Source organism: Hibiscus syriacus, unplaced genomic scaffold (assembly GCF_006381635.1).
Source record: "Hibiscus syriacus cultivar Baekdansim isolate YM2019G1 unplaced genomic scaffold, ASM638163v2 tig00110450_pilon, whole genome shotgun sequence".
NCBI classification, from domain to species: Eukaryota; Viridiplantae; Streptophyta; class Magnoliopsida; order Malvales; family Malvaceae; genus Hibiscus; species Hibiscus syriacus.
Window position 1 is genome coordinate 8,126,076 of NW_024062743.1, and position 144,179 is coordinate 8,270,254.

At 33.9% G+C, this 144,179-nt stretch overlaps 1 protein-coding gene and 2 pseudogenes across 1 annotated transcript; 1 reads left to right on the forward strand and 2 right to left on the reverse strand.

Moving 5' to 3' along the window:
* Positions 1-1,030: 1,030 nt before the first annotated feature.
* On the reverse strand, positions 1,031-9,939 carry LOC120126197 (annotated as a pseudogene).
* Positions 9,940-20,152: 10,213 nt separating this feature from the next.
* On the forward strand, positions 20,153-22,530 carry LOC120126231. Its single transcript, XM_039144477.1, has 2 exons — positions 20,153-20,238; positions 20,452-22,530. The coding sequence occupies exon 2, from the start codon at positions 20,452-20,454 to the stop codon at positions 22,192-22,194; it is 1,743 nt and encodes a 580-aa protein (XP_039000408.1). The 5' UTR covers positions 20,153-20,238; the 3' UTR covers positions 22,195-22,530.
* Positions 22,531-35,320: 12,790 nt separating this feature from the next.
* LOC120126085 lies at positions 35,321-57,079 on the reverse strand (annotated as a pseudogene).
* Positions 57,080-144,179: the final 87,100 nt, after the last annotated feature.

The following is a 144,179-nucleotide window of genomic DNA, read 5'->3' on the forward strand; positions in this document are numbered from 1 at the left end:
AATATGATTTTGAAAAAAATAATTGAGTGATCAAAATAGAAACTTAGTAATAGGTATGTGACTAAATAGATAGTTTATCCTGATTTTTTTATCTTTTTAATTTTAACATTTTTAATTTTTTTATAAATTTAAACCAATTGATAAAAAATAATAAACTTGTTAAACTTGAATTTAATATAAAAATGTGTCACAATCATTTATTTTTCATTTAGGTGTCTAATTGTTTCAGTTAATATAAGTGTTTAACATCATAGACGTTACTATTTCAATTGTCTACTACGTCATAACAACCATTAAAAAATTTGTTAAAAATCAGTCTATTTTTTTATTTCCTTTAATTTTAGAAAATCATACATTTAAAAAAATTAATTTTTACTATTTTTTAAAAAATATCTCAAGATCTTAGATTTTGTTGCCGACCATCATCACCATCGGCAATCACTCACTCACTCACTCACTTGTTGGTCACTCATCAACCGACTACTCACCTACCAATTAGGATGGATGTGTGTAAGAATTTAGAGAAATAGGGATTTAGGTGTTGGGATTTTGAGTAATTCAAACTACGGATGACAATCGGCAACGGGTGGGTAGGCGATCGACAGCGACGGAGGACGATCTCAAGTGGAGTTGATAATTAAGAATTTTGAGACACTTTTGAGATCTTAAAAATATTTTAGGTTTTTTAAATAATGATAATTTATTAAATTTTTCTGGATAAAATTTTAAAAAATTTATAAATGTGCCACCCGTTGCATTTTGAGTGATTGAAAATATTCTTTTAATAGTATTTTTAAATAAAATTTTTAAAAATTTATTCCCTGTAATCATTTGTAAAAAGAAAAACAAAGGGAAAAAAGCATGCACGGATACTTGTAAATCTATTTTGCTGAAAAACAAGAGCAGGCACAAGGGACGACTGTCATACTACTCATGCATATGTATACATTATTACTATATTGCTCCGACTTCATTTTTTTTTCTTGTAATATCTCATTTCCAACAGTCCCATTGGTAAAGTTAGATGCATTTACTTGCCAGCAAATGCAGATCGTATTTGATCTCTTTGTCCAAATATAAACTTATCCTTTGGAGATAATGTCTTCCGCAGCATCTCTGAAATATAAATTTTGCTTGTTATGTATACTAAAAGAACTGACTTATCTAACACGCTAAACGCAGAAGAACTAGATCATTATGCACACTCAAAATGGGCTAAGAAAGATTATGAACTGCCTTATAATCACCCCAAACTATTAAAAATAAAGGCTCAAATTGAAAGCATAACCTACCTCGCTTCCTTTCCAGCTCTTGGTCGAGCTCTTCCTTCCACCTCCTTTGTCTCTCTGAAAAGCTCTTGCTGCAGTGCCGTTCGCAAGATTAGGGAATAGGACATGAAGCTTTACATTCAAGCCATAAGGCAAAACAGACCACAAAAAAGAATTAACAAACCTAGGACTAATAGTCTCCTGCTGGGCATTGAGCCCTTTCTATTCCCCAACAGGTGCCTGATTTTCTTGTAGAGTCCGATCAAGAACACCGGCAGTATTTGACAAAGGATTCTTATGACCCTTTGGGCTAACTATGTTGGCAGCATCAGCAACTGCCGAGAGTCTTCTGCTAGGCAGCCGCTTAGGTGACCTGCTTTTAGGATGTAAGCTCAAAATATTTTCACCTTTTGCAGTTCCAACAGAAGTTGGAAGACTACTGTTTCAATGTGTTGTAGAACTCTTCGTACAGAGGAGATTGCAGCTTCTTCAGTTCCACAGCCTGGTGAAATTATAATACAGAATTAGCTTCTCTCGTGCAGGACCTCAAGGCAAAGAAAACTAAAGAATAAATGAACCTATCAATCATCCGTAAAACAAAGATCACGGTAATTGTAAAAAAACGATATCTTTTCATCCAGAAAGGCTCTAATTTTTGTCTCTGTAACTTCATCATCATCATCAGCTGCTTGACTTTGGCTTAGCTCAAAACTTTGATCAAATTTGCATGGCCAGTCTTCAGTAGGTTCACACACGGGATTAAAACTCTGATGCAAATAAATAATTCCTCAATTTAATTCAAGCTAATTATAAAAATCAGATTTGAAGACTTCCAAGAACAGTTGGATTGCTTTGTTCAAGTTGGCAGATTCTAAAACAGAGCAGAACTTGACTGAAGCACCAAATTCAAGATCATCGTTGTCATCTATCCGACACATGCTATTGTCACAACTGTCTTCCCTCCAATAGGCTCCTGGTTCTGAGCAACTCAAACTACCCATTTCACAAACATCCTTTAAACCTATGCTTGTTGACATGATCCCAGAATTTATTCTGTGACATAAATATTTGTTACTACCATTATGTTCAAAACATGTATGAAAAATAAATATATAAACATTGCTCATGAAATTTGGACACATACGAGCTCTTCAAGTTATCCCCAGATGCAATCTCCAGATTTTCAGGTTCCTGATAGATTGATCAAGGTCAAAAGAATAGAAATATCATATAATAAAGCTTAATGCAATCAGACTTGTCATAATTGAGCTACAAACTGCATGTTCCTGATAGTTCCCAGTCAAAAAAGGGTGCTGCATTTATTTTGATGAAGACATTAAGTTATGTGAGAAGAATACTATATATGTAGTCATGTCCATGGCTAAATGTATGTATTACAACCGATATATGACTATTTTATGAAGAATTCAGGCAAAAGCTGGTCAATGATTTCAAATTACCATAAGTAAGTCTGATGCACTAGGTCTCAGTTCTGGTTCTCTGGCACCAAAAATAAGGGTTATTAAAAATAGAAATAATTAGGAAAAAAGTTCTTGTAGTTTACGCATGATTCAACTATTTCATTGACCACTCAAAGAAACAGAGAATGGTGGGGTACGGAAATATGGAACAACAAAAAAGATATCAAGAACATACTTTTGTAGGCACTTTAACTAGCCTCAATCGAGAGATGCTCAGGGATTGGTGGATGAGATTTAGTTGTCCCAATATGGAAGAGAGCAGCAACCTGAACGAAACACCAGGTCAGCCTTTAAAATGAGGAAAAATCTATCTTAATTCAATCTATAATAGGATTATTCTTATAGATCATTCTTATGATGGTCTTCTAACAGCTTTTGATACGTACCTCCTGATATTGTTGACTCCATGGAGGCTTTCCAGTAGCCATCTCAATTATAGTACCAACACTCCATATATCAGCAGAACTAAGAAAAGGAAGACCGAAGTAGATAAGCTATAATATCAGATACCATGGACTACAAGCATTAAATTTTAGTTCAACCCAAGAAAGTATTTACTGCATATGTATATATCTTAAGAATTTCTTGTAATGATTTATCATAAGTTGTTTCCATTGTTTTACCCATTCGTGTTCTAAAAAGGAATGAAAGAATTAAACAATACATGAAACAGAAAGGAATCATGATTTAGGTATATAACTTTCCTCCTCCAGTCTCGAGAGAAATTTGATAGTCTTTATCATTTATAAGCGTCAAGTTACATGAATTTCTTACAACCTATGTCCAGTTTGAAGAATAACTTCAGGAGCCATCCAATATGGAGTTCCCTGCATTGATTTGGCTCCGTTTATTGTAGCCTGAAGAAGTAGAAAACCATCACTCTAAATGAATAACTTTTAGGGCATGGATGGAAAAGAATGAAAAATGGTTTCCTTACCAACTCGACAACTTTTTTGGATGCACCGAAGTCTGCAAGTTTGATACACCCCTTGTTATCCACAAGAATGTTTGCTCCCTGAATAAAAGTACATCATATCAAACAGATGCGTGTAACAAGCAACGGTTTTTCAGTTAGAAACAAATGAAGTACCTTGATGTCTGTATGCACGATTCTGTATGATGAGATAAAAGATATTATGAGAATTATAAAATGTGCAATAATATAGTATGAGAAAGCGTAATAAAGAAAAGTGAAAATATGATAAGATGCTAAATGGTTGTGCTTGAATGATTAATAAATTATATTATAAAGACTAATTGGTTGAGTTTTAAAATTAGACATTTTAATTGTGATATGAAACAATATTAAATTATCCAGTGGTTGCCTAAAAATTGATGTCAATTGGAAATTAAAATATATCATTACGAATTTATGTTACTAAATAGTAGGATAATAAATGTTAAATTAGGAGTTTTAAAAGAAACAAAACTTTATCGGTCTTTAAACAATAAATACTATACAGAAACATACGACATTATTAACTTGTATTCAAATATGAATACGGGTTAAATGTGTTACAACTTAGTTCAGAGATCAGAGAAAAGATATATTCATTTTCTCTATAGTAACTTTTATTCATTCAATGAATGATCCTTTCTATATGCTTAATTTATCAATAAGGTTGACTTGCATTATAACTATATGTAAAAAAATTCAATCTTGATATGCATTATAACTATATGTAAAAAAATATTCGATCTTGATAAGTTTTGATTTAATTTAGTTTTCTAGGATCATTTTTTTTATTTTAAAAATCTGATTCAAGGAGGATCATATCGAATTTAATATAAAAAAATTGAAGTTTAGATCAATGTCAGATTTAGAGTAACGTACTACGCTAACCTGACTTGAGATATTTACAAAAGCATCATTACATATATGTTATAATATTTACGAAAATATCATTTGATATATATATGTATAGATATAATATTTATATTAACTTTATGTCATCTTTCCCTCTCTCCAGTTTCTTCTGCGACCCTTTTAGAAATTTCCCCAGTTTCTTCCTAATCATCTTTGGTTTGTTTTCTTGGATTATTTTTCTTTTACGTTTTCTTGTTCTTCCCATATTTATTTATTTTTCCTTTTTTATTTCAGGTAAAGATGTATATATTTAAGTATTTCACTTTTTTAAAATTTTGATATGATTTCAAAAAAAAATCGATTACGGAAAGCTCACATTTTAAGCAAAGAGAAGTTATATCATGAAAATTAAAAACATAAAAAATGTACTTTTTTTTTATTTTTGTCCTTTTCTAGATTCGTTTAAGATATCAAATTGTCTTCTTTTTTCTGTATTCATATTTTCTAAAGTTTATATTCATGAAATTTATTTTTTGAAATAGTAAATTTTAGCAAATATAAAATTATATGAGATTAAATTTATATTTTTTTACATCTCAGATATCGAGATAAGTTCATAGTGGATGCAAGCGTTTTACTCGGCACAAATCATCTCAGATGAAGCATATAACATTTCTAATCGGAGTCGAGACAATAAAAAATTCGACATGCTCAACCTTGTCGCCATCTCTAATTCGAACTCGATAGGCAAATTTTATAATCAAAGTCTCTTCTATATATATACTCGGCCCAACCTCCACTAGAAATGATCTATCAAAAAATTGCCATTTGGCGTATAATAGCATCTTCCAAATCATTCCCATCGGAGATTAGGTTTCGCGATTAATCCAGATCGATCTGCGTCGCACACTTAATTTTAATGGATGAGTCTTCTAACGAGAATTTTCTGCATACACAAAACTTGAATCTGAGACCTTGTTTAAGCGATATGAAGCTACTTATCACTTGAATCAACTCCATTAGTTCATCCTTGAAATTGAATATCTTATTAAAAATTGTTTTTATTTGATCCATATGAATTTTTATATTAAGTTAAGGTGATTACAAAATAGTATATGTTATAAATACTCTCAACCATTTGACGATGAACGCTCAATCACCTTGCTACAGTCGTTGGTACTCGAACTCGTAACCTTTAAGAACAACAACGATTATTTTAACCACTGAGATAAATTAGTTCGCGTGATCCATAAGAAATAATAGAAAAATGAAAAATCCCTTATGATAACAATGTCCATCTCTTCCGCTAGCCATGAAATAGAATTCTACTAGTCAATTTCTTTTTGCTTACCGATTAAATTATTTATTTATTTATTGGTTCAAGTTGCATCTTCTTCTTCATTTGATTTTTTTTTTGTGTGTTTTAAGAATATTTTCGCTCATTATCTCATATAGTTATACTCTTGTAATCGTTGATTAAAATAATTGATATGTTTTTATAGGATGATTTTAGTGACATATCCGCTTCTTATTAAGAGTAAATGTTTATCTTAAAATCTGATTTTTTTAATAATTATTTATTTTATTAATTATGTTTATGTTAAAATTTTATTTGTGTTCATCTCGTACAAAAATTTTATGTCATTAATAAAATTATTTTTGGGTTTACCATTGAATGGTCTACTTTCCAAAAATTAAAAATTCTGGTTGTGTTACTTAGAATTTAACCTTTATTATTATCTTAATAATAAATAATTTAGAATTTTTTAAAAAATGTAAATTCAATCCCATCTTATATTATATTAAATTAACTACATAATGATTATTTGTTCGTTTATTAATGTGTTTATTTAATCTGGTCAACTTAGATGAAGCTATGGCTACGGAGGAGATTTTCAAAATCCTGCTGTTTCAGCAACCACGTCGGAGATTGGTAGAGGTTGTGTTCCTTTTATGGTAAAATTGATGTTTAACGCTTCTTAAAACTATTATATTTTAAATTAATATAATGATGAAATTATATTTGGACCCCTCCAAAAATAATGATTTTATGTTTTGGATTTTTAAAATTATAAAATTTTAAATCAATACAATATCATAATAATTTTATATTGAAAATTTGTTTCGTTCCTCTAGAATTTTAATTCGCTCTCGACATAAAATATGACGTTCGTCCCTGATAATAAGGGACATTGTTCTTCGTAACGGATTTAAAATCGAGCACTTGTATTTAAATAATGTGTAAGGGATGTTGTTTTTAAACTGTATTTTATAAGTTAAGAAGAGACGAGTAAGGTAAAGCTCGTATTTTGTCATTGGAAAAAACAAATGAACGTGAGTCCACATTTTCACCTGCCAAGAAATTTTCGTTTATAATGATTAGTAATTTCTATTTTCGATAAACTTGTGAACAAATCAACTAAAACTCTTAACTTTCACTCAAATATTTTCGACAAAGCATCATGGAGAAGAGACATACACCCGTTTTTGTCCGAATTTTTTAAAATAATTTATTACTATTATTAGTCTTATTATTTATTATTATTATTATTATTAATATTTTTATATATTTGTTTTTTGCATGGCCCATTTCCAACTACCCAATAACCTCCACTACTCCACTAAACTCACAACCACACAACCACAAATAAATCACGTAGCAATTTGGGGTAGTGGGGAGCCACGTGAATAGGAGCTATTCTTCTCTCTTTGATTATAAAAAAGCCTCTGTGCTTTTAATATGGGGGACCTGAACAAAGCAAAAAACTGGAGGGGGGATTGAATCTCTGGATTTCTTTCAGGCACCAAACTACGCATTGCTCGTTTTCCTCGGGGAATATAAAGAGATGGGTAGCCAAGCCCTTGCAACTAATGATCGTACGAGGACATACTGGACACCTACAATGGAGCGGTATTTCATTGATCTTATGCTGGAACAGATGCAGAGAGGGAACGTGGATTATGTCTGATCGATCGTCAACCTCCTCACCGAGTGGCGGTTCCTCCTTCGCAACTGTTTTTCAAGTCAATTGCAACACTCTCTCGCTTGCCCTCTTCACCGACGCCACCAATTCCAAGGAACTCCTGGACTATATGCAAGCTGGGACACTTGATCCTGAAGTAGCATTTCTTAATGCATCACTTATCCAGATGTTTTTCCTGTTCTAGCTGCTGCACATAAGACGCTTATTTCCAAGTCGCGCGAGTCATTGACTACACGAACTCTCCATTCCAACTCGATTTAACGCTTCTCCTGATGAGATGAAAGCCGTGGAGAAGCTTATCGATGGAAAAGAGGAGATAAAAAATCATATTAGGAGGCAGAAAGCTTTGCTGCGAGAATTGATGGCTTTGATCCATACCAGGTATTTTTTTATTATTGTTCTGGAATTTGAATCTGCGTGGAGGAACCGAGGAGCGCAATATTGCTGTAATTTTAAATAATTTCCAGCTTTTGTTGTAGCTTGTGGAGTTTGATTTGATGACTTTGTTAATTAGATTCAAATATGAAACCCTTTACTACTTTCTTAACTGGAGTTGCTAAAGGATCTGTTAGACATATGGATTGTAATACTGTCAGTGGTCCTTTTTGAACAATATATTCATTTTAAGCTCATGGAGAAACTTGTTACTTATGCATTTCCCAAGAACTTTTGAAAGCATTGATTGATTTTTTGGATGTCGTTGGACTTTATTTTGCCTTAACACAGTTGATACACAGGAATCTCTCTCAAAATCATAAATTTCAAGCTGTTGGACTTGGAATTATGAGCTTCCAATTTAATATATACACACACACACACACGTATATTTTACAACTTATCTATGACGCATCTTCAAGAGTTTGTGTTTTGTCGAATTAAAATTTGTGTTTATTGATTCTTTGGTGATTACTGGTCTTCCATGTTTGTGGTTCAGATGGTGCAAGCATCGTGTTGTAGGTGTCAGTAAATACTTTATTTAATCGGATTAATCAATTAAATATATCAGATTTAATTTAATTTTTTTATTTATTTGATTTTAACGATTAAATTATATTTTTTTAAGTAATTTCTATTTTCTATTTCTTTTATTTTATCATCTAACATCTTCTCGACTTTTTCAGTATCAATTTCAATTGGTCAGAGGTAATTAATTCAAATTGAATTTTTAAATTTTAATTTTAATTTTCGCTATTAAGATAACCGAAAAATTAATTGGTACTGAAAGGGTGGTTCAAGGGTGTTAATCCTTCCTTGACCGTAACCGATTCCCGAACCTAATACATTTTTGGTAAACGCAGAGTGTCCGATCCACCTAAATATTTTTAAAATGATCGGTGACGACTCTAACCCGATTATTCAAGTTGAAACCTAATTCTGGGGCCCAACCGAAAGACGGTTCCGACAAATGTCTTATTTTTATGATCATAATCTCTTATTTATCAAAGAAATGTTTAACTTTGACCTTTTATTCTATATTAATGTTTTAATGCTCTTAATTTCCTAAGGAAATTGGATTTCAATGAGTGAAGGTCTTTTAAATTATATTTATAGAAAAGATAGCGTGAATAGGTTGGACTCGATTTCAAAAAAGAAAAAAATACTGTTAATATTCAGCATTTTAATTTTCTGAAAACAAAATCGTAATTTATTTATATATAAAAAACAATTTTATTTTTATGTAATAATTTTAAGTTTATTTCATAACTTAATTTTCATGAATAACTACATAAATCAATTTTGTTATAGAAAAGTAACCGGAAAATCAACCAAATTAGAGTTGGAAATAACTTCCTAAACCACCTTTATGGATCTCCACCCAACTAATTTTTTTTCTTTTAAAAAAATGATATATAATATTTTTAAGGCATGAATATTGTAAGATCCCAATTTAGGGGTTAGATTTTATTAATTTAAAGTATCGAATTAAAGTCGTAACAAGAGAAAAATTGAGGACCAAATTGAATTTTTTTTAAAGTTACAGCTCTATTTTGGAACTTGTGAAAAGTTTAGGGACTTAACCTTGAATTTTACCATTTCTTTTGTAAGAGAAAAATAAACCCCTATCGATCGAGAAAGCCAATCCTCAAAATTAAAACCTAAATCTCTAAACCCAAACTAAAACCTCACTGACCTCCCCAAATCTTCATAATCCGACCACCCTAGCTTACGCCACCACCTCTGTTAGGCTCGTCGTCGACCAGTGAGCAAAACCCCCAAACCCCCTTTCAAAATCGACATTGTTCGTTGTAAAACCCGCAGTGAAGTTTAGACGAAAACCACAAAATTCGTGCGAATTTCCGTGATTCTGGCCGATCTGATGACCATCTCGTCTCACTGCCCTGAGCACTAAACACCCCAGGTGTTTCCGCCCAAAACTCGACCGAGACCTCCACCTTCATCGTCGTTTTTTTCGATCGCAAGTTTGGTTTTAATTTCGCGTATTTTTGTCTCGATTTTAGAGTTATTTTTGGTGGTTTGTAAATGTTGTTTTGGAGCTCTCGGAATTGATCGCCAGAACTGCACTCGTCACCGTCGTCAAGCGCCACCACGCGTTGCAGCATGCACGTGGGGCTTGTTTCCAGCTCTAGTTTCATCTAGAATCGGTCCAGTCGATCTAGATCGGTCTGAACCAGCCCAGCCCGACCCGACCCAGGTATGTTTGACCCGAATTAAGTCAACCCGACCCTACCCGTTAACCATTAATCGATCTAACTGTTGACTTTGACATATCTGACCGTTGACTTTTACTTTGACCCAAAAAGTCAAATTTTTTGAAAAGTCTTATTTTATGTTTTTTTACATCCTGAGTCCGAATCTGAAGTCCATTTTGCCAAATTCTCACTAGGTAAGTCGTTTTTAAGTGTTTTACCTTCGGATTCAATTTGACTTTTCAATTAAGTTCAATTTCTGACATAAATTCATTTGCTATGTATCCGAGCAATTATTGGACGTGGAATTAAAGTTCGAATGCGATCGAATGGTGTTTAAATGGGTTATTGATATGGCTCGTAAATCGAGGTAATAATTATTACCTTCTTGCATGCTTTAAGGAACACGTTGGTATGGGTTGCATGCATAAATATTATTGATCATTTAAGTATAGTTAATTATTTCTAGACTCGAATCGGTTATGGTGTGAAGTTAGTAAATTGAATATGACTCTGATGACTCGTATAAGGAATTGGAACCGATAGGAATTAAATTACAAGTTTTGTGATTAAGTGGTAAAACAATCAACCTCAAGATTTGTAAATTCTGTTTTATCTCTTTAAAGGTTAAATGCCAAAGGTATTCGGATGAGAAATTATGGCAATACTTTGGTAGGGTAAAATTTCGAAAATGCCCTTTTGGGTAAATTTACGAAAATACCCTTATGTTGTAAAAAAAACTATAAATTATCCCTGAAAGTGAAAAAATAACTCCGAAAAGATATATTGATTCGATGAAACTACTGATGTACATGGAAAATGCTAGTTTTGCTTAAAAATTTTGGATAACCGATTTCTAACCTCCAATATGGCAAAAGGTTTAGAATTTATGGTTTTTGGACAAAACCACCTGATAAATAAATTACTAAAATGATTAATACATTTGAATAAAAGAAATTAATTGAATACATTTGAATTATAAAATGACCAAAATGCCCCTAGAGTGTAAATGACCTAAGGTGGCGTTTGGTTCGCAGGAATCCCTTGGAATTAGGGGGAATTGGAATCCAATTTCATCACTTCCCCATGTTTGGTTCAAGTTTTCAAAGGGAATTGAAATCCTAAATGACTTCAACTTTCCATCAAGGGAGGGAAAGTAAATTTCATCCATAACATGAGAGAATTAAAATCCTTTTGAGGAGGGAATGTGAAATTTGACCATAATACCCTCATCATTATTTTCCATATATTTAATTTTTATTTTTATTATTTTATTTGTCTGACCTTTGGTAAGGAGAACTGACTTGTCTTGCTCCACACTGCTCTTTACTCTCCTCACTTCGGTAACCTACGTGTGAAACAATCACACGCTAAGTCGATGACTTAGTGAGGCAATAAACATAAAATATAACTATAGCTTGTAATCATGCATGAACAATTACTACTATCACTCATACCCTTATTCATGTAACAAATCCCTATAACACATATGCAATATATATTATTACATATAAAAACATATACACACATATATTCATCACTCATCATTTCCATCATTAGCCTTATTTCATTAACAATATTATTATCGTTTATATCACTTAATACATATCCTCTTATACCTAGCATTTTAACCAACATTTTCCTCATTTAATCATACAATCCACATATCATCATATAAATCATATAATACCATTCATATCACAAAAGCATACAAATCATATGTAATATATTTGTTGTTTTTCTTATTAACCCATGTACACTTGTGAGAACTATAGATATGTGAGTCTATAGAGGTTGTGCACTAATGTTGTCACCACAGCTCGTATAAATGCACTAAAGTGCCACGTAGAATTACACCGTAGTGCCGCGTAGAAATGCACTGAAGTGCCATATAAGGTTGTCCCTAAGGACCACGTAGAAAATTCTTTAAGAATCATATACATATGCCAAAGATCAAGTATGTGTCTCAAAAGACCTCACACATGTTCCAAAGAATACATATATGTCCCGAAGGACCGCGTAGACCTCAACTCTTGGCATGCCAACTATACCCTAACTCTCATGACATAACATGGGCGTCATCATTTATGTCATTTCACATTTTCACATAAACACGTAATTCACTTTCACATAGCACGTAGATTATGTCACATAAGTTTAATCACATATACGTATAAACACGTAAATCACTTTCACATATCACGTAGCTGATATCCACTTTTCATATTATTTCACATTTCTTGTCACATTGCTTACATCTTATTTTTATATCTTATCCTATATATATATATATATATATATATATATATATATTCACATGTTCATACAATCCATCATTTCATCATCTAAATGTGTATTCATATAATTCATCTTCCTATATATATATATATATCATTTTTCCTATACTTATATTCACATCATTTATATTCTCCTTCTCATAATCTCATATGTCATGATTAATAGCTTATATCATATATGTATAAAATAACTTATCTTATATCATATAGCTTATACCTCATTCTATGATATTCACCTAGATCATATCATATCTGTCACACTCATAAACATATGTCACTTCTATTATTTCATTTATATACTAATCTAATTTATTTACCTAATTCAATTCATATAGTACTTATAACTTTCTAATATGACTACGTAGATTTCCATCATACAACCCATATATCATAATTTTATTTAAGCATATGTATATTTCCCATAAAACTCATCTTATATGTTCCTATTATCACTTATGTTCAAGTCTCATATCATCATATATGTCAATATTATCTATCTTGTTTCAATTCTCATTCAATGATATAATTCTATTTTACTATTTCACATAAATGCTCATACTACTATTCACTTACCCAACTCACATTCTTATTGTTTATATAACATTTACACTTGATTACTTCATTCCCATCATTTCTTCTAAACTCGCTTTTTACCATATTCCCATACTATTACCTAATTTATCCCATATCATGTATTCGCGTAATCTTATATTCCATTTCTATATATCTCAAAGATTTTATCACATAACTTCTCTTTTATATTCATATAATTTCTTATCATATCATCATAACATAACATATATTCACATCAACCATGAAATACATATACAATAACATGTCAACACATACCATAACATATAACTCAGACACTCATAACAAACACATGTTCATGTTCATACTTCATGCACAATACTATAGAAATTAGACTTGTCGCAAGTCTTATTCCCCATTAAACATCATATATAAAATAATACGCACTCACCTTGGCCTCACTAAGTTCCAATCTCTTTTTATAATTTCCTCTCTTGTGATCGAATCATAACTTGATAATCGCTCCGGGACTTGTTCGTGCTCGATATCTATATAATCATATATTGATACATGTTAGTATCCAATTGATATACACTAATCTATCATTTCTTAGACCAAAAGAAAGGTATAATTCTATTTCCCTTGAAGTGCATCGATGCATTCTACAGTGTATCGATGCATCCCTTAACATGTGCATCGATGCACTCCTTATGCATCGATGCATTAATTGCATTCGATGTTTCCATTTTTAATGGGTGCATCGATGCACTTCCTGTGCATCGATACACTCTGAACAATTTCTGGAAATTTACCCTTGATGCATCGGTGCACCTTGAATGTGCATCGATGCACATAGCCCATAATTCATTTTTAAGCCCGAAAATCTACTCAAATCAACTCAAATGCTTCATCTTTCAACCCCTTTCATGTTCTCAACTCATATACACATGCTTAAACCAATTTATATCCATATAAACCATCTTTAGCTTCAAAATTATATTCCTCATATGTAACTCAAGAATTAAACCAACTTTGGAATATGTTTTAATTCCAATTCTATGGCTTCTAACTTCTTAATTAGACCATTGACAAGTCTAATTTAACTTCTAACTCTAGTTATAAACTCTATTTCAAGATTTCACCCAAGAACCTCAAATCTTTAATCCCTCCTAACTCCATCATACTTTGATTTTAAGATAACTTAAGCTTTCCTTAAGCTTAGTTATCATATAATAATCATAAACCAACTTTTATTTCAACAAATAATCAACTAACCACAAAACTCACCTTTGCCATGGTGACTCGCGGCTGAAGAATAAGAAGAGAACTCTGGAAGTTTATTTTGCCTTCTTTTCTCTTCCACGTGGCTTCTTTATCTAATAAAGGAAAATAAAAATCTTCCATGTCAAATGACTATTTTACCCTTTACTCCATTCAATAATTACTAAATAACCTTCATCATATTTCTAATAAATCATTGAACTATTCAATTATCCCACTTTAATCACCAATTCTTAAAATTTTACAATTTGGTCACTAACCCGGTATTGAGGATGTTACAACATGAATCTATGAATACATGTTTAAGTGTTATATACATTGTTATTCATGAACTATGTGGTACATGTTATCTTATGTGATAATGATCTATGGGAATATATGATAACAAGGTATAAGTTATATGAATTAGATCTATGTGAATACATGTTTGTATGGTATCCTATGCGAACTGATATAAATGACCTATGTGAGTAAATGAAAAAGTGAGATAAACTCAATAACATTGACCTATGTGATTACAAGAGATATGATATAAGCTATGTGACTATGAGCTATATCAGTACATGTCTATGTGATGATCTATGTGACTATGTGAAAATGTGATATAATCTATGTGATACAGAACTATGTGAATAATTGAAAATGTGAAATGTGTAAACAGTAAAGCCCATAAGTATATGTTATGAGAGCTAAGGGTATAATTGGCATACCAAGAGTCGAGGATTCTATGCGGTCCTTTGGGACAATACTATATGATCATTCGAGACATTTCTACGTGGTCCTTCGGGACATTCTATGTGACACTTTGGTGCAATTTATATGAGCTGTGGTGACAATATTTGTGCACAACCTCAATGCACTCACATACTTTAAGTTCTCAGAAGTGTATCATGGGCTATTAAAAGAGATAACATAAATAAACTATATGTGATGTTACGTTTTTTTGCTTTGTGAAATGTATTATATGATGTTTACAAATGTTAAGTACAAGATTATATGATTAAAGGGATTAATGATAATAATATTGATAACGATAATGATGTTAATGGTATATATGCATGTATGCATTTTGTTATATAAAATGTTCTATGGTTTTTGTATTTTATTATTATATGAAATGCTCAGATTTTGTTAAGTATTTAAGGTTTTTATTATACGCTTTATATGCCTTACTAAGTTAATGACTTGGCGTGTGAGTGTTTCACACGTATGTTCAATGAGGTAGGAAGAGCAAAGCTAAACGAGTTGGACAACATCTCCTTTCCGATTTTCGAAGATCAGATCGGAAAAGAATTGAATAGTATGCATTTTGTTATAATGAATGAAGTTAGATGTAATTAAAGATTTGAGTCAGATATGCTCTGATCGGTTTTGTAAAACTATATGATTGTATTTAATATAAACTATTTAGTTTTATTTTAAAGTGAATTTAAATTTTCTGTTATCTTGTAAAAGTAAACGATTTGAAAAGTCAATATGACACCTCAGACTCGTATCCGGATCGGATATGGGTTGGGGGTGTTACACCCCTGACTATTAAAAGTTTTAAAATGGTCACTCGACTATTCATATGTTCCGAACTCATTTTTTTCCGTTAAAAAATTGACGACAGTTTGAGTTGGACGTTAACCCACTAACTGGGATATAATAAAATCTGATCATGGATTCTCAAATGACTATAATATCACAATCAGCAAGTTAATGTCCAACTCAGACTACCATCAAATTTTTAACAAAAAATGACGAGTTTAGAACATATGAATAGTGAGATAAATATTTTATAACTTTTAATAATCGAAGGATCAACAAAGTAATACCCTATAGTCAGAGGATCATTTTATAATTTTTAATAGTCGAGGGACTCAATAGAGTAATACTCAATAGTTGGGGGACTATTTGTGTACTTTACCCTATTATTTTTAATTTTTTAAAATTATCTAAATGCAACACTGATCATATAACATTTTTTTAACGGTTGTTACAACCGATACACTTAAAATAGTAACGTTTGTAACGTTAAGTACATAAATTGACAGAAAATAGTTTAGGTACCTAAATAGGAAAAATGATATAGTTTGGGCTCTTATTTTTTTTATTAAGCCTAATTATATATATTTGATTAGTCTTAGTGATTAGAAAGTAATATATGTTTATAATTTTTTTTATTAACCTATTGGTAAACATAATTGTTCGAGCCTAAAAATTTTAAGAAAAATAATATTATCTTTTACTACTAATACCAATTTACACTAAATGAATGAGTAGAAAAGAAAACCAAGTTGCATTAGAAATAGGAAGCGTGTTTGGATTATGTATTTGTTAAAAAAAAACCATTAAACAACCCCTTCATACAATAAAATCGAGAAGGTTTATCCAAACATCAAACTGTTAGCCTTAGGTGAATTAAAAATATTTAATTATTTATGTATTGTAAAAAAACTTTCAACAATTACATCAAAAATATATATATACTCAATCAATATAATAAAAATATTAGATTGACTCAAGAATTTACATATACAATGGATATAATTATATCATTAATTTTAATGATGAGTTTTTAAAATATACATCTTATAAAAATTTATATAAATGTGACGCGAATTTATAATATTTACTTTTATATGTAGAATTGTGTTGTATATAAAATTTAGGGTAAACTATACATTTAATACCTAAACTATCAGTTTTGATCTATTTTAATATCTAATTTTTAAATTTTTTTCAAAACTTCATGTTAAATTTTGAGTGACAGCACTAAAATAAAACAAAAAAATTAAAATTTTTAGCCGCGGTAATAAAAAGAAACAAAAACTGAACTTTTTACAAGACCTTAAAAGAAATAAAAGTTTAAATACTAAAATTAAATAAAACGAATAATTAAAGTATTAAATGTATAATTTACCCTACAATTTGACCTACAAATAATTGAACATGACTGTTCGAGATACTGTTTCCAAAAGACAGTCTTTGTCCTTTTGGCTTTTTGTGTGTCGCCATCAATCATATGAACATTTGTCAAAATGAAAATAAAAGGTTAACGTATAAAAATGGTACTTTAATTATAGTAAATTAGTTTATTGAATTTTTTGATTATTTAAATTTATAAAATGGTTCTTAATTATAAGATAATAGTTTATTGAGTGTATTAATTATTAAAAATTATAAAATAATCACTCAATTATTTATATATTTTAAACTCGTTATTTTTTATTAAAAATTAACAATCATCTAAGTTAAACATTAACCTTTCAACTAGTATATGATAAAATCATATTTTAACGGAGTCTCTTTGCCATGTCGGTGCCGTATTGGGCGTCTACAGCCTCACTGTCATTTTCTAAGGGCATTAGCGTGAAATTCTATTTAATTGATTGCATAAACTTATATGTACATCAACTATGAAATTTAAAAATTTATCTATCATGTATAAAAATAAAACTCACTCTTAATGTTTATAAAATAATAACCGGTCTGTTTATTTAGGGATGGGTATGGGTCAAGTTGGGTCGAGTTTTTTGTCTACTCAATCTGAACGGAGAACAAAGATTTCACCCAATTCGAAATCGATTTGATATATAACTTAAAAATTTGATCTGACCTGACCTAAAATAATAATAAAAATATTATTTTTATTCAATAAAAATATTGACTTAATTGAAAAAAATAATATATAAAGTTGTATTATTGTAATTATTTCTAAATATATAAGGTAAAATTATATATTTTTTCGGGTCAGGTCGGGTAGGATCAGATATTTTTCACCCTAAACCTGAACTTCACCCGACCCGAACATCACATTAAAAAAACCCGACTCTATCGAACCCGACTTTTTAAAAAAAAACTTAATCCGATCGAGCTAAGTCAGGTGGAAACCAATAAGGTTCAAGTCTCATGCTCATACCTACGTTTATTCACTAACATTATTATTTATTCCTAAGAAACAGAAAATTTTTAATGAAAAATTATATGTTTTACCATCGATGGATATCATTAAATTTTGGAAAAGTGATGTTTATTCCTTAAGATAATAAAATAAAATATTATTCCTTAAGATAATATTTTTATTTAATTACGCTATATTAAGGTGTCACATGTAAAATTTTAATTATTGTACGAGTGTATGAATTTATACTTTTGAAATTCTTATTAGAATACATTGACCAGAGAGAGAAAATAATCTTTATTAGAATAGGATGATAAGAGTGCACCTCCCTCATCAAGCCTTAAGGCTCTAGAAGCCTAAGGTGGGTACACTTTGAAATACTTCATAAAAATTATGATTTGCTTGTTCGTACGATTAGGGATATATATGAGTCGGGCTTCAATCAATTCAGCATGATCTAAAAATTTTATATCATTCATTTGATTTTATTCGACTTGAAAATATATATTTTTTACTGGACTCGAATTTAACCCGATTTTTTAAGATAAAATCTGAATCCAACCCAACTCAAAATAATAAAAATATTATTTTTATTCAATAAAAAAAATATTATTTTTATTCAATAAAAATAATAATTTAATTGAAATATATATATATATATATATATATATATATATATTGTAATTATTCCTAAATATATAAGGTAAAATTATATTTTTTCGAGTAGGATATTTTTCACCATAAATCCAAACCCGACCCGAACATCACTCTTAAAAAATCGACCGAACCGGCCCGAATTCAATTTTTTTTATAAAAAAACACTACGTGATCGAGTTGGGTTAGGTCGCAACCCGTTGAATTCGAGTACCATTCTCATCCCTAGGTACGATGCATGCTGGTTGTTGCAAGTGTCACATAATTTTTTTTTATGGAATTAATACCTTTGTTATTAAACATGTGTGAAAATGATGTTAGATGATCTGACACCATTTTCATAAGCCTTAATAATTGAGTAAGATCTTAAATTACATGTTTAGAGAGAGATCGAAAGTGATTTTTGAGCTTGAAATAGTTATTTCTATATTTAGGCTTCCTTTTAGATTCATCCTTTTATTATGAATCCTTACCACTTCCCTCACCCAAATTTAAAGAGTCAAATTAGACTAATTTTGCATTCAATAAGAGTATTAATACTCAATCCTTAGCAGTGCTTATTAATGGGTTGTGAGAATCCTATATCTTAAGAATAATGATTTTTTCCTTAAAGGTTAAATGTTTAAAATGCAGTGTCTTTGTAAAAAAATGGCATAAGATATCAATGTTTTTCTTATGTGAATGAAAGTATATTAATAGGTGTACGATGATTATTATCGGTGTAATAGGATATTAAAAGATTAATATATTTTCTTTATAAATATAAACTCTAATACTAATCCTACATAAAAAGAAGAAAGAAGGGAGGATTCTAAAAGAAAGAAAGTGTGTATTCTTAGTGAGTTCACCTAAAAAGAGATGATGAAACAAAGATAGATAACTTAATCAACAGGCTAAACGTGTTTGCTCAAAAGATTAATGTGTTCTTCCATAACATTAACGAGAAATAACGAAATATAATTGTGAATAAGTTATATAGAGATTTTTGAGAAAAAATTATGCTTTATGTTTGAACAATAAATGTGATTGTAAAATTAAACTGCATTGATATCTCCTCATTTGTTTTCAACAATATATATATATATATATATATATATATATATATATATATATATATATATATATATATATATATATTAAGAGCACAAACTGATGTTATACTATAAATTTATATATTAAATTATCATGATACACAATGAATGCGGATAAAAGGAAAACAAATTACAGTAAAAGAAGGACGCGTCTTTGGATTTGTCCTCCTTGTATATATACATTAGAAAAACCAAGAAGAAATATCTTTGGTTTCATAAGCAATTTGTCAAAACCCAAGTTTTTCTTGTTTATTTGGTGAAGCCGGCGATTTTTACAGTAGAAGAAGCACAACATCTCATTAAGTTGCAGGTTTACAGCTGTTTCCTTTTTCTCCTTTTTAATCGTACATTTTCATTGATAAACTCGAAAGTTTCGTGCTTTGAGAAAACTTTTATCGGAATATGCTGGGTCGTCAAATTACAAGTCTTCGTTGATTCTTGGGTGTTTCCATTATAAAAATTATTCCACTGTTCTTCCTCGGTGGTGGAAAGAAAAAAAAATTTCCCTTGGTTTTATTTGCAGATGGCAGTGAAAGGAGGGGGCTTTGTTCCAGTGCATCGATGGCGTTTTGGGTTGTTAACGACTTTGGTTCTCGTTGGCATGGTGGTAGTTTGGAGCATAGATGGCTGCACTATCAAGGACTTTATCCAATCACGGCAGTTTAAACAAGATCACATCACCTTCAAAGTGAACTCGGCTAATACCAATCGAACTTACCAAAATCCCTCGCATTCCCTTGGAAATCTTACCTTAAATCCAACTTTAAACACCACCCATTTCCCCCTTTTTATTGTTAATTCTTCCCTTGAAACAACGAAATCCAATGATTTGTTGAACTGGGTTTCAGCAGAGCTGGAGACCAACTTTACTGCAAATCTATTGAGTAAATGGTTGGCTAAAGGAGGAGAGCCCTGTAAAGACTCCCAAACTGTGGGAATCAAGATTCCGGGTTTGGAGAAAGAGAAAATGGTGGAACTATCAGCCGGTGAAATCCATTATTTCGTGTTTCAAGCTGTCGATGAATCTGGGAATGCTCGTTGTTTAGGTGGGGATTACTTTGAAGTCGATCTTTCAGGAGATTCATGGAAATCAAGGCCTCTGGTGAAAGATTTTTGCAATGGTTCTTACTCGGTTTCCCTTCAGGTTCATCCTGATTTTGCTGGTGATTATAACCTCTCTCTTATTTTGCTCTTTAGAAATTTCCAAGGCCTTAAAATTTCGCCTGCAAGATTTGCATATGATAGACAATTGCGCCATATAGGGATTAGGTTCTTTAAGACTAAAGCTCAACTGCCCCAACTACAGATTTGCCAAAAAACTGATTTCAATAGAGATGTTTGGTCTGGTAGATGGACTAGACATGGAAAGAATGATGATTGTCGAATTAGTAAAGATGGCCGATATCGATGCCTGGAACCGGATTTTCCATGTCGGAGTCCATGGTGCAATGGTTCATTAGGACTTTTAGAGAGTAACGGATGGGTGTATTCGAGCCATTGTTCGTTTCGGTTGTTTTCGGTTGATTCTGGTTGGAATTGCTTGAAGAATAGGTGGATTTTCTTCTGGGGTGATTCGAATCATGTCGATACCATCAGGAATATGCTTAATTTTGTGTTAGGCTTGCCTGAGATCAAATCTGTGCCTAGAAGGTTTGATATGAACTTCTCAAACCCGAAAGATCGGTCTCAGACAGTTCGGATCACTAGCATTTTCAATGGTCATTGGAATGGAACACAGAATTACTTGGGTCTGGATTCTTTGAAAGATGAAGGGTTTCGGAATTTGTTAAAGAAGCACTTCTCAGAGGACATGGTCCCGGACACTATCATCATGAACTCGGGCTTGCATGATGGTGTTCACTGGTCGAGTATTCGATCATTTTCTCAAGGGGCAGAGTATGCAGCATCGTTCTGGAAAGACATTGTGGAATCGGTGAGGCGGAGAGGGTTATCGGTGCCACAAATTGTTTTCCGGTCCACGATCGCAACCGGTGGGTATGCAAGATCACTGGCATTTAATCCTAGTAAGATGGAAGCATTCAATGGAGTTCTTTTGGAGAAACTAAGGCAAGCTGGGCTGGTTTCGAGCGTGATTGATAACTTTGATATGACATATTCATGGCACTACGATAATAGGTGCAACGATGGTGTTCATTACGGGAGGGCTCCCCTAAAGATGAAGTGGATAGACGGTGAGATCGGACACCAGTATTTCGTCGATCTCATGTTATGCCATGTGCTGCTCAATGTTCTATGTGCAAGATAGTAAAGCAAGTCCTAGGAGGCTTGATGAACGTTTTTCCGAGCGGAAAGTGGCCTCTACAACGTCATACAGTCGTCGAAACCTCTGGACTGCAGGTAGCGACGGCTTAAGTGGTGCCCGGAGGCTAATTAATGATTTATTCCGAGTCGAGTCGGCATTCATTATTGACCTATTACCATACATAGTTTTGAGTATATAGTTGCTTCACTTGTAGATCATTACAAGGGATTTTCATATGGAATTTGCTTGCAGTCGTTGCTCGTGTCTGGTTCACTTGTAGATCATTACAAGCCCTTGAGTTTGACAGTTCCATTATATAACATTGATTCCGATTAGGCCTATGTATGCTATTGCTACCCATTAATATTATTCAAATCTTTTCATAGTTGTAAACAAATAATTCATTTTTGTTTAAGTTTTTCTAATATATGATTCTTTCCATTATGTTAATTTGTTTAATATTTAGTAATTTAATTTTTATTTATTTTTAAATATAAACAATTTTACATCTCCACTAAAATTTTATATTTAATTTTTTTTACAGAACATGTAAAGATAATATATTATATAATTGAAAACGGACCAGGGGTTTAAACAGATTTAATTTTTAGTTCGAAGACTATTTTGTTGGATATAATATTTTTGTTTACTAAAAGAAATTTGTCAAGGAATATAAAGAAATAAAAGAAGAGTAATTTTTATTATTCTTGTTCTCATTCACTTGAATTTCATATTTATAATATGTGTAGGGGTAGAAGATAATGATAAAGCTTACAAAATAAAAAATAAATAATGAGGTAAATGAATATGAACATGGATGAATCTAAGTTTTTGGAGATGGAAATAAATTTTCAATAAAAATAAAATATTTAAAACATATAATTTTTTTAAGGAAACAACTGCTCTTATACATCTCCTCAGTCTATCCCAAATACAAATAATTAAATGGACACGTGGATTATAGATGTACATAAAAAAGATAAATATATGGTTCATCTAAGAAGAAAGGAATGCCTTTTCCTTCTAATATTTATCAACATCCATAATAATCTATAATATTCCCTTTAGATATTCATAATTAAAATATATTACTAAAAATCTTGCAAGACAATATTTGGTGGGATAAAGATTTTGTTAGGATTTACGAAGCTGAAATTGACAATCGAAAATATTGCCAAGAGGGGTGAATAGGTTTTTTGAGAGTTTAGGGAGTAAGGAGTAAAAAAATAGGAAAGTTTTGCACAATAATTTATAGTGTTTCGACTTCTCAACTAAGTCTACATCCACTACCTAAGCTCCTCACTTAGGATTTTCCAACAAATCCACCAATTTGTTGTTTCTTTTTCAAGGATCAAGAGTAACTTTTACAACTCCATATCTTTTCACTTGGCTAAGATAGAACCAAAACCCCTTTTACAAAAGAAAAAAAAATGAAAACAAATAAACCTCTAAAAAGGAAAGTGTTTACAAATTAAAGCTCACAAAAACACAATACTTACAAGAGAAAGGAAATAAAGAGTGAAAAATATATTCTCTTGTGTTTGATTGTTTGGATAAGTGTTATAACCCTTCTTCAAGTGTCTTGATCTTGTATTTATATGTTAGAATAAGATTGTGGTATTTTTCTAGCCATTAGGGATGATTTATAGCCGTTTGGTATGTTTTCTCTGCAAAATAAAGCTACCCAGAACAGATATCGATTCTCCTACAGGGAGTATCGATACTACCTTTATAATATTTAAATAAAACTAGCCGTTGGGCCTGACGGTATCGATACTACTTCATGTAAAGTAGTTTCGGTACCCCTTTGGGTATCGATACCTATTTTGCATTCTTGAATTTAAGCAAGCTGGTAGTATCGGTACTACCTTGAGAGTATCAATACTTCTCTTACGTAGGGTATCAATACCATATGAACAATATTGGTTCTGTTCATATAGTATCGATACTATAAGAATAGTATCGGTACTTCGTACGTGAAAATTTGTTTTGTGCTCAAATTCACTTTAAATGGACTTTGAATTATTTTTGAAAACTTTGAATAAATTCAATTCAAGTCCAAAAACATTTTACCTTAATTTGTTATATCAAAATATTATAAAGCATGATTAAAATCTACCGCTTTTTGATATAACAAAACATTTGAAAAATTATTTTTGGCAAAAACTCTCCCTTAATAAAACATTTAATGAAAAAGAAACATATTTTGGAAGAACATTAAAATCCCCCTTTTTCATTATTGAAATTGAATTTTTCAAACCTAACTTCTCCCCCTTTTTGTTATATAAAAAATAATTCAACTTTAAGGTTCAAAAATAACAATGAAGAGTAAGGGATAAATCATATTATAAAATCATTTGAAAAATCAAAAACTCCCCCTTAATAAAAACATTCCAAACAAAGATTTGAATTTAAAATCATGTCATCAAAAAAAAAAATTGAATTTCACCAAAGATGAACAAATATGTTAGTAGCATATGCAATTCAATATATACAAGTCTAAAATACTTTATGCAATACCAATTGTTGAAATAAATTGCATATGCATAAAGCTATCCAAAAAGAATGTTATGCATTTAAAAAAATTGATATCAATTGTTAGAGAGATATCATTTAAAATAAGTTACATGCATAAGCATTTAAAAATTAAGGTTAAAAATTAAAATTTGAAAAACAAAGCATTTGAAAATTTGATATCAATTGTTAGTGAGATATCTTTTGCATTAAAAACCAATTTTAACCAAAATTCATTATGATGAACTAAAAATTATAAAAAATCATTAAAACTTTAAAATGTTCATCACAATTCCTTTTAACATACATGAGATAGAAAAATCAACACAAAATCATTTAAGTTCAAAACGCATGCATGCATAAACTAAATGAGCAACCAAGTATGCAAAATCAAAAAGCTTTTAAGCTTAAAGGTTACCCATTCCTTTTCAAGTGTGGCTAAAGTATTTGAATATCTTCATTTTCATCACCATTGCTCCCACACACCTACAAGAGACATTTAAGTAGATTTTGGTATCCAAATTGCCTTTGGATCCTTAAACGTTAGTTTCAATGTCCTTTGTTCCCTTAGGAACCCACACTTGTCTAATTTTAAAACGTTTTCCTTTCTTCAAATGACAAGTATGTTCCATGTGACCATGAAAATGACAATGTGAGCATTTTGTCATTTTTAAACAAAATGAGTTGTTTTTAGAAATTAATTCTTTTTCTTTTTTTATGTTCACAAGCTTAACTTTCAAATCAAAATTTTCTTTTTCTAAATCATTGATTTTGACTTTGGAAAGCTCTAAATCATTTTTCAAAGATTTATTTTGTTTCTCAAAATCAACTTTTTCTTTCAAAACCAAATCATTTTAAACTTTAAGTTTTGAAATTAATTTATTATATTTGGAATTCATGGTCTCAAATTCCAAATACAACTCATTATAAGCAACTTTTAACTCATCAAAAGAATAAGAATCTAATTCACTAGAGTTAGAAGTTACCATTGACTCTTCATTGATGGCTATGAGGCATAGATTTCCTACTTCATTTTCGTCATTTGAGTCATCTTCATCACTCCAAGCTACCACAAATGCCTTTTTTTTATTTGATCCCTTTTTTTTAGGAAGGAACAATCATAATTGACATGCCCCGTTCGTTGACATTCGAAGCACACCGGGGGACCCTTCTTTTTGCTTGATTCATACTTCACTTCTTTGGAAGTTATGAATCTCTTGAATCCTTTGAAGAGCTTGTCCATCTCTTCTTCTTTATCATCGTCTTCATCCACCTCTTCATTTGTATATTTATTGCTCTCATTGGCGGATTTGAAGGCAATGCCTACCTTTTTCTTCTTGTTTTTCTTTTCTTCATCATCTTCTTTTTCCTTTACCATCAACTCATGAGTGAGAAGAGAACCGATAAGCTCATCAAGAGTGAGTAACTTGAGGTTCTTAACTTCGATAATCGTATTCTTCTTTATTGCCAAGACTTTGGAAGAGAGTAGATCATCTTCCTCACAAGCTTCTCATTAAGGATTACTTCCCTAAATCCTTTTAGACCATTGACAATCACGTAAAATCTATCTTCCATAGTTTTGATGTCTTTATCAGGTTTCATCTTGAAATTTTCATAGCTATGGTTGAGAAGACTAATCTTGGTTTCCCTCACTTCATTGGTTCCTTCATGAGTGATTTGGAGCTTGTCCCATATCTCATTTGCATTAGAACAAGAGGAGACTTTTCCATATTCATCCGAGCCTAATGCACAAAAGAGGATATGCATAGTCTTAGCATTGAGTTGTAACTTCTTCTTCTCTTCATCACTCCAATCATTTATCTTATCGGTTGGAATGAAGTATACTTTGATTGAGTTCCAAACTCCTAGATCGTTGGCTTGAATGGAGAGCATAATCCTACTCTTCCAATAGGCATAGTTTGATCCATTGAAATATGGTGGCTTGTTGACCGATTGAGAATCTTCAATGTAATAAGAGCCAGAGGTCAAAGCCATCTTCTTGTCAGTTGTGTCAAGAATCGATAGAGCTTCTTCAATGATGTGAAGCCTTCTAAAGAGTCAAGTTCTGATACCAATTGTTAGGATTTACAAAGCTCAAATTGACAACTGAAAATATTACCAAGAGGGGTGAATTGGCTTTTCGAGAGTTTACAGAGTAAGGAGTAAAAAGATAGGAAAGTTTTGTACAACGATTTATAGTGGTTCGACTTCTGAACTAAGTCTAAATCCACTACCTAAGCTCCTCACTTAGGATTTTCCAACAAATCCACTAATTTGTTCTTTCTTTTTCAAGGATCAAGAGTAACCTTTACAACTTCCTATCTTTTCACTTGACTAATATATAACCAAAACTCTTTTTACAAAAGGAAAAAGATGTAAATAAAGAAACCTCTAAAAAGGAAGTTGATTAAAAATTAAAGCTCAAAAAAACACAATATTTACAAGAGAAATGAAATAAAGAGTGAAAAGTTTTTCTATTGTGTTTGATTGCTTGGATAGGTGTTCTAACCCTTCTTCAAGTGTCTTGATCTTGTATTTATATGTTGGAATAAGGTTGTGGCCGTTTCTATCCGTTGGGGATGATTTCTAGCCGTTTAGGGATGTTTTCTCTACAAAATAAAGTTACCTAGAACAAAGGGTATCGATACTCCTACAGGGAGTACCGGTACTACGTTTGTAATATTTAAATAAAACTAGATGTTACTAGCCGTTGGGCCTTACAGGATCGATACTAAGCCTATAGTACTACCTTGAGAGTATCGATATTTTTCTTACCTAGGGTATCGATACCACATGAACAATATCGATACTGTTCATATAGTATCGATACTGTAAGAATAATATATGTACTTCGTACGTGAAAATTTGTTTTGTGCTCAAATTCACTTTAAATGGACTTTGAATTATTTTTGAAAACTTTGAATAAATTTAATTCAAGTCCTAAAACATTTTTCCTTAATTTGTTATATCAAAATATTGTAAAACATGGTTTAACATATTTTAATGGAGGAAAAATACATAAATATTAACAATATTACCTTGTTAAAAAATTTACTAGGAAAATTCAATATGACCACCTTAGTTAAAAGAAAAAAATAGTAAATATCTTTTAGTTAGAGGTGATAATCGGGTCGTCGGAACGAGTTTATATCAAATTATTTTGAGTTTGAACTACATTAGATTTACGTTCGATTTGGGTCGTGTTATTTTGAGTTCAAATTTGGTTTGGGTCTATAGTAAGTCGAGTCAAGTCTGGTAGTGATTCGAGTCAATATTATATCAGTCTCTTCGATTTTTTATTCAAAATCAATATTAGAGCGATCAATTTTTGAGTCATATCAATATCATATCAGTTGGTTTTTGGGTTAGGTCAATATCATATCAGTGATCATTTAAGGATGAGAATTTAATTCAAACTTGACTTATACATTAGGTTATAGTTTATGACCTTTTTCGTATTGCATTAGCTTATACAAATAAATGAAGTACGTCAAGAGGGGGTTAATTGGCCTTTAAAATTTTGTGGTGGAAGTAACCGAAAATGAAACTTTTGTACAACAATTTTAGAGTGGTTCGACTTCTAAACTAAGTCTACATCCACTATATTTACCTCTAGTTATCTTGTACTCCAATTATCTTTCTAACTACATTTCATTAAATCTTTATAAAATTAAATTGAATAAATATTATAAATTTTTTTTTAAAAAAAAAGAAGTTATGAAACTAAATTTTATAATTAAATTTGTGAATTGAGTAAATTAAGTTGAAAGGGTCGCCTCACAACAGACATCTACAAAACTCAATCTGGATTAGTTAGTCAATAGATCGAATATCAGTGATTAATTCAAAAAAATATATATAATTAATTATACAATTAAGAGGAGCATTTTAGTGAATATAATTTGACAGAGGGAAGTAAACTTTGCCTAAACTTGATCTCAAAAAAAAAATTAATAGGGAAATCGACCTATCCTGACAATTTATGTAACACCCCCAACCCGTATCTGACCCGGATACGAATTCGAGGTGTCACATTGACTAGTCAAAGCATGTACTTTTATAAAAAACCATAGAAAATTTAAAACTTCCTTTCTATAAAGTTAATATTTTACATAAACAAGTTTAAAACATTATCAAACTCCATCAGAGCGTACATTTATAATAACTTGGTTTACATGCCAACATACTAATTTACATAATAGAACATACTTTACAAATATTTCTGATCTGAACTTTGAACGGAGATATGCTTCTCTGTTGGTCCGAATCTTGATCTTCTGACTTATCCTCACCTACGTGTAAGACACTTACACACTAAGTCATAGACTTAGTGAGACATGTAAATACATAAAGTAACTAACAAATGCATGTATATATATGTATATATATCTCATTTAACACAACATCATACCATACTATTACACAAACAATATAACATTACACATAATATGAAGTACACCTATACAGATCCTGTTATTATTATCAATAATAACCTCATATCATTATCCATATTATCTTTATTACTACCACTTAGTTATCTATTCTTACAATTAACCTTATTATTATCATATATCACACATATTACTTTATATTGAAACTACACATATGCACTCATTATTATTATCCTCATTCCTATTATCATATGATATCCAATATATCATTTGTATACGTCCCATAACACATTTATCATTTCACAAAAGATCACACATATTATCATAACAAGTTATTTATTTCTTTAGATCCCATGTATTCTTTTGAGAACTGAAGGTATGTGAGTACATAGAGGTTGTGCATAATGTTGTCACCACAGCTTGTATAAATCCCACTAGGGGTGCGTAGAAATTTGTCCTGTAGGAACACTATGTCTCGAAGGACCACATAGAACACATATGTCCCGAAGGACCACGTAGAACCCTCGACTCTTGGCATGCCAACTATACCTATAGCTCTCATAACACATGACATGGGCATTATCTGTTATATCATTTCACGTCTTCACATAGACACATATTTACTTTCACGTAGCATATTTCCATGTAATTCACATTCACGTATCACATAACCTTTCACTTTTACTTGTATTCTTTTTCACATATCTCATAGTTATGATTCTTATCTCATAACATATATTCACACATATATATGTTCTCATACAATCCCTTCATTCAATTATAACATTTAACCTAGCTTATTACACTAATATGTGTTCACATCACTCATTTAACATACATATTATATCATGTAACATTCTGATAGAACACATATGAGTCATATTACTTTCATATATATTTCTTATCTCTTATGATCACATAACCGATTATCACACATACATTCATTTACATAATTCATATAATAAGATGCGCTTAACAATTAAACCTCTGTTTTTACTCATATACATCTAGCACCATATTTCTATATGATCATACTCAGGTACTCATAAACATCTATTATTAGAATTAGACTCATCACAAGTCTTAATTCCCTAAACATCATGTACACTTAATATCATGTACTCACCTGGTCACAATGAACACTACCAAGCTCTTGTTCTTTCTTGCGTATCTTACTCCACCGACCTATCCGAACATTGCTTTCGATCAATGTCTACACAATCATACATTGATACTTATCAATATCCAATTGATATACTTTAATATATCATTTCTTAGACTAAAAGAAAGATTCATTTCTATTTTCCCCTTAGAAGTGTATCGATACACACTATAGGGTATCGATACATCCCTTCACTGGTGTATTAGTACACTACCTATGTATCGGTTCACTAATTACATTCGGTGTTTTGAGGGTATCGATACACTAGGCCCAAAATGGCCATTTTCAACCCAAAAATTTAACACTTTGCCACTAAATTTTACTTGTTAAGCCCTTCTTATGCCTTAAAACTTATCCATACACATTTAAACCTTCTTATAACCCTATAACACTTCGCCATTTCTCATAACTAACCATAATTCTTGAATCAAAGAATTTCATCAAATTTTACATATGTTCTAAATTCATTTCTATCACCTATAACTTCTTAATTATACCATTGACAAGTCAAATTCATCAATAAAACTTCAAAAAACTCATTATATTAGGAATTCATTTCTAAACCCTTAATCAAATTTCCTTTCTAATTCTCTTTTCTTAATGTTTTAAACTTATATAAGCTTTCCTTAAACTTATATAACACCCAATTACTCCAACCCAACCTATAAATTCAAGAAATTAACCAATTAAAATCAACTTACCTTTGGGAGCTAGAGTCACGAGAGGAAGAAGAAGAAAGAAAGAAAATAAGCTTCTGGAGCTTTTCCTCTATCCCACGTGTTATCTCCCTAAATATGGAGATAAAAATATCCTCCAAGCTAAATTACCATACTACCCTTATAATCCTTTCATATTTACCCTTTAATCCAATAATGAAATATTCCTATTTAAATCCTTGAACTTTTCAATTTTTCCTAAATTGATCCCTAAATTTCAAAAATTCTCATTTTAGTCACTTACCCAGATTTCGGGATGTTACAAATCTCCCCTCCTTTAAAGAAAATTCATCCTCAAATTTTCACTTCACCACGAGATGAAGCAATCCTTTATAATACTCAACAATTCTTAGCTTACCATTACTATTAACCTTATACTCATATACCTTACTCCATACATATTGCTTTTACTCATACTATATACAAACTTAACACAACCTATTCAATTGGAAACCATATTCTATTAAAACCAACTACTTTATCATAAAATTGGGATTTACCTTCAAGAATCTCTGGATCCTCAACATTTTCATCGATCCTTAAATTATAAACTTGTGTAGTTGGTTGTATATTATGTTAAGTGAATGACTCTGATCGATTTCTTTTACGACCTCTACCTCTATTTATTTGAGATACCACAATAGATATTTCTCTCTGTACCGTCTCCTCAGTCATAAATGGACAATCTCGAATAAAATGTCCAATATCCCCACATCTAAAATAGGCTCCTAAGATCACTCTACAAACTCCTGTATGATTCTTTCCGCAATATGAACATTGCCTAACTTGACTGAGATTTGATCTTCTATCAGTAAAAGCATCTGATTCCAACATATCTTGAGTTAGAGAATCTCATTCTCTATTTTTCTTTGATAGCAAAGAACTCGACGAAGCACCCATTCTCTTGGACTTTTTAAACTTTCTGTTCTTTAAATATTTCATTCTGAGCTCTCTCTAGAGCTTTAGCTCGATTAACCACTTCTTGAAACGATGAAAAATTCAAGGCTATCAACAACTCTCTTAGCCTAGGGCGCAAACCCTCTACAAACCAGTCGCACACATTCTTCTCAGTCGGAATAAGTTCAGCAGCAAAACAAATTAACTTATTAAACTCACATTCATATTCATATACTGTATAATTCCCTTGCTTCGAGTTTAAAAATTCTTGTTTTATCTGTCTAATATATTGATCACCAATGTACTTACGCTTGAATTCTTCCAAGAAGAATAACCAGGTCACTTGATCACTTCTTAATCTCATGGTGATATTTGTCCACCATATTATAGCTTGACCCCTTAACAGATAAACTATTCCATCTAATTTCTCCACAGCAGAACAGCGGAGCCCTTCCAACATAATCTTGACAACGTTCAACCAAAGATCCACATCAACTGGATCTTCTTCAGCTTCACCTTTAAACTCATGTGCTCCTAAACCTTTTAATTCCTTAGCTATATTCATTCTAGGAGCTGAGGGTGCAGAGGGTTGAAAACGCGACAAAACAACTTTTAACGTCCCCAAAAATAACCCTTGATCTCTCACTGGTACTACTGGAGGTGTTCGCTCTTCACCATGCCTGGCCAGGGCAGGTGAATTGCTACTACCCTCAGGTCTATTACTTCTTATTTCACTGCGAGGACTCTCACGATCAGACATCTATTACATAACCATATAACTTTATTAGAACACAACATACTCATGACTCTATCAGATCAGAAACTTTCACTTTATGTTGGTAGGTATATCTTTTCAAAATACTTTTGACTTCGGTTTAAGCCTAGAATCGGCTAAACCTTAGCCCTGATACCATTAAATGTAACACCCCCAACTCGTATGCGACCCAGATAATAATCTGAGGTGTCCATTGACTAGTCAAAGCATGTACTTTTATAAAAACCATAGAAAATTTAAAACTTCCTTTCTAAAAAGTTAATATTTTACATAAACATGTTTAAAACATTATCAAACTCCATCAGAGCGTACATTCATAATAACTTGGTTTACATGCCAACATACTAATTTATATAATAGAACATACATTACAAATATTTCTGATCTGAACTTTGAGCGGAGATATGATGCTATGCTGATCCGAATCTTGATCTTCTGACTTATCCACTCCTACGTGTAAGACACATGCTAAGTCATATACTTAGTGAGACATGTAAATACATAAAGTAACTAACAAATGCATGTATATATATATATGTATATATATCTCAGGTAACACAACATCATACCATAGTATTACACAAACAATATAACATTACACATAATATAAAGTACACCTATACAGATCCTGTTATTATTATCAATAATAACCTCATATCATTATCCATATTATCTTTATTACCACCTCTTAGTTATCTATTCTTACACTTTTGCAACTAGTAATGTTGTATTTGGCATCTAATGTTTATCTTAAACAACCCATTTGACGCCTTAGCTTTTGGAGTGACTATGACCAAACCTCTTTCCCTTTATTTATTAAGTCCTCCTTTTGAATGAGTTATTAATTGATATTCTTGGTTTATTTTAGTTATTGCTTGGTTGTATGTTGTAGTCATATGAACTAAAACTCTTTACTATTTTCGCAGCCGTTGGATGTTCATGCTCAAGTTCCATCCAAACCTATTGGATTGTCATACCAAAGTGCGACAGCTACGAACAAGACAAATTGACCTTGTTACTTTTACTTCAACGGTTTATGCAATAAACGTGATAGGTGCACTTTTCGTGTTCAAAGTGCAGCAACCGTTGGATGTGCATGCAATAAACCTCAAATTTATATTGAAGTAAACACTGTCAAATAGCAAAGTCATGTTCAAAATTCCAAAACACTTCAATTATATTCTAAACCTCGAATTCCAAAATACTTCAATTATATTCTAAACCCTAAGTTGAAGTATTATAGAATTTAGGGTTTAAAATATAATTGAATTATTTTGGAATTTAGGGTTTAGAATGAAATTGAGGACTGTGTTGTAAGTTTTAAAAGTTGGGGGACCTAAATGAAAGCGCCTGAAAAGTTTAGTGACCATATTGCAAACAGACTAATTTTGGAGGACTTCCACATCATCTTCTTCTAACAACAGTGTAACGGCGTCAAATGGCTGGTTACGTCGGGGACCACAATGCAAACAGACTAAATGTTGGAGGAATGTATTGCAAATTTTAAAAGTTGGAGAATCTAAATGCAAGCTTCAGAAAAGTTCAGTGACCATTACTGTAATTTACCCTTAATTTTATTTTTATTTTATTTTATATTTTTAATTTTTGAACTTTATTTAAATAAAAAATATATTTATGACTTTTGGATATTATTTTATAAAGTTTTAAAGTTTTCTCATAAATAATTTTTAATTAAATTCTATAATATTTTATTAAAATCAATAGATTAATATTATTTAATTTATTTCTTTTTCTATATTATCTTTTATATCTACTATTAAAGTTGATTTTTGAAAAACTCAAAATATTTCTAATAAGTCAATTTGGATAAATTAAAAAAATTAATTAATGAAACATTACTAAGAATTATTAAATTTTGTTTTAGTGAGAAAATAAAAAAAAGTAAATGAACTGAAGAAAATAATAATAATAATAATGTTAAACTTCTTTCCATTTACTAGTATATCATCAATCCATGTGTCATAATATAAGCAACGAGGCACGTGCAGAGGGATAAAATGAAAATAAGAGAATTCTATTCGTACGAATCCACCCTTAAAAATATTTTTTGACAAGTAGAAACTAATTAATATGCTTTTTAAAGTTTGAATACCAAACTTAATCGTAATGTATATATTCTGCACATTTGGTCGATTGACCGAACTGCTAACATTTATTCTCTCGTATTCTCCTAAGTTATGATTTTTAGACACAGTAGGAGCTCTCTCCTCCCTTCTTTCCCCTATAATCCTCTTTTTCTTCTAATTAAATTTAGACTAAATTTAAAATTTATGCAAAAAAAAGTCACTTTACTATAAATATTATTATATAAAACCTTCAAAAATATATAAATATTTTTTCAGGATATTATGAGTGTGTAACAAATATATATATATATATATATATATATATAGACGTTAATTTTAAGATTTATCAAATAATTTTAAATAATATACATATTAAATTTTATGGGATATTTAATATTTTCACTTAAAATATTAACAAATCTGTGTGATAGAAACGGATACAAAAATTTAATTCCTTTCCCAGTTCTCTAAAATTTAATTCGGAATATCCATACCGTAGGTATATATTAAAGTTTAATATATAAACACATGAAAAAGCATAGAAAAATTAAACAAGCCTACGTAACAAAAGAATTATACTCTCAATATGTCAATTGCTTCGTTAATTTTCATTCAGCAATCTAATGGTTTGTTCTCGATATAATCAGCTCTATGGAAAACTAAACCAACTACAAATTTAATGTGAACCACAGCATATCAAGAAGGGGGAGAAGAATTTACAGGTAATTTCACTTCATTTTTCATGACTATCGTCGATGGCGTCTGTCTTAATTATAAGAGGCTGGTGGAGATTTCCAACTGCTTCACCCACAATAGGCAACGACAGTGAGCCTACAATGCTATCGACGTCCTCATTTTCAGCCAAGGCTTTATCTAGGGCCGATTTCGCAACTTTAGTCACACAAATCATTAAAACCACTGCATAAAAAGAAATACACTCAGGTCAAACATTTCTGTAACTGTAAAAACACAGGTAGGTTGTAGTGCAATTACATAATTGCAGTTTTCTGTAAATTTTCAAGTATTTTATTGACAACCGTTTCTTCTAGAACTGAAAGCACTAACAAAATAAAGGTGAGAAAATCATTTTCATATGAATCATCTAGCAGATCCAATATTTCTTTATCTATGTTACCAGGATTCATTTCCACAATTCTTTTGTATGACACTTGAGCTAATAAATATCCTCCAAATCCATTCAAAAAATTCAAAAACAATTTTTTGAACATTCCCATGTCAAACACATGCTGTATCTGACCACATCCAAGTTCGGTAACATAGAAAAATTGTCTTAAAAGTATTATTATGGGGTAAGGAGAAAAAATAGAGAGAGAGAGAGAGATATGCAAAATATCATTTATTCAGTGCTTTGCTGCTTACCAGACACAGAAAGGCCCATTATGAGAAATGCCTGCATTCATAAAGCAAACATGGGTTGTCAGAACACAAGACAGAATTAAGATGAAGCATAAAAAGCATCTTCCTCCTAATTAGGATTGCCAAATGTAAAAGCAAACATGCAAGCTAGAATCTTATGGAAGAATAACTAGAAGTAATTAGATAAGTGCATTTTCCTGGCATATAGGGGCCACAAAAGAAGCATACCTCAGAAAACTATACATTGGGACCAACTACTTAAAATACAAATAGATAAACAATTGAACATATGAAGAATAACAAAACTTACCCAACGCGCAGTTGAAAACTCATTCCATCCATGTGTCACATCAGAAAGATCCTTAAGAGTTGTTCCGACATAAACTAAAGCAAGGGTTATTGGCTGTAACAAACACCATTCTCAGTGTTAAATCCGAAGCACGACAAAACCACAAAAAAATGAAACACGCATAAATAGCAAGCTGAAACTTTTGGAAAGAATAAGTAGAGGGTGATAGTAAATTGAGAAGAAAATACCATCATTCCTAACCAGGAGGCCAACATGTATTCTAGAACTGAAACGGGAGTCATCGACAACAGATAATTCATCATGTTGAATGGGAGAAAGGGTACAAGTCGAAGCAGCAAAACAATCTGTCCAGCAACAGAAGAAAATTTAGAAATCTGACAGTATTTCAATCAATAAACAAAGTTATTCCCTTTTTTTTATCTTCAACGGTTATTATCCATTTTTTCAAAAAAATTAATAATAATTGATATAAGCTAACATGTTGTGTCGCCACTGAACCATCAGGCGAACTATAAATAGTAACATTTTCATCTACATAATCTGGAACATCACTTTCTGAGAGCCTGAAAAGACACTTTTCTTCTATTCAATCAAAGTTCTAACTTCTCAAACATAGGAAGAACATAAAATTTCCCCCCATTATTTGGCTAATAGCATTATTAACTCATTCTGATGCATTAAGCAGGATTTAAGCCACAGCTTATCAAATAACTTAAATTTAAAAAAGAGTTAGAAATAGAACTAGTAAGACATCTTTAAGAAAATAACAAGACTACAAACCTTAAAGCCAGATCTCCGTATTGCAATTGCTTCTGACCGGAACTGAGGATAATCTTTTAACTTAGAAACAACAAATGATCTCCCAATCTGCATAAGAACTACAAAATACAAAGAAAATTGAAAGAGACATGATAGAAATAAATATGATACCGAACTAAATATAAAGCAACTGACAAGGTTTAATAAAAATCAATACCTAACATATCAATAAGTTGCTTTTTGTCCAGGGATGGTAAAGTAATAAGACAATTAAAAATTTCATAGCAAATCAATTAACATACTGTTCTGCCAAGAAGGAACGCCGCTCCTGCACCAAGAGTTGCACCAATAGAATCTGCAACAAAGCCCACAGGCAATCCAAAAAAGATAGCCACCACCAAGCTGACAAATGAAAAAACAGTACTTGGTAGATTTAAATTCTGTTCATTTCTCATTTAATTTCTGGAAGGAGGTTTCAATATGCAATGTTACATGGTGAGTAAAATATATCATGTAAATAACATGAAAAAATATAGTAATTTAACTACCAATTTCTGTTATCTGTGTGTCAACTATAAAATGAGATTTTAAGCCTCTTTATTCTTTACATGCATAACAAACTTATCAAAACCTGGTTTCTTGTTTGGTTATTGCTTTGTGCTGATTAACTGTTAAACCACGGTTTCCATGCATGATACTTCTCATTTGAAAAAATGACAAGCGAAAAGTCAATTCAAGGTTTTCTCCCTACTGGAGCCTCTCGGTCTGCTTTTGTTAATAATTTGAGTAAAAGAGTCAGTATGAGAGCTTTGTGGGAACGGTTCAAGGTCCATGGCAAGGTTGTTAAGGTGTTTATTCCCATTGTCAACAAGAGACCGAAGTACAGAGATTCAACTTTTGCATTTGTTCACTTTGAGAGTCAAGAGGATCTTTTGCAAGTAGTAGCAAAGGTTGATAATGCGATGATTGATGGGAAGAGAGTTTCGGTTAGGGAGACGAAGTATCATAAGTCGGCAAGAGGGAAGAATCTGATTGGTTCAGACGTTGAAGGGGTTAAGTATAGGGTTGAGACTCACATAAAGAGCCTTGACGGTAAAGGTAAGGTGTTTAATTAGTTTCATGATGGGAGCTCTTACCGTGATAAGTTGGTGGGAAACAAGAGGTTACCAGTAGGAGGGATGTAATAGTTTGACGAGTGGAGAAGTTGCTTCGAAGAATCCATACTATGTCTTCATCCCTGTGGAGGAGCGATGTTGGTTAAAGAGGTCGTTGATTGACATTCATAAACAATCGTATGATGTGGAACTAATCCAGAAAGCTCAACACAGTGATGGTATAAATGCAAAAGTGGCGAGCTGGGGGTATGCCAGGAACTCATGTTTAGTCACTTTTCTGTCGGAAGAAGAGAAAATGAAAGCTCTGAAAGAAAAAACTCTGGAGTTAAATTTCTGGTTCGATTGGTTGAGGCCAGTTTACTCGGATGGGGGTGTTCCTTTGGCGTTTTGCGAAGTGTCGTTAATTGGAGTATCACTGAATTGTTGGAATGAAATCTTTTTCTCCAGTTTGGCTTCAAAGTAGGGAGAGCTAGTGGAGATAAAAAAGGAAACACTGCTGAAGTTGGATTGCAGAGTAGCTCAGATGGTTGTTAGCCTAGTTGGTTCGGTTGCTAATCCGTGTGGCACTCGAAAGGGACGCTTCCCAACCAAGTCAGCCTTAATCTCGTAGATCTGATCAAGCATAAACAAACATCGCGTTAGATCTTTATAGCCACATGGTCCTTCGACCAATAATCCGAGCCCGTGGGGCATAGCGGATGCACACCTCAACCCCCGGACTTCTCCGAGAGAAAAATGTTTTATTAATAAAAGGAATATCGGGTTACAGAAGACTCACCCACACCACCGATTAGGCCGTAGGGGCGGCCCTCGATGGTGTCCACAAGACACGTACCTTTACCTGTGGATCAGCCCAAACTCTGCCGGCTGTCCACCCCTTACATATATGCGAAAACAAAATAGCAGAAATGCTACCTATAGACGTTGAAATGCTCGAACAGGGGACAGTAAGTCATACCCCTACTCCCTACCTAAAACATTAAAATGCTTGAAAAGAGGACAAGCTTATTCTACCCTGCCACTAGGCCGTCCTTTTGATTTTCTGGAATCGATCTCCATCAACACTAACGGTAGGTTGTATGTGATAAAGATTAAAGTAGAGATATCGAATGATGGTTCTTCTGAGATATCGAATGGAGAGAGTGATGGAGAGTCTTCTGATGAAGGGGAGGATGGATCATCGGAGAACCAATACGATGATGGAGGGGTCTTGAGGGATCGGGAAGTCCAAGAGGCAGGAGTGTAGTCCCAGGAGAGAGTGGAGACTTGGGCTAATGAGATTTCGACAGGTGGCATGGAGGTTTTCGTTCCTGGAATTAATGATGTAACTGATACGAGGCAAACTAATTCGATGGGTATTGATAAAGAGAGGCAGTATAAATATTTAGTTCCTATGCAACATATTTTGTAGGGGGTAAATGATGTGAATTATGGGTTGGTTAGAGGAATTAATAGCATGTCAGATAGGCCCAATTCTGTTAGAGAGAATGTGGAGATTATCTGGGCTGATCCAGGAACAAGCAAAGGTGGACCCTTTCAACATGGGTCTCGTAAGAGATCCAGTTCTTTACTCTTTAAGTAGTAATGGAAATCATATAAGGGGTTCAGGTGGTTCTCGAAACCATAATATTAGATTGGGCGAAGATTCGATTTCTCCTTCAAGGTCATCTTCTCAGAGAATAGGTCATTCAAATCGTGGTCGCACTTTAAATAGGAGTGTGTCAATTGGTAGAACTGGGTGCAAATTCTTTAATAGAGTCTATAGTAGAAGCAGAGGAAGGGGAAATTCGAGATAAAAAAAAGAGGGATCGTTCGAAGAGTCCAAGTCATTGTTTTGATGAGGATGAAGTAGTCCGGGCAAGTTGGAAAGTTAGCAATTTGATGGGTGTAACCTTCCGAGGAGGTAAAAAAGCTTTTATGAAAAAGGCAAATTCTCTGATAGAGGAGAGGAGGAAGGGGGTGAGAATTGATCTCCTGTGGTTATTATGTTATTTTCTTATTCCTATGTCAAGTTTAAGTATCTTATCTTGGAATGTGTGGGGTTTGGGAAGAAGAGAAAAGTCAAGGGCAGTGATGAATTTTATTATAGGGAAGAAATCGGCGTTGATGTTTATCCAAGAATCAAAGTTGGAGGTTGTCAATCTTTCCTTACTAAGGAGATTAGGAGGGAATATGTTGAGAGGGTATGTGGCGTCTTCTGCGGTTGAATCAGCAGGGGGCTTGATAACTTTATGGGATGAAAGTAAGCTGGAGGTGGAGTCTGAATGTGCTCAGGAGAGGTTTATTGCAGTTAAAGGTAATCCAAAAGAATTGTTTGTTAAATGTTAGTTTATTAATGTGTATGGGCCATCAGTGAATTCGAAGAAAGAATATTTCTTCAAGACGTTTTTTGTGCTGCAACTGGATTGTCTCATTTGTTTGGGAGGTGGCTTTAATGCATACCTATCACAAGAGGAGAAAATGGGGAGAAATCAGAACAGGTTCTCGATGAGAATCTTTAATGAGTTTGTGCATAGGTCTAATCTGACTGATATTCCTTTGTCGGGTGGCAACTTCACTTGGTGTAACAACAGGGAAATTCATACTTTTGTTAGATTGGACAGATTTCTGGTAGATTCGAATTTCTTATCAGTGTTTCCGATGCTAAATCAGAGTCTTCTCCTGAGATCTTTATCCGACCACAATGCAATTATTCTAGAAAGTAAAGGGGCGGATTGTTTAATTATTTGTTAGAAGAATAAGGTTTCAAAGAGAAAATGAGGGAGGATTTTCAGAGAGCGAGGATGGAAAGAAGGAGAAAAGGGATTTCCAGTGTTCTAAAATTCTCTAAAGCGACAATCAAAAAGAATTCTAAAGCCAGTTTTATCAAAATGCAAGGGTCCATTTCGGAGCTGGAAAAATTTATACACGACATGGAACTTGATATACAGCAGGGGTCCTCTTCCGTCTCTATAGTCTTTGGGTATGGCTAGAAAGAAGCTTTGGGATTTATAAAAAAAGGAGTTGGTTTGGTTGCAGAAATCACGAGTGAAATGGTGTTTGGAGGGCGATCGTAATACTAGATTTTTTCATATGTGCTGCAAACAAAGGAAGGGTGGACGTTATTAAAGCGTTGAAAGTGATTGGTCAGTTAACGACATATTCTAAAGTAATTAAATCAAGCGTTGTAAATTTTTTCAATGAAGCTTGCAATAAAAACCCTACAATTGAGGTAGAGATATTGAATTTTAATTTCTCCAAGATTTCAGTGGAGCAGAATTCGTTTTTGGATAAACAATTTTCGGAGAAAAAAGTTTGGGATGTAATATCGTCCTCGGATAGTAATAAAGCTTCGGGGCCAGATCGATTGCCAATATAATTTTTCAAAAAGTGAATCTTGAGGTTTTTAGTGACTTTTATGTGGGAAAAAGATGGGATAAAGGGGTAAATCACTCTTTCAATACCCTTATTTCGAAAAAGACGAACTCGGAAAGTATTGAGGACTTTAGACCGATTAGCCTAGTCGGAGGGCTTTATAAGATTTTTTCGAAGGTGTTATCTAGGAGATTACGACAATATATGGATGCGGTTGTCGACTCTTCCCAATTCGCCTTCATTCTGGGGAGGCATATTATGGATTGTTCATTTATTGCGAACGAGGGAATTGATTGTTGGAGAAGGAAAGGCCTTGAAGGAATAGTGTTCAAGGTTGACTTCAAGAGAGCGTATGAATCAATTGATTGGAGTATAATATTAAAAATCATGGATTGCATTGTGTTTGGGTAGAGGTGGAGATCTTGGATGAAAATGTGTTTTTCTACGACTTCAATTTCAATTTTAGTGAATGATTCTCCTTCGGATGAGTTTCGGATTGCGAGGGGTCTTCGACAAGGTTGTTCTCTTTCTCCTCTTCTTTTTAATTTGGTCGGTGAATTATTGAGCTTGATGTAGTCAAAGGCTATGAGTTTAGGTTTGTTTAGAGGATTTAAGATTGGAAATCAGGGTAATTCCTTTAACCTCTCTCACCTCCAATTTGCAGACGATCTATTAATATTTTGTAACGCTTCGATCAGGGAATTGAAGAATGTGAGTAGGGTGCTTCTGATCTTTGAGATGATGTCTGGCTTGCAAATTAATTTATCCAAGAGCAGGTTATACGGAATTAACGTTAATGAAGGGGTCCTTAGTCAGTGGGCTGCTAGAATAGGGGGCACAGTGGGTTCCTTCCCAATAGATTATTTGGGGTTACCTCTTGGAGAGAAGAAAAATTTAGCATCATACACAAGAAAAGTTTTTCAATAATTGTTTTTCTTTCTCTTGTAAATATTTGTTCTTTGAGTTTAATTGTATAACCTTAGGTCTTATTTTTATGAGCCTAACTTTTGTAAACATCCAACCTTTAAGAGATTTTCTTGTTTACACTTCTTTATACCTTGTAAAAGGGGAGTGATTCTAGCTTAGCCTTTGAAAAGCTAAGGAGTTGTAAATGTTATCTCTTGATCCTGTAAAAAGAAAAAACAAATTAGTGAATTTGTTAGAAAATCCTTAGTGAGGAACTAAGGTAATGGATTTAGACTTGGTTGAGAAATCAAACCACTATAAATCCTTATTCAAATTGTCTATCTCTTTTTACTCATTATTCCCTAAACTCAAAAAGTTAATTCACCCCCTCTTGGCAAATTATTCGGTTGATCAATTGAGCTTCATCGAAATCCTAACAATTGATATCAGAGCTTAACTCGTTAGAAGGTTTAAAAACATTGAGACGATCCTTGAAGAAACTCTACCGATACCCGACACAACTGAGAAGATGACTTCCACCTCCGGCTCGTTTCACATGAAAGACTCCCAACTAATTCGACAAACCTCCATACTTCAATGGAGCAAACTACCGTCATTGGAAGAAATTAATGAAACTATTAATCGAATCCAATGATCTTGATGCATAGGAGTGATCGAGAATGATTTCTCTTCTCCAAAGAAGAAGACAAAGGAGTGGAGTGCCCTAGAACGAAAGAATGCCCAACAAAATGCCAAGGCCATGGACATGTTTTGTGCATTTGGTCCCGATGTCTATGAAGGCGTTTATTCTTTTCAAATGCCAAGGAGCTTTGGAATAAGCTCGACGAACTTAACGGAAACAAGAAAGAAAAACCAACTATGGTGGTCTGCTTAATGGCTCTTGAAGAGCCCGATGTATCTTTTAACTCTAGTGAATCAAATTCTTATAAAAAATCTTTTGAAAGCTAAAGTTGATTTTGAAAAACAAAATGAAATTTTGAAAAATGATTTAAAGTGAAAATTGAAAATTTTGAAAAAAAATGTTTTTATTTAAAAGTTAAGCTTGAATGCTTAACAAAAGAAAAAGAAATCATTTTTAATAATTCATCTAGTTTCATAATGACAAAATGCTCACATTGTCATTATCATGATCACAAGGAACATACTTGTCCTTTAAAGAAAGAAAAACATTTTAAAATTAAACAAGTATGTATTCTTAATGGAACAAGGGCCATTGAAACTAATGTTCAAGGGTCCAAAGCAATTTGTGTACCAAAATCCTAATAAATGTCTTTTGTAAGTGTGTGAGAGCAATGATGATGAAAGTGAAGGAATACAAAAGCTCAAGCCACACAAAATGAGGAATGTGTAACATTTAAACTTAATTTGATTATCTTGCACAATTGTTTGCTCATTTAGTTTAAACATGAATGAATTATTTGATTTTAAATAATTTTAAGTTTTCCATCTCATGTAATTTGAAAATTGTAATATGATAGACATTTTAAAGTTTTAATGCTTTTTCATAATTTTAGTCAATCATAATAATTTTTGGTCAAAATTGGTTTTAATATTTTGTTTTTACAAATTTTAATTTTTACCTTAATTTAAATGTTTATGCATGTGATTTATTACAAGTGATATATCTCTAACAATTGATATCAATTTTTTCAAATGCATAACATTTTTTGCTAGCTTTATGCACATGCACTTAAATATAACTTTTGGTATTGCATAAAATAGTTTAAACTTTGATATATTGAATTTCATGTGCTACTAACACGTTTATTAATCTTTGTTGAAATTCAATATCTTTTAAGTGTTAAGCTTTTAGAGTCAAGTTTTTGTTTGGAATGATTTTATTGAGGGAAAACTTTGATTTTTCAGATGATTTTAATGTTAAAATTACTACTTACTCTTCATTGTTGTTTTGTACCTTAAAAGTTTGAATTATTTTTTTATATAACAAAAAGAGGGAGAAGTATAAATTTGAAAAATTTAATTTCTCAATGAAAAAGTGACCTTTAATATTTTTCAAATATTGTTCTTTTTCATTAAATATTTTATTAAGGGAGAGTTTTGCTAAAACGATTTTTTAAATGTTTTGTTATACCAAAAAGGATGAGATTGTTGAACTATGTTTACTAAGGTTTTAATATAACAAATTAAGACAAAATATTTTTGGACTCGATTAAATTTGTTTAAAGTTTTCAAAAATAATTCAAAGTCCATTAAACTAGAATTTGAGCACAAAACAGTTTTTCAGGGTACGTAGTACTGATATTGTTCTTATAGTATCGACATTACATGAACAGTACCAACTGTTTGTGTGGTACCGATACCAAAGGTAAGAGAAGTATCGTTACTCTCTAGGTAGTATCGATATTACCAATTATTTTCCAAATTGCTCAAATTTCAGAATGCAAAATAGGTATCGATACTACTTTACACAGTGGTATCAATACCATGAAGCATAGTATCGATATTGATCAAGCTCAAAGGGGTACCGATATTACTTTACACAGTAGAGTTTATTTGCGGACTAATTTCAAATTGAAGGTGGACAATAGGGATTCAATTTTGTTTTGGCATGATAGAGTTCCATTGAAAGAGCGTTTTCCAAGGTTGTTCACTCTTTCGAATAACAAGGTGGGGAAGATTGTTGATTCAGGAAATCAAACTCTTCAAGATGTTTTGGGCATTTCTATGAGAAGAAATCTTGTCAATTAGCACCCCCACAAGTGCCCCAAAAATTGGTAACTAGTTGCTTACCCTATATTTAAAATCGGAAATTTTGAGTTCGATATTTATTTAATTTGAAAGTCATTACGGATGCAAAGTTGAAAAGGATATTTGTTTATTAAGGCCGATAGCATTTGCCCCCGAGTGTAAATGCGGGAGATCAACTATTGTGTCTAATAACCGAACATTGTCTCGTTTTTAGAAAACCATGATGCAGTTTTGAAAAGGATGTCGACTTATTTCGGGAATCACCAGTAGTCACTCCCAGAGCATAATTGCGGGAGATATATTATTAATTCCTTAATAAGTAAACAGTGCCTTAGAGTTTAAAATAAAATGCAATCAGAATTTTTTTTATTCAATCCTAATTAATCTAAGATAAATTAATGTTTTTTCTAACTTATTGTGTCAAATTATGAGAATTAAGGAACCTAGGGGCTCAAACTTAAATGTGTAGGTTCTAATATTAATCCTATTTGATTTTAATAAATTATCGAATAATCGAGATGGTCCCTCGAGTATTTAGGCGAAGACCAACTCGAATTATCCCCTAAATTAAAAGACTAGTTTGAAATCTAACTAAAAGTGGAGGCTCTAATATCAATCTTAATTAATTATTTCAAAAATAAAATTCGGGGACTAAAGAGTCAAGATCTAAAAATATTGATTTTTAAAAGATCTAGAAGCTTAAGGACCTAAATCGATAATTTCTAAAGTTGAAGATTAAATTAAAACCTATTTTTTATCTAAATGATTAAACTTAGAATTTTTAGTAAATATTAATTATTAATAAATTTTAAAATTCGAGCAATTGAACATTTTATACGAAAACTCGACTCGAATTGCTCTCTAATTAAAACAAAAGTGTCGTCCAAATTTCTGAATTTTAATCTAATTTAAAAACTAAATTTAGAATTAAAACTATGAAACAAAACAAAAGATAATAAAAAAATATAAAATAAAATAATGGCCTAATTGCATAAATATAAAATAACAATGATTAAAATGCAAGAAAATAAAAGTTAGTAACTAAATAGAAAATAAGTAGTGACTAAATTTGAAAGTTAATAAAATAAATATGCATATTCAAAATAAATAACCATAGTGCAAAAGAAGCTAAAATAAGAGGAGCTTAAAGATAATTTTACCCTGATAATGACCAAAACATAAAACGCTAAAATTGTGAGGACATAGACTGAAATTTACCCATTAAGATAGGTGAACAAAAGATAAAGCTCCTAGAATCAGGGGACCTGACGCGTGATTAGCCCCAAAATTTTTAAAAGTTTAATACTTCTCCCCTTGTTTTGTTTCTGCCCGTGATTTACCCTGGCCTTCCCTCAATTCATGCGACGCCGACCTCACCAAAGGACCCCACTGAACAACGCCGACCACCGAATTTGGTGTCAAAACCCACCGGAGAAGGGATATCGACCAACTGGCGAGACCCAAAAGTCCCCTATTTTTTAACGAAACCCCCACCAAACACAAAACCCACAACCGTCCACCCCTTTTTAGGACCGAATAAGTCTACGGCGAAGAGAAGTTCGAACGACACCCTTCCCCAAAGCAAGGTAAACACGACTAACTTCATTCCTCGCTCTTCTATTTTCTTGATTTTGCTTTGTTCAAAAAAAAATACAGATTCGAAAAAACCTTGTAAAATGTTGTTGTATTGATGAAAAATCCACCTACAATTGTTTCACTTTTGTTTTGCTGTTCGAATCGTTCCCCCTTTCGTACATTTCGTTCAGTTTTTTATAGATGAACTTTACATAAGTTTAACATAAAAAAATAAACAAACTAGTGGGGTGGTTATGCTTTTATTATTGCAGGAAACACGAGATGTGAGATGGTAGGTGTTGAAAATCGTCCCACCATCCCATATTTCAACACCTACCATCCCACCATCTCGTGTTTCCTGCAATAATAAAAGCATAACCACCCCACTAGTTTGCTTATTTTTTTATGTTAAACTTATGTAAAGTTCAGCTATAAAAAATGAACGAAATGTAAGAAAGGAGGGGACGATTCAAACAGCAAAACGAAAGTGAAACAATTGTAGGGGGATTTTTCATCAATACAACAACATTTTTCAAGGTTTTTTCGAATCTGTATTTTTTTTTGAACAAAGCAAAATCAAGGAAATAGAAGAGTGAGGAATGGAGTTAGTCGTGTTTACCTTGCTTTGGGAAAGGGTGTCGTTCGAACCTCTCTTCATCGGAGACTTATTCAGTCCTAAAAAAAGGGTGGACAATTGTAGGTTTCATGTTTGGTGGGGGTTTCGTTAAAAGTGAACATAGATGGTGCTATTGATAAAATGTAGGTGAAAGGTGGCATCGGAGGGCTACTCAGAGACGAGAAAGGTGTGGTGTTGAGATCGTTCTTAGAGAGAATTGGTTACCCTCCAATTCTGGCAGAATTGATGGCAATTATGAGAAGGCTGAGGCTTTTCTTAGAGTCGGGGATTTCAGCGAATTGAAAGGCTTATTTTAGAATTCGATAGTGTTGTGGTTGTCGATTGGATCAAGAATCTTGCTGCTACCACCCTATTGTTTTTGTCCATAGTTAAAGATATAGCCTCGATTGTGGTTGACAAAGGTGTTATTGTTAGGCATGTGTTGAGAGCATCTAACTGGGAAGCGGATGAATTTGCTAAGCTAGGGATAGGCTAATTGGTTGGGATATATTTGTTTTTTTTATAAGAATTGGAGGCCTTGTTAAAAACCCCCTTCATAATCATCAACATACTAAACCATATGTCAACGAAAATTAGGAGGAAAATAGTACCACATGATTTATTAAATATTAAAACCAGTACACCTTGGATGAAATGAAATAACACCCCAATAAGATACATCCATCAAATAAAAAAACCCCAGAAAACCTCTAATAAACCACCCTAAAACAACCAAATAAAACAAGGAGAGCCTTATTCGATACCAACTCACGCCTATCCCGAGCCTCGCATCACTAAGAACCAAAATATTCGAAAGCAACACCTAAATCCAATAATATGAAGAAAAAAAAACTGAATCCGAGCGGCAAACCATCAAAACAATTGGAGAAGCAACACGATCCAATCAACAAAACTCCTTCAAAAACCGCTAACAGACTAAAGGCCAAGATTCGTCCGAGGCAGTTAAGCCACCTCTACCTTTTGCTTGCCTTTTTTAGATTCGCGAGGTTTTTTTTCTTTCCGCACTTTGGTCCCTTCCTTTGACCCTCTCCCTGCAGCCGGATTGAATCACCTATTGCCCCATTAGAAACCAATAGACCCATACTGTGGCCGTCTTCTAGGGCATGAGAACATTTTGATCTGATCGATAGAGGGCACAAGGTAAGGAAGACTCCAAAACTGAACATGGCCTTGAAGCTAAACCAATTTCACCACCAGTGGCTCTACTACGAGGTACTTCTTCTTTCCCAATCTGATTTGACAAGTTTTCCATCAATTCAAGTGGAAAGGAACCCGGTGTACCTCAGGGGAACATCTACCAGAGGGAGGAGCTTCAATTTGAGTATTAGATAGGGCCAATGCATCCATGCTTGACATTGAATTTTTGGATTTGTCGTTATCAGAGGTAACTGTGTCTTCTTCATCTTCCTCGGGAACCCAAGGAATAGGCTTGAAACTCAGATCGATCTCGCGAACCAGGACGGTAAACGATTGGCCTTCAACCTTCAGTTATACTACCTCTTCAATTCTAGAGATGATATTTGTGAAGATCTGGATTTTTACCCGATCAAAGGACGATGGATATTGGGAGTTTTCATCTATTGCAATAATTTTCCCCTACTTTGATGCTATGTTTGTAAAGGTATCCCAGCTCCTAGCATGAAAAAGAATCCCTTCCCAAACCAACCAAAGACGCCGAATCTCCACCACCAATTTTTTTACCATGATTCAAACCTGTCGAACCACACTACCAGATATTCCGAATTCTCGACTTTCATTCTATTAACATCGAGTTTTCAAAACAAATTAAGACAACATTTTCAGTAGCTCTCATCAACGAAAAACCCTTAAGACCTTTTCATGCATCTGTCTTGTGAAGTTCGTGTTGGAAATAAAACACTCACACAAACAACTTTTATTGAAACTCAAACAAATATTACAAGAGTACTCTCACTCAAAAACAAGAACTACAACTCACTCTTATAAGACTTTGCTTCTTCACTCACTTAGAAGCTCTTAATTTTTCTTTATGCTTAAAACTAAAATGGGAAGGGGTATTTATACTACTCAAGAACAATCCTACACCATACAAATAAACTAATTTAAACCATTACAAATTCAACAAATATCTAACTCTCACCTAACTAAATTGATGTAAGCAATGACATCATTAATTAAATGATGTAAGCAATGACATCTTTAATTAAATGATGTAAGTAATGACATCAATTTAGTTTGGGTTTGGGTTTAGGCTCCCATAATGGATCAAGTTTATGATCCAACACCCTCCCTTAAACTTGATCTCGTGACCCCTAGTAGGTTCCTTAATCTTAAGAAGTCTTCGATGGTCAGTGGCTTGGTAAAAATATCAGCAACTTGATCTTGTGACTTCACATATTCAACTTCCACATCTTTTCTTGCAACACACTCCCTTATATAGTGGTAGCGAATATCAATGTGCTTGCTTCGATCATGGAATACTGGATTCTTCGCTAAGGCAATGGCTGACTTGTTGTCGACACAAACCTTGGTAGGCTCTTTTTGTATCAAACCAATCTCCTTCAATAGATTTCTAAGCCAAATTGCATGACAAACACATGAGGTAGCAGCAACATATTCCGCTTCACAAGTGGACAATGTGACAATCGGTTGTTTCTTTGACATCCATGTGAATGCAATATCTCCCATGAAAAATACGAATCCAGTAGTGCTCCTTCGATTATCTATGTCTCCACCCCAATCACTGTCGCTATATCCAACAAGCTTGTAATCATTAGAAACTGAATAGAACAAGCCAAAGTCAATTGTACCTTTCAGATAGCGAAGAATTCTCTTTGCGGCTTTAAAATGGGTGGTTGTTGGGGATTCCATGTAGCGACTAACCAATCCAACTGCGTGAAGAATATCGGGTCCCGTGCAAGTTAGATAGCGTAGACTTCCTACCAAACTTTTGAAGAATGTTGGATCTACACTTTCGCCTTCTTCATGTTTGGTCATCTTGATCCCGTATTCTGCCGGTGTGCTTATTGGCTTACAGTTCTCCATCTTGAACTTCTTCAGTATCTCCTTTGCATAGCTTTCCTGTGAAATGAAAATTCCATCATTTTGTTGCTTAACTTCAATGCCAAGGTAGTACGCCATGAGCCCCATGTCTGTCATCTCGAATTCTTTCATCATCACATCCTTGAATTCATTAAACATGCTTGGGTTGCTTCTAGTGAAGATCAAATCATCCACGTAGAGGCACACGATCAAAATATCTTCATCTTTGATCTTGATATATAGAGCATGCTCGTAGGGACATTTGTTGAAGCTATTCTCTTGGAAGTACTTGTCGATTCGGCTATTCCATGCCCTTGGTGCTTGTTTTAGCCCGTAAAGAGCCTTTTTCAACTTCAACACCTTGTCTTCATGCCCTTTGACTTCATAGCCTGATGGTTGCTGAATGTAAAGTTCCTCTTCAAGAACTCCATTTAGGAAGGCGGACTTTACATCCATCTGTTGTATCTTCCACTTGTTTTGAGCTGCCAAAGAAATGATTAGTCTGATAGTCTCTAATCGAGCAACAGGAGCAAATACCTCATCATAGTCAATTCCAGCCTTTTGACTATAGCCTTTAGCAACTAGCTTCGCCTTGTGCCTTTCAATCTCTCCTTTGGCGTTTTGCTTTGTTTTGTACACCCATTTGACACCTATCGCCTTATGTCCCTTGGGAAGTGAGGTAAGTTCCCATGTGTCATTCTTTTCGATGGCCTTGATTTCTTCGTCCATCGCATCTCTCCATTTCTTTTCTTGTACCGCTTCTTGAAAGCTCACTGGTTCACAATCGGCAAACAGACAAAATAATGTAAGATTATCTTGTCGTTCAGTTACCTCATAGAGATCTCTAAGGCTTCTGGTGCGTTGCACAACTCTTTCACTTTGACTCCCACTTGACGATGATGAAGGTGATGAGTCTCCTTGAGTGGTTGATGTTGGTGAAGTGGGTGGAGTTGCAAGCTCTTGTTGAGATTCATCTAGTTGCTCCCTCATTGTTTGCTCATCTTCTTCAAACTGAGGAAAGAAATTGAAGTCATCTGTATGAGAGTTAAAATCCCATTCTCCTTCTTCGTTGAAGACCACATCTCGACTAATCACAAACTTCTTATTGTCTGGATTGTACAACTTGTAGCCCTTTGAATTAGCATCATAGCCGATGAAGATAAAACTCTCGCTTTTATCATCAAGCTTCGTTCTTCTCTCGTCTGGTACGTGAACATGGGCTATACTTCCAAAGGTTCTCAAGTGGGAAATGCCAGGCTTTCTTTCACTCCATGCCTCTTGCGGTGTCTTTCCCCATACACTTCTTGTTGGAGATCGATTTGACAAGTAGACTGCACACGATACTGCTTCCGCCCAAAATTCTTTGGGTAGTTTCTTGCTTTTGAGCATGCTTCGTGCCATGTCGAGAATTGTTCTATTCTTTCTTTCTGCCACACCATTTTGCTGGGGGGATCTAGGAACTGTCATTGGTCGACGAATTCCATTTGCTTCACAGAACTCTTGAAACTCCCTGGAAGTAAATTCTCCACCTCGATCGGATCTCATGGCTTTGATCTTTCTACCGCTTTCTCTCTCCACTGCTACTTTGAACTTCTTGAATTCAAAAACTTCTGACTTCTGTTTCAAGAAATATACCCAGGTTTTTCTTGAAAAATCATCAATGAAGAGAAGAAAATAGTTATTGTTACCGAGAGAGCTTGGCTTGATCGGTCCACACACATCGGTATGGATGAGCTCAAGTGGCTTCTTAGCTCTTGTCTCTGACTCATTTGGAAAGCTTTTCCTGAATTGTTTCCCGACTAGACACCCTTCACAGAGCTGGTCAGGATGGTTGATGTGAGGTAGTCCTTTCACCATCTCCTTCTTAGATAATAGCTCTAGACCTCCAAAATTGAGATGCCCAAATCGAAGATGCCAAAGCCATGATGCATCTTTGTAGCAAGCTTTCAGGCACTTTGCAACATCATTTTGTATGTTGATCAAGAACATTCTATTCTTTGACATCGGCACTTTAGCAATGAAGTTATTCTTATCATCTTTTATAGAAAGATTATAATTATTCATATGAATATCATAACCTTTCTCTACCAGTTGCCCTAAACTTAAAATGTTACTTTTCATATTGGGCACATAGTAGACATTTGAAATAAATTGATGTCTCCCATCTTTCAAACGGATAAGAATGTTACCTCTCCCTTTCACTGCTATTGTGGAATCATCTCCAAACGAAACATTTCCACTTACTGACTCGTCTAGCTCCACAAACATATCTTTCCTTCCACACATGTGATTGCTTGCACCACTGTCAAGATACCAGGAATTTTCTTGGCCACCATCAGTTTCCTTTCGTGCTAGAAGAAGAGTTTCTTTGCCATCTGTCTTTTCCTCCACGTAATTGGCCTTCTCCTCAATTTTGTTGTTGGGAGCTCTACATTCTGAAGCATAATGCCCAAATTTTTGACAATTATAACATCGAATTTGAGATTTGTCATACTTTGAGTTTGGATTAATTCTTCCACGACCTCGTGTTGAGCTTTCTCCTTTCTCATAGTTGTTGTTGGAATTGTTATTGTTGTAATTCCAGCCTCGTCCACGACCTCGACTTCCACCTTGTCCATGGCATCTACCTCTGCCTTGGCCACGTTGGTTTCTATCATTGCGTTGGCTCTCATGCATATCCTTGAGTTGCAGCTTGAGGAGTTGCTCAGTAAACTCATGCTTCTTTTTATGCTTCTCTTCGTATGCTTGCAATGATCCTTGAAGCTGTTCGATCTTCATTTCTTCCAAGTCTTTAGTTTCTTCAATCGTCACGACGATGTACTCAAATTTGGGATCTAACGAACGGAGTATCTTCTCTATTATCCTCACATCGTCTAACTTTTCACCATTTCTTTTTAATTGATTAGAAACAGCTACTACTCTTGAGAAATAATCTGAAATAGACTCAGATGCTTTCATGTTTAAGGATTCGAATTCACCTCTTAATGTTTGGAGACGAACCTTCTTCACTTGCTCGGATCCTTTGTAAGAGGTTTGTAGCTTCTCCCACGCTTCCTTGCTAGAGCTTGCACTTGAAATCTTTTCAAAACCATCATCATCTAATGCTTGATAGATGAGGTAGAGAGCCTTCTTGTCTCTCTTTCTTGAATCCTTCAAAGTTGTCTTTTGATCTGGTGTAAGAGTAGCAAAAGCATCATCATCTGCAGGCTCGTTATAGCCTTTCTCTATGATATCCCACACATCTTGTGATCCAAGAAGTGCCTTCATTTTGATACTCCAATTGTCATAGTTGTTGTTGAGTGTCGGAACTTGGAATGGTGCCATACCATTTGCCATATCTCTCAATATAATGAGATTTTGTAAAATCCGATTGCACGGATGAATCCGGAACGATGAAAAAAAAACTTTGGAGGGACTTGGACAACTCGGTCAAGGGCTCCAACTCGGCTGACTCGGCTCAACTCGGTGAGTCAACTCGATTTTCTGGCAGCAGCCTTCCGGTGGTGCGTGGCGGTGCGTCAGAACTCAGATTGAGAAAATTCTGGCAGCGTCGGATTCCTCTCGTCGAGACCTTCGATCTTTCCAACTCTCTCTGATGCCACTATGTTGGAAATAAAACACTCACACAAACAACTTTTATTGAAACTCAAACAAATATTACAAGAGTACTCTCACTCAAAAACAAGAACTACAACTCACTCTAATAAGACTTTGCTTCTTCACTCACTTAGAAGCTCTTAATTTTTCTTTATGCTTAAAACTAAAATGGGAAGGGGTATTTATACTACTCAAGAACAATCCTACACCACACAAATAAACTAATTTAAACCATTACAAATTCAACAAATATCTAACTCTCACCTAACTAAATTGATGTAAGCAATGACATCATTAATTAAATGATGTAAGCAATGACATCTTTAATTAAATGATGTAAGTAATGACATCAATTTAGTTTGGGTTTGGGTTTAGGCTCCCATAATGGATCAAGTTTATGATCCAACAGTTCGAGATGGAAAAAAAATTTCTACACTAACACACAAGGCAATTTTCCAGAACTTGTATTTTATCTTCATCAACCACCCCTTCTATCGAGGATGGGTAACTCTTTTTGTCAGCTACATCCCTATCCTTCTGCTGAAAGGATGAAGTAGTTCTTCTCCAGAAGGATTGTTTGGGATTATATTTTGCCATCGAAACACCAATTTTACATCCAAAAATGAAAGAGTCATCCATCCTAACAATTGCTTTCTTGGCTTCTTCAAATGTAGCAAATCTGATAAATCCAAAACGAATCCCCCTTATAGATTTTTTAGAAAGGATGAAAACATTAATCACCTTTCCATGGATGCAAAAAAGAGAGCCAAACCTTTTCCAATGAAGATTGTCGGGAATATTTTCAACAAATAGCGTATAACACCCAACCCTATTTCTCTTTTTAGTTGATATGTATTTTTGCTTCCAGCAGGAACTGTTATTTTTCCTCCATTCACTGTTGCCATTCCTACCGTAACTATTTTTGGTTCCAAGCCAAACCCGATTGAAATGATCGCCCATATTTCATAAATCAACTTCAAATCTGAGAGGTAGGGTCTGGTCGGAATCACCCAGAGACAGTGGAAAAAAACTGGCGTTAGAAATGGCCCTCACGCGTCGGCGCGTGAAGGAGTGAACGAACCTTGTGGCGGCGCGTGAACTCCACGCGCTAGGCGTTTTGTGACCAGTCTTTCCAGATCGACCGTTCGTCGCAAGGAGTACCTCTTGGTGCTAGCGGTGTTGAGACAATGACCTCCAAAAGTCACCAGGGAAAATTAAAAAATCGACCTTCAACGGTAGATCTGCACCGATTAAAGGTTTTTTTGGAAAAACTATGTTCGAAATTAGAACCACAATGGCGAGATGAACTTCCCTGAGAAAAACGGCGGCGAACGATGTTCGGAGTGTTGCAGCTGACCGCGGTGAACGACGATCGGCGGGATTGGCGGCGGCGGATGGCGGTAGATAATTGCCTGTGAACGGATGATAACACCAAAAACACCTAACCTTCCGCTTCTCTCTCTATCAAAATTCAAAATACATTTTTAAAAGCTAAAATGCGGGGAGCATGGATCGAACACACGATGTTGGGATATATTTGTTTCATTGAGTTTGTTGTATTTGGGGAAGTTTTGGTTATATTTGTCAATTGTGTTGTGCTTGCGTTTGGTTGATTGTTTTTATGATATAGTTTTCTTGAGTTGGGTTTGGTCATTGCTGTGTTTATGTAGTTTAATGTTGATCATTGTTGAGGGGGTAGTCAGGTTGTGTTTGATGGTATTGTACTCTTCTTGTACTTGGTATTTATGCAATAAAATTTTGAAGCACTCTTTTCCTCCTTCCAATGTCCGTTGAGTCACTCTTCTTGCTTGACAGTTATGAAGGGGGGTTTAACGAGAACTCCCTTTTTATAAAAAAAAATCATGTAAATAAAAAATTTAAGAAAACATGTTGCAGAGAAATACGGAAAAAGTTAAAAGATCGTAGGGATAATTTAATGTCATATTAACAGTAAGAATGCTAGTCAATCATAATTTAGTCTTCTCTGTTAAATGACAAAAAAATTAGGATAAAGTGGTTTGTTTAAGTTTTAATTTTCCAATAGGCAGCATAGAATTTAACCAAAAAAGTGTCAATTTAACAAGACCCATAATTTACCATATCATTATTCTAGATGTCAATTTATTCCAAATCCAGGTACTTACAGAGCTACTAAATCACTTATAGAAACTAATTCTAAGTTTATTAACATGTAATTAACTCTTCCATATAGGGCTTGACCAACATCTTCCTAAAAGAGCCATGTATGGTAAATAATCTGCATCAAGAATTGAATGGATTTTACTTCTATAATAGTAGATAATGGTAGGGCATGGACACTATCCCTACTCTACAGAGAACAACCTCTAATAATGAATGAAAGAATCAAGATCGTTACTCCATATCACGCAGGGAGGGAAACAACAATGATTAGTAAAAATAGCATGAACAAGAAAGAAATCCATGATGACACAAAATGCTAATGATTTGGCTACAATGAAGCATCAGTATAGGAGTTTAATGCTTACAGTAAGCACTGAAGCTGGAACCGCTAAGACTGTCAAAGGAATATAAGCAACAGCCCTGCAAATCAACAAAGAACTATGAAGTTGAAAGGTAACAAATTCCAATACTTCAGAATTACGTTATCCACAGCTAATCAATTCACTAGAAAATTAGTCAGTTATCAACACCAAAGCTTCAAATTTAGAGTTATACTACATAATAATGAGGCTAAGATTAATACTCATCGAGGGGCATTCTATTAATAATCAGTTCTGTCTTGACAACAATGAACATTTTATATTATCAGATGGACACACTGCCAAATCAAATGTACTGCATTTAGTAAACGAAACAATAGATGCTAGAGGGAAAAAAATACAAGAGGATTTCAGGTGACTTACAGCACAAGTGGACCCCAAGGTCCAAGATCCTTGTCAACCCATAACAAAAAATCCTTCAGAATCTGCAAGAAAACTTGCTTTCATCAACATAAAGATTCTTAAAAACAAAAAAAAAAAAACTGGGTAATTACACTAACAGTTAATAACTGGAAAGCTAAGGAGAACCATAATTCTTAAGAATTATACGAGGCATTTTATAGTTCAAGTAAACCGGCTCGTTTTACTTATGAAAACGTTGTCGTTTTGATCATTAAATGCAGCGGTCTGGCTTAACCTAAATGCTGAGTAGAGGGTTTGTGCAAAAACAATTTTGAGTTTTAAAAAAAATCTCAGCCGTTCTACTAATCTACTCTTCTTCTCTTGATCTTCTTCATCTTGCTTTCTTCTTCTGGAATTTCTTGTGATTTCAGATTTGAACGTGCAACAAAGAATTCATGACCATACTTAATTTTGTATTTCTCCTCATATATATTGCCTTTATATTTACTCTAACTTTGCAATTGGTATTGGTTTCAGAAGTGGAATGCAATTAGATAAATACATGAGTTCAAAAGCATAGGCTTAGTCGCAAATTAATCCTGAAACCTATGAAAAAATCACAAATTTACACTTATAACATCATACCCTAAAGTTCATGAATAGAAAGGAATGTATACTAACAGATCCAAAAATGCGCCACATAGTTAGCTCATTGGAGTAGAAAACACTAACACATTCAAATCTTAGTCAATACAAACACCCGCAAAAAAATAGAGAATCTCAAAAAAAGAAAGAACAAGAGTATAAAAACCCAAAAAAATAACAAATAAATATAATTATCAATCCAAAAGAGAAAAGCAAGAAATACCCAGATCAGAAAACCAAAAGAAAACAAAAAACAAAATTAAGAATAAACAATAGAAAATAAATTCCCCCGGATCAAGAAAATGTGTAAAAAGATAGAAAAAAACAAGCCTTCTCAACTGGGAGGGTGAAACAAGAAAAAACAATAGCAGCAAAAAGAACAAGAGTGATCCTGGGAGAGAAGCCCCAGGAAAAAGCCATTGACAACCTACGACGCCAAGGCCTACACTCTTTGTTGTTGCTGTTAAAATCGAAGATCTCTGGTTTAAACGATGAACGTGCTCTCAGTCCTTCTAAGGTTGCCAGATTTTGGGAAGTTAGAAGGAAAGCGAAAAAAAAGGGAACTGGGATCTTCTTTGTGCTTGGTATCTTCCTTTGCGGTTTTAGCCTAACAAACAGTCAAATGATTTTTGAGTATTTGTCTTATTGCTTTTATTTCAAGGGTAAATAGACAAATGTTAACTAATATTTGATTACATATTTATATCTATCATTGAAGTTTTAAAAATAATAAATTGATTATTAATATTATTAATTTATAATCAATTAATCATTCGTAGTTAATAATTATTATTAGAGATGTATCTAGGCCCGAGTAGGAGGGATGCATATTAATTTTATATCAATTATAGTTACAGGGCTTAATTGTTTTTAATATTGGTTATTAAGGATCCAATTTTTCCCTAATATTTATTATTATGATCTCATTTTTTCTAATATTTATTATTAGGAGCCTACTTTTATAATTTATTTTTTCTAATATTTGTATAAATGTTTAATTTTTTAACATGTATTATTAAAGCCCCAAATTTTTTAATACTTATTATCAATTGCCTAAAATTTTCAATATTTATTACGAAGGGCATACTTTTAAAATTTAATTTATTTTTTAATATTTATTTGTTATTATGAGTCTAATTTTTGAGTACTTTTTATTAGAGTCCTTTTTTTCAATATTTTTTATTAAGCTTAAGTACACAAAAGGTGTCCAACATATTTCCTTTTTTCAGTTTAATGTCTAACGTTTATTTCGTTCCAGTTTGATACCTAATGTCTCATTTTGATACTCAAAATGGGTCAAGTCGTGACAAACCGTTAAATTTAGCTGCTAACCCATTAAAAATGCCACTTGACATATGTTTTAATATTAAAAAAAGTCACCCTAAACCCAAAAGTTTGAAAACCTTTATTTCAACCCTTAAACCTACATTGACCACCGCCTTTTCCGTTATAAAGCTCCACCCGACCTCCACCGGTGACCAAAACTCCTATGAAATCGTGACCGATCGACGGTCAATCGACCGTCGGAATTATGTGGGATCGTGATTTTCATCCTAGGGTTCGGGGGATATAAAACGTTGATTCGTTATCAATCAACTGTCGATCAGTCACGATTTCATGGGGGTTTTGGTCTACGAGGGAAGGAGAGGTCGGGTGGAGCTTTGTCGATGGTAAAAGGAGGTGACAAGTGTGGGTTTAGGGTTTGAAATAAAGGTTTTCAAAGTTTTGGGTTTATTTCAAAATTTGTATTTTCTTTTTAATATATATATTATTTTAATTTTAAATTTATATAAAAAAATTTAAAATTACCAAGTTGTGACACGTGTCACTTAACGGAGGAAATTAACGCTGTTAACGGGCCTTGCACCTAAATGGGTAACATTTGTAACATTGGGCATCAAATTGGAACGAAATAAAAGTTAAACACTAAACTGGAAAAATAGACATAAGTTGGCTACCTTTTGTATACTTAAGTCTTGTAACACTCATAACTCGTATACATTTTGAAATATGAGTTAAAGATATCACATTAAACATTAAGACACTCTTCGTATAAAATACTTAAAAATTTTGGACCATTTTTAAAATCTCAATTTAACAATTTAAATCAAATTAATTAATCGGGTAAAATCACAAAATAATAATTTATTTTTCAAAACAAAACTGATTTTAGGCAACAATTAGGCAGTTCAGTGTTGTTTCATAAATTATTATTAAACTACCTAAACACTGTTTAATTTAAAAATCCTTTAAAAACTTTTTAAAACACATTATATATATATATGCGATTCATTCATACTTTCAGATATAGTTGATGCTAGCCAAAATATAGAATAGTCTTATTTTACTTTGCATACCATTCTAAATAAATCTGATAAAGCAAACAAACATATATAATATACATGCCACTAAAAAGCCAAAAGAATAGTTAGAGATGTCTTACTGATACTGATATTTGATATGATTTTTTGAAAAGATGCTTTAGAGGATTCTCACTTCATGTTCTTTTCTTTATATGAACATATGCATGAAAATCATCATGCGTTAAGTAAAACTTAGTGAGGTAGTAACATAGCAAAGGTGGCCTAAAATATAAAATATCATAAATACTTAAAACATTAAAAAAGTCATTCAAATAAAATTATTTATTTTCAAACCGATCTATTCAAGCCATTTTCCTCTTTAGAAACCTGAAAAAATCATCATCTCATATTTTATCAAAATCATGTTAATCAACACCAGATATAACAACTATTCCATATTCTTTTTCTTTTGGACACATTCCAAAAATTTCATATTTCATTTTTATATTATTTTCTTTTCAGATACTTTTCATAACTTTCACATTTACTTTTATAGCTCATTGTATATGTAAGAGAATGCAATGTACGTGAGTTGGACATAATGTACGCACTAAGCACCAATGGTGCCATCATCGTCATCATATGTACTCCAAATGCAATCATATCATTTGCACCAACAATGCCATAAATAATGTACAAGAATGTACCATATCGAAATCAGACTTTACTTTACTTTACCCAACTTCATGTCATGTCAAGTGTACCTACGACTCTCAATGCAGCATACAATGGGCTCTCAGATCATATCATATTCATTTATTAATCATATATTTTCAAATCAGAATCATTTTCATCTCATCAATATAAAAATTATAAATTGGGTAATTCATACCCGAAATCATCCATATTTTGAATACATATATCACATAAAATATTTTATGCATTCCATGCCCAAAATTTTTTTTAGGGATTTCATTCAAATATCTTTTCAGAAAATATCATATATAGAAATACTGGGTAATTCACACCAAAATTCATTCATAAAACATTTATGTAAGCATTATGGAAATATTCCATAATTAGAATTAAATCATACTTTAAATTCCATACTTTAAAATAATACGAGATTGACTTATTGCAAGTCTTCCCCGATTAGAATAATTAAATAAATAAATTGCACTCACCTTTACCTTACTACTAAACATTTTCTATGATATCTTTTTATTCAAGTGCTTTGACTTTCACATTCGAGTCACTAGAATCACATATTTTTTTCGTAATATGTACGACATCACATACATAACACCATGTTCAACTATACGTTAGTATTATTCTAACATAATCTAATTCTGATAACATAAATTATATAAACATAATCGATATTAAATTGATATAAAACTGAATCACAATTCCGTCATAACTTCAAACTTTCCAAAATAGCTATTTGATTCCATAAATGTTCATTTCCATCATCAATCCTTCAACTTTCACAAACTTTGCATTTAAATCACCATTTATGATTTTTTTTAAAATTCACATCAACTTTCCATTTAATTCACAATGGTCCTTCATAACTTTACTTAGTTCAAATCAAATACTAAAATTTTCAGCATATAAATAATATACCCAATCCAACATTTTTAACATTTGAATACTTGCAATTTCATCCTTAATTACTATTATCATTTGAATTCAATCACTAACTTTACCAATCTTACAAATTGGGTCCCAAATAAATACTTAAACTATAAATTCAACATTCAATAATAATTTCCAGCATTGTATTATTATACTCAATTATTACTTTCACATTTTACAAACTTACAATTAAGTCCCCCAACTTCAATAACCTTTCGAATTCCTCTACATAACTTTGCCAATTTTGCACTTTGATCCCCAAATCAACATTATAACTTAAAATTCAACATTCCATAATTAAATTTCAGCATTGAATACCCTTATATATACAATTATACATCAATGTCTCACAATTCTCAAAAATTGTAAAATATTCCTTTCACTATCTCAAGTTCCCAAATTGATTCAATTCAATCTCCAAGGCACATAGATTTATTTGTTATCAATTCTAGATCATAGGAATTTTTTTTAACATTTTCCCTTATTAATTTCCCTATGGTCGAACCTCTTGAAACAATTAGGGTAATTTTTCATTCAATTTCAAGCATGAATTCAACCTCCTAACTTCAAATTCATGTTATTCCAATCATCTTAACATCAGATTCAATCAAAATTCAACCAACCTTTATAAACCTTGACATGGTCGAATACTACACATGTTTCTACACTTGATTTTAATCATCACTCGTGCTTTAGAATTAATCTACAACATCAATAACATAAATATCTTCCATCAAATCTTCAAAATCAAACATGTTCTTCAACCACCCAAATCATGGAACTCATCGTTTAAGCATGATTTCCATGTAAATTTTATATCAAATGATAGAGAATTTCAAGAGGATTAATTCTCTATGTAATAACTTAATGGAAGAAATGGCTGAAAATTCTTGAAATTTCCCAAAAAAAATCACATACACTTGACTTTAAACTATTTTTTTTAATTAATCACTCGTATCCGATCTATTGACTGACTAATCCAGATCGGGTACTGTAGAGGAGAGAGTGACCCTCCCAACCCAGTTTGCTCCATTCGAAAACGCTAGGATTCGAAACCCTGACCTTGCTTAAGGGACCTAGTGTCTCATCCCACTAGACTAACTGGTTGTCGGGTAACTTTAAACTAATTTAATTGAATTTAAAATTCAATTAATAATAAATTTCACTTTTACCATTAATGAACCTTGATAATTATTAATTTTAATTGAAATATCTTCAATTAAAATATCTCATAGTCAAAGATGAACCAAAGTAAAGTTGAATTTTTTACTTTGGCCATGTAAATTTTTGAAAATTACAATTTCGTCACTAAATTTTCTCAATTTCGGCTAAATAGGGAAAATCAACTTCAATTCCGCTTATTTATACTAAATTTCACTATTCTAAAATATGAAAAATAATATTTCCAACATTTATCTAGCGTTGTTCAAATTTTTATGAAATTCTGTTTGATCTGATTATTCGATTTCTTATCGGACTTTAATGCTTTATAGCTTTTAATACAAACACTGAATCAAAATTCTGATTCCCACGAAAACTTTAGTTTCGGGACGAACTATCTATTTACAGGCGAAAATATATAACTTTTAAAAATTATATTTTGATCCCTAAACTTTTATAAAATTTATACTTTGATAACCAAAATTTAAAAAACTTACATTTTGATAACCAACCAAAATTTGGTAATACATTCCCGAAAACATACGAATTTGTAATATGATGAAGATTGGAAAGTGAAAGTGAAAGTGAAAGTGAAAGTGAAAGTGAAAGTGAAAGTGAAATGAAGAGTGATTTAGAAAGTAACAATGCAATGAGAGACGATGAGTTTTTAAGTATGACTTGTGGTTTACCCAGTTTAGGAAAGGCTCCAATCCTTGGATATATATGTATATATATTCCGGACTTTGAATTTACTGGCTTGGGGAGTTCGAGATCATGGCCGCAATACCTTTCCTAAAATGGAAATTAAGTTGCTTGTTTTCATTTTGCGTTGTTTGTCAAAAGGTTACGTTGATTACACAACACTTTTGTATTTCTCATAAGTTTGTTCAGGGTAGAGCTCAATGATAATAATATTAATAATGCTAATTAGCATGTATGTGGGAATGTGGTTGCAGAACTGAAGAATTGCCAAGGTGACCGCGATTGTTTGGGCGTCGAATGAGTCCTACGTGTGAGCTTGAGATGTTTTGTATCCTCAAGTCATTATAGTGTGTATATGAACGTGTTTTCTTTGTTGATAATAATATCATTTAGAGCTCAACAGAGGGGCGGGTATAGGCCTGGGCCTATTGCTCCCTCATAAAAAAATTATTAATTAAATTAAAATTATTTTATCAATAGTCCTAATTACAATTTAGTTATACTTTCCCATAGCAGCAGCCTATAAATTATAGAGCATGGCCCAGACAATTTAGAAATACTATCTTCCACGATTCTTTCAAGGCAAAAAGTGGAATTTGAAAGGCATTAACAACCATTTTTTTATCGCAACTTCGCAAGAGCCAAAAGCTAAAATTTGAAAGGTAATAAATTATTTTCATTAAGGTTATGGTTTTTTTATTATTATTATTACTGTACGAAATGAATACCGTAAAAGCACACTGTTAGCACTAATAGGATAAATAAAAAATATAATCAATGTAAGTTAACAACCGAAACCGTGTCATGGTGAAAATCACTGTCTTAGAAATAAATTCGTCCTAATGTGTGTAATTGTTGTGATAGGTGAATCGTCTCCCGAGGTTAACAGTCGCTCTGAGATTCATACACTTGAAACCGGAGTGATATGTCGGTGGTATTGTTTTTCTGATAGCAGTAGAGAAAAGGAAACTTACAAAGCTTTTGATTGAGATGATTTGTGAGTGTTGAGAAGCTCAGGGAGCCTCTTTATTTGTAGGCCGAAGTAGGGGACAAAAACGTCCACGCATAAATCTGAAATAAATCTGATTTAAAATTTTGAATTTAATCTCTGTTGAAATTGCAGTCATAAACGAATGAACCTAGTCCCCAAAATAATCCAGAATCGTGATTTAATTTCCAACCATTTGTAACTCTTGTAATCACTATTGTAACTCTTGTAATCACTCTTGTAACTGACATAATAAACAACTCATTATTTGCTTTGAACATAGCTGAAAAATCATCCAGATACATCCAAACGTTCATAGATTTAAATTTCAGAAACTGACTGTTATGATTTTAATTATTCAGAAATCAAATGAGAGCTAATCAATCAGTTGTTACCCTCCGAAAATTTAAATCAAATAGACTTTTGTGCATCCTATAAATATTAAAGAAAAATTATTTCACATCCTTTATTTGCTCAGAAAATTCTCTATGAATTTTCTCCGAAAAGAAAGTATCCACGCGGACGTGTCGAAGACATATATTTCCACGAGCCACAACCTCGACCACAACCACGTCCATGAGCACGAGCAAGATTTGAGATAGACAGGTGGCGATGCACGAGATGACTTTTTGTTCTCTATCACTCAACAAGGGAGGGAAAAATGAACATTATAAATACCCAAGCAATGACATTTCTCACTTAATAAGGGACAATGTTTTACACATAACCAACATTCCCCCACTAATGTGAAAAAACTCTTCTGAAACTTGAAATATAACCTTCTCATAAGAGCAATAGTTGAACTAGTTGCTTAAGCTCTAGTGAATGTATCTTGAACCAGTACATAGTGATGATGATCAATCCTTCTCTTAGATAAGTGAAACTAGTCTTGAACTTTATGAGATAGGGGTAAACTCATAACACACAACTAACCCCTTCATCACCGAATCCCTCGATGTGTAAAATATATATACACAAGTGTATATTTGGCCATCTTACCTCAGGATTTTAGCAAGTGTACTAGAAAAACATCCCAACATTTTTCATAGAAGGTGGCTAATCCTTCTCACTTATATAGGTTATTTCATCGGGTTTATCTCAATATAAACCATTCTAAAACCGGGCCATGAAACAATTAAGAGCCTTTTACAATAGCTCAACCTCTCAAAGGATTTGATGATTTTCTTCAAGTTCATTATAAACGAACCACCCAAACTCTGGATAAGAATTCATTAAGAATATATATTCAACCTCATTAATCATTGAATTCGATATGTCCTTCTCACTATGATCATCCAAACCTTTGGATATGAATTCATTAAGAATTTTCATAAAAATCAATCATTCTAGCGGTAAGTTCATCCTGACATTCTAAATTAGGATTACCCACTCAAAATTGGGTTATAAACTTATTAAGAATAAATATTCAGCTAAAGTCGGTAAATTCATCAAGTTTTTCTCACTAAGACTATCCAAAGCCTGAACTATGAATTTATTAAGAGCAATCAAGCTCATCCTGTGCATTTACATTGTTTGTCATAGGGATAGGTAGGTAAATATACAATATGATCCATGATTTCGTTTGACTATATTGAACTTAGATAACTAAGTTAGGCATCTACAATGAATTCCTCAATCAATGGGCTTTAAACCCATCCCCTTCGACGAATATAGGACTAGTTTCCTATTTAAACCTTTGGTAAGTGGATCTGCTAGGTTCCTTTATGACTTTAAATACTCTAAAGAGAGTACTCCATTCCTTATTAAGTTTCTAATATATTCATGCCTTATGCGAGTGTGCCTTTTCTTACTATTGTAAGCTTGGTTTTTAGTCATACAAATAACAGCTTGTGAATCACACAGTAATGAGACCGGATGATTAAGTCTTCACCACAACAGAATTTCTGCTAATAAATTTCTAAGCCACTAAGCTTTTTGCCTAGCTAAGTCAAGAGCTATAAACTCTGACTCCATAGCGGAACAAGTAATATAGGTTTGCTTTGCAGACTTCCACGAGATCGATGCTCCACCTAAAGTACGAACATACCCACTCGTAGAGCTTACCTCATTATTATCAGAAACTCAGTTGGTGTCACAATATCTTTCCAAAATCGCATGATAACTAACAAACTCAAGTTTTTAATCCATCGTACCCTTAATATACTTGAGTAAGCGTTGAAGAAAAACCCAATGTTCGCCACTTGGGTTATGAGTATATCTACTAAGTCTTCTCACAGTGTAGGAAATATTAGGCCAAGTATAGTTCATTAAGAACATTAAGCTCCCAATTATTTTAGCATATTCTGTTTGGGGAACGCTATTTCCTTTATCTTTAAAAAGATGCATGCTAAGGTCATAAGGAGTCTGAATAGGGATGACATCAAAATTGTTAAATTTCTTTAACACTTTGTTAATATAATGTGTTTGGTTTAAAGAAAAAACCTTTTTAGTTTTGGTGAATTTGACTCATAAGATTACATCGACTTCTCTCAAATTTGTCATCTCAAATTTAGTGGATAAGAAACTTTTAGTTTTATTAATGGACTCAATGTTAGTACTAAAAATCAACATGTCATCAACATATAAACTTATGATGACACAATTCGCACCAAACATCCTTGAATACATGCATGCATCTGAACCATTCACAACAAAACCAAGACTAAAGATAGTTTTGTGAAATTTTTCATACCACTATTTAGGAGCTTGCTTGAGGCTATAAAGCTACTTTTTAAGTATGTACACTTGATCTTCCATGTCAGGTGCCTCAAAGCTTTGAGTTTGCTCCATGTAGATCTCCTCATCGAGATATCCATTAAGAAATGCAGTCTTTACATCCATTTGATGTACTTGCAACTTGTGAATAGAGGCTAGTGCAAATAATGCACATATTGTTGAGATTTTTGTTACGGAGGAATAAGTATCAAAGAAGTCTAAACTAAATTTTTGAGTAAATATTTTGATAACCAACCTTATCTTCTACCTCTAAATAGAACCATATGATTTGAGTTTCTTTCAGAAGACCTGTTTGTTGCTGATAGTTTTAAATCCTCTAGGCAAGTCAAGCAATTCCAAAGTATGATTAGACATTATTGATTCTAGTTCATCATTGATAACGTTTTTTTCAAAAACTAGCATCAATGGATCTTATAGCTACCTCATATGTATTAGAATCCTCATCTAACATAAAAATTTGAGCTATAGGATCAGATATGGAGTCTAATCATTTATCTTAGAAATAAATAAAGTTATGAAGTTTGTCTGGTCCAAAAGAAGTTTCAACTCTTTGTCTTTTACTTCTTCTAGGCTCAAATTCAATCTTTTAGGAAGTATTAGCTAGTACACTAGAAGAAGTGAATGGTGGTTTTTCTATTTTTGTTTCTTCATTTAATCTAGGTTTCTTTAGAGGAAAATTATTTTAAAAGAAAACGACATCCTTAGATTCACAAATAGAGTAGTCTTGTAGAAACATGAACCTGTATGCAACACTATTTGTAGCATACATATAAACATTGCATCAACGATTTTCAGAATGATGGTGGACTTCTTAAATCTAGCAAGACCACTTTAGCTAGACACCCCCACACTTTCAGGTATTGTAGATTTGGAGTGTAGCCTTTCCACAATTCGTATTGAGTAAAATCTAATTTTTTGTGAGGTACTTTGTAACACCCTAGACCCGGCCTATGCGTTTCGACTAAGTCTAGTGGATCACATACATGATTCTTAAAGACATTTTCTGAAACCGTTATTCAATCATTGTAAAATCACATTATAAATGACATGATATTATACTATCAAAACCCAACTTGTAAATATAATACCAATAAGTAATAAATTAATTTAAAACAGGTCTTCAAAATCAAAATCACAATAAACCGAACAGTAATAGTAAAAGTGTCATCATACTAAAATACGATACTTTAAAATAAGGTCCATGTCACCAAAATAAAGTCAACTAGCAAGATAAAACATTACAATCAGATATACTTCAAGAGATATGTTGATCCTCCAAGTGCTCGAACCGAGATATCTAACCAACAGTATCTTAAAGGGGAAAAACATTTTCGAAAGGTGAGCTAGGCTCAGTGTGTCCCGATATTACCTTAAAATCACAATAGGTACATTAAACAAATCATAGTCCAGTAAATCTCATAAACTCATAAAAGAGTTTAACTTTTGAAAATAATAGTTTAAACCCTTTTCTTGTACACCATCAGTAGTTCCCAAAACTATTTTCCATATAGCTTACTTTAAGCACACAGCAAAAAGAAAGCCAACCTAAGGATAAGCTTTAGAGCTTGTATCCTTAGGCCCGTAAGTCCAAGTCCATATAGCTTACCCTAAGCACACAACAAGGGAAGCCAACCTAATGTATCTTGGGGCCCCAAGAGTCATATTAGGCCCATTCTGTTTGTTAGCTTGATCAGAGCTATACTATTGTAATTCAATCCAAAAGTTCAATTGCACCGTGTCACAAATTCCATAAATCATCACATTAAATTGGTGTATCAATAAAACAGTAACCAAAGAACTCAGTGTACCTCATATTAAAACTAATAAAATAGTTCAGTAATAATTAGGGAACACACCTTAATAATAGGTTCAAATAGTAGATCTACTGATTGCTGGTTTCACCACGCTCTGCTACAGTTTTCGAACCTATTTTATAATAACCCTATATTACTTATGGGTAAAATAAATAAATCTCTAAAATCATAAAATTTACGGGTCTTACGGGTGAATACTGGCACACGTGGTTTAAATGATCTAAAAGAGCTGTGTTGAGCTGTCGAATGATCCAGAGAATCTCTTGTACCTTCAAACAATAATAATTTATCAGCCCCAAATCTTACTTAATTGTTCAAAGCTAAAATTCTTAAGTATATAAGTATTTTCAGGGTTTGACTATCAATTTGGAGGATTTCGAGTCTGAATTTGCTCAAACGGATTGAGGAATCAGAATCAGGACGTTGAAAAACATAAAGTATGACTTTTTGAAAATTTAAATTCTTAGTCAAAGTCAAAGTCAAGCACTTTGACCATCGATTTGGAGGCCTTCGGGTTCGAATTTGACAAAACAGACTTCGGAAACGGATTCAGGACATCGAAAACTATCAGAATAGGTATACTTGGAAAAGATTAACGATCGTTTAATGGTCGGTCAAAGCCATTTTAAGTTTTTGGTCAAAGGAGGTCAACAGTCAACGGTCAACGGTCGGGTCAACGGTCGGGTCGGGTCAGACCGGTCAAACCAATTCAGATCGGTTTGAACCGATCGAAACCGGCCAAACCGGTTCAAAACCGGTCAAACTGGTTCAAAACCAGTCAAACCGGTTTTCAAGCTGCTCACTCTCCCTACGACGGCGCATGTGGCGCGTGAGACCTCATCCGGGGGTCTAAAAATTACGGAAAAATTTCCAAAAATTATTTTGAGCGATTTCGAGATACTTACAATGATCGGTTCAAATTTTTGAACGGCGGAGAGCTTAAATTTCAACTCGGCCGAATCTTTGACTGCTCCACCTCCTCACGCGCCGCCATCGACGGCGAACAAGGTTGACACCGACGGACTCGCAACGACACAAGGAACACGATGGTGCAGGAGGTGTCGTAAACAGAGTAACGATCGGTGATGAATTTGAGATTTTCCTGACGATCGAGCTAAATAAAACGTCGAGACTTTGACTGGAAATTCCCGACGTTTGGCAGCGTTTCGCTTCAATTAATTTGGAGGGTTTTTTTCTTGCTCGATGATGAACACAACGGTGGTTTCAAAACGACGATCGAAATTCGGACGGCGTCGGGATCTAAGTCGGAAACTGGCGTAGGGGGAAGGGAATTTAGGAGTGTGGTTTTCTGTTTTTGAAACAGAAACTACACGTATATAACATATAACCCCAAACTTACCTAACTTTTTTGGGTAAATTCAGGGCTTAGTCCCTGAATTTTCTTTAACTCTAAAACAAGCTCCAAGTTTTAAAATCTTTCAATTTAGTCCCCAAATGTTCGCCAATTTTCACAATTAACCTCCAATTTCAATTAAATACTATTTTGTAAATATTCGGGTTGTTACAATTCTCCCCCTCTACAAGAAATTTCGTCCTCGAAATTTACCTTATAAGAATAGTTGAGGAAACTGAGCCTCCATTGACTCCAATGTCTCCCAAGTAGCTTCTGAGGGGCCTCGGTTACTCCATTGAACTTTGACCATTGGAATACGCCTATTCCGAAGAACTCGCTCATCTCTTTCTAAGATCTGGATGTTCTCCTCCTCATATGAAAAATCAGGTCTCAGCTCTACCTCATCAACTTGAATGATGTGATCTGGATCTGGACGGTATCGCCTTAACATAGACACATGAAAAACATCATGAATACGACTAAGATGGAAAGGCAACTCAAGCTAATAAGCAACAGGTCCAACTTTCTTCAGAATACGATACGGCCTAATAAATCGCAGACTCAATTTACCCTTACGTCCAAATCTCAATACTTTCTTCCATGGAGATACCTTGAGAAAAACCTGATCTTCAACGTCAAACTGTATATCCTTCCTCCTTTGATCTGCATAAGATTTCTGCTTATCAAATGCCTCTTTCAGACGGTCACGGATCAATCTGACTGTGTCTTCCGTCTCCCGCACTAACTCAGGTCCCAAAGTCTTCCTATCAAGCAACTAAGTCCAACAAATCGGGGTGCGACGCCTACGTCCATAGAGTGCTTCATAGGGTGCCATACGAATGCTTGTTGGTAACTGTTATTATAAGCGAATTCAGCCAAAGGAAAAAAGTTCTCCCAGCTAACATGAAAATCAATTACACAACCCCGTAACATATCCTCCAGAATCTGAATTACTCTCTCAGATTGACCATCAGTTTGTGGGTGGAAGGAGGTACTATAATCCAATCTCGTACCCAAAGCCGTATGAAGCGCCTTCCAAAATCTTGAAGTAAATCTCGGATCTCGATCTGAAATGATAGATAACGGAACACCATGCAATCTAACAATCTCTGAAATATACAACCTCGCCAACTTGTCCAACGTATAATTTACCCGTACAGGAATGAAGTGAGCTGACTTTGTAAGTCTGTCAATAATCACCCAAATTGAGTCATTTTTCGAAGGAGTCATAGGTAAACCAGTAACAAAATCCATAGTAATACGCTCCCATTTCCATTCAGGAATCTTGATAGGTTATAACAAACCTGATGGATGTTGATGTTCTGCCTTAACTTGCTGACAAGTCAAACACCTCGCCACAAAATTCGAGATGTCCTTCTTCATGCCGACCCAATGATACATCTCTCTCAAATTTCGATACATCTTATCTCCACCGGGGTGCATAGCATATGGACTACTATGAGCCTCAGTAAGGATAGTCTGCCTCAACTCAGCATCATCAGGCACACAATACCGACCTTTAAAGCATAAAACTTCATCCTGATCAAGAGCATAATCTGAGCTTGTCCCTTGCTCTACTTGCTCAAAGATGGAAAGCAAGGAGCTATCAAGGGGCTGCTTAACTTTGATCTCATCAACCAAGGTCGGCTTAACTTGTAATTCTGCTAACAGAGTGCCATCGTCATATAAATTCATCCTGGCCATTAAAGATCTCAACTCTGTTATCTCCTTTCGACTCAAAGCATCCGCTACAATGTTAGCTTTACCAGGGTGATAATCAATCACACAATCATAATCCTTTAGAAGCTCTAGCCAGTGTCGCTGTCTCAAATTAAGCTCTTTCTGGGTCAGAAGATACTTTAAACTCTTATGATCCGTGAAAATGTACCACTTCTCTCCATAAAGATAGTGTCTCAAAATCTTCAAGGCAAAAATCACTGCTGCTAACTCCAAATCATGAGTAGGATAATTACACTCATGCGGTCGCAGCTGACGGGATGCATAAGCCACTACCTTACCTTCCTGCATTAGAACACATCCGAGTCCTGAGTGTGACGCATCACTATACACTGTAAAATCCTTCCCGGACTCTGGTTGAATCAACACTGGTGCTTGAGTCAATACCGCCTTTAATTTCTCAAAGCTCTCCTGTTGTGCCTCACCCCAGTCAAACGACACATTCTTCCTTAACAACTTTGTCAAAGGAGAAGCAATGATAGGGAATCCCTCAACAAAACGTCGATAATAACCAGCCAAGCCCAAGAAAGTGCGAATTTCAGAGATATTCTTGGGTCGTTTCCAATTCACAATAGCCTCGATCTTCCTTGGATCGACCTGAATACCTCGCGCAGAAATAATATGCCCCAGAAACGACACTTCTTGAAGCCAAAATTCACACTTGCTTAGTTTGGCATATAGACGATGCTCTCTCAAAGTCCGCAGAACGATCTTCAAATGCTCGTCATGCTCTGCCGCAGTACGAGAATATATCAGAATATCATCAATGAAGACCACCACAAATTGATCCAAATATGGTCGGAACACCCGATTCATCAAATCCATGAAAGCTGCAGGAGCGTTCGTCAAACCAAAAGGCATCACTAAGAATTCATAATGACCATATCTAGTGCGAATGGTCGTCTTTGCAACATCAGATCCTTTAACTTTCAATTGATAATACCCTGAACGAAGATCAATCTTAGAGAATACAATATCTCATCGCAATTGATCAAATAAGTCATCAATCCTGGGTAGTGGATATTTATTCTTGACCGTCATCTGATTCAACTTCCGATAGTCAATACATAATCTTAGCGACCCATCCTTCTTTTTCACGAACAGAACTGGAGCTCCCCATGGTGAAGTACTATGCCGAATAAATCCTCGATCGAATAATTCTTGCAATTGGACCTTCAACTCCTTAAGTTCTTTTGGAGCCATGCGATAAGGTGCCATAGAAATAGGTGCAGATCCCGGATAAGTCTCTATCTCGAACTCTACCTCTCTATCAGGAGGTAAACCAGACAACTCCTCTGAAAAGACATCAGGAAACTCGATAACTGTACGGATCTCTTCGATCATGGACAATGAACCTTTAGTGTTCAAAATACAAGCAATGAAAGTCTCATACCCCTTCCGGATCATACGATCAATTTCCATCGCTGAAACTATATTGGAGAGATAGCCACGCCGTTCACCAATTAACACAACAGTCCGACCATCTGAAGTCTTTAGAGTAGCCCGTTTGTATTCGCAATCCAGATTTACCTTGTGTTTATTCAACCAATCCATCCCAAGAATTAGATCGAACTCCTCTAAAGGAAGTTCCATAAGATCAGCGAAAAAAATTTCTCCCTGAACCTCGAGATGACAACGCCGAAATACTTTATTCACTAATACCGCTTGTCCTACTGGACTCGTAACTGTAACAGTATTTTCAGTGTTCTCGATCGGAATCTGAAGGTTTCGAGATACTGAGCTCTATACATAGGAGTGGGTGGAGCCATTGTCCAGTAATGCAAAGTATGGGATAGAATAAATAGTAAATGTACCTGCAATAACCTCAGGCTCATCCCTGTCATCCCGTTGTCTAGTGGCATAAACCAAAGCTGACTGTCTAGCCTCAGAAACTGTTGGCCCTCTATTTTGTTGAGGTCAGGCTCTACTGTCTGTTCTGGACACTGATCCTCGAGTCTTTCCTTGACTACGATCTCTAATTGGGGTCTGTACTGTAGTATGAGAACGCACAGGAGTCTGGGTAGCGGTCTGCTCAAACGAAGCTAGCTGAGGATAATCCCTCCAAAAATGACCACTAGATCCACACTGATAGCAAAGACCAATCTTCTTACAACACTCTCCTGTGTGTTGTTTACCACAAAACTCACAGAGGAACCCATGATAATACGACGAGGAACTGCCTCGAATGCCAACTAACGATGAGGATGCTGCAGGCCTGAAACGTGTATTGCTTCTCTGAGAGACTGAAGTACGAGTCCTTTTTCCGGACTGTGCTGATGACTCCATCGGGACTAAAAATTTCTTAGATCATTCCTGTTCAACAAGCTCTCTACCAGAAGCTAAAACCTCCACCTCTTCAGCATCTTTGGCTCTGCCCACCAGCACATCAAATATCTCATCCTAATGGGTTACAACTTGCCTACACAGCTCGTATCCGAGTCCAAGGGTAAATTTACGACATCGATCTCTCTCAGTAGGTACCATACTGAATCCATACTTCGACAACTTCAAGAACTCGATCTCATACTCAGAAACAGTCATGTCTCCCTGATCCAGGTCGTGAAACTACTGACGTCTCTGAGCTAAGTAGCGCTATCCCAGAAAATGACTCTGAAAGAGATCCTTAAAGAAATTCTAGGTCAAACGATCGGTAGGAACACTACTGGTCACTGACTCCCACCAAGTGTAGGCATTGCCATCTAACATCGCCACAACACCCTGATATCTATTAGTTGAGTCTAAACCCAACTGATCCATGCGTCTCTCTGTATCCTGGAGCCAATCCTCAGCTTCAGTAGGAGCTCCACCAATCTGTCCCCCAAAAGTTCTAACTCCATTGGCAATCAAAGTCTTCGAAATAGGAACCACTGATACAACACTAGTAGCTCTGACTGCTCCTTGTATCAACTGCAGAAATTTTCTACCAAAATTCTCATCCAAAGCAACTCCGGTAGACTCTGACTCAATATCGGTCGCTCCTATGATCGGTGTAGTCATGCCAATACCAGCGGCAGGAGGCAGCTTCGTTGGGGTCGTAGGAGCAGGATCACCTATCGGAGGTGGGGGATTTACCCGTATCTCATTAATCGGATCTGCAAATCTAGCCACTCGACCTCGTCCACGGCTAGTTCGACGACCACGTCTAGCACTCATTTTGATGAATCTCAAGTTTACTACAGAAGATAAAACTTAGGGTTAGATAAGCACTTGGAGTCTCGAACATAATTTAAAAATCTTAATAATTTTGTGACATGGCCTTTGTAACTTGTTTTGTAAAATATTTCAAAACCGTATTTTCAATATGGACTCATACACAGTCCGAGGGTTAAAAACCAAAAGCTATGATACCAATAAATGTAACCCCCTAGACCCGACCTATGAGTTTCGACTAAATCTAGTGGATCACATATATGATTCTTAAAGACATTTTCTGAAACCGTTATTCAATCATTGTAAAATCACATTATAAATGACATGATATTATACTATCAAAACCCAACTTGTAAATATAATACCAATAAGTAATAAATTAATTTAAAACATGTCTTCAAAATCAAAATCACAATAAACCGAACAGTAATAGTAAAAGTGTCATCATACTAAAATACGATACTTTGAAATAAGGTCCATGTCACCAAAATAAAGTCAACTAGCTAGATAAAACATTACAATCAGATATACTTCAAGAGATATGTTGATCCTCCAAGTGCTCGAACCGAGATATCTAACCAACAGTATCTGAAAGGGGGAAAAACATTTTCGAAAGGTGAGTTAGGCTCAGTGTGTCCCGATATTACCTTAAAATCACAATAGGTGCATTAAACAAATCATAGTCTAGTAAATCTCATAAATTCATAAAAGAGTTTAACTTTTGAAAATCATAGTTTAAACCCTTTTCTTGTACACCATCAGTAGTTCCCAAAACTATTTTCCAGATAGCTTACTTTAAGCACACAGCAAAAAGAAAGCCAACCGAAGGATAAGCTTTAGAGCTTGTATCCTTAGGCCCGTAAGTCCAAGTCCATATAGCTTACCCTAAGCACGCAACAAGGGAAGCCAACCTAATGTATCTTGGGGCCCCAAGAGTCACATTAGGCCCATTCTGTTTATTAGCTTGATCAGAGCTATACTATTGTAATTCAATCCAAAAGTTCAGTAATAATTAGGGAACACACCTCGATAATAGGTTCAAATAGTAGATCTACTGATTGCTGGTTTCACCACGCTCTGCTACAGTTTTCGAACCTATTTTATAATAACCCTATATTACTTATGGGTAACATAAATAAATCTCTAAAATCATAAAATTTACGGGTCTTACGGGTGAATAATGGCACACGTGGTTTAACTGATCTAGAAGAGCTGGGTCGAGCTGTCGAACGATCCGGAGAATCTCTTGTACCTTCAAACAATAATAATTTATCAGCCCTAAATCTTACTTAATTGTTCAAAGCTAAAATTTTTAAGTATATAAGTATTTTCAGGGTTTGACTATTAATTTGGAGGATTTCAAGTCTGAATTTGGTCAAACGGATTGCGGAATCGGAATCAGGACGTCGAAAAACATAAAGTATGACTTTTCAAAAATTTAAATTCTTGGTCAAAGTCAACCACTTTGACCGTCGATTTGGAGGCCTTCGGGTTTGAATTTGACGAAACAGACTTCGGAAACAGATTTGGGTCATCGAAAACTATCAGAATAGGTATACTCGGAAAGATTAACGATCGTTTAATGGTCGGTCAAAGCCATTTTAAGTTTTTGGTCAAAGGAGGTCAACGGTCAACGGTCGGGTCGAGCCAACGGTCGGGTCGGGTCGGGTCAGACCGGTCAAATCGGTTCAGACCGGTCAGACTGGTTAAAACCGGTCAAACTGGTTTTCCAGCTGCTCACTCTCCCTGCGGCGGCGCGTGAGACCTCCTCCGGGAGTCTAAAAATTGCGAAACAATTTCCAAAAATTATTTTGAGCGATTTCAAGATACTTATAACGATCGGTTCAATTTTTTGAACGGCGGAGAGCTCGAATTTCAACTCGACCGAATCTTTGACTGCTCTACCTCCTCATGCGCCGCCGTCGACGGCGAACAAGGTTGACACCGACGGACTCGCAACGACACAAGGAGCACGATGGTGCAGGAGGTGTCATAAACGGAGTAACGATCGGTGATGAATTTGAGATTTTCCCGACGATCGAGCTAAATAAAACGTCGAAACTTTGACTAGAAATCCCCGACGTTTGGCAGTTTTTCGCTTCAATTAATTTGAAGGGTTTGTTTCTCACTCGATGATGAACACAATGGTGGATTCAAAACGACGATCGGAATTCGGACGGCGTCGGGATCTAAGTCGGAAACTGGCGTAGGGGGAAGGGAATTTGGGAGTGTGGTTTTCTGTTTTTGAAACAGAAACCACACGAATATATCATATAACCCCAAACTTACCTAACTTTTTTGGGTAAATTCAGGGCTTAGTCCCTGAATTTTCTTTAACTCTAAAACAAGCTCCAAATTTTAAAATCTTTCAATTTAGTCCCTAAATTTTCACAAATTTTCACAATTAACCTCCAATTTCAATTAAATACTATTTTGTAAATATTCGGGTTGTTACATACTTAGTTCAAAATATGATTTGTATATAGAATGACTTCTCCCACATGTTGTTAGACAACCCAGAACTTATCAACAATGAGTTCATCATCTCTTTTAAATTTCTATTTTGCCTATCGGCTATACCATTTTGTTAAGGAAAACAGGGAGCAAAAGTTTCGTGAATTATGTCATTCTTCTTACACACATCTTTTAAGAAATTCGATCAATATTCACCATATCTATCATATCTAACCCGTTTAACTCTCATATCTAATTAATTCTCAACTTCTGCCTTATAAATAAGAAAGAAGTTTTCATCTTTATCTTTAGTTCTTAGGAGATATACTTTTGTGTATATCGAATAATCATCCACAAAAGTGATATAATAGTGTTTTCATCCATTACTCTCGATGTTTCTAAAGTCTGCTAGATCATTATGTATAAGCTTTAACAATTCAGTCTTTCTATTAGAAATAGTCTTAAAGTGAGGTTGAGCATGCTTGGCTTCTACACAAATTTCATATTTTTTAAGCTAGTTATGTACAATTTAGGAAAAATATTCATTTTTATCAATTTCTTTAAAGAGTGAATATTCACATGTCCTAATCTAGCATGCCACATGTAACACCCCTGACCCGTACCAGACCCGGATATGAATTCGAGGTGTCACATTTGACTTTTCAAAACATATGCAATTCACAAATATGAACAAAATTAAATTTTTTTAATCAAGATAAAAAGGTATAAACTTCTTGAATAAGATAATCATCTCACGTACATATTTACATAAATAACCAAAATATAAGAGTTTACAAAATCGATTAGAGCATTTCAATTAAAAGTATAATACATGCCAACAATTTACAAAATTAACATAAAAACCTACATTTAATATGTCATGATCTGATCTTCAAGTAATATGCTATCCTCGATAACTCAATCTTCTGCTTTTTTCAAACCTACGCATGAGAAAATCACACGCTAAGTCGATGACTTAGTGAGGCAAATACTATAATACTAACTTAGTAAGCGAAATCTTATTTGATTTCATCAAAATGTTTTACAAAGAACTCTCATTATTTTTCATATTAAAAAGTATACTTATGAATATTGTTCACTTCGTGTATCTTTGTTCCAAATGCCCAAGGTATACTACTGAGATCGCTAGGTATTTGAGTACAGTGAGGTTGTGCACTAATGCTGTCACAACAACTCATAATTTGCATCGAAGTACCACATAATTATCCTGAAAGACCATATAGGTTACACCGAAGTTCCACATATTTGTCCCAAAGGACCACATAATTATCCCGAAGGACCACATAAACCCTTGACTCTTGGCATGCCAACTATACCTCTAATCCTCATATATATACTTTGGGCTATTAATCACATAATTATGTTCAATCATTATTCGAAGTGGTTCTTATTCGCATATTATCTCTCTCATAGAGTCTTTTCCCATTCACTTGTTCAAAGTTCATATTTCCATAATCATATAATCATAAAACATAACTTGTATAATATAAATTGAATAATATATTTCAATATAACATAAAAGAAATTATAAAGTTTTCGATCGAAAACACTGAGGTTGGCTTATCACAAGCCTTCCTCAATTCTATTACAAAATTGAGAAGTTGCACTCACCTTTGCCTCACTGAAATTTAATCCAAATCCTTAACGCTTTCGAATCGATACTTAATATGTCGAGCTGACCGGAAGTTGATTACGTTCAATCACTACACAACACAATCGAAAATCAATATCGTTCTTTGAGTCATTTATATCCAATCAGAATAACTTGTGATGCAAGAAACTCTTACTTTCTATTTCATGCCTAGAAGTATCAGTACTACCCCACCAGTACCGATACTTCCCTTCAAGGGTATCGATACCTCCTTAAGGTACCGATACCGATTTGGCATTCTATAATCTCATCTTAAAATGGTATCGATACCATCCCCCCGGTATCGATACTACCCACACAATATCGATGCCCTCTTCAACTAGTATCGATACTACACTTAAAATACACATATTAATCCCTTGAAATATCAGTACTATTCTAACGGTACCGATACTCGATGGCCATTTTCAATTCGAAAATATCCCCAAAAACCTCCTAAATCTCTCATATACATCATACCTTAAGCCTTTGAACTCACCTTTATACTTCCAAACCAACTTCTACACATTTACAACTCCCAAACATACAAAATTTCACTAAAACACTTACATCTAAAAAATCATACCATGTTTTCAACCAAGCTCTTAATCATTTTTAATACTCCTAAACTTTAATTAGCCCATTGACAATTCAAATATCTCAACAAAACTTCAAAAACTACCCCATATCAAAATTTCATTTCCCCATTTTACAAATTCATTTCTAATACACTCATTTTGTTGTTTTAATACTATATAAGCTTTCCTTAAGCTTATACAACACCCCAACTTCCATTACCAAACCAAAAATTAAAGAAAAACCATAAAATTCAGATTCTTACCTTTATTAATGGAGTTCACGTAGAAGAAGAGATAATAAATGATTCCAGACTTCTCTTTACTGTAGACACCCTTTTTTGTCCGGGTTAAAAAATATTATTAAATTATTATTATTATTATTATTATTATTGTTAAGCGTGTTTATATTTTTGTGCAGGCCAAATGTGGCCCAATTATAAGCTACAACCCAGTTCAAGCCCAAGAACCGGATCCACTCAGTAATCCATCAGCAGCAGACCAACTCCCAGACATGAGCTGAGCCATAGACGAGCCATAGCCGAAGCCATCGTTGAGATATCAAGCCGAGATATCCCAATCTGTCACCATCGATAAACCTGCACAAATCTACCAAGTCAATGACAACCCATGTCAAAACAACACCTAATCCCAACTAAACACATCAAAATCTCACCAAACGTGTAGAAAATAAGCATGCAATGACAAGAGGATTTGGTACTGAGAAGAGAAATAAAAAGGAAGAAGAAAACACATAATATGGGAGAACCATAACCATTCGAAGAATCACAGAAAAAAAACATCAATAGAAAAAGTTTTCCTCGGTACTCAAAAAGGAAAAATAGTAAATCATTGTAACAGGGATATCTACATTGTATTCAAAAGACAAGAAAATAATAAAATTACCAGGACATTTGAGGTATTATTATTTGGTTTTATTTTTGTTTTCCAGTTTCTTTTTATATGTGTGCTCATATATTTGAAACATAAAAAAAGAGCAGTGTAAGTTGGTTCATATCTTTCTATAAAAAAATAGAGTCCAAATGTTCCTCCCGAATCTTCAATAAATCCATGTAAAAGTTTTTAATATATATATTCAAAAATAAAGCAATATGAAGCATTCTGATTCACTTATTCACAGCACAGTGCTAAGACTAGGTATTTTCTTTAAAAAGTAGTTTTCTTTATTTTTCTTAAAATCAACAATCATATCCATTTTCATTCTTAAAAAATATATTATGTAAAGAATAGGGAAATATTATTTACCTTCCAGAAAGGGTCTCATGGCCGGAGTGAACCCTTGCGTGTTTGTTTTAAGGTCAGATCTGAGTGTTTGGCGGGGGTTTCGTCGGTTTTTTAACTGTGGGGCTTTCGAGCTCCTCATTCGGGTTAGTTAGCTAATAAGTTTGGCTATCATAGTGTGGTGGCCGGTCTGGCAAGGCGGTCAGAGAGATTGACTATCACCATCGGTGGCCTATCGATGGCGTTGAAGTGAGCCTTTGTGGCTCTCGGTCGAGAATAACGAAGAGATGAAGAAAAGTGAAGAAGGATGATGCGGCTGTGTGCTTATGTTTGAAATTAGATTAGGGTAGTAAAAAAATAGGGTTTTATATTATGGTTAATTCTTTTAAGGTCACTTCAATTTCATCGTGTTTTTACTTTAGTCACTAATCAGTTTAATTTCTTTTTAATTTCAGCTCTTTATTTCTGTTCATTTTATTTTAATCACTAATTAGTTTTAATATTCTTATTTATTCATGAATACGTGTCTTGTCTGTTCATAAATATATTATTATTTGGGGATTTTATAATTAGTTTTATGTGACACATGCAATGCATCTTAAAAATTAAAAGTTTCATAAATTATGAAAACTAAAATTTAAGTATAATACGTATTATTATTGAAAAGGTGGGATAGATGATTTATTATTGTTATTGATGAGTGGTGTGGAGAAAGTGGAGTTATTATTGTTATTGATAAGCAGTGGAGAGAAATTGAAGTATTAATTTAGTAATATGTGGTTTACTTTCATGATCCAATTGTTGTAGTTTATTTGTTATTTAAAGTAAATATATTTTTGGTTTTATAATCAATTTATTAATATCTTTATAAGATATCCAAGTAAATGATTAAAAAATATGTTTCATTTTTTTTATATATTATAACATTTATATTTGTTTGCATGAAAGAATTTGGGTGAATTTAAATATTAATATAATGGTACCACGTTGCTATTTTTATATGAAACAAAATCCCATGTTAGCATATTACTTTATTTTATATGTTTTGGAATTAGTATACCATGATTTGTCTTCTGCATGTTTTCTGGTTAAAGTATATTAACAATCTAGGTCCATCTATCTTTGTTACTTTATTTTCCAACCATTAAATGAAGTTATGTTTTATTTCATTTTGAACATTTAATTTGTAAATATCATATTTTAGCCACTTTAGTATTTGGTTTAATTAATGTTTTATGTTTCCGTTTAGTTCATTTCAGTCCTTTAAATTATTTGTGGGTTATTTTAATTTTTTTGTACATGTACTTTTTAATATTGGTGATTTTGATTTTGTTGTTTTTATAGTCCCTTAAATATACATTTATGTTATTTTAATCCTTTAAGTTCATGTTTTCAAGATTTCTTATTCGAGTAAAATGATTTTTTAATTAATTAATTTAAAGCAAATAAATTAAATTTCAATAAACATATCATAGTTTAATTTTATATTCGATTCCTGATTTTCACCATTTACGACAATGTGTAAGCGACACAGTATCAATTTTGGGCGTTGTGGGGGTGTTAATCCTTCCCCACGCGTAATCGACTCACGAACCTGTTTTAATAGAATATTTGGTAAATGCATACCAACTTTTGTCTTAAAAAATGAATTTTCTTAAAATTTAAAAAATGAATTTTCTTAAAATTGTTTTTAAAAGACGTTTTTAGGTATTTGACCTACCTAACCCAAAGGTCGATGGTGACTCTTTCCAATTTAATCTAAATTAATTCAAAATCAACCATTTTTCAAAATTAAAAGTCGTAAATGTTTCTTAAAAACAATTAAACCATTGTCCCTGCCGAAAAACGGTTACGACAGCTTGGCGACTCTGCTAGGGACTTTTTGAGAGTCAGTCTGTTACTCGTTTACATATTGTCTTTGTGATGGAAATTATGAGTTCGAGTTTTTAGTTAATTTATGATTCATTTATTGAAGTTTGTAATTGCTTCATTTTTTTGTTATACTAACATTTTGATTTTTTGCTTCGAGATATGTCCAAGTTTTTGTCGAGTGGTTTCATTTTCCTTTTGAGTCAAAGGGTTGAATGTTCCTCCTCACACACATCACGGGCATTTGCATACCATAAGCTCACTTACGAGCTTTGTCCCTTTTAAGTTGAGATGAAAGCTTAACCTACGTGAGATAATTTGTTTCTCTGCACGGGTTTTAGCAAGTAATCTTTGGGGTTCATATACCTTATGTCTACGTGAGATAGATTATTTCTCCACATGGACATAAGGGAATGTATCCTTTCGAATTAAACTCGATCCGTACGAACCTGTAATGGGCCAGGATTGAGGGTTTGGTAGCCCAAGAGGGCACCGACATCAAGGACAATTCGAGTACCTTTTTCCTGATAGAGTTGAAACCATGCATATAGTGAACTGTAGAATGATCACCCTAGATATAGTTATACCGAACCTCTGTCCGTCAGTAGGTACCCAAATTAAGTGTACACATAGGATGAGTATTTCTGAACCTTTTTATTTTGTGTTAAATAACAACATGTGAACTAGATACCATGCGATTAAGATTAATTTCTTGAAAATAATTATTTTGGGTAGAAAGCATGTTCGAGTAGAATTGTTATCTATTTCAAACATGCCCGGGTGGATATCATGATTAGGTAGGTGTTATATTTATTTGTAAATAACATTTTTTAATTCTATTGATTATCTTGCTAATACTAATTCATTTTTTGTTTATGATCCTAACTTATTTTGTTTATTTTGTTTGCGTTATTTTTTTAATTAGATTACATTGTATTTGCATCTTCGCATTTGCATAATCATTATGAATAAAAGAAAGGTGTTGATTAAACCAAGTAATCATCAGATTAGAAGAGCGATCATTGAAATGGAAAAGAGTTTTCATAACAAGGAAGAACCCAATCCAGTAGTTCTAGATTGATCTAAAGAAGCACAAAGGGCAAAAAAGATGTAGTTTTTCTGGGGAGTTCATATCACAAATGCTCACAAATGTCAATCTCAAGCAAAAATGATCTACAAGAGCTGATAGAGATTTGAGAAAGTTGGAGAGTACTTACCAAAGAGAGGTTCTACAAGAAATATGGTGACATAGCTAAGCTCTTTTATGTAAAGATAGAAGAACCATTGCTCAAAGCTCTGGTCCAATTCTGGAACCCTGCGCACAACTATTTCACTTTTAACAGACAAGATTTGACACTAACAATCGAGGAGTATACATCTCTGTTTAATTTCAACAACATCTAGGTGGATAAAGTTTATTCCAGACCTTTAAAAGTTTAATCCTTTAAGAATAAACTGATAAAGATTACCGGTACAAGTAAAAATTGGATAGTACAGCATTCAACAAAAAGGAAAAAGTGAATGATTTCATTGGCATTATCTTAATAAGGTGATACTCGAGCATATACATGAAGATAAAATATTTGACATATTTGCTCTTGCTATGTATGGTTTAGTGATATTTCCAAAGACTTTGTTCCATGTGGAAAGTGTTGTTGCAGATTTCTTTGATAGATTGGAGAAAGGTATAAGTCTTGCACTGGCTATCTTGGCAGAGACTTTTTGATTCTTAAATGATTGCCATAGATTGGAGGGAAGGCGATTCAGAAGTTGCACTTAAGTAATCACCGTTTGGATTCAGAATTATTTATGGAAAAAGGAGAAAGTTATTGAGATCATGACTGAGATCATGAAGCTAAATAAAAAGGCCAAACCAAATTCATAGATTGATCTTTCTTGTAAAGATGAAAGTTCTTTTGGAAGAATGAAACTCTTTCTAAGAATGATTACTTTTGGAAATCGATACCTTTTGCATTTGCATTTGCATTCACATTTTTACGTTTTTATTTACGTTTTCATTTTTTTTGCATTTGCATCTTTGCATAGTTATATTTATAGTTTTAATCTTACATCATGCATTTGCATTTTGTTTCAAACTATTTTACATGCAATAAATCATGAAAATATGGGAATAATTTGTGGAGGATTCCATGACAGAATTTTCAAAATCAAATTGGAGCTAACTTGGTCTTCCTAGAGAAGGATAAGAACCATGAATGAGATTTTAGCAAGGGTTTATAGAATCGAGAAACTCCAAGAGCAACTTATTAAGATTAAAAAAGAAATGAATGATCAAGCAAAGAAGTTTCAGGATGAGTCAATGGATCAGATAACCAAATTAATGAGGATGGTGTATGTCATGATCTATGGAGAAGAGCTACTAGAGGATCTCGTGTTAGATGAGAATATGAATGCTAGTGTTGAAACTGTGATTGTAGAAGGTTCCACTGGGCCCACAATGAATGAAGAGCTAACAACAGATAAAATTTCCCTTGGGAAAATTGAGTCTTACTCAAAGAAGAAGGGCATATAAAAGAACCAAATGCTGATCAAGAAAGCTAAGAATGATCAATCTCTCATGATTAGAGGTTTTAACCCTTTACAATCTTTCATTTAAGAAAATCAAGTTCTATCTATAAAGCCATCACCAAATAATCTCTCGTCAGAGGGATTACATGAGAAGAAAAAGCTCACAGCCGGATTGGTTACACTGGGATGTGTCCATCCACAGTGGCCCCAGAATGAGAAGTGGACCTATAAGGTGATTCCTTGGATAAACCAGAAAGGAACCCCAGATTGTTCATTTAAGGTTCCTAGCAACTTTGAGGATCCTTTAGAGCAAGCAATTCAAAGGTGTAAAGTAAAAGAGAAAGGGGTTATTGCTTCAACAGAGATTAATACAGTTAATTCCCATAAAGAACACATGTCACAAGAGTATGAGAAAGGAAATCAAAGCAAAAGGGCTTCCATGGATGTAATATGAGACTGGCCCATGGGTTTAAGAATTAATAGGGCAGATGCAGCCTTGAAGACATCTCAAACACCTATATCAGATTTCCTGAAGGCAAGTGGGGTTTTGGGCAATTTAGAAGGTTTGACGAATGTTACGCCAACTACAGCTGCAATATGTGTTCAGGTTCCATCCAAAAATATCATCACCAAGGAAAATCGCTTCGGATCTAAATTTGGGCCTAATTTCCAATCAAGGAAGGAAAAATTGATGAATAACAAGAAATTGGGATTTTACGAAGAAGCTGCTAAGGAGAAAGCAGAAATTTGTGCATCTGAGGGTACATCAAAAGGAGTCATGACAAGTAAAATGGCCGAGAAATTGGGAGCAAATGAGGATAAAGATCATGGTCCGACCACACGCTCAACATTCTAAGAGTAATGGGCAGTTAGATAAATAAGTGGAAGTTATAATCTTCTACAGTTGCATTTCATTTTCAGCATCTTGTTTGAATTTGTTTTTTTATTCCTTTCTTTGCCTTTTGTATAATAAATAAATTTGTGTTGCTTTTATGGTTATAAGAAAGGAATCAAATTTTAATCTTGAAGTTTTTGAGTATCAAGTAAATTAAATATTCTTTTATTTTCTCAAGAATCATAGATCTTTGGCAAGTGGTAAAATTAGACCTTTCATATCCTATACAATGCCATAAATACAATTACTTGATCTATTTTGACCCTTACCAAATCCTAACCCTATATTTATCTGAGGATCTGACGTAATGTCTTTACCTATTTTTTGAGACACCAAATCCAGATGCTTATCTTCTTGGGTAGAGTTGATTGGTTCTCCATCATATACACGACTGCAAAAGTCACACATTTGTTCTTTATACTAGTGAAACCAACAGACCTCAAAAGAACCAAACTTTTGATTATCCATGAATCTTCCTGCAAGAAGAAATAAGATAGGGCATCATGGACCAACTTGTCGATGAAAATTTCGGGTAATTGGGGCTTGCTCGAAGTAAAAAGAAGAAAAAAAGAAAAAAAAGATTGATTTAAATAATTATATCATGCATTAATTACATTGTTTTCATATAAATAAAAGTTAATCCTAAATATTCATCCCTTGGGGATACTTTTTTTTACATAGACTTCTGTGTATGAAATGATGAACGACATTCTTTCATTTATCCATTCGTAAAAGGAGAAAAATATATTTAGTTGTCCCCATTTGAGCCTGAATGATTTTTCTTCTGATTCAACTATAACCAAGGATCACCCTCCACATTGGGGGGCAAGGTGAAGAATATCTGCTCACATGAATAAAAATTGTCAATCCAGTTTTATTACGAAGGAAAATCTCCATGAAGTAAATAGAGTTTTGAACCACAAGGCATGTCATATATGAGGTGATTGAAGATCAAATCCAGTCAAGAATAACGAATGCAAGAGTAAAAGGAGATACTCAAAGCAATTGAAGTCTTATACTCATCCATCAAAAAAGGAAAAAAAGAAAAAAAGAAAAAAAAAGAAAAGAAATAAAAGAAATAAAATGAAATTGAATCAAGATGGATGATTCATTGAACCTCAAGTTTTAAGGTTGATCAAGTTCAAAGATTCATATTCAACAAGAAGCGTAAGAAATGATGGAAATATAACAAAATTGACAGTCTAGAGGGATCCAGAAAAAGAAATGATGAAATACAAGTAACAAAGCAGATCCAAGTCAAGCAAGACAAGATTGAAGGCATCAGAATGAATTGATCCTTGGTTTAATTACTCTTAAACACTTGTTTGGGCCTTTTTATCCATTTCTTTCATAACCATGAGCCCTGGCCTACGTTACGTCCCTGAAAAGTCCATTCTAATCGTACATGGATTTCTAAGTAAAAGAGACTATCTTCAGATTTTATTCCGCTTCTCAGGATTGATTTTTATTTATAAAAATTAGTTTTTTAAAAATCTTTAATGCATGATATTATAAAAGGGGGGGTTCAAGATATAAATTTTGAATAATGTCTTGAAACCAAAGGAGGATTCGAGTTGAAAACCTGAAAAGGCGGCTCAAATATTGAATGGTACAACAATGACATAAGAGACGATCTTAAATTCTTGATGAAGAACCACACATCCCAAAGATGTTCCTGAGAGTATGGAACCAAGAAGTATCTCTACGAGATGAGCATAACAATCATTTCTTCAAAATTATTGGACGCTCAAAAAGACATATATGCTGGACCAACATGAGAGACCTTACTTTACCATAATTAACCTACACATTAAATTAGTCAATAATTTTGACATTTTGCCATAGGACTATGATTTTTGAATGATTTAAAATAGTAGTTGATTTATTTGATATCATTGAACTCATTGTTTATGATTTGATTCAATTGTGAACCTAGAAGAAGCAATACTTTACAAAATTCTTTCATTTTTTGATAAAGAAAGGAGGAAAAACATTTTCAAATAGGATAGTCTCAAATTGAAAAAGGTCCTTGAAGCAAGCTGATGTCTATTCTACCTCTATTGGAAAAAAGAATGAGCGATGCCAAAATGAGGAATCACTTCACATTCTTGAAAGCAAGTGGTCCGAAAGATCAGGAAGGCTGGAGGAGAGAACTTGTAACACTCTCTTGTGACATTATCAGCAACCTGACAAGAATACGATGATTGTCTCGTTCGAAAAAAGGAGCACAAGAATGTGACCAGTCAAGCAGAAGATGGCCACCTTACTCAGAAGAAGCACATATCTCAGTCATTTCTGTTAGAAAGATTGACCACTTCTTAAGTTTGTGATAATATGAAGATATTCCCTCGAAGTTACTTGACAACACTATTTTTAGTAACACCAGAATGAGAGCATTCAAGATAAACAAATTTGAGCACAAATAAAGCCACAATGATCCACAAGTGGGGAATTATCAAATTTGTACCTTTTTGGAATCATGAGATTCAAATTCAATGGACATTGAGAGTGAACCTTTTGACTTGAAGGTTGGATGTATTTTTGAAGGTCCATATTATTCATGGAGGCATATTGAAGGCTCACATCAGCATGAAAAGATAAAAGTAATCCAAGTGGGGCATCTTGAAGGCTCACATCAGCATGGGGCATCTTGAAGGCTCACACTAGCATGAAAAGGTTGGGATATTTTGAAGGTTCATTTCAACCAGAAATAGAATGTTGGAGCATTTTGAAGGCCCATTTCAGACAAAAACAATTCATGTGGGGGCATTTTGAAAGTTCATTTTGAAGGCTCATATCAGTAAGAAACAATTTTGAATGCATTTTGAACGTTCATATCAGCAAATGTTGGGGCATGCTGAAGGCTCATATCATCATGTGTCAAGATCATTGATTTGAGCAAATATTTCCAATGAGATAAAAAGATATGAAGAATGAAAATGATAAATCCGTGACAGTGGAGCTAACTATACATAATTGTTTTGTTCATCAGGAAGTTGTATTATTCTGGTGATTTGATGCTGGCAGTTAAAATATCCCACTTGCAGTCTCACTGAGCTTTGTTCTTAAGTGACATCCTACAAAAGCTCCAAAAACTATGCAAAGAGTATCAATGATTGAGAAATCTGAGTAGAAGCTACAAGAAATAATGAATGTGTTGTCAAATGCTTTACGAACCAATGATTATGGTGCTGAACCAATGATTATGGTGTTGAACCAATGTTGCGATCATATGGTGTTTCTATTTATGAAGTTTGTCTTTTTCAACCCCAAGGTTAGAAGTGAGATATAATGAAGATTTCTTTCCATGAAAGATGTGATAAAATCTTAACAGCAAGAGACTAGTGGTATCAACTAAGGCTGAAAGATGGGTTGTTGTTAAAAACGAGCCTCATTTGATGTGTGACTAGATGTGGTGACATGAAATTTGGATAAGTCCTCCTGATGTCGAGTTTCAAGAGTCAAATCATAATTGACGCAACTCTCCCTTTGATCTTTACGGAGTTTGGAATAGTCATACTCATAGTCTTTGAAAATAGGGCAACATAATCATATTTCTGATCGTAGTAAGAAGTTGAGAAAGAAAATGTTTTCTCCGAAATGAAGATAGAAAACGAAGATGACAAGAAGGGAGAAGAAGATTAGATGGATCTTCAAAAATGAAAGTTGGAAATTATGAGTTGCTACATGAATATTTGAGTAGACTTTGAGAAGAAGTGATCAAGTAGAAGAAGACCGAGATGGCCACTTTAAAGTTAAATGAAGATTACATCAACATTTTTTGCGTTCATAAAAACATCATTTGCATATAAAAAAGTCATGCATTACATGTTGCATTCATCTAAATTTTTGCAGCTCTTTCAGGAGAAGATAAGATTTAATATGGAGGATTTATCTCACTGGAGATTGTTTTTCCTTGAAACAGAAGATTTTATCTCATTCAAGATTATTTTTCCTTGAAACAGAAGATTTTATTTCATTCAAGATTGTTTTTCCTTGAAACAAAAGATTTTATCTCACTCAAGATTGTTTTTCCTTGAAACAAAAGATTTTATCTCACTCAAGATTGTTTTTCCTTGAAACAGAAGATTTTATCTCACTCAAGATTGTTTTTTCTTGAAACAGAAGATTTTATCTCACTTAAGATTATTTTTCCTTGAAACAGAAGATTTTATCTCACTCAAGATTGTTTTTCCTTGAAACATAAGATTTTATCTCGCTCAAGATTGTTTTGCCTTGAAACAGAAGATTTTATCTCGCTCAAGATTGTTTTTCCCTGAAACAGAAGATTTTATCTCGCTCAAGATTGTTTTTCCTTGAAAGAGAAGATTTTATCTCGCTCAAGATTGTTTTTCCTTAAAACAAAAGATTTTATCTCGCTTGATATAGTTTCCCTCGAAATAATTTTTTTTATCTTGCTTGAGATAGTTTCCCTTGAATTTTTTTTTGTCTCACTTGAGACAGTTTCCCTTGAAACAAGTTTTGTCTCCCTTGAAATAGTTTCTCTTGAAAATTTTGAGAACATTTCCCTTGAAACGAATTTTGTCTCCCTTGAGACAGTTTCTCTTGAAACATAGTTTTGTCTCCCTTAAGATGGTTTTTCTTAAAACCAAATTTGTCTCACTTGAGATGGTTTTTCTTAAAAACCCTTGAGACAGTTTTCCTTTGAAACAAGTTTTTGAGACAGTTTCTCTTGAAATAAGTTTTTGAGACAATTTTCCTTCGAAACAAATTTTATCTCACTTGAGATGGTTTTTCTTAAAACCCTTAAGACAGTTTTATTTGAAACAAAATTTATCTCAATTGAGATGGTCTTTCTTAAAACCCTTGAGACGGTTTTTTTTGAAACAAAATTTATCTCATTTGAGATAGTTTTTCTTAAAACCTTGAGACAATTTTCCTTCGAAGCAAAATTTATCTCACTTGAGAGAGCTTCTCTTAAAATAAGTTTCTTATTAATTTTCATCAAGTGTTAAATATCTGACAGGAATTAAAAGAGTCAACAAAGATTTCGTTTTATGACTTCAACAAAGAATCAATCCATATTTTTCACCATTGAAAGAAATGGATCCCAACAATTCGAGAAATTTTGGGTCAATACCTTTGGGTACTTCAAACACAATTATTACTGACACATGATAATCTTTTTTAGGTCTGAAAATTTTCAAAGAGAAGATAAACATATCGACATTTCCAGTACAGAGTTCATAATGAGAAGAACTCGTCTAACGAGGAAGAAGAAGTTCATAATGAGAAGAACTTGTTCGACCTCGCATTAGTGTTTCCAATGGAGAGTTCATAATGAGAAGAACTCATCCGACAGAGGGATAAGAAGTTCATAATGAGAAGAGCTTGTTTGACCTATCACTCGATTCAAGACATTTTGAATCAGTGATACCTCGTTTGAGGGATTAACATTTCTAATGAAGAGTTCATAATGAGAAGAACTCATCCGACAGAGGGAGAAGAAGTTCATAATGAGAAGAGCTTGTTCGACCTATCACTCGATTCATGACATTTCAAATCAGTGATGCCTCGCTTGAGGGATTAACATTTATAATGAAGAGTTCATAATGAGAAGAACTCATTCGATAGAGGGAGAAGAAGTTCATAATTAGAAGAGCTTGTTCGACCTATATATTGATTCACGACATTTTGAATCAATGGCTCCTCGCTTGAGGGATTGACATTTCTAATTAAGAGTTCATAATGAGAAGAACTCGTCCTAAAGGGGAAAGTTCATAATGAGAAGAACTTGTTCCTTTCAAGTCCATCACAGAAAGAGATGGATAAACATTTTCAGTGGAGAGTTCATAATGATAAGAACTCATCCAATGAGGAAGAAGAAGTTCATAATGAGAAGAACTTGTTCAACCGTGGTTCGATTCCATCACAGAAGAAGGTGGATCAACATTTTCAGTGAAGAGTTCATAATTAAAAGAACTCATCCAACAAGAGAGAAGAAGTTCATAATGAGAATAACTTGTTCAATCCAAAGCTTTACAACGAAGGATATCAAATTCAAACGCTAAACAAAAAATAGAATCGGACAAAAAAAATTGGTTGTCTTTTTTATCTTTGCCCTATTCTTGTTAACACAAGAATGTGTAAAGAGGGGTAGCTGTAGACACCCGTTTTTGTTCGGGTTAAAAAAATATTATTAAATTATTATTATTATTATTATTAAGTGTTTTTATATTTTTGTGCAGGCCAAATGTGGCCCAATTATAAGCTACAACCCAGTTCAAGCCCAAGAACCGGATCCACTCAGTAATCCATTAGCAGCAGACCAAGTCCCAGACATGAGCTGAGCCACAGACGAGCCATAGCCGAAGCCATCGTCGAGATATCAAGCCGAGATACCCCGAGCTGTCACCATCGATAAACCTGAACAAATCTACCAAGTCAATGGCAACCCATGTCAAAACAACACCTAATCCCAACTAAACACATCAAAATCTCACCAAACACGTAGAAAATAAGCATGCAATGACAAGAGGATTTGGTACTGAGAAGAGATATAAAAAGGAAGAAGAAAACACATAATAAGGGAGAACCAGAACCATTCGAAGAATCACAGAAAAAAAACATCAACAGAAAAAGTTTTCCTCGATACTCAAAAAGGAAAAATAATAAATCATTGTAACAGGGATATCTACATTGTATTCAAAAGCCAAGAAAACAATAAAAATACCAGGACATTCGAGGTATTATTATTTGGTTTTATTTTTATTTTCCAATTTCTTTTTATATGTGTGCTTATATTATTTGAAACATAAAAAAAAGAGTAGTGTAAGTTGGTTCATATCTTTCGATAAAAAAAAACATAGTCAAAATGTTCCTCCCGAATCTTCAATAAATCCATGTAAAAGTTATATATATATATATATATATATATATATATATATATATATATATATATATATATATATCGAAAATAAAGCAATATGAAGCATTCTGATTCACTTATTCACAGCACAGTGCTAAGACTAGGTATTTTCTTCAAAAAGTAGTTTTCTTTATTTTTCTTAAAATCAACAATCATATCCATTTTCATTCTTAAAAAATATATTATGTAAAGAATAGGGAAATATCATTTACCTTCCAGAAAGGGTCTCATTGCCAGAGTGAACCCTTGCATGTTTGTTTTAAGGTCCGATCTGAGTGTTTAGCGGGGGTTTCGTCGATTTTTTAACTGTTGGGCTTTCAAGCTCCTCATTCGGGTTAGGTAGCTAATAAGTTTGGCCATCATAGTATGGTGGCCGGTCTGGAAAGGCGGTCAGAGAGATTGGCTATCACCATCGGTGGCCTATCGACGGCGTTGAAGTGAGCCTTTGTGGCTCTCGGTTGAGAATAGCGAAGATATGAAGAAGAGTGAAGAAGGATGATGCGACTGTGTGCTTATGCTTGAAATTAGATTAGGGTAATAAAAAAATAGGGTTTTATATTACATCTTTAGAGCTTATTATGGTTAATTCTTTTAAGGTCACTTCAATTTCATCGCGTTTTTACTTTTGTTACTAATCAGTTTAATTTCTTTTTAATTTCAGCTCTTTATTTCTGTTCATTTTATTTTAGTCACTAATTAGTTTTAATATTCTTATTTATTCATGAATACGTGTTTTGTCTGTTCATAAATATATTATTATTTGGTGATTTTATAATTAGTTTTATGTGACACATGCAATGCATCTTAAAAATTAAAAGTTTCATAAATTATGAAAACTAAAATTTAAGTATAATACGTATTATTATTGAAAAGGTGGGATAGATGGTTTATTATTGTTATTGATGAGTGGTGTGGAGAAAGTGGAGTTATTATTGTTATTGATAAGTAGTGGAGAGAAAGTGGAGTATTAATTTAGTAATATGTGGTTTACTTTCATGATCCAATTGTTGTAGTTTATTTGTTATTTAAAGTAAATATATTTTTGGTTTTATAATCAATTTATTAATATCTTTGTAAGATATCCAAGTAAATGATTAAAAAATATGTTTTATTTTTTTTATATATTATCACATTTATATTTGTTTGCATGAAAGAATTTGGGTGAATTTAAATATTAATATAATGGTACAACGTTGTTATTTTTATATGAAACAAAATCCCATGTTAGCATATTACTTTATTTTATATGTTTTGGAATTAGTATACCATGATTTGTCTTCTGCATGTTTTCTGGTTAAAGTATATTAACAATCTAGGTCCATCTATCTTTGTTACTTTATTTTCCAACCATTAAATGAAGTTATGTTTTATTTCATTTTGAACATTTAATTTGTAAATATCATATTTTAGCCACTTTAGTATTTGGTTTAATTAATGTTTTATGTTTCCGTTTAGTTCATTTCAGTCCTTTAAATTATTTGTGGGTTATTTTCATTTTTTTGTACATGTACTTTTTAATATTGGTGATTTTGATTTTGTTGTTTTTTTAGTCCCTTAAATATACGTTTATGTTATTTTAATCCTTTAAGTTCATGTTTTCAAGATTTCTTATTCGAGTAAAATGATTTTTTAATTAATTAATTTAAAGCAAATAAATTAAATTTCAATAAACAAATCATAGTTTAATTTTATATTCGATTCCTGATTTTCACCATTTACGACAATGTGTAAGCGACACAGTACCAATTTTGGGCGTTGTGGGGGTGCTAATCCTTCCCCACGCATAATCGACTCTCGAACCCGTTTTAATAGAATATTTGGTAAACACAGACCAGCTTTTGTCTTAAAAAATGAATTTTCTTAAAATTGTTTTTAAAAGACGTTTTTAGGTATTCGACCTACCTAACCCAAAGGTCGATGATGACTCTTTCCAATTTAATCCAAATTAATTCAAAATCAACCATTTTTCAAAATTAAAAGTCGTAACTGTTTCTTAAAACAATTAAACCATTGTCCCTGCCGAAAAACGGTTACGACATTTACTTTCTTCCAAAACCCATGTGTCTATCTCCTTTAAAAAGGAATATAAAATCCTTCTTGGAAAAGACAATATTGTCCTCTCCATAAAACCAAAATTTCATTAAGCCCTACACATAAATTCCATTATAAATCCTTGAGTTATTGAATTATTCTAATTCAAACATTGAGTTTAAAATTCTTACAATTTGACCACTGACCCGATGTTTGGGATGTTACAAATCTCCCCCTTAAGAAAAATTCGTCCTCAAATTTTCATTACACAAAGAGGTGGGGATATTACTGCCATATCTTCTTCACGCTCCCACGTAGCTTCTTCTACTTTATGGTTTCTCCAAAGAACCTTAACTAGTGGAATCGTCTTATTCTCAACTGCTTGTTCTCAAAAGTTAGAATCTGCACTATTCTTCCTCATATGTCAAGTCAGATTGAATTTTGATTTCATCTGGAGTTAGAATGTGTGCAGGATCTGATCGATATGGCCTAATCATAGACACATGAAATACATTTTGGATCTTTTCCATCTCTGGCGGCAATACTAACTGATATGCCATAGGTCCAACTTTCTTCAGAACTTCATAAGGTCCAATAAACCTAGGACTCAGTTTTCCTTTACGCCCAAAGCGAAGCACTTTCTTCCAAGGTGATACTTTCAAAAACACTTCATCACCTTCTTGAAATTCAATTTCTTTTTTTTTTCAAATCGGCGTATGACTTTTGTCTGTCTGAGGTCATTTTCAAATTGTGCTGAATCATCTGGACCTTTTCTTCTACTTCTTTAATCAAATATGAACCATGAACTTCCCGATCCATTAATTCATACAAATTGAGTGGCGTTTTGCACTTCCTTCCATATAATGCTTCATACGGTGCCATTTTGATACTTGATTGATAGTTATTATTATATACAAATTCCACAAACGGAAAATACTTTTCCCACGATCCAGTAAAATCAATCACACAAGCTCTCAACATATCTTCCAGAATCTAAATTGTTCGCTTTGATTGACCATAAGTATGAGGATAAAAAGCAGTGCTAAAACTCAATCGGGTACCCAATGCTCCTTGCAAAGACTTCCAAAATCTCGAAGTGAACCTAGGATCTCTATCAGAAACTATTGAAACTGGAACGCCATGAAGTCACACTATCTCCTTGATATACAATTCAACATATTTCTCCATAGAGAAATCTGTTCGCATAGGGATGGAATGTGCAGTCTTTGTAAAGTGGTCCATAATTACCCAAATAGAATCCTTTTTACCCAGTGATAAAGGCAAACCCGTTACGAAATCCATCGTAATGTTTTCCCATTTCCACTGAGGAATTGAGATCGATTGCAATAATCCCAAAGGCACCTGATGCTAAGCTTTTACCTGTTTACAATTTAAGCACTTAGATACAAATTCCGTAATGTCTCTTTTCATGCATGGCCATTAAAAACGCTCTTTCAAATCTCTATACATCTTGTTTCCTCCTGGGTGCATCGTTAAAGGACTACAATGAGCTTCATACAATATATCTCTTTTCAATTCATCATCATAAGGAACACAAACTTGATTCTTGAAATATAAACACCAATTCGACTTAACATTGAAGTCCTTGAGTTCTCATTTCTCTTCTCGTTCAAACCAAGCTAAACACTTATCATAATTCCTTTTCAATTCTTTAATCCTCTCTAACAATAATGTTTTCAACGTTAATTTGGCCATCAATGCACTATCATCCTTTAACACAACTCGAGCATCCAAACTACATAAAACAACAAAAGTCTTCCGACTAAGAGCGTCCGCTACTATGTTGGCTTTCTCGGGATAATAATTGATGATGGCATCATAATCTTTCAACAACTCCATCCACCTTATTTGCCTCAAATTTAACTCCTTTTACATCAACAAATACTTCAAACTCTTATGATCGGTGAAGATATAGCAACGTTTACCATATAAATAATGTCACCAAAATTTCAATGCAAAGATCACAATTGCTAACTCAAGGTCATGCGTCCGATAATTCTTTTCATGAGGCTTAAGCTGTCGTGAAGCATAAATAATTACCTTCCCATCTTGCATTAAAACAAAACCTAAACCATTATGGGAAACATCGCTAAAAATTGTGAATTCTTTGTTCGATTACGGTTGTACTAATACCGGAGCTTCTGTTAGAACTTTATTCAATACTGCAAAGCTCTTATAACAATCAAGAGTCCATTCAAAATGCACATCTTTCCTTAATAATTTTTTTAGAGGCAGAGATATCATCGAGAAATTTTTGACAAACCTTCGATAATATCCTACAAGACTCAAGAAACTTCGAACTTATGACACATTCTTTGGAATCTCCCATTCTAACAAAGTTTTAACTTTTTGAGGATCTACCCGAATACCCTCGTTCAAAACCACATGTCGAAGAAATGCCACTTTCGATAACCAAAACTCACACTTAGAGAACTTTTCATAAAGCTTATTATCTCACAACGTTTGGAGAACCACATAAAGATGGACATCATGCTCCTCATTTGACTTTGAATACACTAAGATGTCATCAATAAAGACGACCATGAACTGTTCAAGATAAGGTTGGAAAATTCTATTCATCAAGTCCATAAATGCTACATGTGCCTTAGTTAACCCGAATGACATTACTACAAATTCATAATTACCATACCGAGTCCTAAACGCTGTTTTTTAAACATATTTTTTCTTGAATCTTCAGCTGATGATACCATGAACGTAAATCGATCTTTGAAAACACTACCGCTCCCTTGAGTTAATCAAATAAATCATCGATCCTTGGAAGATGATACATATTCTTTACAGTCACGTTGTTAAGCTAACGATAATCAATACAAAGGCGCATCAAACCATCTTTCTTCTTTACAAATAACACTAGAGAACCTCAAGGTGACACACTAGGTCTAATAAACCCTTTATTTAAAAGCTCCTACAACTGAGCGTTTAACTCGTTCAACTCCTTCGGAGCCATCCTATAAGGAGCCATTGAAATCGGTATTGATTCTAACATTACTTCAATTTGAAACTCTACCTCCCTATCTGGAGGTAACCCTGGTAATTCATCCGGAAATACTTTTGGAAACTCTCTGACTGTCGGAATATCTTCAAGCTTCTTTTCTTTGACTCTTATATCAATTATATTAGCAATATATGGTTGAAATCCCTGTAGTATTAACTTCCGAGTCGACATCAATGATATCACATTAGCTAAGGGATTAATTCTTTCGCTGACCACACTAACTTCCAATCCCTCAAGACTGGTTAACTGAACTCACTTAAGTCAACAATCCATTCTGGCATGATAATGGTACAACCAATCCATACCAAGGATAACCTCGAATTTATCAAAGGGTAATTCCATTAGATTATCAGGGAATTCAATTCCTTGAATCCATATGGGACACCATCGACAAATTTATCTCACCCAAGCATTATGTCCTAATGGATTTGTCACAATCACCTCACTACGAATAGGCTCTAATGGAATATTCAAGTCTTTAACCAGTTTACTACTGACATAGGAATAATTCAATCCCGGATCAATCAAAACTAAAACAAATTTACCAATAATCTGAAAAGTACCTGCATTGATTTCAGGATCATTATAATATTTCCTAGTCTTCAAATTGTACACCCGAGCGGTAGAACGTACGTCAGGTTGAGCGGTCGACTCAGATTGATTCCTTCCTCTACCTCTATCTCTTCCTCTCATAGGTGCAACAGTGGATCTTTCTATTTGGGTAGGCTCTCCCGTCTTCATTGGGCAGTCTCGAATAAAATGCTTTGTCTCTTCACACTTAAAGCAAGCTCCGGAGACCCTTATGCAAACTCCACTATGGTTCTTCCCACAGTGCTGACATTGTTTCGGCTTGTCCACTCCAGATTCCACCGAATAAGTTTGTCTTGCTCTTTCCGGATTTAATCATCTACTTGAGGATGCTACAGATTCTACTCTAGTATGAGGTTGAGAACTCAAACCTCTACTTTTCTTTGATTGAGAAGAACCAGACGACACACCATATCTCTTATTCCATTGCGTCCTTTGCTATGCAAATCTTTCATTTTGAGTTCGCTCCAAAGCTTTAGCTCGGTTCACTACCTCTTGGAAGGAAGAGAGGTTGAGTGCCAACAATAACTCTTTCAGTCTGGGGCGTAAACCCTCCACAAACCAATCACAAGAGTTCTTTTGTGTAAGGATCAACTCTACAACAAAACAACTCAACTTGTTGAATTCGGACCCGAACTCATACACCGTGATATTCCCTTATTTTAAACACATAAATTCATATTTCATCTGCCATATGAATTGATCCCCTACATATTTGTTCTTAAACTCCTCCAGAAAAAAGGGCCAAGTCACCTAATCCCTTGAAGCTCTCATTGTCACATTCGAACACCAAATTTTGGCTTGACATCTTAATAACAAAACTGCACCATCAAATTTCTCCAGTTCAAAACAATGTAGATTCTCTAGCATAACTTTTAGATATTGAGCCATATATCGGTGAAAAATGAACCTTCTTTTGCTTCTCCCCTAAATTTAGGCTCTCATAGACTTCTCAGCTCTTTAGGGACATTCATCTTAGGGGCTGAGGGGGAAAACAGTTAGAAACGCGTCAGGATCGCGTCCAACGTCTGAAAGAAAGTCCCCTGATCTTGCACAGACACTCCAGGTTGTACCTGCTCCTCACCCTGCCTGCTCGAGGTAGATGAGTTACTACTCTTCTCCATCCTATCTCCCGTATCACTTCGGGAGCCTTTAAAGTTTGACATATATTAAGATCAAGTTACTAAATAAATTAGTAAGGATAACATATTGATCACCTTATCAGATCAGAAAAACTTTACTAAAAATTTGCATGTACACTTTTTAAAGCAAAAAACGACTTTATTTCAAACTTAAAACCACTTAAACATAGCTCTGATACTATTAAATGTAACACTCCTGACCCGTACCCGACCCGGATACAAATTCAAGGTGTTACATTTCACTTTTCAAAACATATGCAATTCACAAATAGGAACAAAATTAAATTTTTTAATCAATATAAAAAGGAATAAGCCTCTTGAATAAGATAATCATCTCACATACATATTTACATAAAAACTTAATAATTTACATAAATACCCAAAATATAAGAGTTTACAAAATCGATCAGAGCATTTCAATTAAAAGTATAAGACATGCCAACATTTTACAAAATTAACATAAAAACCTACATTTAATATGTCCTGATCTGATCTTCAAGTAATATATTATCCTCGATAACTCAGTCTTCTACTTTCTTCAAACCTACGCGTGAGAAAATCACACGCTAAGTTGATGACTTAGTGAGGCAAATACTAGATTACTAACTTAGTAAACGAAATCTTATTTGATTTTATCAAAATGTTTTATAAAGAACTCTCATTATTTTCCATATTAAAAAGTATACTTATGAATATTGTTCACTTCGTGTATCTTTGTTCCAAATCCCCAAGGTATACTACCGAGAATGCTAAGTATTTGAGTACATTGAGGTTGTGCACTAATGTTGTCTCCACAACTCGTAATTTGCACCGAAGTGCCATATAATTATTCCTAAGGATCACATAGGTTGCACTGAAGTGCCACATATTTATCACGAATGATCACATAGGTTGCACTGAAGGACCACATAAACCCTCGACTCTCGGCATGCCAACTATACCTCTAATACTCATATATATACTTTGGAGTAAATTATTCTCATTGGAAGAATAAGATGATCTACTTTATTCGAGCCTACGATCTAGGAGCTTGGAACTCAATCACGAGGGGTTACTCCACTCCACCCGGTGAATACGATGATTAGCGTAATAAAGAGAAGAAAAAGTTCCAGTTTAATTCTAAGGCTATCCATATTCTCTTTTGTGCATGAGGTCCAAATGAATATGGAAGAATCTCATCTTATTCTAGTGCCAAAGAGATTTGGGATAAGCTCCAAGTCATTCATGAAGGAACCGACGAAGTGAGGGAATCAAAGAAAAGTCTTCTCAACCATAGCTACTAGAACTTCAAGATGAAACCCGATGAAGACATCAAAGCTATGATGGATATATTTTCTATGATTGTCAATGTTCTCAGGGGATTTGGAGAAGTAATCCCTAATGAGAAGCTTGTAAGGAAGATGATATACTCTCTTCGATGTTCGTGGAAATCGAAGAAGACAATCATTATCGAAGCTAGAGACCTAAAGTCTCTCACTCTCGATGAATTGATTGGTTCTGTTCTCACTCATGAGATGATGTTGAAAGAAGAAGAAAAATATAAAGAGAAGAAAAACAAGAAGAAGAATGAGGTAGGAATTACCTTCAAGTCCATCAATGAAAGCTATCAAGATTCAAGTGATGAGGTGGATGAAGACGATGATAAACAAGAATATGAGATGGTCAAGCTCTTAAAAGAGTTAAAGAGATTCATGACTTCCAAGGAAGTAAAGCATGAATCAACCAAGAAGAAGAGTCCACTGGTATACTTTAATTGTCAAAGAACGGGACATGTCAAGTATGGTTGTCCTCTTCTAAGAAAGAAGGGATCATCCAAGAAGAAGGCATATGTGGTATCTTGGAGTGATGAAGATGACTTCAATGATGATGAAGTAGTCAACCTATGCCTAATGGCCACGCATGAAGAATTCGAGGTATCTTCTAACTCAAATGAATTTAATTCATTTACTTTTGATGAGTTGCAAGATGCTTATAATAGGTTGTATTTGGGAATTGAGACCATGAATTCCAAATATACGAAATTAATTTCAAAACTCAAAATTAAAGATGAATTGATTTTGAATGTAAAAGTCGATTTTGAAAATCAAAATGAAATTTTGAAAAATGATTTAGAGATTTAAAAAATCTAAATAAATGATTTAGAAAAAGAAAATTTTGATTTAAAAGTTAAGCTTGAAAGCTTAACAGAAGAAAACGAATTAATTTCTAAAAAACACCTATTATGTTTAAAAATGGCAAAATTCTCACATTGCCATAATCATGGTCATTTGGAACATATTGTCCTTTGAAGAAAGGAAAACGTTTTAAAATTGGACAGTACAGGTTCCTAAGGGAACAAGGGGCATTGAAACTAATGTTCAAGGATCCAAAACAATTTGGATACCAAAATCTACTTAAATGTCTATTGTAGGTGTGTGGGAGCAATGGTGATGAAAGTGATGATATTCCAGATGCTCTAGCCACACATGAAAAAGGAATGGGTAACCTCTAAGCTTAATGCTTTTAATTTTGGTTATTTGGTTGCTCATTTGATGTTAATCATGCATGAGTTTTTTTTTGTTTTAAATGATTATGCATTATTTTTTTTAATCTCATGTATGTTGAAAACAATTAGTATGATGAATATTTTAAAGTTTTAATGATTTTTCATAATTTGTTTTCATCATAATGAATTTTTGGTCAAAATTGATTTTCAATGCAAATGATATCTCTCTAAAAATTGATATCAATTTTTCAAATGCTTTGATTTTACATATTTTAAAATTTTTGACCTAAATTAGAATGTTTATGTATGTGGTTCAAATCAAAATGATATCTCTCTAACAATTGATATCAAAATTTTCAAATGAATAACATTTTTGGAAAAGCTTTATGCATATGCACTTAATTTCAAAAATTGATATTGCATAAAGTATTTTAGACTAGGATATATTGAATTTCATGAGCTACTAACATATTTGTTATTCTATGTTGAAATTCAACTTTGTTTAAGTGTGAAACTCTAAAAGCTAAATTTTGTTTGAAATGCATTTATTGAGGGGGAGCTTTGATTTTTCATATAATTTTTATTGTTAAAATTTAACACTTACTCTCCAAAGTTATTTTTGAACTTTAAAGTTGAATTATTTTTTATATAATAAAAAGGGGGAGAAGTATGGTTTGAAAAATTTAATTTCTTAATGAAAAAGGGGAAGCTTAATATTTTCATATATTTTCCAACAATTGATATCCTTTTGTAAACAATTATTATATTTTTCATTAAATATTTTATTAAAGGGGAGTTTTGCCAAAAAACAAATTTTCAAATGTTTTGTTATATCAAAAAGGGGAGATTGTTGAACTATGTTTCGATATAACAAATTTAAGGCAAAATATTCTTGACTTGAATTGAATTTATTCAAAGGTTTCAAAAATAATTCAAAGTCCATTAGATTTGAATTTGAGCAAATATGCAAATGGGTACCAATACCCCTTCAAAGGGTATCTATACCCTGGGTACCGATACCCCTGCCTGGGTATCAATACCCCTATGACTGCTCAAACATCGAATGCAAAAAGGGTATCGATACCCCTATGGGTATCCATACCCTGGGTACTGATACCCCTTCCTGAGTATCAATACCCCCATGCTCCAACGGCTAGTTTAATTTGAATTTAACAAAGGTAGTACCGATACCCCTTGAAGTGTTACCGATACTCCATGTTATGGACAACCTTGTTTTGCAGAAAAATCATCCTCAAACGGCTCCAAAATATCCCCAATGGTTAGATATGGCTTCAAACATATTCCAAGCTATAAATACAAGCTGAGAACACTTGAAGAAACAATAAGAACACTTATCCAAGCAATCAAACACAAGAGAAGAGTTTTCCATTCTTATTTCATCTTTCTCTTGTAAATATTGAGTTCTTGTGAGCTTAATTCTTATAAACACCTACCTTAGAGAGGTTTTCTTGTTTACATTTGCTTTCATTGTAAATGGGAAAGGTTCTAGTTGATCCCGTGAAAAGCTAGGGAAAGGTTCGTTTATCCTGTGAAAAACTAGGGAGTTGTAAAGGTTATCTCTTTGTCCTTGAAAAAGAAAGAACAAATTAGTGAATTTGTTAGAAAATCTTTGGTGAGGAGCTAAGGTAGTGGATATAGACTTGGTTGAGAAGTCGAACCACTATAAATCGATGTGCAATTTTTTATCTTTCAATCCCCTTACTCTCTAAACAAAAAAATAGTTTCAACTCCTCTTTGTAAACCGTTCTGGTTATCGATTCGAGCTTCCGCAAATCCCAACAACTTTTATGATCCGCGTATATGTAGCACCACTCACTATACAAATAATGGTACCAAATCTTTAGAGCAAATACCATAACTGCCAACTTAAGATCATGTGTGGGATAATTTCTCTTGTGAGTCTTTAATTGTCTGGAAGCATAAGCTACAACCTTACCTTCTTGCATAAGTACACAACCCAAACCATTATGAGATGTATTACTATACACCACATACCCTTTACCTGACTCCAGTTGTACCAGTATTGGTGCTTCCATTAAAATCTTCTTTAGAGTTTCAAAACTTTCTTGGCATTTCTCAGTCCAAATAAATAGAACATCCTTTCTCAAGAGCTTAGTCAATAGAGAAGCAATCATCGAAAAGTTTTTCGCGAACCTTCGATAATAACCAGTAAGTCCCAAGAAACTTCGAACCTCTGTAATATTCTTTGGAGATTTCCACTCCACGATAGCTTGAACTTTCTTAGGATCAACACTTATGCCTTATGCCGAAACCACACGAACAAGGAAAACAACTTTAGACAGCCAAAATTCACACTTTGACAGCTTGGCAAATAACTTTTTCTCTTTAAGGATCTCGAACACAGTACGAAGGTGAACGTCATGATCTTTCTATGTTTTCGAGTACATTAGAATTTCATCAATAAATACCACTACAAAGTGATCCAAATAAGGCTGAAATACTCGGTTCATTAAATCCATAAATGTTGCTGGAGCATTAGTCAACCCAAACAGCATCACCACAAACTCATAGTACCCATACCGTGTCCTGAAAGTTGTCTTTGGAATATCTTCCTCTTTAATCTTCAATTGGTGATATCCCAATCGAAGATCAATCTTGGAGAAAATGGTTGCTCCCTTAAGTTGATCAAATAAATCATCAATCCTTGGAAGAGGATACTTGTTCTTGATTGTCACCTTGTTTAACTGTCGATAATCAATGGATAATCGTATGGATCCATCTTTCTTTTTTACAAACAACACTGGAGCATCCCAAGGTGAAACAACTGGTCTAATGAATCCTCGATCTAACAGTTCTTGCAATTGAGCCTTTAATTCCCTTAATTCAGTAAGGGCCATTGGATAAGGAGCCATCAAAATTGGAGTTGTACCTAGAAATACATCAATACCAAACTCCACATCTTTATATGAAGGTAAACCAAGTAACTCATCTGGAAACACCTCTGAATATTCTCGAACCGTTGGTATATCTTCCAACTTAAATTCGATAGCTCTTGTATCCACCACATTTTCTAAAATTGATTGACACCCTTGTAACAACAATTTCTTAGAAGTAAAGGTTGAAATCACATTGGATAAGGGATTCACCCTTTCTCCAATAAATATTATCTCTGAAACCTTTGCATCCTTTAAGAACAATCTCTACAAACGACAATTTACCCAACCATAATAGGAAGATAACCAATCCATGCCTAAAATTATTCCAAATTCCTTGAAAGATAATTCCAACAGATTTGTAGGAAATTCCACTCCTTGTATCTTTATCGGACAATCCTTACATATCCGACTAATCCTCGCACTATGGCCCAATGGATTAATTGCCACAATATCACTAGAAATAGTTTCTAAAGAGATTCCCCTATCTCTAACCAGGTTCGCACTAATATAAGAATAAGTAGATCCGGGATTAATCAACACCACAACAGGTTCATCAAAAAGATAAAAGATACCTTCTATAATCTCAGGAGCCTCTCAATCATCATCAGTCTTGATATGATAAATTTGGGCAGTAGTCTTACCTTCCCGATTATATACAACCTCAGATGTACCAGGCCCGCCTATTTTTCCACCTCTGACCTTCTGATGTCCTACTACAGACTGATCTGGGTATAGCTCTGGACACTCCCTTTTAAAATGACCAGGTTGTTAGCAATGAAAACATTTTCCCTCAGCAAACCAACACTATCATGAATGCCTCTTTCCACAATGCTCGCATTCTGGAATAGGACGTACTCCTGAACCTCTGGTACCCGTTGAAGTTATTTGAGTATGCTTAAACTTCCCTCTATAGAATCCCTTTCTGCCTGTAGATGCTGAAGATGGAGAACTTTTCTGTTGGTGACCTTTACTGCGTTTAGAGAAGGGTATAGAGTAAGAGCTTCCAAATCTTTTACTTGTGTGTGCCTTTTCGCCTCTTGATCCTCAAGGTCAACTTTTTCCATAGCTTTAGCCTTGCTTACTGCTTCTTGAAATAAAGTAAAATAATGAGAAAACAGGATCTTTTTGTATTGAGGATCCAACCTAGAAATAAATCTGTCAATTCTGACTTTCTTTGTTTAAAGGAACTCCGATGCAAATCGACTCAGCCAGTGGAACTCACATTCATATTCATAAACTGTCCTGCCAGCTTGCTTCAGATTCAGGAATTGTTGCATCATTTCATTAACAAACATATCTACAATGTATTTCTCCTTGAATTCAATTAGGAAGAAGTCCAATGTGATCTGCTCAGGGGAAACTCGTGCGGTGATAGTATTCCACCACGTACTAGCTTGTTCCATCAACAGAGACACAACTCCTTCTAGCTTTCCCTGATCATCACAAGGAATCATGTTCAGCATGTTCTTAACATCATTTAAACAATAATCATTAGTCATCGTATCAGCATCTACATCGCCTGGAAACTCAGGTGCTTTCATCTTTCTCAATTCTTTAGGAACCGATATCGGTGCCCAACGATTAATAATGTTGTCCAAAGCTTGTAAAAATAACCCACGATCTTGAACATGCATGTTTTGCTGATTCACAATAATCAGCTCTACATTAGGCTGAGCAAGAGGTTGATTTTGGTTCACCTCATTACTCTCACTCTGTGCAGGAGTAACACGCTCATCTGCCCTACTTAACTCTTGATGATTCGACATCTAAACACAATTAAAATTATCTAACATTAATAAGGAGTAACTTTACTACATAATAAGCATCAAAGTATTTATACAACCATCAGTATAATTTTGACATCCTAGTGGCATGTATACATTCTTAAATATATTTAGACTCATTTTCTTTCCAGAAACGACTAAACCTATAGCTCTGATGCCAATAAATGTAACATCTACGACCCGTATACTTATACCAATACAGGTTATGGATGTCACATGATTTACTTAAAACATTTCTCAATTCAAAAGTGGCTTGATTTTTTTCCCAATTATAATAGAAAATATAAAATAATAAATGACATAATTTTTTTTATAATATTTAAATATCAAATACATCCATTTATAAATGTAATTCTAAATAATATCATCCATGATGAAATAGAGTAAAACAATTTAGTTTATCCATTACAATTATTTCTAAAATAGTTAACAAAGCAACTAGAACATTTATAAGTACATGCCACTAAATAAGTCAAAATTACATCAAAGGAGGTCTTACTGATATTGTATTATACTCCTCGATGATTGATGTAGCTCAGTACTCCTTACTTCTACTCTTGATGTTTACCTACGCGTGAAAATCATCACACACTAAGTATATACTTAGTGAGGCAATCAACAATAATAAATCATTCAATACATCATTAATATACAACCATATATATCATAATCAATGTAACATGATCACTTACATGTATAACCATTTAATTACAATAGTAAACATGATAATGGTGCATTATAAAATATTTTCAATGAACCATAGCCCAATATGTAGACCTTGAGGACCCTAGGTACACGAGTCAATATAAATAAACACCGTAATGCTAACCCGAGTATGACACATTAGGTTGTGTCCATCATCTGTACTAGGTATACTTAAGTACAGTCCCGAATATGACACATAAGATTGTGCCCACTATATACACTAATTATACTTTAGTGTAATCCCGAATATGCAGCCTGCTGTTGGACTCTATGGCATGCCAACTATACCCTGTCCCTCAATAATTCACTTGGGCTTATAGTCTATTCTTGATTCATTCATAGTAATGTATCCATCACATTCACAATTTAGGCAGTTCATACACAAAATATATTCACATATACATTTCCACAAGTGATCAATGCATTATGACTTCACACTTTGACATATTAAGGTCATGTTGATATTATGAAAAATGACATAATATAATGGTGATATAAACAAGGTAGACTCATCACAAGTCTTCCTGATGATGTATAAAACATCTATGTAAAATGTCATGCATGTATTGCACTGACCTTGACACTTTAAAATTTTCAAAAGATTTTTCCTCACTATGCTCCAACTTCGTCCTTTTTTTATATTCGATTTGCTTCCAACATCGAGTCAATCACGATCTGTACAAAATCATAGATTCATATCTATACATATGTTAGTATTTTATTAACATAAATACATTTCCAAAATAAATTTCATAATCATACTTGAAACCTATTCACCACCAAATACTTTAACACTTATTAATTCTTTTAATTTTGGCACCAACTTTTTTTAATTTATATAAAATGGTCCTTCACCATTTTACCACTTAAACTTTCAATACAAAAATTCCAGTATTGAAAGTATTATCAACCAAGTACCCATAAAAAGACATAATTACAATAAACACTCCCAAACAATTCAAAATTTGCATTAAAATCACCAAACTTTCTAAACTTCCAAAATGATCAAATTTCACATTCTAACACTCATTTCAATTCCCAAACAACAATTTCCAGCATAGTACATCAATTATATAAAACTTACAAAATAACCCATCAAATTTTCCAAAATTTTCGAATTGGTCCCTCAACTTTTAAAAAATTACAGAATGGTCCTAAAATTTTTCTAAGGCTTGTAACATAATTCCTACATCATTTCCAGCCCTTATATATTTTTTCAGAATTTTCCTCATCTTTTAAGACCAAGGCCTAATGGTTTAAAATTCCAAATATAGGTTTTCCATTATTTTTCTCGATTTCGATTTGATTCAAGCATGAAATCAACTTCCATTAAACCTTAAATTATCTCTAAAATCAAATACCTAATCATATTTCATTAGAACACAAAGTTTTCCCAAGTTATGATTTGGATGAATGTTAAAGAAAATTTTCTAGGAAGATTGAACATGTTCTAATCATCATACAAGCTTGAATATGAATCTACTACCTCAAAAACATCAAGATTCATCATCAATTTCATTATCCCTTATATGAACAAAAACCATATAATTTGGGATTTTTGAACACAAGCAAGATTATCATGCAATATTGGTACCAAATGATAGCGTTTTTCACGTAGAACAATTTTCTATTTTACGACATAACTCAAAATCCTAAGAAAAATGCTCAAAAATGGAAAATAAATTTTTTTTCTTACCTTTGAGAAAAACCTACGACCATTCTGATGAAGATGAAGAAGCATCCTCAATAACTCTTCATATTTCATTATCATTTAATGAATTAAAAATTAATTAAATGTTAAATTACAAATTTACCCTTAAAATTAAAATATCTTTCCTAATTTACCCTTAATGAACTTGATATTTACATTAATACCAAGTCACATAAACCTTGTCATCTTCCACAGTCAAATATGATCCAATTTGACTTACGAAATTTTCCATGTAATTTTCAAAATTTGCATTTTAGTTACTAAATTCCACTGTTTCAGTCAAATCTGAAAAATTGTACATTTCTGAGCCAAATTTCTCTGATATAAAATATTAAAAATATTTCCTACCATTTTATAACAACTTTCAAATTTTCGTAAAATTCCAATTCGATCTGAATATTCTATTTAATACCGAACTTTACTGTTTTATAGCTTGTAACACAATTCCCGTATCGAAATCTAATTTCCCACTAAAATCTCTGTTTTAATCCATACTTTCCATTTACAGGCTAAATTATAACTTTTAAAAATTACATTTCTATCCCTAAACTTTTCAAAGTTTATACTTCAGCCACTAAACTTTCAAAACTTACACTTCAGTCACTAGACAAAATTTGGTGTATTACATAGCTACCTCAAAAACTAACTTAATATCTACCTTATTCAAAAGTCTTCCACTTATGAAATTTCTACGTAGGGTAGGTACATACGTTCACATTGCCCTTGCCTAGCACTTCAAAGCTGCTAGAGTTTTCCATGTACACACGTTCACCTTCGTCCTCATCCTCGAACTCAGTTAAAAACTCCCTCCTTGTGCAAAAATGTTTGGAAGCACCAGTGTCCATGACCCACTCAGTATTATTCACCACCAAATTTACCTTTAAAACCACAATTGTGATGACATTATCAGTATTGTTCTATGCAAGGTTCAGTTATGGTTTGTTCTCATTTTGGCGGTCTGAACAATGTTGGCACTGTTAAGCTTTGTGACCGAATTGATCGCACACATAACAATTAATGGATTTTTCTTCAACCTTGGGCTTCCTTGATATATTGAAGTTGGTGCCCTTCCATACTATTTTTGTGGTCTTCTTGAATTTAGACCATGAGGGAGAACCAAACTCAACCAAGTTAGCTTTAAAGGACAATTGACCAATAGAATTAGTAACCTTATCTTTCAAATGGTTAGCCTCATATATCTTCATGTGACTAACCAATTTCTCAATTGAAATTTACCTTTTTTATGTTTAAGAGAGTTGTGGTAGTTGGACCATGATTTAGGGAGTTTGTCGATCAAGACATTGGCTTGTAGCACCTCACACATTTGCATTCCTTCAGCAAGAATACCTGTATCATTAACACTGTACTTCTTCTTGAGTGTATCCCATATTGGCTTGACACTCATCTCTTTGAGAAACATGTCAAACAACTTGTTACACATGTGGCTTAGGAGATGGCCTCACACCATCTTGTTGTCTTTCTCATATTTGTTAACAGTAACGACGACAGTAGAAGTAGAGGTAAAAGCAAGGATGGAGTCAATCTTGACCTTATCACAAGTAGCAGTAGCAATATATGTAACTGCTGTTACCGGAGTAGTAGGTGGCGACTTTAGCATCACTTAGTCTAAGTCAAGATACTCGAAGAATATTAAGATCCGTTAGGATAACCTTCGGTAATTGGACCCATTTAGTGCATCAAGCTTGGACAAATTTGGAATAAATTTACTTATTGTTGTTATTATTTTACAGTAAATTGGGAATTTGTTTCTAAATTGTAGGAAATGGATACTGCAAAATCACACTGTTAGCACTGACAGAACAAATAAAAAAATAACCAGCACAAGTGAACAATCGAAACCGTGTCGTGGAAAAAACCATAACCCTAGAAACAAATTTTCTCTGATGTGTGCAATCGATGCAATAGACGAATGATCGCGTGTAAATGTGTGTGTTGTGGCACGTAGATCTGTGCAAGTATACACAGTCGATGCAAGTAATATAGTAGTAAGTGAGGTATCGTCTCCACAGAGATTGGAGGGCTTTTAAAAGATTGTTACAGCTAGGAATAGGTTCTATATTGGGTTTTCAACCCTCGTCCAACTTGGGGATGTATTTGGGTATGCCTCTTTTGCACAGTAGGGTCACCAAAAACACCTTAATGACCATCGTTGATAAAGTCCAGGGAAACTTTACAACAGGACGACTTCGAAGCTTTCTATGGTAGGCCATGTAACTTAGCTAAGTCGACCCTTTTGTCTATTCCGAATTACTTCATACAAGCCCTTTTGCCTCTTTTGCTCGTCGTTTTATTTGGGGTGGTACTAGTGACTCCTTCGAACAAGCCCTAGTTAACTAGGACACTTGTTGTCAGCCTACTAGTCACGGTGGCCTTGGAATTTGCCCCCTTCACCATTAAAAAAAGCCTTTTTGGTTAAGCTAAGGTACACTTTCCTCATGCAACCCAACACACACTGGGTCAGATTTTGTCGCTTTAAGTACAAGATTAATGACCTCGTTCCTGGAAGTATTACGTACAAGAATAGCTCTTTTGTGTGGAAATCCCTCTTCAAAGTGAGATACTTCATTAAGGGGAATGTTCGCTGGTTTATTGGAGATGGAGAAAACATTAATTCCTGGACTGATGCTTCGATCCCCGGAAAGGATATTATCTTCGATCACTCTCCTAGGGATCACCCTTATCAACTTGATATTTTTCTTAGTGACCTTACCACCTCAGCCAATGGTTGGGACACCTCCAAATTGGAGAATCTAGTGTTGGATATATGAACTGCAAAACTACACCGTTAGCACTGACTGAAAATATAAACAGTAATTAAGAAGAACAGATTCGTAAACCGTGTCGTGGTAAGAACCACTGCCTTAGAAACGAATTCGCCTCGATGTGTGTAATCGCTGCAGTAGGCGGAACGTCCCCCGAGGTTAACACGGTCGCTCCGAATTCCGTACACCCGAAACCGGAGTGGACTGCTGGTGGTATTGCACTTCTGATCGGAAAGCACTCAGAGAGAACTCACAGAGAGAAATTTAGAAAACACTTTGGTAAGTGAATTGTGAATGTTTTGGAGTGAGTTGAGAAGCTGAATATAGCTCTCTATTTATAGGCTAGAAATAGGGTTAAAGTCGTCTAAACCTCTTATTTGTAACAGCTGAAACAACTAGATGAACCTGACTCAGAAATAGTCCAGGTTCATTGTATCATTATTCAGCTGTTATAACTCCCGAAATTATATCATGTAACCCCTGGAATTAAATCAAATAACTCCTGATATTAACATCTTAACGTTTCTGATTTAATTTAGGAATAAACTGTTTAATTTCTGATAAAAAATAATTCAGCTGTTATTATTTGAAATTCAAAATATCAGTTGACATTTTCCATTTGTTTCTTTCAAAGAGAAATTCCTCTAAAAAGATAGTATCCGCGCGGACGTGTCGAAGACACGTATGACCACGACCACGACCACGACCACGACCACGAGCCGAGCCGAGCCGAGACGAGACGGACGGCGGCGGCGCGCGAGAGCCCCCCTTGTTCTCTATCACTCAACAAGGAAGTGGAATGTCAAGCCTTAAATACCATTCCCAATAGTGTTTCCAACACTATGTGGGATTGAGCATTACCAACATCTAGTTGATGATCCAATGATTCGTGAAATTCTTGCCATACCCTCCACCCTGGAGCTGGCCCTGGCCTTTCCACTTGGTGCTGGGAGCACAATGGTATTGCATGGTTAAGCCACCCTATAATGTTATGCATCATAACCCGTGGGACGATAAAACAAATCTTTGGAACCTTGCTTGGAACTTTGACGGCCCTTAACGTATTAGGAACTTTATTTGTCTGATTCTCCGTGAGCGGATCATGACCAACGCGGAATGGGCAAGACGTGAACTTACGACGGATTCTAGTTACCCCGTTTGCCTGATTAGTGCTGAGACAGTAACCCATGCCCTCTGAGACTGTTTTATTGCCCGCATGTTGTGGACGCAAGTCATTCTGCCAAATTTGACAATGAGTTTCTTTTCTCTTAACTTACTCGATTGGCTTAAATCTAACCTTAATTCCTTGATTATGGTGTATGCTGACACTGCTGGAGACATCTCTTTGGGATTATGTTATGGTGGCTTTAGAAGCAACGTTGCAGCTTCGTTTTTGAAGGCAAGATCTGGTCCACTCAGGCCATTATTCATTTCGTTAAGTGTTGGGCCCAATCCATCCAAGTGAAACATTTGTCTAGATCACCAGGCTCCAACCAAAGGAACAAAGATCAAATCTGGAGGCCTCCCATTCACGGTACTATTAAGCTCATTACTGACGAATCTGTGAATCAAACCACGATAGAAGCAATTGGAGGCGACATTCTTCATAGCTCCAATGGAGCATGGATCACTGGTTACTGCCACAGCTTTGGTCGATGCTCCACTCGTCATGTCGAGCTTTAGGCGCTAGATGATGGTTTAGATGCCGCCTCGAAACATGGCTTAAGAAGTATAGAGGTGGAAATGGACAACAAAGAAGCTATCAGGATTTTTTCTTCTCATTCCTCCTCTTTTGAACCTGCTTTGGTCCGCTGTATTAGAGATCTCCTTCACTTCTAGTGGCAAATCAATCTCAAGCATATACACTGCGAAGCCAACGACGCTGCTGACGTGTTAGCCCTCCTTGGACTCACGTCCCTTTTCGACCGATCAGATTTTGATTGCCCGCCTGCCAATATGCATCACCTTCTCCAACTCGATTTGGACAAGTGGAAGAGAAGTCTTCGCTGTTAACACAACTTTTTACTTGTAACAAAAAAAAGTTACAGCAACATCCGCTTAATAAATAGATTTATAACATATTATTATTATTATCTTTATTGAAGTGCAAGTGTTCGCATGGTGCCGGTTGGATAAATATATACCAGCATCCAACCCATGACCTCTAAACGTTGCCGTTGAACCAGCAGTGTCGTTATTTTCCTTCCGTTGACAAATAATTAAAAGAAGGGTAAACTACAGAGTTGGTCATTTTTGTTTCATTTTTATAAACGTATGATTACTCGTTTCAATAAAGTTAATACATTGTCACTTTTGTTTCATTTTAATTAAGATGTGGTCACTGGAACGTTAATTTCCGTTAGTTTGTTGATGTGGCACGTTAGTAAAAGGTTAATTTTTACTTTAACCCTTGAACTCTAGATAAAATACTAATTAAGGACCATTTTATAAGTTCAAAGTAATTTAGGAGCAAAGTTCTAATTTACCTTTTTTTTATATGTTTTCTTCCCCAACCGGCCAGCCCATCTTCTTGCGCGGCACATCTCCCTCTCCTCTGCAGTCGTGACCCTCGCAGCCCTAAGCCCACGCTGCCGACCACCGTTCATTCTCATTCATTATCGAATTACTATATAGTTTTAGAAGTATGGGATGTTTTATGCGATAATCACACGACGCCATGGCCGGAGGATTTAGCTACTGCTGCTGGAAAACTTGCGGAGTGTCAAAAAACAATAGCATCTTTAGGAAATCAACTGAAATCTCTTGCAATAACTTGAAGACTTCTTAATCGACACCACGAGCATTTCTGAGTTCCCTATGGTTGGGTCATCGATTCCTAAAGCTGGTGGAGAGCCTTGGAATTTACGTTCCAATGAAACATCTTCGGCCAAAAGAGATCCAGAGTCTCCAAGAGCTAGTGCTGATAAGGACAATGGAAACACATCTCCATCTTCATCCTCGATTGTGTCATCAAATCATGTAAGTTCGGAGAAGAACAGAAATGGGTTTGCTAAATTTTTCACTCGGAGTAAGAACGGGATACAACTAGAAATTTAAGGCGATTTACACAAGTTGTAAAATTGTTGTAATTTTAAAGACGGGGGTTAAATGCTGTTTAATAACCGGTAATATCATTTAACAACTCTTAAGTTTTCTCAATCTATACAATTCATGAATGACTGTTGTATTGAAATTAAAATTTCAACATTCTAATGCTTTGGGTTCGGCTGTGTGCATATTTTAATGAAAATGAAAGCGGTTTTGCTTTACTCTTTCCTGTTACTTGACGCTAGCATTTGAAAGTTTCCTGATAATATTCGGACACGTTAGCTTGAAAAGAATCAAAATAGGTCTGGGGAATCGGTGAAACAGTTGTTGTAGAATTAGAATTAGAAACTTCCACAAATGAAATTAACAATTTATCACATGTGTTGACTTAAAAAATGTAAAAGTTTTTGTTGCATACATTTCTATGAGACCTACGAGCTAGCCAACTGCGCCACCATCCCATGTAGAGAAGAGGGGAATGTGCGGCAAAAATAGATTGCGTTGGAGTTGCGGAAGAAAACATATAAAAAAGGGTCAATTAGAACCTTGTCTCTAAATTACTTTGAATTTATAAAATGGTCCCTAATTAGTATTTTATCTGAAGTTTCAAGGGTTAAAGTAAAAAATAAAACCGTTTTACTAACATGTCATGTCAACAAACTAACGGAAGTTAACGTTTCAGTAACCATTTAATTAAAATGAAATAAAAGTGACCGTGTGTTAACTTTTTTGAAGCGAGTGACCGTACGTTTATAAAAATAAAAAAAAGTGATGAACTCTATAGTTTACTCTTAAAAGAAAAAGAAAAACCGTTACCGTCCACACACATCTTAACACAAAATATTATTAATCCGAGGGTTAGGATTCGATTCCACTAACTTATTTCTTCAAACAATACTCTCATTTCAATGTTTCTTCTCCTCCTCTCACAACGGCGACCGTTGTGTGGTTACACACAAATCAAATTTGGGATTATAACACAAATCAAGCATCATAGTCTTATTTTATAATCTAAGATTGTGGCCTATAATCTTAAATAACACAAATCAAAGAGTTTAACCAAAAAAAAGTTTTTATTATCTGCGAAAGGAGCTTTACACAGTGGGAAACATACAAATTATTACTAGATTTGTTGTCATTGTCGATTCCTCAGAATGTGTTCAAATTTGAGGAGTAATAAAGTTCGGGTAATTTAGCTAAGAATTGCGAGAAACAAAAATACTTCAAAAACTTAAAAAGAAACAAAAAAATAAGGTATGAGTTAGATGTTAGAACTAAAATATAAGATTGACCCTTAAGAATCCAAAACGAGAGTTATAAGGAGAGGCGTTTATTCGATGTGCATGTGAAAATTATCATGTTCCAAATTGAACAAATCATTGATGATGAACACTAATTGAAGCACATTATGTCACTCGGAAAGCATGTTATATCATGTCCATCTTTGGTTCAAGCCTAAGTTTCTAGCGAGTGAACATTCCATTTGCATTATGTCATTACTAGTATGCAACATGTCGAAGAAAAAAATAGTGTGTAGGATTGCATTTGGGATACTTCTACTTGACCTTTTATTTTGCAATTGCTTTCGACATTCACTCAGCTTATTTAAGCGCGCCCTGTTGTTAATTATTCTTTGAAGAGAAATAAACATTTGGAGAATTTGCGAGGAGTCATTGATTGATCCTTACAAGAGAAATTTTTGATGTATGTGATAAGCATTGATTTTGAGATGATTTAGTGGCAATGTGGGCACCTAATTGGGGACTTGACATTTATTTTGGTTTGTTTTTGAACTTTGCATGGACTATGCACTCTTAATAAGGCTTTTATATGGTGTTTGATGGTGTGGGTGCATGTTTTGGATGATTGATTTCAAGTGTGCATGATTGAATACAAGTTGATTGAGATTTGTTATTAAGCATGTCTGGGTAAGACACATGTATGTATGTAAATGACCCCAATTGACCTTTACTGTCTAAAACGACTTAAAAACACGACAATAGGTGACAACAATGGCATAATTAGAATTTTGACTAATTGAGCACGACCAAGTGAGGATTGATTATTGAAAAACATGAATAATTTATGTTTTAACATGTTTTTGGTGTCGCAAGCATGTCCATGTATGTGCACCGACTTTGGAGGCAATTAGGAGTTGAATTGTTAGCTCAATTATATACGTCATAAGTGAATTCTGTGATTTTTCAGCAAAAAGACTGATCTCTTTTGGGGAAAAGATTGATCCTTTGTGCATTGGACAGATTCAATGGCTGCTGTGATGGAAAGGACTGATCCCTTTGTTCGATGGATTGATCTCTCTGCAAAAAAATCGATTTAATAAGTATTTGAAAATGCCTTTTGAGCCCTAATAAGTTGGGTTTTAACTCAGTTTTGACAGTAAATTGAGTTTGAAATTGAAATTATTATTAAATACATAATTTTTTAGAGTGAACAAGTAATATTATAGGTTGAAACTGAAAATATTTCGTTACTATAATTAAATCATGTAAATCGGGACAGTTATCTTTCAAGATGGTATTACATTTTAGACCCACTGAGTTCATATTTGAACTGTAATTCACTCTTACATGCATACATTGCTTCAGGCTTTGATTGTCTAATTATTAATGATTAAGGTGGTGAGGTATGTGAAGCTGAACGGAGCGAGTGTTTAAATAGTTGAATGTTATGGTACTTTTCTGATTGCACAACAAATCTCTGATACTGGCACTGAGATGTACAAACATTTCCTTGTTTGCTTTCACATTTTATACTGTTATGTTTGGAATATAAGTACGAGAAAACTACACATTTAATACTTAAACTATTACTTTTGTTTTATTTTGGTTATCCAATTATTTTTTTTTTCAAAAACATACCTAATGTTATATTTTTGTTTTATTTTGGTCATCCGCCATTAAAAACTAATAGAACTACTTATATGGCATATTTTTAAATTTATTAATGATGATGTGACATTACCTTATTATGACACATTAGCAATACCTTTAATTTTTTAATAGTAGATGACTAAAATGAAACTAAAACATATTGTTAGGTATATTTTAAAACACAAAAATAATTGGATGGCCAAAATGGAATAAAAGTGATAGTTGAAGTACTAAATGTTTAGTTTACCCTATAAGTATTTGATACATGTATATTTTACTTCTTAGAAGTTTTTCATTTTATGGGGTTATTACACCAAAAACTCTCAAATTATGATCCAGATTTTAAATTGGTTTAAAAATTGTAAAGCGTTCTAATTAAGTATTTACAATGTCGGCGTTGTATCAATCAATTTATTTTATCAATCTAACTTGGATAATTTTGTTTTCGGTAAAATACTAAGTTGACCACTTAACTATGTAGCCATTTGTCGTCGATCTTTCAATTTTATCAATCACACCACTCAACTATTTAATTTGTTCAATTAGACCAATAGCCTTTAATATTTGACGAAAATACTGACGTGACAGTTAAAAATTGATATATTTTTACATTAGTTCTTAATATTTGTATATTCTCTCAATTTGGTCATAATTGAAATATAATTTAATAAATTAATCATTCAATCAGGATTTGAAATGTGTCAGCACAGGAACATGACACATGTAATTAGTAACACATGCCAATACATGACTGGAGGATATTTTTTATTTATTTAAATTATGTAATTTAAATTCGATTTTTGTTAAACTCTAATAAAAAATTTATTAAATAAATATGTGAATTATAAATGTGAAAAGGAAAATATAAAATTTATTTTAAAAATTAAATTTAAGATTTATATATTTTTAAAATAAATTTTAAAAATTGATTTATATTTTAAATAATTTTCGTGCTCGAACCAAATTGGTATTTAGTGCCCAAGACGCCAGATAGATTGATCGAAGAATTTGATTAATAAATATTAAGAGGAGTATTGTAAATTAACCGTTTCAAAAATTATCTTTGAGCGGTTTTAGAGGTCACGGGTTCGAGCACCAGCAACTATAGCAAGGTGATTGAGCATTCATTGTCAAATGATTAAGAATATTTAAAACATACACTACTTTATAATCACCTTTGTCGAAACGATTTTTTCCTTAAATGTGAAAAAGTGATGAGATTTTGAAAACCACATTAATTCTTAATTATCCTCTTTTTAATTTAAAAACAAATGCGATTTAAAGGACCTCTCGTTTCGAAAAATTTTGGATTTCCTTTAGGATCGAAAAAAATGCAGTTCGAAGAGTCGCCACCAATCTTTGATTAGGGTATGATTGGGCACCCAAAAACGCTTTGTCATTTTAAATAAAAATTAATTTTAATTAAAACAACAAATTGAGGTCTGCGTTACCAAAAAATGAGTTCGGGAGTCGGTTACGTGTGGGGAAAGATTAGCACCCCACAACGCCCTAAATCGGTACATAGTCGATTAATTAATGTCTTTGCATTGAACTTGAAAAATTCGAACTTAATTTGATTTTTGATCCCATAAAACAAATATGTGAATTTAATAATATTCAAAAGCACCCAAATAAATTAAATTAAAATCACCAAGTCGTTTTAGAAAGATAAAGAATGTTCGATTATTTAAAAATATCGAGACCAGATCTTAAAAGCTATAACAACATTTTCTCGATAAATTTAAATAGTCGAACATTTATTTTTTCTTCCATTCCTAAATTTTAAAGTGATGGATCAATTTTTAGGCGTCACTAATGGGATACACTTTTATTTTAAAATCTTTAAAAGCGGACTTCAAATGTGTTATGACAACCCACTTAAAACAATTTTAAATTAAAAGTGTATTACCCTTAATCCAATTATGTAATATGTCGAGTTATGCTAATGAGGTTACCATGTGAATCGTGCAAAAAAGGATGTCATACCAAAATTAATTAAACAAAATTAAAAATATCATACAACGTGACATACAAAAAATTATATACGTAAATTTTAATTAAAAATCATGAATTATGCATATTAACATATTATGTACACATGTGACCTAAATATAAAAATAAAATCATAACATGCTAAACTATAAATTAAAAAATATATATGTATACACATTAAAAATGACTAAATTAAATAAATGTAAAATTCAACATACAAATCAAAAATATAAATTAGGGACTTAAATAAAAACACGCATAAATATAGAGGATTTAACATAAATAATCTAAAAAATTACAACTAAAATTAAAATTGGGAAAACAACGAAATCAGGACAATTATAAAATGGCAGAATTCGAAAGCAGTCCTGAAAGTGACTAAAGTGTAAATAAAAGCTAAACCTATGTGGACTAAATACTAATTTTACTCTAAAGTTACAATGGCTAAACACTAATTAACCCTAAAATGTTAATATAAAACCTAAGTAAAACTTAAACCTAAGCTAAACTAAACTGAACTTAGCCGCTCCTCACGTTTCCTCTTCACTATCCCTTTCTTCTCCGATCGTTCTTCTTCACCAAACTCACGACCACAGCTCAACGGTGACCACAGAAACTGAAACTAATCCTAAACCAAAATCCACGCCTCGGTTTTCCCTCTAGATCACAAACCCGAAACTAAACACTCGCTAAATCAACCTCTAGAAGACAAAAAAAATAGTCCATATGCCTCACAAAACCAAACCACCATCGCTCACCTCTAGACACTTTGACTCGCACTCCGCTGGCGACCTACGACAAGGAATCAACGATTAGGCAAAATATCTCACTTTTCCTACTGTTTTTTTACTTACACCACATGCAAATGATCCCTAAATTCTAAGGTCGACGAGGAGGTTGAACCCCAACATTTACTCCGGCAAAGCTACCCTACATCGACGAAGAGACCATCCACCATATACAAAAATAAACTTCCCTCATTCAAAAGAATCTACTTGCTGTAAACTGACGACTAAGTAAGTTACGACTAGTGCCAATTTCGATCGAGACCCAAAACAGACATAAATAAAATGAAACTAACTTATATCTTTACTTCTATTTGCTTTAGAACATATGATGTTGTTTATTATTTAGAAACATAAATAATAATAATAACATGTTTATGGACTGCTAGTGTTGGTTTCGAAACTCACTGCTTATGCTAGTATTGCTCTTGAATTGCGTGGGTGATATTGTGCTTGTGCCAATATTGCTCTTGAATTGCGTGGGTGATATTGTTGAAAAGTGAATGGTGTGTTGTCTGTTATATCGCTTCCTTCCTCTTCCGAAAATAGATTTTTTACACTGCTTTTACACTATTTTTTTAGTTTAGAATCAGGCAGTAAAACCCTTTTCACTTCTTCTTTTTTTCTCTATTATGTAAAAAACCAATGAAGAAGAGTTTTTTTTAATTGTGAATTAGAAAAAAAAATTACAAATTGTTCCCTCTTGTTCTCTGTGTAATTTCCCTAAAAAACTCCATCGTTCTCTCGGTTAACTGTCTCTTTCTAGTAGTTAATTCCCCACTATCTGGCTATTTCAACTGCTAAAAACCAACGTCAATCACTCTCTTTTTTTCTGCATGCAGCTACTGTCCATTGGTCTTGAGATGGGCCTCCAACTGGTTTGGACTCATTTGGGCTCTCACTGATCCACACTGTAACTCGTACTGGATCTAGAACTCGAACGAAGTCCCCGGATGAAACCGAGCATCTACAGCTGCCCCTCTTTGCTCATTATCGTATAACGAGAATAGATCAAAGATCAAAAGATGATCGAGTTTATCCGATCCTGAGAACTTCAAAAGATTAAAGCACCCCACTGTTATTTCGGGATAAATGAAACTTGAAAAATCTTCAAATGACGGGTCCACTCCTTATTCCTTCAAGGAGTATAAGACTCGAACAATCTTCATAAAATGTGTTTGCTCCCTATTCGTTCAGGGAGTATAAGACTCAAACAATCTTCAATAAACGGGTTCGCTCCCTATTCGTTCAGGGAGTATAGAACTCGAACAATCTTCATAAAACGGGTCTGCTCTCTATTCCTTCAGAGAGTATAGAACTCGAACAATCTTCAACAAATGGGTCCGCTCTCTATTCCTTTAGAGAGTATAGAACTCGAACAATCTTCATAAAACGGGTTCGCTCCCTATTCTATCAGAGAGTATAGAACTCGATCTTCATAAAATGAGTTTGTTTCACTACTCTTCCGTGAAGTCTTATGATGATTTGCTTCACTACTCTTCCGTGACGGCTTAAGATTGACCTGTTTCGACGATCCAACCTGAAAATCAAACATTACCAATCATTAATGTATGTTTGAAAAATATTAGACTCAAATATTTAGAATTTGAGAAATTTTTTGAAAATCCATCTCCATCGTGAAAACTTGTCTGGAAGCCATTGGATACGTGAATCTACTTTGGCTTAATTTTCATCTAAACATCATTCTTTTCAAGATCTCAAAACCAGTTATCTTCATCTCAATGCTTCAATATCTTCAATCTTCAATGTATGCAATTATACAATTTGATGCGTTTTCTTCTTCGAAGGAAATCGATCTCCTTTTGATCTCAATGGAACTCGGTTTCGTCTTGGGCACATAACATTTGACCAGTTCACCCAGTTAATAATCTCAATATCACATCTTTCGGTTTAACAGTACCTTGACTTATTTCTTTCTTGAAACCCGCCAGTAACCATAACCAACTTCTTAATTAATGACACTCTCCTTAGGTCATCTTTTAATGGCTGAGATTTTCTATGAACTCCAAGGTTTTAGTTTCCCATAGCCATACAAGCTTACATGTTTAAACCATTGACAGCTTCTGAATACTTGTATTTTACAAAACCTTTTGTACAATAATACAAAATGATCTCATGTACTTCAAGTTAAGTTATATGTTTTTATTTTTCAAAATAAGATGCTTACAAAAAAGAAACTAACAAGAAAATACATCTCTTTATTTATATAAATGCAGAGAATTTTTAGGTAACTACATGACAAACTTTTAACTGGAAACAATAAAAGAACAAAAGAGTAGGCATCTTCAAATATCAATAATGCAAATGCTTTTGAACTGGCACACTGTTAGAATGACTCAAGTTTAGCTTCTGTCGAAAGGGTCTCCAAAATTGTGATGATGCTTAAGAGTGTGAAGCTACTTCTAAACTCCCAAATCTCCATCATTGGATGCCCTAAACCAGTATTGAATCTCATGTGCATTCAATTTCTCTCCTGATTATTTCAATCGAGACTCATTAATATTTAGTCTCAACCCTGATCACCAACTGTCATTGTTACTATCCATATCAAGAGCTCTTTCCACTTCCAAAATCAATTCGGAACCTCCACCATGCACGAATTCTAAATTTAAACAAAACTCAAGTCGTCCTTTGCGGGTTTTCAACTTGAGACCTCTTTTGGTTTCAAGACGCCCTTTGCGGATTTTCATCTTGAACCCCCCCTTTTATTTCTTTTTCTTTTTTCATCATTTTTTCTCTTTCTTCTTTTTTCATTTTTTCATTTTATTTTTTCTTCTTTTTTTTCATTTTTCATTTTTCTTTTCTTCTTTTTCTTTTCATTTTTTCATTTTTTTCATTTTTTTCATTTTTCATTTTTTCATTTTTCCATTTCTTCTTTAAGCGAAATATCTCTTAACAACGTCGGAATTCACTGGATAGGGTAATTCTGATCAATCCATTTCAGTTAATACTAGAGCTCCCCCGGAAAAGGCTTTCTTGACAACATAAGGTCCTTCCCAGTTGGGCATCCATTTTCCTCGAAAATCCTTCTGAACAGGTAAAATCCTTTTAAGCACCAAATCTCCTTCATGGAATTCTCGAAGACGAACTTTCTTACCACGTGCTCGTATCATACGTTTTTGGTACATCTAACCATGACAAATAGTTTTCAATCTCTTTTCTTCAATCAAATTCAACTGGTCATACCTAGCCTGTACCCATTCTGCCTCATTGAGCTTCATGTCTGACAAAATCTGAAGCGAGGGAATTTCCACCTCAATAGGTAAGACAGCTTCCATCACATATACCAGAGAAAATGGAGTTGCCCCAGTTGAAGTCCGTACTGCAGTTCGATAGGCAAACAGAGCAAATGGCAACTTCTCATGCCAATCCTTATAGGTCTCAGTCATCTTCTCTATGAGCCTTTTGAAGTTCTTATTAGCCGCCTCTACTGCCCCATTCATCTTTGGGCGATAAGTGGTGGAATTATGATGCTTTATTTTGAACTGCTTACAGACCGAGTCCATCATCTTATTGTTTAAATTCAACGCATTATCGGAGATAATCCTCTCTGGTAAACCATATCTACATATGATCTCCTTCTTTAAAAATTTATATACTGTCGACTGGGTAACATTTGCATAAGAAACTGCTTCTACCCACTTGGTGAAGTAATCTATGGCTACCAGGATGAAGCGATGACCATTTGAAGCTTTGGGTGAAATTTGTCCAATAACATCCATGCCCCACATTGAGAATGGCCACGGCGCTGTCATTACATGCAACAGATGAGGAGTATGTATCTTATCTCCATAAATATGACATTTGTGATATTTTCGAGCATAATTGATACAACATGTTTCCATAGTTGACCAATAATACCCAAATCTCATAATCTACCTAGCCATAACATGTCCATTAGCATGGGTACCACATATTCCCTCATGCACTTCTTCAAGAATCAACTTGGCTTCTTTCGTGTCAAGACACCTTAACAAGACCTGATCCAGACTTTTCTTGTATAGAGTCTCACCATCAAGCACATAAACTGATGACATTCTTCTAATGGTTCTCTTATCATTCTCAGTGGCTTGTTCCGAATAACTCTGATACCATATATATTGCAAGATATCATAATACCAGGGGTTTCCATCTTCTTCCTCTTCAATATTAAAACAATGGGCTGGATACTCATAAGCTTTTATTTCAATGGGCATCATATTTGAATGCTCGTTCATCTTAAATGCCACTGCCAGTGTGGCCAAGGCATCTGCCATTTGATTCTCTTCTATGGGGAGATAATTGAAAGTTACTTCTTCAAATTCTTCAATAAGTTCCATAACCAACTTACGGTATTCTACAAGCTTAGGATCTTTTATCTCTCATTTTCCTCTGAGTTGGTAAATTACCAAAGTTGAATCCCTATACACCTTGAGAAGTTTTACTTTGCGCTCAACGGTAGCTCTAAGACCCATAACACAAGCTTCATACTCAGCCATATTATTTGTACACTCAAAATTAAGCCGACTGGTGAAAGGATAATGTTCTCCCTCTGGTGAGACCAAAATTGCCTCGATTCCATGTCCCATGGCATTTGAAGCACCATCGAAGTTCAACTTCCAATATTTACTAGTGGATGCCACTGCTTCTTCTACCGAAATAGACATTAAATCCTCATCTGGGAAATCAAATATCAACGACTCATATTCTTCTGAAGCCCTGCTTACAATGAATTCTGCTATAGCACTTCCTTTAATCATCGTCTAGTTTACATACTGGATGTCAAATTCAGACAATATGATCTGCCAACGAGCTAATCTTCCAGATAATGCAGGCACACCCATTAGATATTTCAAGGGATCAAGCTTGGATATAAGCCAAGTAGTATGATACAACATATATTGCCTAAGCTTTCGGGTAGCCCATACTAAAGTGCAGTACAACTTTTCAATGGGTGAGTATCTAGTCTCACATTCAGTGAACTTCTTGCTGAGATAATAGATAACTCTTTCTTTCTTCTCAGTTTGGTCACGTTGCCCCAGCAGACACCCCATTGAATTTTCATAAACCGACAAATACAGAATCAATGGTTTTCCTGAGATGGGTGGCGCCAAGATTGGAGTACTCGACAAATATCTTTTCACTTCTTCAAAAGCTCTTTGACAATCCTCACATCATTCCCCTGAGTTATTCTTGCGAAGAAGGCGGAATATGGGATCACACCTTTCCTTCAGCTGTGAAATAAATCGAGCTATATAATTCAATCTCCCAAAAAATCCTCTGACTTCTTTCTGTGTTCGTGGGGCTGGCAAGTCTTGAATAGCTTTTACTTTATCTGGGTCTTTTTGGCTTACTACAAATCCCAACAGCTTCCCAGATGTCACCCCAAAAGTACATTTATTTGGGTTGAGTTTTAGCTGGCATCTTCTTAGTCTTTTAAAGAGTTTTCTCAAATTCCCAATATGTTCTTCCTCTATCTTAGCTTTGACAATCATATCATCGACATAAACTTCTATTTCTTTACGCATCATGTCGTGAAATAACGTCACCATGGCCCTTTGATATGTTGCCCCTGCGTTCTTCAATCTAAACAGCATTACTTTATTACAAAACATTCACCATATGGTAACGAACGTCATTTTTTCCATATCTTCAGGGTTCATCTTAATTTGATTGTAGCCAGAGAAACCATCCATAAAAGAGAACAAAGAATTTCCAGCATTATTATCCACTAGAGTGTCTATATGTGGCAAAGGAAAATTATCCTTTGGACTAGCTCGGTTGAGATCTCTATAGTCGACACACATTCAAACTTTCCCATCATTCTTCGGTACTGGGACGATATTCGCCACCCACTCATGATATTTAGCCACTTTAAGAAACCCAGCATCAAATTGTTTCTTCACTTCCTCTTTAATCTTGAGCAGCATCTCAAGTCTCATTCTTCTTAGTTTTTGTTGTACCGGCTTATATTCAGGCTTTATTGGTAGTTTGTGGACAGCAACCTCTGTATCTAAACCCATCATATCTTTGTATGACCAAGCAAACACATCCTTGTATTCTCGAAGCAATTCTATCAAATCTTGTCGACCTCCAACTGACAGAGTGATACCAATCTTTACTTCTCTCTTATTCTCATCTGTCCCCAAATTCAAAATCTCAATAGGCTCTTTATGAGGTAGAATATGTTTATCTTCATTCTCCACCATTTTCAGTAATTTAGAAGGTAGTTTACATCCCTCATCATTATCACAATCCTCGATTTCCCCTTGACACATAGGCTTTGTAGACACTAATTTTTATTTTACTTAAATTATTATTATTATTATTATTATTTATATTTATATATATATTATTATTATTTAATAAATATTACAAACCCAAAAATGAGGCCCGATTACAACCAGACCATATTAGAAATGGCCCAAAATAGATGACCTAAACCCTTTAGGGTTTGTAACATATCAGCTAGGGTTTTCTAACCCTAGCCCCAGCCGTCGCTGCTTCCAGAAGCTCCCAGCTGCCACGCGGCGCCGCCTCTACCATTGCCTCATCCCACTGCTGCCAAGTGCTCCAACCAGCCACTGCCGACGGTCAGCCGCCCCACGTCGCTACCTCACTGCCACGACGCCCATCGAAGCTCCCAGAGGAGTCATTCCAGCCGTCCACGCATCCCGTTCTTCGGTGAGTCACCACAGGTTCGGTGACTCACTAGAAATCATCTCTAGGACCGGTCCGACGAGAGCCTCGGTGGTGGCTATAAAAGCCACCACACCTGCAAAGAGAAAGAGAGAGGACAGCCAGCAAACGGGAGATAACAACACCAACAGCAAGCAATCCAGCCACCATCAAACACCAAAATAACGAGATAAAAATTGAAAGAAACCTTACCGAGGAAAGCCACACCACCACCGGAGTAACCACGCACCTCCACGCTCCACAACAAACCTTCGAAAATCGAAGGTATTTTTATATATTTGCTCCGATTGGGAGCTTTTTAAGGTAAACAAATACCGGAATCGTCATTAGGACGATCCGATCTACATTGTGGTATAAAGTTTTATTTTCCGGCCACCGGAGGCGGTGGCCAGCGGTGAGGTTGGCGGTGGCTATCGGCGCTGGAATTCCCTCCGGTGAGGGAATTAAGAGAGAAGGAAGAGAGAGCTTCTTCTTCTCTCGTTTTTGAGAGAGAAGAAGAAGAGAATAATGAGGCTGCTGGCCCTTCGGGCTAGCTATGAAGGGGTATATATACCCCTTCCCGAACGACGTCATTTTGGGAAGGGGTATATGCGTAATTTACTTGTATGGCTAAACCCTTTCAGTAGCCATCTGTGTTTTGTAATTATTCATTTTTGTCACTGAAACTAACTTATGAATGTTCTAATTCAGTCTTCGAATTTTATTTTATTATGTTTTAATCCTTACCAGTATTAAATAATATATTTAGGATAAATATCACATTTAGACCCTAATAATTTTAATATTTCTATTTTTATCATCGATTAAATAAATAATGGTTAATTACACTACTAGTATTTATATTTTAGGATAATTCTAATCATGTCTCTTAAATATTTATATTTTTATAATTTGATCATTAAATTTTATATAATCTTAATTTTAACTATAAGTTTTATTATTTTTACATTTTAAGTTCATATATTATAAATATGATCCATTAGTTTTTAATATTATTACTTTTAATTTCTTTCATTTTAATTATTATTATTATTTTATTACGTTTGATATATGTTTAAATTATTATCTTCATGATAATTTATTATTATTATTAAGTTATATAAATATATTATATAATATTTTTTATTTATTCTATTTTTTTATTAAATAAAAATCCTATTTATAAATTTAATTTTATAAATTACTTTTAAGAAAAATAAACATATTTTGATATGTATTTATTTTTTAATATCTAAGAAAAGAGTTGTCTTAAAATACCTAGAAGTCATTTTCTGATATTCTTAAATAAATAAATGTCCTATTTTTATAAATCATATATTAATATATTTTAATTATTTTTTAAATGTTTTATTAACATTTATTTATTTATTAATATTAAGAAAAGAGCTGTCTTAAAGCAACTAGAAGCCCTTTTCTGATATTTCTAAATAAATAAATATCTTATTTATAAAAATAAAAGTATATACTAATATATTTTCTTAAAATTATAGTAATAAATTTAAATTAAATAGAATTATAAATTAAATATATCTTTGAATTTTTTCTAATAATAGAGACAATTTATAATTAACAAAGTACCAATTTTGGGTGTTGTAGGGGTGCTAATCATTCCCTAAACTTAACCGACCACGAATCCCTTTTTATTATTAAAAAGAATGAATTTTTGGTTAAAACGCGGATCAGTTTATCTTTTAAATCGATGTTTTCTTAAAAACTCTTTTAAAAGATGATTTTTTAGGTATTCGACCTACCTGACCCAAAAGGCCGATGGCGACTCTCAAATTTATTTTAAAAACTATTTATTCACATTATTTTTCCCGCCAAGTATAAAACAATTCGTGCCTGGACGAAAACCGGTTACGACAGCTTGGCGACTCTGCTGGGGACTAGTCAAACTTTTAAAATCAATTATATATTGTCTCTATTAATTATAAATTAAAAAATTCATATATTTAATTTATAATTCTTTCTTTTCAAATTTTTTATACTTATTATTTTCATAGTATTTTTAATATTTCATTTTATTTACAAGTATTTTATTTCATTATTTATTTTTTCTGTCAGAGGTTTGAACATTTCTCCTCCCACACAACACTTGCATTGCATAACATAAAGCTCTATAATTGAGTTTGTCCCTTTTAAGTGGGAGTGAAAACGACGTCTTCGTGAGAATTTATTCTCCGTGTCAGACCTAGCAAGTAACTTTCGGGGTTCATATGCTCTATGTCTTCGTGAGAATTTATTCTCCGTGTCAGGCATAGAGAAGTGTATCCCCTCGAATTGAACTCGATCCACTTAAGTCTGTAATGGACTAGGATTAAGGGTTGACAGCCCAAGGGGGCATCAACAAGGACAGTTCGAGTACTTTTACTCCTAGAACTGAAAACCTGCATATAATAACCCTAGAAACTCTCCCAATCTGAGGCCATGCCAAAATTTTGTCAGTAGGTATACACAAAGGAGAAATAAGCTCTAGCTTTTAATTTATTTTATTTCCTTTTCTTTTTCCGGAATAAATGCATGCGAACTAGAAATCATGCGGTTAGGTTAAATTTTCCAAACAAAGCATGGAACTAGAAAGCATGAGGTTAAGATTTATACCTTGATAAATAGATTTTTTTCCATTAGTTGGTACTAACTATTCTATTTTTTTTCATGCATGTTACATTGCTCTAATCTGTTCATATTGATTTCTTTTGTTTGCATTGCATGATCATGGCATAATCAAAAGGCGTTGACTTGAAAGATTGTTCATCATATTGGAAAGAAATCGTAAATTGACAAAAAGTTCTATGATCAAACAAAATATAATGCGGCCAAGAAAAGACATCCTGAGGGAACTCTGAAGATAGAGAAGAGCTATGCACCCAAAGATCGTATGCCCATCGAAGAGCAAAAGGAGATACGAGAAATAAGAGAGCAGATGTCCAAGATGATGGATAGAATATATGTTTTGGCCAAAAGAGAAGAGATTCTTGCACAGAAAGAGAGAAAGCTTAATGAAGATAATCCTGCAATTTCATATATGCAAGGGCCTTTTGATCCTAACCAATTTGAGAAGTTGCAGACAATCATCATTTGTATTCAAAAATCGTCTGGAGATACCAAAGAAATGTTGACCACTGTAAAAGCTCCCAGAGATGAGAAGAAATCATGTAATCAAAAATATCAAAGTTTGGTCTGCTCCCGACGTCTAAAACTCAGGTTCAATCCAAAACAAAAGGTGGTTCTCATTTTGATGCTATCCCTATATCATATAAAGAGTTGTATGAGAAGTTACTTGAAGCACGAGAAGTGGCTCCATATTACATAAAACCATTCCAACCTCCGTATCCAAATTGGTATGACATCAACGTTCATTGTGAATATCATGGCAGAGCTCAAGGACATACCATCGAGAATTGTCTTGCCTTCAAACGTCGAGTCCAAAGTCTTTTGGATCATGGAACCTTGCAGTTTATGGTAAATGATAGACCTAGTTTGGTAACCGAGGGTCCTGCTAGTTTAATACCAAAAGTCTTCAAAGGTAAGAATATTAGTAGGGGCGCCCAAAGAGAAGAAGATTTGCTGAGGTTTGAAGCTCAAATACGTCATTTGAAGATTGAAAACGATAAATTGAGCACCAAAAATGGAAACCATACATGAAGATTTCCAGAAGGTCAGCCAAGCCTTTCAAAATGCTAGCATAGGGAACACCCCAGAAGAGTGGATAGCAGGGGTCACCAAACTGAAAAAGAGTTGCAACATACATGAAGATCTTGTCCAAAAACTTTTTGAACACAAATGTTCTCTCACAAGGGAAAATGAGCAACTCCGAGAATTGACATAGGAGATGAAAGAACACCAGAATGTCATGGAAGAAGCTGCAGTCCAGACAAGCAATATGGCCCATAAGCTGATAAACTAACTTGGTTTTAGAGAAGAAAATGGGAAAGTTATTCCCTATATGTAAAGTTTTGTTGAAGTTAGGACTGAAAGTTGTCCCCTACATGTAAAAGTTTTGTTTGATGTACTGAAGCTTTTGTGTTCAATGAAATTTGTTCTAAGATGATCACTCTTGAGTAACACCTTTTCATACATGCATTTACATTTTGTATATGTGCATTTTCATTTTGTATTTTTACTTTTTATATCTTTGAATTGCACATTTTGCATTCTTATTTGTCCATTTATGCATTTTTCACATTTTTATTTAAGTACTGTTATGTACTTTAATTATAAAAACATGTTAATAATTAATGAAAGGTTTTGTAACAGTAAAACCAAGGTCATTCATTCATATTACTTTACTATCATCATGAAAACAATGGAGCAATCTTATAAGGGGCTACAAGACCAGTGGCCAGAACAATTGACAGGGTTACCTCCGGATATAAAGAAAGAAACATCAGATTCAGTACCAGATGGATCAAATCAAATTATTCAGTATGTGACATCTGATAAAGAAGATATAATTGATAAAGAGCAACCATGCTGTCAGATTGAAGAGTCGAAAATGGTAAAACCCTCTGGGGCATCCCAATTGAACCCAAAGAATAGCCTTGTTCATTATTCGCAATATGAGGAAAGATTCAAGAAGATGGATGAAGCAATCAAAAATATGAAATATGTTGATACTTCTCACAAAGAATTAGAAGCAAGAAAGCTTAGCTTGGTTCCAGATTTGATTATTCCACATGAATTCAAAATGCCTGATTTTGAGAAATATGATGGCACAAGTTGTCCCCTAATCCACCTGAGAATGTTTTGCAGAAAAATGGGAGGATATTTAAATTCTGATGACCTGTTAATTCACTCTTTCCATGATAGCCTTGTTAACCCAACAATAGTCTGGTACAATCAGTTGACCCAAGAACAGATCAAGAAATGGGTAGATCTAGTTGATGCATTTTTGGGACAATATCGGTATGTTAAAGGCTTAGCTTCAACACGTATGGATCTTCGAAGAGTAAAGAAGAAAATCAATGAAAGATTTCAAGAATATGCCTTAAGATGGAGAGGAGTGGCAGCACAAGTTCAACCTCCCATGTTAGAAGAAGAGATATCACATATGTTTCGGGATTCCATTCCTGCTCCTTTCTGTGAGTTAATGCAGGCAAATCCAACGAAGGAATTCAAGAATCTTATGACAAGTGGAGATTTAATTGAGAATGTAATCAGTGAAGGAAACTCAAAAGTCACATCCAATAACCCGATTGATCAGAGAGCTAAAGTTGGTAATGTGAATGAGTATCACATCCAAAGTCCCCGCAATTGCAAAAGAAAAGGAGCCAATAGTTGTTCGGATCGACCAAAGAAAGTCATGCGATCAAGAAAAACTTTGGAAGTGTTCCAAACTTCCATTTCAGACTTCTATCCTCATTTGGTTAAAGGTCAATACATCACACCAAGACCAACTAAAGTGATATCAAACCCTTCTGCTCATAGCTATGATCAAGATAGTGTTTGTAATTTCCACTTGGGGGTAAAGGGGCATTCTACAGGCAATTGTAGGCCACTGTTAAAAGAAATTGAGATGCTTGTTGACAAAGGGGTTTTGACACAAGAAATGATCAAGAAATGGGGAGGCGAATGAAGAAAAGAACCCTGATCCTATTACATACCCAACATTATAGGAATAATGAGGCATGATAAAATAAATAAGTGGAAGTGTTATCTACCACTGTAGTACCTTTCTACTTTCAGTATCTTGTTTGAACTTGTTTTTTGTTCCTTTCTCCGCCTTTTGTACAATAAATAAATTTGTGTTGCTTATTAAGGTTATGAGCATTGAGTCGATTTTGCAATCTTGCAGTTCTTTGAATATCAACTGGATTAAAATGCTCTTCATGATTAGAGTTATAATCTTTGACAGAATATCAGGATTGAAAACCAGAAAAACAAGGACCATTGACTTTACCTCATAAGAAATACACCCAAACACTATCCTATTACAAATATGAGATAGCCTACTCCTATTGAAAGGAATTACAAAAAGGCTTGGTATTTATATATAGGAGCGTACAACATGGGGCATCATTGGTGTATTACATTACAAAACTTACTAGAGTATTTTTCTATTAATGACATTCGATGATGAACATAATTTTTACAAATAGGGAAATCTAGTTTAAGTCAGTTGCTTGAGAATTGAACTCTAACAAAGAGATTTTATGAATTCCACCAAAACACTTAGACTATAACAGGTTCTTCCTAACAAGCTTAAGAAATTGGATTTGGATAGCCATGTTATATTATTATATACAATAAAGCTTGAATTGTCCCACTAGAGCAAATGGTTGATCGCCCTGGCTTTATGGATAATATTCAGCCAACCCATTATATTATTATATATAATAAAGCTGTCCTTCTAGAGCAATTGGTTAATAGCCCCGGCTTTATGGATAAGTTTCAATTAACCTGATAAAGGTGATTATATTATTATATACAATAAAGCTGAATTCAGCTAGCCAAAGTGGCAAATGTGTTAATAAATGGACTAAGGGAGTTACGAAACACCTGTTATAGTCGACTTCACACAAGTACTCAGAAATTTCATTTTTAGACCGATATTTTTGCACTACTTTGATTAGATGAGTCTAAATGAAAGATTCCAGAGAATTGAAATAGAAGGATTCTAGAAGGTCTAGTGATTGGCAATCCTAGTTGCGTCATTTTGTACGCATCCGGTTAAAATACCAAGTCCTCAAAGTGAGACATGTGACAAAGTTCACAAAGAGCGAGAGATGAGTGACATCTTAAATAGATGTAACCATAGAAAATAGGAAGGCCATCCTGAAACCAAACCAAATCTTGATACTTGTCAAAGAATTATAATTCTCAAACATTACAGAGTTGTTGATTCTTTTGATATTCTTTGAATTAATGCTTATGATTTGATTTTATTATGAACCTGAGAAGGGCATTACTTTTCAAAATTCTTTCATTCTTCAATAAAGAAAGGAGAAAAAACATTTTTAAACAGGACAGTCTCAAATAGAGAAGGTCCTTAAAGCAATTGTTGCTTATTCTACCTCTGTTGTAGAAAAAGAATGAACGGGGCCAGAATAATGAAGCACTTCACATTTTTGAAAGCAAGTGGTCCAAGAAGCCAGAAAGTCTGGAGAATTAAACTTGTGACACTCTCCTATGTCATTATTAGTAGCTCATCAAGAAAGATTATTGTTTATCTCATACTGAGGGCGATAAGCATCACCAGACAGATTATTTTCCCAACCATCAATTCATGTTCTCTAGAAGATTACATCATAGAGCCATGAACAAGTCACTACCTGCACTCTGGTTATACCGTGATGTTGGCTCAAGTCTTGATACATCATTGCTATTTCTTCTATGCCGATCATTTTCTTTCTCAAAATGATACCCATTATGTCCTTCAGAAGATTGCTGAATTTGAATTTGAGGACTTATGGCACATAATAAGACATTGGAACAAATTCTACATTTGTATGCCGTACAGGATTCCAAAAGTTGAGATAACCAGTTTTACCATCAACTAAACCTTTCCATGGTTAGGGAAGAGTGGGATATGACAGTGTGTATTTTGGAGCAGCAGAAGAGACAGTCATTGTGGTAGTCATTGCAAGAAAATGCACCAGTAAAAATCTTCTATTTCATCCTGATGGTGTTTATTTCTTCCAGTAAGGTTGTTACACTGGATGTTATCGAAAACTAGGTCGAAATCGACAAATCTACTCATCAATTACTCCAACCGATCATCATTCAGTTCTTGTACATCTGTTTTCAAAGGTATGCCAAGACAATAGAAGGCAATCTCTGCATCACTGATTCCAGAGAAAAGAGACAGGACATTGATACCACCATGGAACATGTCTCTATACAGATCCTCGTGTATGGTTTTTAGGGAAACCTAGAAGAATTTCCACCTTATCAGATTCAAGTGGAACAATTTTTTTCCTTCCAACCCATACCAGATTCCATTTTCAGCACTCATCAAGAACATACTTCTGGACACTCGAAGGTGGCTCATCGTCATAAGCTTCAAGAGCTTTACAGATCATTTCTATCAATTTGGCACTTCCTGTACATGTTTATAAATAGTTCAACTTTGTTCTTGGATCTCAGGAAGGCCATCATTTCTTTGTCAATGGAAAAATATCATGTATAGTGCGTGGAGAAAACAAGATAAGAGGAAATCTGTTCTCAATTGGCAGATTATGAATATAGCCTATTTTCAGTGTAGCAGCATGAAAATGCTTCGAATCTACAAATTCTGGCTCTACATCGAATAAGTACTGTGATATCCCAGTCCAAACATTAACTGGAGCAAGTGCCATGTGCTCATAGTAGAAATAAGAAGACCCAATAGCATCTTCTGGAAGTGTTCTTTGAGTTATCTGATCTGGTTTGGTATGAACCCCAAAACCAATCATTGGATTTGAAAGATGAATTTGTTCTTAGTAGAAATAAGAAGACCCAATAGCATCTTCTGGAAGTGTTCTTTAAGTTATCTGATCTTGTTTGGTATGAACCTCAAAACCAATCATTAGATTTGAAAGATGAATTTGTTCATAGTAGAAATAAGAAGACCCAATAGCATCTTCTGGAAGTGTTCTTTGAGTTATCTGATCTGGTTCAGTAGGAATCCCATAACCAATCATTGAAATTGAAAGAAGAACTGCATGATCGTCTTCATTAAGAAGCTTCTTTTCAAGCTTCCTCTGCTTCTCCCTTTTCAAAAATCATAGCCCAAGTTTTGCCTTTGCTTGTAATTGGGATCATTGCATAATGGCTTCCTATCTTTTACCGGAAGAAATGCGTCAGCAGCCTTAGCCATTTGAGCAGCACATATAAAATCTGTCAATTTTGCAATTGATGATGAACCACATATCTTCATGGCTATTGAAGCCTCAGCCTCTAAGTATCCCATTTTTATCAAGTATAACAGTTTATTCTCCTCATCAGAATCAGAATTCATGATTTCCTCGATATCAGAAGAACTATCAATATCTGTGAAATCATTCTGAAAGATCACTTCATAATCAGATGAGTTGTTTTCAGAATCAACATGTTGCATGGATGTGGATTTTTGATGAGCATGTACCACTGTATATGTAGTCTTGCTATTGTATCAGATTACTGTTTGCATAAATTGGTTTCTCTCCCATAGAAAAGTATATTTCAGAGATGGCTTTCACTGAAAGATGATAAGCCACTGTGTCAGCCTGGAACGGATTACGAAGCTATTTATACTGCTATGTCTGACTAGACCCCTCCAGATACAGAAAATGGTCACCTCATTTCAGACGTTTCTGTCAGAATGATTGAGTACTTCTTAAATTTGTGACAACATGAAGAGAATTCCTCCAGTTACTTGACAACAGTGTTGTTTAGTGACACCATAATGAGAGCATTCAAGATAAACAGAGTTTGTGGGCACGAATAAATCCACACAATGCATTGTCAAAATTGGATCTCATAGGGATCATGAGATTCAAGTCAAACAGACATTGAAAATAAACCAGAATTAAAATGTTGGTGGCATTTTGAAAGTCCAAGTCAGACAGATCCATGTGGGGCATTTTGAAGGCTCAGATTAACAAGAAACAAATGTTGGGGCATGCTGAAAACCCTTGTCAATCAGAATCAGGTATGTTAATATATCCTGAATGTATATATCAGCAAAATGCTAGGGCATGCTGAAAGCCCCTTTCAATCAGAATGAAGAATGTTGATGTATTTTGAACGCTCATATCAGCAAATATTGGGGCATGCTGAAGGCCCACAACATCCTGTGTCAAGATCATTGATTTGAACAAATATTTCCAATGAGACAGAAATATATGAAGAATGAAAATGGTGAAACAGTGACAGTCGAGCTGACTATACATAATTGCTTCGTACATCAGGCAGTTACATTATGATCATGTTGTTGAACAAATGTTTACTCAGCAAATTTCAAATACCCAATCCTCTTAACTATGTATTACATGACAGCGTGTTCCTTGTTAAACTACATCATGATTGCATGGATAAAGATGATCCCCAGGCAGACTACTTGATCCAGGGTTCAGTTCCTCAAGATCTCAGCTTTGAATTTTGCATTATCCATGTTGGTGATAATTGAAAATATTTCTTTGAGATTCCTGTCAGTTAGTTTCAACCAGATTGTTGAGGTTATGAAGTTGTTTTTCACATCAGTTTTGTTTACTTGATGACATTGGAAAGGGAGATTCGACTCACTTACATTACTGTTATTCCCGTTGTTATTGGGATCATCATTGCTAGCCAAGATAAACTGAGTTTTCATCTATTTTGGTTTTATCATGAGTGTTTCATCCCTAACAGCAAGAATTTCATGAACCTTTTTCTGTACATGGATCCTACAATTGATGTGTTTCTACTTCCTACAATTCTCATTATGAAAGAAAGCATGATCAGTATCACATTTGTCTTTGCCCGAGATGATATCAAGATCAGTTAGTGTCTCCTATTCAATTCAACACTAGCATATCTTGTGAATTTGACCAATTTTTGGTCATACCAACATTACACTTGAATCCCCACTGAGTTTTGTTCTCAAATGGTCTTGTGACATCATACAAAAACTTTGAACACCATACAAAGAGCTTCAATGATTGAGAAATCTTGGCAGAAACCATAAAAGAGGATGAATGTGTTGTCAAAAGCTTTACGAACATCTGAGCAGAAGCCACATGAGATGATGAATGTGTTGTCAAATGCTTTACGAACATCTGAACTGAAACCATATGAGATGAAGAATGTGTTTTCAAATGTTTTACGAACCAGTGATTATGGTGTTGAACCAATGTTGTGATCATATGGTTTTCATTATTGATCCAAGATGAAATCTATCTTCTTCAACCCCAAGATTAGAATTGAGATATGATGAAGATTTCTTTCCGCAGAAGTAGAGCTGAAATTTTAACAACAAGAAACTAGTGGAGCCAACTAAGGTTAAATGACAGGTTTTTGTTAAGCATCTCGACATTATATGGTCCAAGTTGCCTTATTCGAGATCTGATTATATGTGGAGACATGAAATAAATTGGAATAAATCTTCTTTATGATGTGTTTCAAGAGTCAAATCAGAACAGACTCTACTCTCCTGATTAATCCCTGCTGAGTCAGGCATATCTACATCTATGCTTTTTAAAGATGATAGATTCTCACTTCAGAGATGACAAATTTTCTTTTTAAAGATGATAGATTTTCTTTTCAAAGATGAAAACTTTATGGGATTTCGACACAAGTCCAAGCAAATAAAGTTGGTTTTATCCAAGACAAAATGGGGCACCAGGGTCATAATTTTGACTACAGCAAGAGTTCCACAAATGAAACATTTCTTCTGAGACTTTCATGAAACAAAGAAGACGCCAAGATACAAGTTGATTAGATGATTCTGCAGAAATGAAAGCTTGATAGCATAAGTTTTTACACTGATATCCAGAGGTAACCCTGGCAATAAATGATGAATTGAAGGAAGACCAAGTTCACCACTTTGAAGTCAAATAAAGATTGCATCAACATTCATACATTCATAAGAATATCATTTACACAATAGACAATGCATTACATTGATACATCTGAGTGCATTCAAACATGAAGTTTTACAGATCTTCGGAAGAACGAAGAAGGAAAAAAATACCTTACAAGAAGAAGGTATTCAAAACCAAAAATACAGGAATCATGCAAACATCTGAAGAAGTGATGGATGCAATTCACAAGAATGAGCATTATCTTGAGGTTGGGGCATGTTACCCAATCAATATGTTATTTCAGAAACATAATGAGAAAACGATTTTCATAGTTTCTCATTTTATCTTTTCTAAAATGAAATTGTTGAAAAGTAAGAAAACGATTTTCTTAGTTTTTTTTACTTAGTAAACTATTTCCAACAACCTTATCTTGAGATTGGGGTATGTTACCCAATCAACATGTTATCTTGAAACATAATGAGAAAACGATTTCCAAAGTTTCTCATTCAATCTTTTCTAAAAATGAAATTGTTGAAAAGTAAGAAAACGATTTCCTTAGTTTTTTACTTAGTAAACTATTTCCCACATCTGTAAGTCCTGCAGTGCATGATGTTTCCAAAAAGCCTTCGGGAGCTTTTTGATGTTGTTATTTTGAAAAATAATGAGAAAACGATTTCCATAGTTTCTCATTCAATCTTTTCTAAAAATGAAATTGTTGAAAAGTAAGAAAACGATTTCCTTAGTTTTTTACTTAGTAAACTATTTCCCACATCTGTAAGTCCTGTAGTGCATGATGTTTCCAAAAAGCCTTCGGGAGCTTTTTGATGTTGTTATTTTGAAAAATAATGAGAAAACAATTTCCATAGTTTCTCATTCAATCTTTTCTAAAAATGAAAATGTTGAAAAGTAAGAAAACGATTTCCTTAGTTTTTTACTTAGTAAACTATTTCCCACATCTGTAAGTCCTGCAGTGCATGATGTTTCCAAAAACCCTTCGGGAGCTTTTTGATGTTTTCAAACCCTCAGGGTCATCTGTAAGTCCTGCAGTGCATGATGTTTCCAAAAAGCCTTCGGGAGCTTTTTAATGTTTTTAAACCCTCAGGGTCTTCTGTAAGTCCTGCAGCGCATGATGTTTCCAAAAAGCCTTCGGGAGCTTTTTAATGTTTTCAAACCCTCAGGGTCATCTGTAAGTCTTGCAGTGCATGATGTTTCCAAAAAGCCTTCGGGAGCTTTTTAATGTTTTCAAACCCTCAGGGTCATCTGTAAGTCTTGCAGTGCATGATGTTTCCAAAAAGCCTTCGGGAGCTTTTTAATGTTTTCAAACCCTCTGGGTCATCTGTAAGTCCTGCAGTGCATGATGTTTCCAAAAAGCCTTCGGGAGCTTTTTAATGTTTTCAAACCCTCAGGGTCATCTGTAAGTCTTGCAGTGCATGATGTTTCCAAAAAGCCTTCGGGAGCTTTTTGATGTTTTCAAACCCTCAGGGTCATCTGTAAGTCCTGTAGTGCATGATGTTTCCAAAAAGCCTTCGGGAGCTTTTTAATGTTTTCAAACCCTCAGGGTCATCTATAAGTCCTGCAGTGCATGATGTTTCCAAAAAGCCTTCGGGAGCTTTTTGATGTTTTCAAACCCTCAGGGTCATTCATAAGACCTCTGGGCAGAATGTTTTCAACATTTCCATATTACTCAAAATATGCTAAATGAAAAAATTATTGTCTTTTTCGTCTTTGCTCTATTCTTGTTAACACAACAATGAGCAAAGAGGGGCAGCTGTAGACACTAATTTTTATTTTACTTAAATTATTATTATTATTATAAATATTATTATTATTATTTATATTTATATATATATTATTATTATTTAATAAATATTACAAACCCAAAAATGAGGCCCGATTACAACCAGGCTAGATCAGAAATGGCCCAAAACAGATGACCCAAACCCTTTAGGGTTTATAACATATCAGCTAAGGTTTTCTAACCCTAGCCCCAGCCGCCGCTGCTTCCAGAAGCTCCCAGCTACCACGCGGCGCCGCTTCTACCATTGCCTCATCCCACTGCTGCCAAGTGCTCCAACCAGCCACTGCCAACGGTCAGCCGCTCCACGTCGCTACCTCACTGCCACGACGCCCATCGAAGCTCCAGAGGAGTCATTCCAGCCGTCTACGCATCCCGTTCTTCGGTGAGTCACCACAGGTTCGATGACTCACTAGAAATCATCTCTAGGACCGGTCCGACGAGAGCCTTGGTGGTGGCTATAAAAGCCACCACACCTGCAAAGAGAAAGAGAGAGGATAGCCAGCAAACGGGAGACAACAACACCAACAGCAAGCAATCCAGCCACCATCAAACACCAAAATAACGAGATAAAAATCGAAAGAAACCTTACCGAGGAAAGCCACACCACCACCGGAGTAACCACACACCTCCACGCTCCACAACAAACCTTCGAAAACCGAAGGTATTTTCATAGATTTACTCCGATTGGGAGCTTTTTAAGGTAAACAAATACCAGAATCGTCATTGGGACGATCCGATCTACATTGTGGTATAAAGTTTTATTTTTCGGCCACCGGAGGCGGTGGCCGGCGGTGAGGTTGGCGGTGGCTATCGGCGCCAGAATTCCCTCCGGTGAGGGAATTAAGAGAGAAGGAAGAGAGAGCTTATTCTTCTCTCGTTTTTGAGAGAGAAGAAGAAGAGAATAATGAGGCTGCTGGCCCTTCGGGCCAGCTATGAAGGGGTATATATACCCCTTCGCGAACGATGTCGTTTTGGGAAGGGGTATATGCGTAATTTATATGTATGGCTAAACCCTTTCAGTAGCCATCCGTGTTTTGTAATTATTCATTTTAGTCACTGAAACTAACTTATGAATGTTCTAATTCAGTCTTCGAATTTTATTTTATTATGTTTTAATCCTTACCAGTATTAAATAATATATTTAGGATAAATATCACATTTAGTCCCTAATAATTTTAATATTTCTATTTTTATCATCGATTAAATAAATAATGGTTAATTACACTACTAGTATTTATATTTTAGGATAATTCAAATCATGTCTCTTAAATATTTATATTTTTATAATTTGATCATTAAATTTTATATAATCTTAATTTTAACTATAAGTTTTATTATTTTTACATTTTTAAGTTCATATATTTATAAATATGATCCATTAGTTTTTAATATTATTACTTTTAATTTCTTTCATTTTAATTATTATTATTTTATTTTATTATTACGTTTGATATATGTTTAAATTATTATCTTCATGATAATTTTATTATTATTATTAAGTTATATAAATATATTTATATAATATTTATTTATTTACTCTATTTGTTTATTAAATAAAAATCCTATTTATAAATTTAATTTTATAAATTACTTTTAAGAAAAATAAACATATTTTGATATGTATTTATTTTTTAATATCTAAGAAAAGAGCTGTCTTAAAATACCTAGAACTCATTTTCTGATATTCTTAAATAAATAAATGTCCTATTTTTATAAATCATATATTAATATATTTTAATTATTTTTTAAATGTTTTATTAACATTTATTTATTTATTAATATTAAGAAAAGAGTTGTCTTAAAGCAACTAGAAGCCCTTTTCTGATATTTCTAAATAAATAAATATCTTATTTATAAAAATAAAAGTATATACTAATATATTTTCTTAAAATTATAGTAATAAATTTAAATTAAATAGAATTATAAATTAAATATATCTTTGAATTTTTTCTAATAATAGAGACAATTTATAATTAACAAAGTACCAATTTTGGGCGTTGTAGGGGTGCTAATCCTTCCCTAAATGTAACTGACCACGAATCCTTTTTTATTATTAAAAAGAATGAATTTTTGGTTAAAACGCAGATCAGTTTATCTTTTAAATCGATGTTTTCTTAAAAACTCTTTTAAAAGATGATTTTTTTAGGTATTCGACCTACCTGACCCAAAAGGCCGATGGCGACTCTCAAATTTATTTTAAAAACCATTTATTCACATTATTTTTCCCGCCAAGTATAAAAAATTCGTGCCCGGACGAAAATCGGTTACGACAGGCTTCTCGAAATCAATATCCGAGTTAGAGTCATTAGCATTCATATTATTGATATCTGAGTTCCTAAAGGAAAAACGAAAGAGAAGATATATATACATATATATGGGAGGATCTTTTCCCATATAAATAAATAGAAATGAATAAATACATACATATATACAACAAAGAATGAAACAAAATGCATGGGAGAATGTTTGCCATTTGGAACTAACATAATGCATCTTTTATTGAAAGCAAGAAAAAACAAACATCTTAACCCTTTACATAAAATCATCTATTGCCCCAGGGTATGAACAATAGGGAGAAAGTTCCAGTGCATTACTCTGTAACAGATTTGTAAACTACAGGCAGTTCTTCTGCGGTCCAATTGTTCAACACGAAGCCTGTCGATGCAGGATAAATGCCCATAGCTCTCATTTCCTCAAACTCACCATCAGTTATAACATTAATGCCTAAATCTTCTAAGGCCTTCTCAACCATCACTTCATTATTCCTTGAATTCCCTAGAAACATATGCCCCCCAGATATGAAAATACTGCTCAACGGCGGGAAGGTCATGGGTTCCCAGCTAAGGTCACCAGCTAATCTGGCCTTCCTCATTTCCTGACCCTTTTTAATTCCCCTTAGCTTATCCCTTGAAGTTGGCTGATACCCCAAACCAAATTGATCTCTTTTAGTAATAGGGCATATTGGATTTATCGATCCTTGCAACTGTCAACCTAACCCCTTTCCAACTTTTGC

Coding starts and splice junctions, on each gene's coding strand:
- LOC120126231 (XM_039144477.1), top strand. CDS start 20,452: ATGGCAGTGAAAGGAGGGGGCTTTGTTCCAGTGCATCGATGGCGTTTT.